A 144,179-nucleotide genomic window follows, 5' to 3' on the forward strand; every position below is an offset into this window, starting at 1 on the left:
AGGACCCAAACTCAACCCAGCGCCTAGTGACCAGAAGGGGCGTGGTCTCTATGGTAGTGGGCGTGGCCTCTGCTGCAGGGGGCGTGGTCTCCGGGGCCGTTATTTTTCCCTCTTTTAGTATACTTGACAGACGTCTCAATCCCCATTACCTAACTTCGTGGAGATCTCCCTAGCTACACAAAAGGCAAATAAGCCACTAGCCTACTTCAATTGCACCAAAGTATCGAGACCTCACAAAAAGAGAGATTAGCTCTAGTGAACTGGAAGGTGCCACTTCCATACAACCATGACAGCATGAAGAAAGAGAGCAAACACCCACAGCAAGGAGAAGAGGAAGAGAAGAGTCCAGAAGCCTCACCAGGGATTTCCCACATATATGATCTCTCTGATAAAGAATTCAGAGAAGAAATTCTGAGAATGTTCATCAAACTTAAAGAAATGGTGGAACAGTCAGGGAAGAAATTATGGGAAGAAATGAGAGCATAAATAGAAAAGCTACATTCAGAAATGTCACGAATAAAAGACACTGTAGGCGAAATAAAAAAACACAGTGGGAGCCCTCAACAGTAGAATAGCTACACTTGCATCATTAGGATTATTATGGGGAAAATATTTCTATGCTATATGAAGCCACACTTGCTAGTCATTCCCTTTCTTTGCACACTGAGGATATTAAGAGTAGGCAGTCAGTTTTATACAATATGTCATTCACTTTCTGCCCCATGAGACACAACATATAATTTTTTTCAGTTATATTCAGAACAGCAAATTGATTTTAAAATCCCACAAATAATAAGATATTCTACCACTAAAAAATAAAAGAATAGCTACACTTAAAGATAGAATTAGTGAGCTTGAAGATGAGCAGCAGAAAGCACACAGGCTACAACAAACAATTGAAAAAGGCCTCAAAATATCTCTAGGGTGAATCAGAGACCTAGGGGATGATGCCAAGAGGAATAACATAAGAACCATTGGAGTTCCAGAAGGACAGGGAGGCAACCCAAATAAAAAAGCCACAGTTAAAGAAATCATTGCTGAAAAATTCCCAGAGCTGTATAATGTAGATGTTCAGATCCTAGGAGCCCAAAGGGTGCCAGCTAGAAGAGACCCTAATCAAAAGACTCCAAGACATATCATAGACAGAATGATGGATGCCACAGATAGGGACACACTATTGCAAGCAGAAAGGTCAAAAAAAGAAATCACATACAAAGGAGCACCCCTTACATTTACAGCAGACTTATCAGAGGAAACCCTCCAAGCCAGAAAACAATGGTGGGATATAGTGAAAAAACTCAATGAAATGAACGCCTCACCATGAATACTTTATCTGACTAAGCTATCACTCAAACTTGAAGGAACTATACACAATTTCATGGATAAAAAACAGCTCAGGAACTTTATAGACTTAAAACCAAACTTAAAAGAAGGACTAAAGGAGCTACTATAAGAAAAGAAAAATCCTTACAAGCACAACAAACTCCTACAGAAACATAGTACAAAACTCCACGACAATAATCTCTCTCAATGTCAATGGTCTAAACACACCCATCAAGAGACAGAGTGGCAAAATGGATTCAGAAACTGAACCCAGCATTCTGCTGCCTACAAGAAACACACCTGAATGGTCAGAGCAAACACAGACTCAAAGTCAAAGGATGGAAAACAATCCTTCAACCAAACACCTCCCTCAAAAAAGCCGGGGTGGCCATACTAGTATCGGACAATGTAGATTTCAGGTTGAAAAAGATCAGAAGGGACAACGAAGGCCATTTCTTGCTAATCAAGGGATACGTTCAGCAGAAGAACTCATACTCCTGAACGTACATGCACCTAATGTGAGACCAACGAAATACTTAAAACAACTGCTAACAGATTTTAGAGAGGACATTACTAGCAACACAATAGTAGTTGGAGACTTCAACATCTTATCACTTCTGGATAGATCAACAAGATCAAAACTCATCAAGGAAACACTGGCCTTGAAGGAAGAAGTAGAAGAGAGAGGGCTAATAGATCTATACAGGGCTTTGCATCCCCATTAAAAAAATGCACATTCTTTTCCAGTGCACACAGAACATTCTCCAAAAGAGATCATGCGCTGGGCCACAAAGCATACCTCCATAGAATGAGGAAGATAGAAATTTCATTAACTATCTTCTCAGACCATGATGCACTGAAGATAGAGGCTTCTCATGCACAGACGCAGAGGACCAAACCATACACCTGGAAATTAAAAAACTCAATGTTGAACAATGAGTGGGTCAGGGAGGAAATCGAGGAAGTAATCAAAAGGTACCTGGAAACAAATGAGAATGAAGACACGAGATACCAGAACCTGTGGGACACAGCTAAAGCTGTGTTAAGGGGAAAATTTATAGCTCTGCAAGCATATCTCAGGAAGGAAGAAAGGGCCCACATAAATTACCTGACCTCACAGCTCAAGACCTTAGACAAGGACCAACAAAAGGAGCCCAAACCAGGAAGAAGGAAAGAAATAATAAAACTTAGAGCAGAAATCAATGATATGGAAACCCAAAAAAACAATTCAAAAGATCAATGAATCTAAGAGTTGATTCTTTGAGAAAATAAATAAGATTGATAAACCAGTAGCAAGACTCACAAAGAAAGAGAGAGAGAACTCTAATAAACTGAATCAGAAATGAAAGGGGGACATCACAACAGAAACCAAAGAAATTCAAAAGATCATCAGAGAATACATTGAAAGTCTGTATACCACGAGCCAAGAGAATCTAGAAAAAATGGATAAATTACTGGATTTCTATAGCCTCCCAAGGCTGAACCAAGATGATTTGGAATACCTGAATACATTACTATCAAGGAAATTGAAACTGTAATCAAAAGTCTCCCTAGAAACAAAAGTCCAGATCCAGATGGATTCACTAGTGAATTCTTCCAAACATTTAAAGAAGACCTGTTGCCAGTTCTTTTCAAGCTTTTCCAGGAAATCAAGGAAACAGAAACACTCCCAGTTTATATGAGGCACATATCACCCTAATACCAAAAGCAAACAGAGACACCACAAAAGAAGAAAACTACAGGCCGATATCTCTGATGAACACGGATGCAAAAATAAATATCAACAATTTAAACATCAACAGAATATTAGTGAGTAGAATCCAGCAACTCATCAAAAAGATCATACATCACGACCAAGTGGGATTAATCCCGGGGATGCAAGGATGGTTCAACATTCAGAAGTCAGTCAACATAATCCACCATATCAACAAAAGAAAAGAAAAAAAACATATGATCATATCAATAGATGCAGAGAAAGTATTTGATAAGATCCAGCACCCGTTCATGATGAAAACGCTCACAAAAATGGGCATAGAAAGGAACTTCCTCAATATAGTCAAAGCCATCTATCACAAGCCTATAGCAAGCATTATCCTCAATGGGGAAAAACTAAGGGCACTCTCACCACTTCTGTTCAATATAGCACTGGAAGTACTTGCAATAGCGATTAGGCAAAGAAAAGACATTAAGGGCATCCAGAGAGGAAAGGAAGAAATCAAGTTCTCACTATTCACAGATGATATGATATTATATTTAGAGAACACCAAAGCTTCTACCAAAAAACTCCTCGAAACAACAGACTCGTATAGTAAAAGTCGCAGGCTATAAAATCAATACCCAAAACTCCATGGCTTTCCTATATGCAAATAATGAGAGAGAAGAAAGTGATATGAAAAAAGCAACCCTGTTCACAATCATGCCTCAGAAAATCAAGTACCTCGGAATCAACGAAACTAAGGAGGTGAAGGACCTGTACAGAGAAAATTAAAAATATTACTTCACGAAATAAAAGAGGACACAAGGAAATGGAAGCACATCCCCTTTTCATGGATTAGAAGAATTAACATTGTCAAAATGGCAGTTATTCCCAAAGCATTATACAGATTTAATGCGATCCCTATAAGGATACCCACGACATTCTTCAAGGAAGTGGACCAAGCACTCCTAAAATTCATATGGAACAAAAAAACCCCACGAATAGCTAAAGCAATTTGGGGGATAAAGAAGATGGGAGGCATCACCTTCCCCAACCTCAAGCTCTACTACAAAGCGGTAGTAATTAAAAAGGCATGGTACTGGAAAAAAGGCAGAGCAGTAGACCAATGGAACAGGGTAGAATATCCTTACACATACCCTCAAATATATGATCATATAATCTTTGATAAGGGAGCAAGAAATATAAAGTGGAGCAAGAAAAGTCTCTTTAACAGAAGGTGCTGGCAACACTGGACAGCTACATGCAAAAAAACTGGGCTCAGACTTATACCTAACACAATGCAGAAAAGTCAGATGAAAATGGATTAAAGACCTCAACATTAGACCAGAATCCATAAGGTACATTGAAGACAAGGTCGGCAAAACCCTCCACGACATTGAAGCTACAGGTATCTTCAAAGAGGACTCGCCACTGACCAGGCAAGTGGAAACAGAGATCAACAAATGGGATTACATTAAACTGAGAAGCTTCTGTACCTCAAAAGATACAGCGACCAGAATACAAAGACAGTCTACAGAATGGGAAAGAATATTCACCCAATACCCATCTGATAAGGGGTTGATATCAAGGATTTACAAGGTACTGGTTGAACTCCACAAGAAGAAAACATCCAACCCCATCAGAAAATGGGGTGATGAAATGAACAGAAACTTTCTCCAGGAAGAAATTCAAATGGCTAAAAGACACATGAAAAAATGCTCCTCATCACTAATCATCAGGAAGATGAAGATCAAAACAACAATGAGATACCATCTCACACCACAGAGACTGGCCCACATCCAGAAGAACAAAAGCGACTGGTGTTGGCACGGAAGGGACTCTCCTTCACTGCTGGTGGGAATGCCGACTGGTTCAGCCCTTTTGGAAAACAGAATGGACGCTTCTCAAAAAATTAGAAATTGAGCTCCCATTTGACCTAGCAATACCCCTTCTGGAAATATGTCCCGGAGATGCAAAAAAATATATAGTAAAAGTGACATCTGCATCTATATGTTCATTGCAGCACTGTTTACAATAGCCAGAATCTGGAAAATACCCAAGTGCCCAAGAACAGATGACTGGATAAAGAAACTTTGGTACATCTACAAAATGGAAACTATGCAGCTGTTAGAAAAGATGAAGTCATTAAATTTGCATATAGGTGGATCAACATGGAAAGTATCCTGTTAAGTGAAATGAGTCAGAAAGAGAGGGACAGACATAGAAAGATTGCACTCATTTGTGCAATATAAAGTAACAGAATGGGAGACTAATGCCCAAGAATAATATAGATAAGTACCAAGAGGAGTACTCCACAGCTTGGAAGCTGACCTCACATGCTAGGTGAAGAAGCAGCTCTGATACAGAAGGGACCACCAAGCAAAGGGTGCTAGGCGGGCCCACTAGGGATGGGAGATACGGGCTGAAAATAGACTATAGATTGAACATGATGCCTACTTAATACCCCTGTAGCAAACCACAACACCAAAAAAGAGAGAGCAAATGGGAATGCCCTGCCACAGAGACAGGGTGGGGTGAAGGGGACAGGGTGAGGATGGTGGCAGGGATGCTGGGACCATTGGTGGTGGAAAATGGGCACTGGTGGAGGGATGGGTACTCGATCATTGTGTGACTGAAAAATAAGCATGAAAACCTGTAAGTCTGTAATTTTGTCTCATGGTGATTCACTAATAAAAATAAATAAATAAATAAATAAATAAATAAATAAATAAATAAATAAAAGGGAAAAAAAGAAAAAAGTCAGATCACAATGGATTAAGGACCTCAACATCAGACCAGAATCCATCAGGTACATTGAAGAAAAGGTCAGGAAAACCATCCATGACATTGAAGCTAAGGGTACCTTCAAATATGATACGCCACTGACCAAGCAAGTGGAAACAGAGATAAACAAATGGGACTATCTTAAACTAAGAAGTTTCTGTACCTTAAAAGAAATAGTGACCAGAATACAAAGACAGTCTACAGAATGGGAAAGGATATTCACCCAATACTCATCTGATAAGGGGTTGATATCAAGGATTTACAAGTCACTGGCTGAACTCTACAAGAAGAAAACATCCAATGCCATCAGCAAAAGGGGCGATGAAATGAACAGAAACGTTCCCAAAGAATAAATCTGAATGGCCAAGAGGCAAATAAAAATACTCTTCATCACTAATCATCAAGGAGATGCAGATCAAAACAACTATGAGATATTATCTCACATCAAAGAGACTGGCACACATCCAAGATCAATACAAAAGCGACTGGTGTTGGCACGGATGTGGGGAGAAAGTGACTCTCCTTCACTCCTGATGAGAATGTCAACTGGTCTCGCCCTTTTGGAAAACAGTATGGATGTTTCTCGGCAGCAACGGGATGCGCTCAAGATCTTGGGACGGGGCCATTACTGGTGCCGCTCTCCGCCGAGCTGTGACCCGAGTGGCCGCACGTGTGTGGCCTCTCTGTTGCTGGATGACCATGATCCCCAAGGCCAGCTAAAGTACTTTTGGTACCAGCAGCTTCTTGCAGAAATGTCTCTAGACTGTGAACTAAGCCATGGCCCCATGCCGCCCCAGAGGGGAAAAGTTTTCCTTTCTCAGCTTTTCCTTTCGGGTGTGGGGGAGAATGTGTGGTGACCACCATATTATAAGGACGACTAAAGAGAGGTACATGCTTGCAATGATGCGATTTCTGGCAGAAATTTTCCTAGACTTAGTTACTAAAATACTAAAATACAGAAATCCAAAACCCGCGCGACCTCATATGTCTTCATTCTCAGCAATGGAAAACAAATCATTAAATGCTTCCTGACTTTGGGGGGGAAACTCCAAACAATAATAGTGAGGTTTTTTTGGGAAATATTGAATGTAATCAAAGTAAAGAGAAAGTAAAGTGAAAATTATCAGCTACACAGGCGGGGAGTGGGGTTGGGAGGGGGGATATACTGGGGTTCTTGGTGGTGGAATATGTGCACTGGTGAAGGAACAGGTATTCATTTATTGTATAACTGAGATTTAAGCCTGAATGCTTTGTAACTTTTCACATGGTGATTCAATAAAAAATAAATCAATAAAATAAAAAAAAAACAGTATTGGACGTTTCTCAAAAAATTAGAAATTGAACTCCCATTTGACCCAGCAACATCACTTCTGGGAACATATCCCGGAGATGCAAAAAGGCAGAAGTAGAAATGACACCTGCACTTGCATGTTCACTGCAGCACTGTTAACAATAACCAAATCTGGAAAAAACCCGAGTGCCCGAGAACATGGTGTCCAGAAAACGTCCCCACCCACTCACACTTGTTTTTCCCAGCACAACTTGGACCATCATCTCCAGGTTGGAAAGACTTTTTCCCAGCCTGAAAGAGACCAAAGATAACCCAATCAATAACAACCCCTTTGGGCTAGATTTACAGAGTATTTCCTAATGATTTACCATCAGACAAGTAAATGGCACTCAGGTACAGAACTGGGAGAATGGAGGGCATGGCTCTCCAGCAGTGCTCAGGGGCCTTGGGTTCACTATCACAATATTCAGCCAACTGGGCCTTAAGGTTCTGCAAAAACCTGCCAACATGGTGCTGCTCAGATTCTACAGTGCCAGGACCACCATGTCCACATTCGGTGTGAGGAGGGAGATACGCAATGTCAGTGGGAGAACTGGGTTCCCTTGACCCCTGTGTTTCCATCCATCCCAAATAGAGGAATGCCCTGCACACGAATGACCCAGGTTCAACCCCAAGCACCCCATAAGAGACCTTTAGTGCAAAGTCAAGAGTAAGCCCTGATTACCACAGGGTGTTGCCCTAACCACCACCAAAAAAATAAAAATAAAAAGGGTAAAGCGCAGCATGAAACAAGTAGAAAAAACAAAGGGAGGGACAGAAAAACATTATGGGGCTGAGGCAGATGCTTGCAACCCACAGGCCCTCTTTGAATGTTGGCACTGAATACACTCCCCTGAGCACTATTGAATACTGTCCATGGTGACCGGAGTTGTCACACCTGAGTACAAAGCCAGGAATAGCACCTGCACACCACCAGATATAGCCTGAAAACAAGAAAATGAAATAAAGAGCAGCTACCTTGTTATTTTCTTCCCTCTTACACGCTCCCGAGTCTACAGTAGAGCCCATTTCAACAGCTTCTGTAAGATGTGGTCCCGACCCACTGCATGGTGTCTCAGCCTTTGTCCAAGTGCAATCAGTCAGAACACACCCACCACCCTCCACTGGGAAGCAGAGTGAGAGGCCGAGGGTCTCTGCTCTCACAGCAGCCCGAGTCACCTCTGCACTGTTTCCACTTCCTGTCAGTGGACTGGAGAAAGACAAGGCATGACCCAGTCCCCAATCAGCACCATGGCATATAATTCCAGGTGATCCCTTACCTTCTGTGCCATGCAGGTCTTGTCGGGAGGTGACAGACCAACTCAGAGCCACAGACATGTGCCTCCTCCACACAGGGTTTCTCTGCAGCACAACAGATGCTGTGAGCATATCTCCTGGCAGACAGCCACAGGCTCATCCATCATGAACAGCACCCGCTTCCAGGAGTGGTGCTGCATGACAAGGGATGCGTGTCAGGAAATGCTGCTCTATTAGGGGCCCACCCAACCCATGGGTAACCCCGCATTGGACGTGGGGTCACAGCCTGGTAGGGGCTGACTCCACCCAGTCCAAGGATGGGTGTTCACGTGGACCCCAGTTACTGAGACAGTTCCTGAAATGGGCCTGTTTCCTGGTGCCCTCTCAGGGAGGGGACTCTGGCTACACTGAAGTGTGCCCCAAAGTCACTCTACTCTCAGCTGTGGCTGGCATGTTTAAAGCACAGTCTACACTACACAAAGAGTCATGATGTCTCTGAAAGTCAGCCAGAATGTAAGCAGGAGGATGGGGACATTCAGGAGACAATGGCACCCTGGGTTCCTGACTCAGGTGACTCTGGCACTCAACAGGCCTGGAGGAGCCTCACAGCCACACCCCCACAGGGAGCACCACAGCTGCCTTCCCAATCACCCCTGCACAGCCTGGCCCTTTACTGAGCAGGCCACTCCAATCACCCTCCCGCCCCAGCCCCGGGGGTCCCATGCGGACCACTCTCAAGATATTCAGGCATAACCCTTGTCCTGGGGGTCAGCACACATTTGATCCATGGGCATGGAAAGCTGGATGGTACCAAGTCACAGGACAGTGTGGCCAGCAGCCCCACCTCCTTGCTTCTGGCCTAGATGCCACAGCAACGTCTGACCCTGTTCCCTGCACCTTTCACTGACAACTGGAATCCAGGTCCAAGGGGACCCAAGGGCACTTCAGAGGTGGAACTTTAGGCCAGACAGAGTGATAGCACAGCAGGTACAGCCAACCTGGGTTTGATTTTCAGCATCCTGTATAGCCCCCTGAGCACCGCCAGCAGAAATTCCTGAGAATGCAGAGTCAGGAATAACCAATAAGCATCACAGGGTGTGGCCCCAAAACAAAAACAAACAAACAAAAATAAAAACAACAAAAAGAAGAGAACTGGGGACTCCTGAGGAAATACTGTGTGGCACTGACATGGTCAGGCCCCCCCCCCCAAGGGCACAGGTATGCAACCACAGAGCATCATCCCCACAGGAAGTCTGTCTCACAGCATTTGCCCCTGCCCCCACCCCCACAAGCGAGTCTGACAGAAGGACCTACAATCTGCTGACGTCTCTGAGTAAGAGCAGGAAAAGCTTTGGCAGTGTTCAAGCAAATGAAAAAAAGAAACAAAAAACAAGGTTGGTTCTCCTACTCCCAAGCTTCTCACCCCCGCCCATGAGCACTGAGGAACAAGTACTGCAACATGAGACCCAGTCTAGCCCAATACAGCCCTGCCCGATACCTACAACACACAGCTCTGCCCCACACCCCCTCGCAGTCCTGTCCAGAACTCTCCCCTAGACAGCCTTGCCCCTACACCCTCACAGACAGCTCTGCTCCATGCTCTTACACACAGTCCCGCCTTATGCCCCCTCACACAGCTCTGTGCCTGCCCCCTCACACAACCCTGCCCTGTCGCCCCTCACACAGACAGTTCTGCCCTGTACCCCCTCACAGCAGTCCTGCCCCATGAACCCTCACACACACAGTCCTGGCCAGTGTCCCCTGACACAGACAGCCCTCCCAGGAACCACCCCTTGGTTTCATCCATGGCTGCACATCAGGCTTACCACCCTCTTTCTGCTTATTTATTGCTTTTTGAGTCACACCCGGCAATGTTCAGGGAGACACCTGGCTCTGCACCCAGGAATTGCTCCTGGAGGTGTTCTGGGGGCCATATGGGATGCCAAGGATTGAACCCGAGTTGGCTACATGCAAGGCAAATGCCCTACCCATTGTACTATCGCTCTGGCCCCACCACCCTCTTTCTGATGGACACTTCGAGCCCCTGGGAAGCAGCGGAGCATCTCCTCCCACCCCACGACACACACACGTGTGAAAGGAGCCTGTGCTCAGCACCAGCAGTGGCTCCTCCTACTCCAGGCTCTGAAGGTGAGCACTAAGCCAGGCTGTGAACCCATGCGGAGTGCCAGCTTTCTTCACCTTTCAACGACTCTGTGCAGGCAGAGAAACCAGAAACAGCCATGGATTCCACGTGCAGTACTCAACCCCAAAGTTTCAAGCTGCCAAACAGTGCTGGAAGGACCTTCCTCCCCCAGCACCATCAAGCGGGCTGGGGTTACCCAGGGAGCACCCAGCTTCTCAGGGTTCTGGGAACTGTGTCCCAGCATGCAGCCTAACCTGCAGTTTCCAGTTAGCCCCTGCTTGTGCCTGTCTGTACCTAGAGACAACACCCCCCCCCACACACACACACACGAGCCCTCCAGAAGGAAGACCCACTGTGAGATGAGGACTTGGGACAGGGAGTGTCACTGCAGGCCCTGAGCTTGTCCCACGGAGAGTGGCAGTAATGGAGTGGGGGTGACCCTACAGGACTGCCCCCACTGTTTGGGGTGCTTCTACTCCTGAAGCATCCATGTGGGCACTAGTGTCATCCTGGATGGGGGAATAGGTGCCAGAGGCCAGTCTCTGGAGGCCAACGGGAGACTCCAAGGCCTCAGTTGCCAACTCCCAGAAGTAGGGACTGAATGTAAAAATTCAAATCAGGACTTGGGTTGGGAGCAATAGCACAGAAGGGAGGACATTTGCCTGCCATGAGGCGACCCAGGTTCAGAGCGTCCCCAGCACCGCCTGGAGTGATCCCTGAGTGAGGAGTCACTAGTCTGCCCTGAGCACTGCCAGGTGTGCCTGCCCCACCAAAAAATTAAGAAGAGGCATTTGAGATAAATGTGACTCATTTAGAGAGTGAACACCCCCCCCCCCAAAAAAAAAAAAAGAACCTCAGGGCTTGTGGGAATATACTCGTTATTAGAATTCTATAATCCAACATCTCCATTTTGAAGTCGGGCTCGCCTCCCTCCAGTCTGGCGTCTCTGAGAGACTCAGCGGCCCCTCCCTGCCCATCTCGCCCTGTGGGCTCCCCAGACAGCCTCACCTTGGCAGCTGCCCAAATTTTCTTGGATGAGCGCGCCCTCTCCTGGTGAGCGTTGGTACCGGTGCCCACGGGCTCCATCTAGAGCCTGAGTTGGATCGAGGCAAAGCCCTGTCTCTTGGATGGTTCCCAGTAGAGATGAAATTAAAAATGAGTTCTAGGACCTTAGCTCGGACTCCAGAGAAGGAGTGAATTCGGTGGCTACAACCCACGTGAGGTTTGACAAAAACACCGATTTCCAGTGTTGGAACATGATGTGACTGAAAATCATAAACAACTTTGTAACTGTGATTCAAATTAAAACATAAAAAGGACATAAAAAATAGTCTTTAAAAAGTACAGTTTCACAGAGCCAGAGTGAAAGAATAGTGAGTAGGGATGCCTGGAATGGAACCCGGGTTGGTCACATGCAAGCCAAGTGCCCTCCCAGCTGTGCTATGGCTCCAACCCTCCAACACCTTTCGAAAACTATTTATTTTTTAATTGAGTCACTACTGTTCAGATACCCAGTTGCAGAGTTGTTCTTTCTTGGGTTCCAGTGAAACAATGTTTCAACACCTATCTCTTCACCAGTGCACATTTTCCACCACCAGTCTCCCTCCCTCACCCCCTCCCCATGCAGACTTAACTCTATGGCAGGCACTTCTCTCTCTTTCTCTCTCTCTTTACTCTTTGGGTCACACTCAGGGATGCTTTCTCAGGGGTTACTCCTGCCTCTCCACTGAGGGGTTACTCCTAATGGTTCTCTGGGGACCATATCGGATGCCAGAGATTGAACCCAGATCAACTGCATGCAAGGCAGAAACCTTACCCCTGTAATAGTGCTCCAGTCCCCTTCCGGACCCCCCTCTCTCTACTTTAGGCATTGTGGTTTGCAATAGAGATACTCTAAGGTTATCATATTTGTCCCTTTATCTCCTTTTTTGTCCACACTCAGTTCTTGTCCAGAGTGATCACTTCTGACTATGTTGGCATAGTGGTCCCTTCTCTATCCTAACTGCCCTCCGACCAATACCAACGGACTCCACATGGCATGAGAAGATGCAGTTGTTGGGGCCGGACTAGGCCATCAGGATGAGCCTGTGTAGACTGTACCACAAACCACCAGGAACACAGGCCCCATGAAAATGGGAGAGATTACTCATGTGTCCTGACGGGTTTGGATAAGGCTGAACATCTCTTTCTTTAAGATGCCTTCAATAAATAACACAAATTTCAGTACACTGAGTCAGTCTTCCTCTTCTCACAGATCCCAGGTTATTGCCCAGCCTGTCTTTGACATGAAAGCCCAGGGTTCTGCTTGTCTGTGGTATGCAAACCCAAGGGGCTTGTAGCCCAGGAAAGCTTTCAGCTTTATATTACTTTCTGGAGGCCGAAACCCACTGAAACTCACTGACTTGCAGTCATAAGGGAACAATGCATGCCTTACTGCCTCAGTGTTCTTCCTGATGATGTCACTGTATAGATCCCTTAGAGGTATGGACATTAGGATGTAATAAATGGAGATCTCAGGATGCTCTACCTTTCATCACAGGGTCTGAGCGAACCTGTGATCCTCCAATGAAAATAATTTCTCTCGCGTTCCTTGTCTCAGTGCCTCCAACTGAACGAATTTTTTATTCACGCAACAATAATATTCTGTGGTTGAGCCAGGAACCAGCTCTGGGGCAACAGCTTTTAAGTCCATGCTTCAGAAGCTGAGCCCTCACCTAGAATGAAGCCTCCCACTCTAATAGCTTAGCCAGGCGCTACAGAGGTGGTAAGAAATGGCTTTTTCAACTATCTCCAATGGCTCAAAAGTGCAGACCAGGGTTGGAGTTATGAGGCCTGCCTTGGGTCCTGACAACCCTAGTTTGATGCCCGGCACTGCCCATGGAGTGATCCATCAGCACAGAGCCAAGAGTTGAGCACTGCTAGATGTGGCCCGCCTTCCCCGCAAAAAGTAAATTAAATGAACAACAGGTTAGGTGGAAAAAATTGATCCCAAGCACTAGTTAATAATGCTATTAAAATATGATTATTGGAGCAGGGGTGGGAGCACAATGGGGAGAGCATTCGCAATGCATGCAGCTGACTTGGCTTCAATCCCCAGCATCCCATAGATTGCTATGTATTTGCCAGGTTTGCTTGTTGCCCCCCTTTTGGGGGTGCATACTGGTGTTATTACATCTGAGATTTGTGTCACATCTTTGACTCTAAAAGTTATCCTAACCGTATTCATTTATTCATTTACTTTTGGTTTAGAGTCATGGGTCCTCAGGGGCTATCGCTGTCATGTTCTCCCGGGGTCTCTTCTGATGCTACTCATGGAACCATATGGTGCTGTGGGTTGAACCTGGGCTCCCCCAAGTCCACTGAGCTCTCCCGGCTCTACTCTTGACCCTTCCAAGCAATTTAGTAATGTTGCATATGTTGCACATGTTGTGGCTCCCGAAATTCAGAATTTTAGTTTTGTAAAACTGAAATTATTGTATATTTCTACTTATCCCTAACATTCTTGCAAATACCTTTCCACTTTCTGTGAATTTGATTGGATATTCTACATAAGCAGAATGTCACACAGTGATTTGTGTGTTAGTGGCTCTCATATTTCACTGAAGGCAATGTGCTCAAGGTCCATTTATTTAACAGGTCAGCATTTCTTTCCTTCGAAAGGCTGAGTACTATTCTGTGTCTCAGTCATGGTTTTTTTTTTTTTTTAATTCCATGCATCCATTAATAAACGTTTGGGTTGTTTCCACCTCTTGGCTATGGTGAATGTTGCTGTTATGACCATGAGTGAACAAATACATCTTTGTGACCCCACCTCCCATTGTATTGAAGAGTGAAATAGAATGTTTCTTCTATACACAAGAGGCTTCTAGCTACCATATGTGGAGGTGTTTTCCGCATATCTCCTACTCTCTAGATTCCAACTGGCCATGCTGCAATTCAGTCCTGACAGTAACTGCATGGAATTAGAACAGACCACACAGTAGGCTCAAGGCTTTGCAGCACAAAAATGTCGGCCACGTCGGAAACCAGTCCTAAGTTGTGACTAGTGCTTCTACCAACGCTAGGTTTCCATCTATTCTTGGGTTTGAGGATTTGCGATAAAAGTAGACAGTATTTGAGGAAGTGCTTGATTTACCATTTTTAATAAAGGAAGAAATGCATAGGCCCAGGTATGCGGGAGAAGACATGGACTTCTGTGCACATCACAGATGAGCTCCAGAAGTTCCTACGTGTCACCATGTGGCTTCTATAGAGATCCCATTGCTGATTACTGATTGCTGTGGCAACACAATATACACGCCCATTTATACAGAGGTTTCTATTTCTCACCATCTTCCTTAACGTTTGTTACTCATTTAGTATTAACCACAGTAGTGGTTGGTGTAAGGAGGTGTCTTACTGTGATTTCCTTTTGAAGTCCCTGAGAGATTAGTGATGCAAGCACCATTTTATGTACTCTGTGGCCATTTATGTCATTGAAGAACCATTCAAATTCTTTTTTTCATTAAATAAAAGCCTTTGCTTTCCTCCATAAAAAAATAGTGGTGGTAGTGATGTTTCTCGGGATTTACTCTCTGCTCAAGGATCACTACGGTGGATCGCGGGGTACCATAAGCAGCGCAGTGGTTCAGGCCAGAGTTTGGCAGTGTGCAAGGCCTACACTTTAGTTCGATATGTCTTGTGTGTGTGTGTGTGTGTGAGTAGGGGGTGTGGGGATGCGATGGAGGGTGTTTGGGCCACACTTGACAGGAATGACCCATGGCAATATTTATGGGACAGTATGTGGTGCCAGGGATGTGATCCAGGGCCTGCCATGTTCTAAAAAACACCTTGCATTTCTCTGGCCTTTCTCTGATTTTTTTCAAATGTTTTTTGAGGGGCGGGGAAGTACCAAGACACCGTGGATCTCAGAAACTATTTGTGGCTCAGTGATCAGGAGTGAGCAATGTCAGGACTCAAACTTGGGTTGGCTTATTCTGAGAATAAGTCTGTATCCTCAAGACTTATTCTCAGAATTTTTAAATGAAAATGTGTTTTATGTTTTCTAAAGTATTAATGTGGGTAATATTTTTATTTGTGGCCAGGGTTCCTGGGCAGGGAAAATTATTTTATTATTTTATTTTATTTTATATTTTATCGCTTTATTATTTTATTTTTTTCTCTTACAAGCATCTGAATATGTTTCTTGGGTCCTTGTCTCTTTTTTTGAGTCACATCTAGCACTGTTCAGGGGTTACTCTAGGCTCTGTGTTCAGGAATCATTCCTGGAAGGCTCAGGGGACCATACCGGGGATCAAACTTAGGTTGACTCCGTGCAAGGTGAGTGCCCTACCACTATACTATCCCTCCAGCTGCAGGGTCCTTTTCTTAAATGAATCTTTTCAATCTTTTAAATCTTTCTTTAAAAGATTTAAGAACCTTTTCTTAAATGAAAAGATTCTTAAATGAAAAGATTCTTAAATGAATCTTTTCAGAAGCAAAGACACTTCTACAACTAGTTTCCATATGTGGCCAGCAGAGGGAACTCAAAAACTATGCTTGTAGCTCTTGAGGTTGAAACGTGCAATTTCTGTTTTGTCTCAGATTTTGGGACCTAATTTAGGGCCTCACACAATTTAGGGACTTCTGGAATCTGACTTAGGGACCCATGCTTCCTAAATTAGATTCCAGAAGTCCCATCATTATAGCTCCCGATGGTTATTGTCAGTTGCTTTATAAACATTGCCATTCCTTTATTTGGTGCATGTATGTTGATGAAAGTTAAGATCTCTTAATCTATTAATCTCTTAACCAATATGTAATCTCCATCCCCATTTTTCAGAACTTTTAAAACTTCAATGGTGTTTGCTATGATACAAATACGTTTACTTGTGCTGTTTTTAGTCTATTGTTAACATGTGTGATTTTTTTTCCAACTTTCATTCTGCACCTGTATTTATCATGAGTTTGAAGATATCTCCTATAAGCTGTTAGAACATTGAATTTTTTTCCATATTTTCCTTTTTACAATTCTGGGATCCTGTCTACAAAGTGAAAGGGGATTTAGTTTTATTGTTTTTCGACTGCACTGTAACTTGCTTATAGGGCAGAAGTTCACTATTTGGAAACGACAGCTGGGGAAGCCTAGAGATACACCTCTTGTTGTCACATCAAACAGTTGCAGTATTTCCCACGAAGAGTCAATATATGTAGTGAAGAAATTTACTTTATCCACCCAAAATTGTCTGGACTTAGTCTTTGGTTTCATTTTTAAAAATTTTTTATTAGAGAATCACTGTGATGTACAGATGTACAGTTACAAACTTATGAACGCTTGTGTTTGCATTTTACTCATACAGTGATCATTTACCCATCGCTTCACCAGTGCCCATTCACCTCCACCAATGATCCCAGTATTCCTCCTACCACCCCCACCCCATCCCCGCAGGGCATTCCCTTTGGTTCTCTCTCCTGTTGGGTGTTTTAGTTTGCAATAGAGGTATTGAGTGGCCTTCATGTTCAGTCTATAGTCTACTTTTAGTTCACATCTTCCAACCTGAATGGGTACTCCCAACATTCTCTACTTGATGTTCCCTTCTCTATCTTAGCTGCCTTTTCCCCCAGCATATGAGGCCAGATTCCAAGCTGTGGGGCAGACCTCCTTGTCCTTATCTCTTCAACTCTTGGGTGTTAGTCTCCCACTCTCTTATTTTATATTCCACAGATGAGTGTAATCCTTCTATGTCTGTCTCTCTCTTTCTGACTCATTTCACTTAACATGATACTTTCCATGTTGATCTATGTATATGCAAATTTCAAGACTTTATTTTTTCTAACAGCAGCATAGTATTCCATTGTGTAGATGTACCAGAGTTTCTTTAACCAGTCATCTGTTTTTGGGCACTCAGGTTTTTTCCATATTTTGGCTATTGTAAACAGTGCTGCAATGAACATACAAATGCAGATGTCATTTCTACTATACCTTCTTGCCTCTCCAGGATATATTCCCAGGAGTAGTATTGTTGGGTCAAATGGGAGCTCAATTTCTAATTTTTTGAGAAGCGTCCATTCTGTTTTCCAAAAGGGCTGAACCAGTCGGCATTCCCACCAGCAGTGAAGAAGAGTCCCTTTCTCCCCACATCCATGCCAACACTGGTTGCTTTTGTTCTTTTCGATGTGGGCCAGTCTCTGTGGTGTGAAATAATATCGCACTGTTGTTTTAATCTGCATCTCCCTGATGATTAGTGACGTAGAGCATTTTCTCATGTCTTTTAGTCATTCGGATTTCGTCTTTGAGAAAATTTCTGTTCATTTCCATCCCCCATTTTTTGATGGGGTTGGAAGTTTTCTTCTTGTAGAGTTCAACCAGTGCCTTGTATATCCTTGATATCAACCCTTATCAGATGGGTATTGGGTGAATATCCTTTCCCATTCTGTACAATGTCTTTGTATTTTGGTCACTGTTTTTTTTGAGGTGCAGAAGCTTCTTAGTTAAAGGTAGTCCCATTTGTTTATCTCTGTTTTCACTTGCTTGGCCAGTGGCGTGTCATCTTTGAAAATACCTTTAGTCTCAATCTTGTGGAGAGTTTTGCCAACCTTGTCTTCCATGTACCTGTGGATTCTGGTCTGATGTTGAGGTCTTTAATCCACTTTGATCTGACTTTTCTGCATGGTGTTAGGTAGAGGTCTGAGATCATTTTTTTTTTTGCATGTAGCTGTCTAGTTTTGCCAGCACCATTTATTAAATAGGCTTTCCTTGCTCCATTTCACATTTCTTGCTCCCTTATCAAAGATTAGATGGTCATATATTTGAGGGTGTGTGTCAGGATATTCAACCCTGTTCCATTGGTCTGTGGCTCTGCCTTTGTTCTAGTACCATGAAGTTTCAATTATTACTGCTTTGTAGTAGAGATTGAGGTTAAGTAGGGTGATTCCTTATATATTCTTTTCCTCAAGAGTTGCTTTAGCTATTTGTGGGGCTTATTGTTCCATATGAATTTCAGGAGTGTTCGCTTAATATCTTTGAAGAATGTCATGGGTATCCTTATAGGGATCGCATTGAATGTGTACAATGGTTTGGGGAGTATTGCCATTTTGACAATGTTAAATATCCCAATCCATGAGCAGGGGATATCTTTCCATTTCCTTGTGTCCTCTATTATTTCTTGAAGTAGCGTTTTGCAGTTATCTTTGTACAAGTCCTTTACCTCCTTAGTTAAGCTGATTCTGAGGTACTTGACTTTCTGAGGCACGATTGTGAACGAGATTGCTTTTTTCATGTCACTTTCTTCTCTCTCGTTATTTGCGTTTAGGAAAGCCATGGACTTTTGGGTATTGATTTTATAGCCTGAAACTTTACTATACAAGTCTATTATTTCAAAGAGTTTCTTGGTAGAGGTTTTTAGGGTTCTCTAAGTATAGTAACATATCATCTGCAAAAATTGAGAGCTTGATTTCTTCCTTTCCTACTTGAATGCCCTTAATGCCTTTTTCTTGCCTAACTGCTATTGCAAGTACTTCCAGTACTATATTGAACAGAAGTGGAGAGAGTGGGTATCCTTGTCTCGTCCCTGATCTTAGAGGGAAGGCTCTTAGTTTTTCCCCTTTGAGGATGATGCTTGCTGTAGGCTTGTAGTAGATGGCTTTGAATATATTGAGGAAAGTCTCTTCTATACCCATTTTGGCAAGAGTTTTCATCATAAATGGATGGTGGATCTTGTCAAATGCTTTATCTGCATCTACTGATATGATCATATGGTTCTTATCTTTTCTTTTGTTGATATGATGGATTATGTTGATTGATTTCCAAATGTTAAACCATCCTTGCATCCCCGGGATGAATCCCACTTTGTTGTGGTGTATGATCTTTTTGATGAGTTGTTGAATTCTGTTTGCTAATATTTTGTTGAGAATCTTTGCATCCGTGTTTATCGGGGATGTGGTTTTCTATTTTTGTGGTGTCTTTGTTTGCTTTTTGTATTAGGGAGATATGAGCCTCATAGAAACTGTTTGGGAGGGTTTCTCTTTCTTCAATTTCCTGGAAAAGCTTGAGAAGAACTGGCAATAGGTCCTCTTTAATGGTTTGGAAGAATTCACTAGTGAATCCATCTGGACCTGGGCTTTTGTTTTTGGGAAGATTTTTAATTGCTCTTTCAATTTCCTTGATGGTGATAGGTCTATTCAGGTATTCCAGGTCTTCTTGATTCAGCCTTGGGAGATTATAGGAATCCAGGAATTTATCCATTTCTTCTAGGTTCTCTTATTTTGTGTTATACAGATTTTCAAAGTAGTCTCTGATTATCTTTTGAATTTCTTTGGTTTCTGTGGTGGTATCCTCCTTTTCATTTCTGATTCAGTTTAAAAGGTTTCTCTCTCTCTTTCTTTGTCAGTCTTGATAGTGGTATATCAATCTTGTTTAATTTCTCAAAGAACAAGCTCTTGGTTTCATTGTTCTTTCATATTGTCTTTTGGGTTTCCATGTCATTGATTTCTGCTCTAAGTTTTACTATCTCTTCCCTTCTTCCTGGTTTGGGCTCCTTTTTTTTGGTCCTCTTCGACAATCCTCAACTATGAAGTCAAGTTATTTATGTGGGCCCTTTCTTCCTGATAAATGCTTGCAGAGCGATAAAATTTCCCCTGAATACGGCTTTAGCAGCGTCCCACTGGTTCTGTTAGCTCGTGTCCTCATTCTATTTGTTTCCAGGTACCTTTTGATTTCTTCCTTGATTTCCTTCCTGACTCACTCATTGTTCAACACCGAGTTGTTTAATTTCCAGGTGTTTGATTTGGTTTTCTGCTTCTGTGCAGTTAATCATTAACTTCTATCTTCAGTGATTCATGGTCTGAAAAGATAGCTGATACAATGTCTATCTTTCTGATTCTGTTGAGGTATGTTGTGTCGCCCAGCACATGGTCTATTCTGGAAAATGTTCCATGTGCTCTGGAAAAGAATGTGTATTCCATTTTGGGGGGGGGGGATATAATGACCTGGATAGATCTATTAGCCTTCTCTCTTCTATTTCATCCTTCAAAGTCAGTATTTCCTTGGTTATTTTTAATCTACTTGATCTATCCAGAGGTGATAGGATGGTGTTGAAGTCTCCAACTACTATTGTGTTGCTAGCAATGTCCTTCTTAAGGTCTGTTAGCAATTGTTGTAGGTATTTAGCTGGTCCCTCATTGGGTGCTTACACATTTAGGAGTGTGATTTCTTCTTGCTGTACATATCCCTTGATTAGTAAAAAATGGCCTTCACTATCCCTTCTAATATTTTCCAACCTGAAATCTATGTTGTCCAATACTAGTAATGCCACCCCAGCTTTTTTTTGAGAGAGTTGTTTGCTTGCAGGATTGTTTTCCTTTCTTTGACTTTGAGTCTGTGCTTGTTCTGGATATTCAGATGTGTTTCTTGCAGGCAGAAGAATGCTGGGTTCAGTCTCTGAATCCATTTTGGCACTCTGTGTCGCTTAATTGGTGAATTTAGACCATTGACATTGAGAGAGATTATTGTTATGGGATTTTGTGCCATCTTTCTGTAAGGGTTTGTTGTGCTTGTAGGTTTTTTTCTTGTCTTACAATAGCCCCGTTAGTCCTTCTTTTAGGCTTGGTTTTGAGTCTATCAAGTTCCTGAGCTGTTGCTTATCCACAAAATAGTGTATCGTTCCTTCAAGTTTGAATGAGAGTTTAGCCGGATAAAGTATTTTTTGTGTAGCGTTCATTTCATTGAGTTTTTTTACTATATCCCACCGTTGCCTTCAGGCTTGGAGGGTTTCCTCTGATAGGTCTGCTGTGAATCTAAGGGGTGCTCCTTTGTATGTGATTTCCTTCTTTGACCTTGCTTGCTTGCAGTACCATGTCGCTATCTATGACTTCCATCATTGTAACTATGATATGTCTTGGAGTTTTTCTGTTAGGGTCTCTTTTAGCTGGCACCCTTCGGGCTCCTTGAATCTGGATGCCTGCATTCTCCAGCTCTGGGAACTTTTCAGCAATGATTACTTTGACTGTAGCTTTTTCATTGGGTTGCTTCTCTGTCCTTCTGGTACTCCGATAATTCTAATGTTGTTCCTCTTGAAATCATCCCCTAGGAATGATTCATCATAGAGCTATTTTGAGGTCTCTCCCCATTGTTTGCTGTTGCCTGTAGGCTTCCTGAAGCTCATCTTCAAGCTCAGTGATTCTGTCTTCCTCTGTAGTCATTCTATTGTTGAGGGCACCCATTGAGTTTTTTATTTCATCTACTGAATACTTCATTTGTGACAGTACTTTGATGATTCAAAGAATCATCAGAGATTACTACCTAGGTATCAAAAAACACCTAGAAAACAACAGATACATTTTTGGCTTTTTGGGTCACATCCAGCAATGAACAGGGGTTTCTCCTGGCTCTGCACTCAAGAATTACTCCTGGTGGTGCTCAGGGGACCATATGGGACCAGGAATGGAACCTGAGTTGGTTGCATGCAAAGCCCTACCCGCATTACTATCACTATGGTCCCCAAATAGATAAATATTTGGAATCCGATAAACCTGAACAGACCAATTGTCACAAGAAATTTTATTTATTTTATTTTATTTTTTGGGTGTCACACTGGCAATGCACAAGGCTCTTCTCAGGAATTACTCCTGGCGGTGCTCAAGGGACCATATGGGATGCTGAGAATCAAACCCGGGTCAGCCGCGTGCAAGGCAAACGCCCTACCTACTGTGCTCCAGCCCCAACAAGAAATTTTAAATTATTATTAAAATTTCTCTGCTGGTTCCTTCATGTGTGAGGCTCGTCCGAACATGTGGAGAGCATCCTTGAGCATGGCTGTGGCTGGGTTCTGGAAGTCTTCAGCTGCAGGGGCTCTACTCGGGGCGGTGAGGGAAACTCAATCCACCCCCTCCGAGGGGCCTTGGTGAAGACAGCCAGGCACGGAGGCAAGAGACTGCATCACTCTCTTCTGGGAGCTTGGTTTTATAGTCTCTGGATGTTGGCTGTTGATGAGATTACATGGCACCAGGGGCAGTTTCTGGGTGTGACCGCCTAGCTACTGGAAAATGGGGGATCTGGGCAGAAGAGGCCCAGTCCTGATCTGAGCAGGCTTGGAGATCTCAGCCCCGGGTCCCACACACCTGGGTTCCTCTGCTGGTTCCTTCATGTGTGAGGCTCATCCAAACGTATGGAGAGCATCCTTGAGCATGGCTGTGCCTAAGTTTTGGAGGTCTTCAGCCACGGGGGCTCTGCTCAGAGTGGGGAGGGAAACTCAACCCATCCCTTCTGAGGGGCCGCGGTGAAGACAGCCAGGTGCAGGGGCAGGAGACACATATATACATACACATATGTATAGTCCCCTGAGCACCAACAGAGTGAGTTCAGGGTATGGCGCCATCAGGGTATGGCGCCATGCCCAAAAATAAGTTAAAAAGGAATAGTATTGTATCACAGTAGTAGGATTATGTTGAACTATAGTATTAGAGTTGTACTACTATACACAATCTATGAAAGCAGTACACCTTTCCCATTGTTTGTTTTAAATGTCTTCAATCATTTAAAAAATTCAGCATACAAATTCTGTACTTTCAGATTTATGCCATATCTATTTATACCTGTTTTCAAGCAATGAGCAGTTCTTCATTTTGTAAAATTCATTACTAGTAAACATAATATTCTTGTGTGCTAGTTTTGTATTTTATCACTGTCAAACTCACTGTCAGTTTCAGTTTTATGTATCACAGTATCACTGTCATCCCCATTATTCATCGATTTACTCGAGTAACATCTCTATTCCCCACAGACCTGAGATTTTAGCAGACTCTCCTTACTCGTCTTTCCCAATGATTAGAAGCTCTTTAAGGGTCAGGGGAATGAGACCTATTGTTACTGTTTTTGCATTTCGAATACACCACAGGTAGCTTGCCAGGCTCTGCCCGTGTGTTCAGGATACTCTCAGTAGCTTGCTGGGCTCTTCGAAAGGTATGTGTGCGTGTGTGTGTGCGTGTGCGTGTGTGTGTGTGTGCGCGCGCACACGCGCACTTGTGTGTGTGTATATGTATATATTCTCTTTATGATTTTTTGCCTACTGTCTGAACTCCATCAAATATGGTGTTTGGTAATTATGGAAAATGGGTAGGAAGTGTCTTATAATGTGTCTCTTAGAATGGAAAGTGGCCTGGAGTGTGGCAGTGGTTCGGTAGTGGAGGTTGGCTGCCAGGGCTGGGTCCCTTGGGGTGGGGAGGGTTTTTACCTGCACCCCTCTGGGGTGCCCCGAGTGAAAACAGCCTGGTGCAAAGTCTGGTGGCATGGTTGTGGGGGCCTCATTTTATTCTCCCATCTGGGAGAAGCCGCCGTGAGATTTGGAGGGTGGCCAATGAGGAGGCAGGGTGTGGCAGGGTGTGGCTTATGGGTGTGATCCCTGGGTCCTGGAGATTGGGGGATAGTAGGCAGAGGATTTCTGCTTCTGAGTCCCATTGAGTCCAGAGTCCAAGGTCTGAAAGTTCCGCATTATCTGGGTTCCGTGGGACTTCATTCTTGCCGGAGCATCTGGAAAGCAGCCCGGAGCGTGGCGGCGGTTGGGTGGTGGAGGTCAGCTGGAGTACAGCTATTTATTCAGCCATTGACTACACTGACTGAATTTGGCATGAACTGAGTGAATTGGGCATTAATTGGGCATGAGCTCTACATTACTTTAAAAAACTGTTTTAAGTTGAACATCCATGAGATAGACCATTACAAAGCTATTCATGATTGGGTTTCAGTGATACAGTAATCCAAATCCATCCCTTCACCAGTGCACATACATTTCCCACCACTAACCTCCCATTTCCCTCCCACCATCTTCCACTCCCACCCGCCACCCCCAGCCTCCCTCTGTGGGAGGCACTTTCCTTCTTGCTCTTTCTCTCTCTTTCTCTCTCTCTTTCTCTCTCTCTCTCTCTCTCTCTCTCTCTCTCTCTCTCTCTCCTTTTCCTTTTGTGCATTATGGCTTGCAATACAGACAAACCTTAAGTAATTCTCTGGGGTGCCTATCACAGAACTTCCCTTAAAGATGATCCTACACAAAAGACTGCTAGATTATGGGGCTGGAGCAATAGCACAGCGGGTAGGGTGTTTGCCTTGTATGCGGCTGACCCGGGTTCGATTACCAGCATCCCATATGGTCCCCTTAGCACAGCCAGGGTTGATTCCTGAGTGCAGAGCCAGGAGTAGCCCCTGAGCATCGCCAAGTGTGACCCAAAAAAGAAAAAAAAGACTGCTCGATTATGTACTACTCAATTTTTTAAAATTATAATTATCTGCCCCCAGTCTTTTGCTGCTGTGTGATGACAAGGTTTCACACATATTTGGTGGCGGCACTGAGCAGCTGCGGCAGTGTCAGGGTGTGTCATAGACTGCATGCTTGGCTGTGGCCCCAAGCATCACTGTTTGTAGTGCTGAAGTGTTTTATGGGTGTGGGGCAGTGCTGGGGATCACACTCAAGGTCTCACACTTGCCAGGAAAGAACTCTGCCATGGAGCTATCCCTAAGCTCCTCTTTCTTATTCTTCTTATTTGACACTTTAGAAAAAATTGGGGATCTCCACAGCATTGATGTGGGCCCAGGTGCAACTCCAGGGTGTGTGGGAGGCCGAATGTGGGGCTGGGGCTCAACCTGGAGGCCTCAGGCTGCAGCCCATGAGCTGTCTCCCTGGCCATGATTCTTTCACACTACTCTCAATGCTCCCCCTTGTTACTTATGGCGCACAGCTTCATATCAACAGTAAGCTTTTCAAATTATCTTGGTACTATGAGCAGAATTCTTGAAATTGTGTATTTGCTCACAGAGGCACCTGATCTAGAACAGAGATCTGGGCTTGGAAAGAGCTAAGGGGCTAAGGCATCTGCCTTAGGTGCAGCCAGCCCACTCTGGTCCCCAGCGTCACATGGTCCCCCAAGCACTGCGGGAAGCAGTCTCATGGCGCTCATCAGGCTGTGGCCCTGGGCACCACCACAGAGCCCTGGCAGCGTCTTGTCCTCATGGTTGAGGATTGCCAGGAGGGGTCTCCATGCCCTCCTGAGTAACCTGTGCCCAACAGAACAGAAGCCAAAATAAAGAGGTGTCACTTATTATCCATAAGATCAATCTTAAGGCATAGAAGTAAGTCAAACAAATCTTTTTTCTTCCTTCCCACAGTGGCATTTCTGTCTAACCCCATTTTATATTGAACTGGATGATTAAGGCAAGAATTAGTGTGTAAAAACACAAAAAAGAAAAGAGGGAGAGGCAGCACCGCACCAGGCACAGGGCACAGGGCAGCGGCACTCTATGTCTCCTGCCGCCCGCATTCAGTAGTCTCCAGCCGCTTCCCCCACTCCAGGGAGGTTGATGGCGATGATGAGGCAGGTGAAGGAAGGAACGAGGGCCAGGCTGGTTGATCTCAGTTGCAGTTTATTCCATTCCCATCTCCATTCTCCTCTGATTCTCCTCCTGCTTCTTCCTCCCCCATGCTACTTCATTCTCCTTCTCCTCTGGATCTGGATCTCGATCTGGGTTCTCCAGATCTGGCACTGGGACTGGCCATGGGACAGGCCGGGGACAGGCCCCGGGACTGGCCCTGGAACTGACCCTGGGACTCACCCCAGCCCACTCTTTCAGCCTAGTTAAATCCCCAAGAATGAGGAGTTGGGGCTTACACATAGGTGTGGTCACAATCAATAGGGGTAAAGTTCTTTCCCTCAGGGGATGCTTCTTCTAGGACAGATTCTCTTTCAGCAGGACACCCACCCAAGAGCAGAATCCCATGGGTGTGTTTCTCCTCTCCTTGTCCAACTAACATATAAGTATTAATAATATTAATCACTTTGTATGGACATAGCAAGAGATGCATTAAGCTTATAGAATTGCTCTCCTGGGGTCATCTCGACCTCAGACTACAATGCTCAGGCAATATTAGTCTTTCCTATCCCTAGCAGGGTCCTAATCTCATCGTTGCTTTTGGATCATGACATGACATGTCCATGACCAAGCTCTTAACTTATAGTTAAGCATTAGGCACTTTGGCCAGGCCCATCTTGATGCCAGGGTAGCACATAACTCACCGCTCGCCCTGGGTCCGTCCCATCCCTCGTCGGGACCCTGCTTTTGGGGGTGCTGGGAAGTAAGGGCAGCTGAGGCTTAAGTTGAGAAAGTAGATGCTCGGGAGTGAATAATATTTGGAGCCAATTAAATCCCATGTTACCAAAGCATATTAACAACTGTCCTTCTTTGTCCATACAAAAAGGACATTGCTTTAAAGTAAATTATTCAAAAGACATAATGAGAGGAGAAAGGCAATATTAACTTACAATACAAGTTCACTGTCCTAGCAAGGTCTGACCTTACAAATTAGCAGTCTGATTAGGGAAAAGCTGATAAACTGGTAGAAGTGGTTACAGATAAACAAAGGAATGGAAGTGACTCGGGAGCACTTTGATGGGTGTGACTGATATATCTAAGCTCCTAGTGGCAAGGGGAGCAGGACATATCAATGTAGTCTAGAATTGTTTAGAGATTATTACCAGATAAGCCCAAACTCTGTGGCAAGGGAGAAAGGACAAACCAATGATATCCTACAAATTAGAAATGAGAAATTAAGTTCCAGAGAGGAAAATCTTTAAGCTCACACAACAGGTAGAAAAGATATGAGAACAGAAACCAATTACCTTTACAAGAAACTATTTGGCTTCAAGTTGTCTAAGGACTGAATCTCCACTTTCATTATTTGGTCAGTTACTGCTGCTCATTTAAGGTTTCCAACTTCTAGAATTACTATGCACCAGAGGGATAGTACAGCAGGCAGGGGGCTTGCCTGGCATGTGGCCATCCCTGGTTCAATCTCCAGCTCCCATATGACCCCTGAGCAGAGTTAGGGGGTAAGCCTGAGCACAGCTGGTGTGGCCTCAAAGCAAAAACAAAACCACCACCAAAATACAACAAAAAATTACTATACAGAGAGAACCATTATTTAAGTCAAACAAAACAATCTCATGTGTTTGTGGCATTTGACATTTCCTCTCCCCTTCTTTTTTCATTTGGGTCTTGTTTAACCTGACAAACTTTAGTGGCTACAACCTGGTGGTTCTCTGACCGTAAGCCTCACCCAGAGCTGAGAGGACCATCAGGGGTTAAGGGTTGAGGCTGAGTTTCCTGCATGCACAGCTTACACTCCTGTCTCCTCAGCTATCTCTAACAAAGCACTTTTAAGCAGCAGCTCACCTTTATGGTACAATAGGCACTGACACCAAATATAAGAATCATTCCAGCCAGAGTGATACTACAGTGGGGAGGACATTTGCCTTGCACACGGCAGACCCAGGTTCAATCCTTGGCGTCCCGTAGGGTTCCCTGAGCACTGCCAGGAGTGATTCCTGAGTGCAGAGCCAGGAGTAATCCCTGAGAATTACTGGGTGTGGCCCAAAAGTAAAGAAAGAAAAAACCAACAAAAAAAAAACACATTCCAACATCTAATGTTGCAGTCTGCGCCTCCTTGTCTCAGCCTAGGTGCTGACAATGTGATCTCGTCCAGTCTTTCTTCTGTCCTTCTCGCACCATGAAGCCTGAGGTTCGTTCTATAATTAGGTCCTGCTCTTGTCCTTCAGAGAAGCCCAGGGGTTCTGTCTCCCTTTCCTGGTGGGAGGGAGAGGCTCCCAAGCGCCTGTCCAGAAGATTCTCTCGTGGTTCAAAGTGAGGGCCTGAAAAGCTGGTGCTACTTCAGCCCTGAGGTGCTGGGATTTTACCCAGGTGACCCCAGAAGGGTTTAGGGACCTTCAAGGCTAAGGTCCCTTGTGCAAGGGACTATCGTGTGCTGGGGACTGAACTGGGGTTGTCTGCATGCAAGGTGTGAGTTCACCCCAACACTATCTCTGGTTCCACTCTGTCTCCCATTAATGAGTCACATTAGCTGAACTCCAGGTTTCCCTTCTTAGCCAGTCCCCGACGTGCAATATCACCCTAGCCCAAGCCCCTCCTGAGGGGTCTCACTCTCCTGAGCCGGTCCAAAGCTCCTATTGATGCCATGCTGCTGTCTGTCCTTCTCCTTAACCATCTAGACAAAGAGAAAACCCAGATGGCAGGTGTGCAGCAAGCAGGCAATCAGTTTCTGGTTCAGAGAGATAAAGGTACATACAGTCTTATGTATATTTTTCATAATTTTCAACCAGATACCACCATATTGTTTGCAAATAAGAACAATTTTATTTCTTGCTTTCCAATCTGTATGCTTTCTATATATTTTTTGGATTTGGGGTCACCCTGGTGATGCACAGGGATTACTTCTGGCTCTGCACTCAGAAATTACTCCTGGCGGTGCTCAGGGGACCATATGGGATGCTGGGAATTGAACCTGTGTTGGCTGCATGCAAGGCAAACCCCCTAGCCACTGTGCTATCGCTCCAGTCCCTGCTTTCTATTTCTTTCTCTTGATTAGGACACTGGTAAGAACTTTCAGGACTATATTACACAGAAACAGTGAGAGTGGACATCAGTGCCTTGCTGCTAAACTGAAAAGGAAAGCACTCAGTCTTACACCATTAAATATGAAGTTAGCAGTGGGATTCTGATTAATGTTCATCATGAAGCTGAGAAAGTTCCCTTCATCCATAATTTTCTGAATTTTTATAGATGATTATTCAATGGGTGTATGTCTCACTATTTTAGTGTTTTTCTTTTAAATATGAACTACAATAGATTACTTTTAGATACTGAACCAGTTTTACCACCCTGAAATAAAACCATTTAGACATAGAATACAGTTTATCATATGCTGCTGGATTTGTTTTGCTACTATTTTATTGAGGATTCTGTGCCTCTGTTCTTGAGAGATATTAGCCTATTGGCTTATGTACTGTATTTGGGCTTTAATATCAGGTATTTTATGATACTGGCTTCATAAAATGAGTTTTAAAGTGTTTTCTATTTTCTGATATAGATTCTGTAGAATTCATGTCATTCTTATTTCTTTATTCCAAGTATGCTCCATACATTCCTTTTATTATTTCCTTTCTGTTTAAATAACTAATTTTCTTCTTTCAGTTGATATAGTCAAATTTTCTTAAATTAAAACTATCTCCCCAAACAAAAAAAAAACAGACACAGAGGGGTTTACTAGCAAGTTTTTCAAACCTTCAAATAAAACCTACCTTTAATCCTTCTCAGGCTCTTCCAGAAAGTCAAAGAAACAGAAATCTTTCCAAACAGTTTCTGTGAAGCAATATTACTCTGACACCAAGGGAGAGATCACAGAAATTAAAATTATGGGCTAGTATCCCTGACAAACATGAATGAAAATATCCTTGACAAAAATCTTAGTAAATGAATTCAATAACACAGTAAAAAAATCATGATCCATCATCAAGAAGGATTTATCCCAGAGTTAAAGGATTGTTTGATAAATACAGATCTATCAATGTAATATCCCATGTAAATCTATCACTGTATAACTGTCATCACTGTCATCCCATTGTTCATCGAATGCTTGAGCAGGCACCATTCTTCCCTGTCATGTGCTAGTGTAGCCCAATGGCGTCTGCTCACTCCAGGAATGCAAAGAGCACGTTATTTTTACTGTTACTGGTTTTGGCATATTAAATATGCCATGGGTAGCTTGCCAGGCCCTGCCGTGTGGGTGGGATATCCTCGGTAGCTTGCCGGACACTCCGAGAGGGACGCAGACTTTGGGGGTGGTCTCTAATCATCCTTACAGGTGTTCCCAGTCTACCAAAAGCAAGCTTTTGGTCGGCTGGCATGTTGTAACGATCTGCACACCGACAAACATGCACCTGCCTGTGTCTCTGGGCAGCACCAGGGACATCTGTTGCCTCGGGTTGATCTCCTTGAGATTGATGGAGTGTGCCTGGAGGTTGTTGAGGTTATTGAGCAGCTGGCAGAGCAGGACCTCATTGCGGAGGGTCTGTTCCAAGTAGAACACCAACGCCAAGACCCAGGTCACACTGGCCGACGGGCATCACCCTGTAGTGGATGAGCCACTGTGTGCACCACCGCTGGGGCTCCATGCCCGGTGGCACTGCGACTCAGCCCGGCCACGGTCCCTCTGTGCCCCACCAACGCCACTCCATCTGAATCTTACAAAATCTTACAAAATAGCCAGTGCTGCTCAGCAGTGGTCACACACAGAATTCCCTGCCTGGTGTATTGAGCCGTGCACTGCCTCAGATGAGACAGTGAGCCGGGTTCTGGAGAGCGCGAGGGGTCAGGCGGCATGGGCGCCATCTTGGAAAGATATCAATCTAAGGAAAGACAAAATCATATGATCACATCAGTAGAAACAGAGAAAGCATTCAATAAAGTCCAATACCAAATCTTGATAAAATTCCTAACAAAATGGAGATAGAAGGAACCTTCCTCAATACACTTGAAGTTATTTACCACATACCTGAAGCTAACTTCATGTTCAGTGAGGAAAAACTGGAAGCCTTTCCTCTGATCAGGCTACAGAGCAGCTTGTCTATTCTCACCATTATTATTCAACGTAGTATTGGAAGTCTTAGTCACAGCAGTTAGGAAAGGAATAGATATTAAGGACTTTCAGATTGAAAAGAAAATCAAACTCTAGTGCCTGGCGCCATCTTGCCGCTCTCAGCAGTGAAGAAACCCAAAAGGCACCACAACACCGAAGAATTCTCCGGGCCCCACACTGAGCCGATATCTTCGGGATGCCCCAGATGGAGCAGGTGCAGTCTCTCCACCTTCTGCAGATGGAATCCCGGCAACCATGAGCTTCTACAAGCATGGCTCTGGTATGTGGCTACAGGACTGTTCCTCCAAAGCCCACAGCTGCTTATGTGGCTGCATGACCTTTCCTGATATGCAAAGTGAGCAATGGAAAATAAATAATCTAGTGTCTGCCTCTGCCCAAAACTAGAGAGATGGGCGACATGTGGGACTTCCTGGGATGGGGGTGGAACTGGCCCCTCTCCCCACCCTGACGAGGCCCTGAGTTGCCACCCACAAATGGCTCCTGGTTCCTGGTTCCTGAACAACCATGATCCCAGAGGCACACAGACCAATCTTGGAACCTAGCAGCTTCTGGCAGAAATGCATCTGGACTGAGCATTAATAAACTATGGTGCTGTGCCACCCCAAGTGGGAAAGGTGTTTGTCCCTTCCGCCTTTTCTCCCTGGCGGCACTGTGGCCGACACCTTTTCAGAGCCTATTGAACAGCCAGGTATGATACTGCAGTGATGTGACACGTGGGGTCTCTCGGGATGGGGGGTGGAACCAGCCCCTCTCTCTGCCCCGACGAGCCTCTGAGTTGCTGTCCATGATCACCTCCTCTGGCTCCTGAACGACCACAATCCCAGAGGCACACAAACCAATCTCGGAATGCAGAGGCTTTGGGCAGAAATCCCTCCAGACTTATTACTAAGATATCCAAAATCCAAAATCATCATATGCTCTTCATAATCGACAATATAAAACAAATTATCTAATGATGCCTTTTCTGCAGATCTGATTGTTGGAAAAAATTTCAAATAATAATGGTGGGTCTTTTGTCGAAATATTGAATGTGATCAAAGTGGAGACAGAGTAAAGTGGAAATTATCTGTCACATAGGCAGGGGGAGGGGTGGGATGGGGGGTATACTGGATTTCTTGGTGGTGGAAAATGTGCACTGGTGAAAGGATAAGTGTTTGGTCATTGTATGACTGAGACTTAAACTAGAAAGCTTTGTAACTGTTCTCACGGTGATTCAATTAAAAAAATCAAACTCTATTTGCAGATGACATGATATTATATTTAGAAAATCCTAAAGACTTCAAAAAATCTTATAAAATAAGAAACAGTAAAGTGACAGGATACAAAATAAACATTCAGAAATCCATAGTATTTATATATCTAAACAATGAAATGGAAGAGAGAGAAATTAAAAAATAATTCAATTCACACTTGTGTCCTGAAAAGAACTCAAGAAACTGGGAATCATATCGACTAAAGTTAGGTGAAAGACTAATGCAAAGAAAATTTTAAGCCACTATTAAAAGAAATAAAGTAAGGCATAAGGAAGTGGAAACACATCCTGTATTCATCGATTGTAAGGAATCACATTGTTAAAATGACCATTATAGCCAAAGTACTATACAGATTAGATGTAGTCCTTGTAAAATTTCCTGTAACTTTTTCATTTGTGAGGGAGGTTCATGGACAAAATATAGCTTAGAAAAGGTTTTTTTTGTAATAAAAGCACTTTTAATTCATTTGATTCTCTCTGCATTGCACACTGTTAGTGGGTGTGGACAATTGTGTAAGATCCATGTACAATACTAAGCCTGTAATCTCTGGTATCAAAAATACGTATCTGTGTCACTATGAAAAAAAACCTGACTTTGCTGCTCTTTGACATGCAACAGATATAATAAAATTATAATTATTTACAGCCTTGTTAAGGCCCTGTGATATGGAAACTCAGGGCCCCAGGCCAGGGTGGGGGTGGGGAGTTGTTAGTGTGAGAAGTGCCCAGTGGCCCCTCACCCAGCATAGGTAGTCACACGGAATGGATAGAGATGTTAACTGGGCATTTGGGCCAACCTTCTCCAGGAGGGCACCCCAGCACTAGAGGCATATTTAAAAAAAAAAGTACCTACCATTTCCCGCCCCTCTCAGTTGGGGTTTTTCTTTCTTCATGCCCATAATTATTTACCAGCAGTCAACAACAACAACAAAAAAACTCAACAGAGTTGCAAAGATATTAGAAAGAATAGTTTCTCCCAGTACATGTTAATTAAAGGATTGTGTAAAGTTACTTTAATCTAAATGTTCCATGGTGGAATGTATCCTTTCACTTCCAGAAGTTGAAGGATATGCCTCAGAGGCCAGTGGAAGGTCTGGGCCAAGTCTGAAACAGAATTTGCTGTGGGGAGTCATGGTGGAGATTCTGGAACAGTTCTTTATTTCCATAGGTATTCTGGTGTTTATGCTCTACCTGTTGAAGTGTCTGAGGTTCTCCAGATGTATTTTCTTGCACTTCTGAAAAGTTCTGCCGAAGTCTTTCTTAAAGCCAATGGGACAGTGGGCAGGTAAAGAAAGTTTTCCATTTCCTGTGGTGTATAAAAATAAAAAGAAAAGGCGCGGGCGAGGGAAGGGACGCCTCACCGCACCGAGCCAGGCACAGGGCCTAGGGCAGCAGCTGTCTCTCCCGCCACCCGAGTTCGGTAGCCTCCACCCTGGGGAGGTTGATGGTGGAGATGTGGCAGGCGAAGGAAGGAACGGAGCCATGATGGTTGGTCTCACTTGCAGTTTATTCCAGTCTTCCCTCTATACACTCTCTGTCCTCTCTACACCTTTCTGCCCTTATACACTTTCCACCTCTATACATTTTCCCCTCACCTTCTCTCCAAACCCCTTTTATTGATCATGGCCCTTCCAAAGGGCGCAATACATTGACGTCACCAAAAGCACCAAAAGATCTTACAGGAAGAACATTGAGGCAACATAATTCTCTTGTATCTGCAGGCCCTTAATCTAGGCCCCCGGAAAGAAGATACAAAAACAAAACCTAAGCCTTCTTTGGGCTGAAAGCACTCGGATTTACATCCCAAAGATTAGGCTGGGCCAGAGCCTGGAATCTACAAAGTCAAGTCAAACCTGGCTAGCACCTAAGATCTGCGGGTCAAAGATCAGCTAGGTTTCTGTGACAAAAGGTTTCTGTGACAAAACTGCAGAAGGCAGCTGGAAAAGGGGAAATATTCCAACACTGTGGATCTGATTACTTCTACTTATTATTATTTATGTCTCAAAGGATATACTTATTGAATCTTAATTTGATAACAAAACTGTAATTTGTGTGATTTATGCTTGATCTGGAAAGTGGCCTGGTGCATGATGGTGGCTGGGTAGTGGAGGTAGTGAAGGTCTGTCGGTGAGGTATTTATCTGGCTCCGGTAGGGTGGGGCATCTGGGTTTGATCCCTGAGCACCGGAGACTGGAAAAGGCAGACAGAGGGTCTTGTTTCCGGGTCTCGTTGAACCTGGAGTCCAAGGTCGCAAAGTTCTGCTTTACCTGGTTCTGTGGGGCTTCACTCATGCGTGAGGTTCGGCCCAAGTGTCCGGAAAGCAGCCTGGAGCATGGCGGTGGCTGGGTAATGTTTGGTAATAAAAGTGTAGATAGTAAAAGGAATGAGTGTAATTAGAATTTTTTGAAAAATAAGAGACTTGAGGAGAATAAGAAAAATGCTATTCTTGGGGGCTGGAGTGATAGCACATGGCCGACCCGGGTTCGATTCCCAGCATCCCATATGGTCCTCCAGCACCGCCAGGAGTAATTCCTGAGTGTAGATCCAGGAGTAACCCCTGTGCACTGCCGGGTGTGACCCGAAAAGCAAAAAAAAAAAAAATGCTATTCAGTTCCCACATATTTTACTTTCTAATCCACTAATCAGGTTTGCTTATTCTTGGAGCTCGTATTGATTAATAATAAATTATTAGAAATTCTACATCCTGTTATCCAGAGTGGTGGCATGTTGATTCTTGTCTGGTGAGCATAGTGTGGTGACATGCTCTTTGAAGAGATGTGAAATTGTACCGCTAAAACATATAGTCCTTTTAAAATTGGAGCTTTATATTGAAGACTTGAAGAATGGTTTCAAGGACTGATGTCCTGAATCTTGCCAAGCTGGTTTTATAGCCCTGTCCAGCAGGGCTGGTTGCAGAGAATGAAACAAACAAACACACATAAACTGCCCAAACTTTGGGGTCATCTGGATACCATCAATATTCTCACAGGCAGACCATTTTTTCAATACAATAATATCATTGCTCAACTTGGACTCTCAACAGTGAGCTGATAGAGATAGTAAGTACATCAACAAACAATAGGTCCATAAAGAGAAGAGGCTGCTGATTCTCCTAGCCAACTAGCAGACACCATTAGGGTCTTAGTCTTGGCGGTTTCCTGTCTATTTTGTGTGCTTTTTGACTTTTTGGGTCATACCTGGCAATTCTTAGGGGACCATATGGGATGCTGAGGACTGACCCCCAGTAGGCCACATGCAAAGAAAACTTTTAACCCCGTACTATCTCTGACCCCCACTCCTATTCTATTTTTACCCACGTTGTCCTCTACATAAAAAAAAAGGCCTAAACTATTTTATTTTATGCTTGCCTGGGTGCAAGCTTGCCAGCAGATATTTGTGATCTATTATATTCTTTGCTGAGTATACTTTGAGAATCCTTTTTACTCTAAGACCTAAACTATTTACCCAGAGGAGTATCCCAACTTTGAATTTCTTTGCTAGGGAAACGATCTCCCACATATTGAAAATTTTATATGGGATAGGATTGGATATGGGTTGTGATACTTTCTTGGAATATTTAACATCTAAATTAGGGTTGGGGAATGTCCAAATCATGGACTATTTAAGCCCTATGAAATCATGTGAGTTTACCCTGATACTTGGTGGAATAGACACATATGCTTTTGTTGTTGGCCGCCTGCAGTCCATATGCCTGTATTATATGACTCAAATGATGTTTTTGATATCTCAGTCACTCTTAACATTAAAAGACTCCTCACTGCTGGTCTAGACAGTAGGAATTGCAACTAAATGTGGCTAGTAAGAAAGACAGTTTTATAGTTAATTCTTTCCTCTAAAGCCACTTCTGTTTTTTGCAGTGATTACTGGAGCAGGAGATGGGGTTGGGAAAACTTATGCATTTGAGGTAAGTTATTTTCATAAATACTTGCTCCCCTCCTGGCTTAGAGCACACCCTACTGCCATAATACTACTGCCATAATATTACCCCACACAATTATGAGTTTTGTGATCATTAAGGTAATATCAGTTTAAAGATAAAGTTATTTTGTATTAAAATGAGAATTTCAGGAGCTGAAGCAATAGTGCAGCAGGTAGGTCACTTGCCTTGCACTGGCTGACCCAGGTTTGATCCCCTGCATATGATCCCCTGAGCCTCACTAGGAATGATCTCCAAGTGCAGAGCCAAGAGTAAGCCCTGAGCACCACCAGGTATGCCCCCAATACAAAACCCCAAAACCAAAACACAACAATATCAAAAAGGAGAAAGAAAAAAAGGGGAAAGTTTTGAATCATAATCTCATCTCCTAGACAACTTTAAAGAAATACAATGATACTAAAAGAGGCCCAGTATCTAACCTTGGAAATTGATTTGGTAATTTGTGGGGCAACTGTTATTTTCTACTGTAATTGTACTCTAAGTATTTCTATACTTAAAAGCAACAAAAGTTGTGAACTTCTTTCCTTTTATCATTTAAATTACAAATATGACATATGCTATTAATAGAAAATTACCTCTTGAGGACTGACATGTTGCTTATGATTTTCACTTACAAATAATTGCTGCTTCAAAATATACAAAGAGAGAATCAAATACAATAGGACTGAAAGATATTGAAATATGATAATTGAGTGTTTCAGGCTTATTTATTTACAGATATATTGGTAGATAATTCTACTTAAAAACTTTATTTAGGGCCAGAAAAATGATAATGGAGGTATACTGCATACCTTGCATACATCCAGCACAAGTCAATATCTGCATCATCTAAGGTCCCCCAAGGACTGACAGGGGTCATTTCTGAGTACAGAGCCAGGAATAGCCCATGAGTACCTCTGGGTGTATTGTACTCGCACTGCCAATGAATTTATAGCATATGTACTGTGCTGATGTTTTTACAAATTCTACATTTTCATTTGTGGAGCACTGTTAAGTGGAACTGTTTTTGGGGCCACACCTTGCTATGCTCAGGGCTTACTTCTGACTCTGCACTCAGGGATCACTTCTGGAGGACTTCGGCTACCTTTGGTTTTGAGCGTTTTCTAACGCTACAAACCTTTTTTTTCCTGGAGATTTTGAGTCTACACTAAGGGTTTCTTTTTAAAATTTTTTTCATTTTCTTTTTATTAGCAAATCACCGTCTTGTTCAGTTACAGGCTTACAAACTTTCATGCTTGCATTTCAGTCATACAATGATCGAGTACCCATCCCTCCACCAGTTCCAATTTTCCACCACCAATGGTCCCAGCATCCCTCCCACTACCTCCATCCGGTCCACACCACCCTGGCCCGCCTCTGTGGCAGGGCATTCCCTTTTGCTCCCTGTCTCCTTTTGGGTGTTGTGGTTTGCAATAAGGTATTGAGCAGCCATTATGTTCGGTCTGTGGTCTAATTTTGGCACACATCTTTCAGCTGAAATGAGTCCTCCCAACATCCTTTACTTGGTGTTCCATCTCTACCTGAGTTGCCTTTTCCTCCAGCAGGTGATGCCTGTTTCCAAGATGTGGAGCAGACTAAAAGGTCCTTATTTCTACTACTCTTGGGTGTTAGTCTCCCATTCTGTTACTTTATATCACACAAATGAGCGCAATCTTTCTATGTCTGTCCCTCTCTTTCCGATTCATTTCACTTAACGTGATGCTTTCCATGTTGATCCACTTATATGCAAATTTTATGACTTCATCTTTTATAACAGCTGCATAGTATTCCAAAGTGTAGATGTACCAGAGTTTCTTTAACCAGTCATATGTTCTCAGGCACTCAGATTTTTTCCAGATTTTGGCTATTGTAAACAATACAGCAGTGAACATACAAGTGCAGATGTCATTTTGACTATACTTTTTGCCTCTCCAGGGTATATCCTCAGGGTATTGCTGGGTCCAATGGGCTCAATTTATGACTTTTTTGAGAATCAACCATGCTGTTTTCCAAAAGGGCTGAACCAGTCGGTATTCCCACCAGCAGTGAAGGAGAGTCCTTTTCTCCGCACATTTGTGCCAACACCAGTTGCTTTTGTTCTTTTGGATGTGGGCCAGTCTCTGTGGTGTGAGATGATATCTTATTGTTGTTTTAATCTCCATCTCCCTGATGATTAGTGATGTAGAGCATTTTCTCATGTGCCTTCTAGCCATTCGGATTTCTTCTTTGAGAAAGTTTCTGTTCATTTCATCACCCCATTTTTTGATGGGGTTGGATGTTTTCTTCTTGTGAGGTTCTACCAGTGAGTGCCTTGTATATCCTTGATATCAACCCCTTATCGGATGGGTATTGAGTGAATATCTTTTCTCATTATGTACACTGTCTTTGTATTTTGGTCACTGCTTTTTTTAAAAAAATTTTATTGAATCACCGTGAGATAGTTACAAGCTTTTATGTTTGGGTTGCAATCTCACAATGATCAAACACCCATCCCTCCACCAGAGCACGTTCCCCACCACCAATATCCCGGGTATAGCCCCCTTTCCCACCCCCCCTGCCTCTATGGCAGACAATATTCCCCATACTCTCTCTCTCTACTTTTGGGTATTATAGCTTGCAACACAGACACTGAAAGCTCATCATGCCTGGTCCATTATCTACTTTCGTCATGCATCTCCCATCCCAACTGGTTCCTCCCGCCATCATTTTCTTAGTGATCCCTTCTCTATTCCATCCGCCTTCTCCCCACCACTCATGAAGCAGTCTTCCAGCTATGGGGCAATACTCCTGGCCCTTGTATCTACTGTCCTTGGGTGTCAGCCTCATGTGATGTTATTCTATACTCCACAAATGAGTTCAGTCCCTCTATGTCTGTCCCTCTCTTTCTGACTCATTTCACTGAGCATGATACTCTCCATGTTTATCCATTTATAAGCAAATTTCATGACTTTATCTCTCCTAACAGCTGCATAGTATTCCATTGTGTAGATGTACCAAAGTTTCTTTAACCAGTCATCTGTTTTGGGGCACTTGGGTTGTTTCCATATTTTGGCTATTGTGAATATATAGGTACATATGTCATTGCTACTGTGCATCCTCGAAATATATTCCCAGAAGTGGTATTTCGGGGTCATATGGAAGCTCAATTTCTAGTTTTTGAAGGACTGTCCGTATTGTTTTCCAGAAAGGCTGAACTAGTCGGCACTCCCACCAACAGTGAAGGAGCGTCCTTTTTTCCCCACATCCACGCCAACACTGGTTGCTTTTGTCCTTTTGAATGTGTGAATGTGTGCCAGTCTCTGTGGTGTGAGATGATATCTCATTGTTGTTTTGATTTGCATCACCCTGATGACTAGCGATGTGGAGCATTTTTTTCATGTGCCTTTGGGCCATTTGTATTTATTTTTTAGGAAACTTCTGTTCATTTCTTCTCCCCATTTTTTGATGGGGTTGGAGGTTTTTTTTCTTATACAGTTCTACAAGTGTCTTGTATATCCTGGACATTAATCCCTTATCAGATGGGTATTGGGTAAATATTCTTTCCCATTCTGCAGGCTCTTTCTGTATTTGGTCACTGTTTCTTTTGAAGTGCAGAAGCTTCTTAGTTTGATATAGTCCCATTTGTTTATGTTTGCTTCCACTTGCATGGTCAGTGCTTTTTCGTTCTTAAAGATGCTTTTAGCGTCAATGTCATGGAGAGTTCTGCCTACATTTTCTTCTATGAACCTTATAGATTCATGTCTGATATTGAGGTTTAATCCACTTTGATCTGACGTTTGTGTCTGGCATTAGACAGAGGTCAAAGTTCATTTTTTTGCAGGTAGCTATCCAGTTTTCCCAGCACCACTTGTTGAAGAGGCTTTCCTTGTTCCACTTTGCATTTCTTTCTCCTTTGTCATAGATTAAGTCGTCATATATTTAGGGTCTGTTACAGGATATTGAACTCTGTTCCATTTGTCTGCAGACCTGTTTTTATCCAAATACCATGCTGTTTTAATTACTACTGCTTTGTAGTAGAGTTTGAAGTTGGGGAAGGTGATGCCACCCATCTTCTTTTTTCCAAGGATTGCTTTAGCTATTCGTGGGGGTGGATTGTTCCCTATAAATTTCAGGAGTGTTTTGTCTATTTCTTTAAAGAATATCATGGGTATCCTGATAGAGACTGCATTAAATTTGTATAGTGCTTTGGGCAGTATTGCCATTTTGATAATGTTAATTCTCCCTATCCATGAGCAGGAGATGTGTCTCCATTTCCCAGTGTCCTCTTTATTTCTTGAAGTAGTGTTTTGTAATTTTCTTTGTATAGGTCCTTCACCTCTTTGGTTAAGCTGATTCCAAGGTACTTGATTTTCTGAGGTAGTATTGGGTCACTGTTTCTTTTGAGGTGCAGAAGATTCTTAGTTTAAGATATTCCCATTTGTTTATCTCTGTTTTCACTTGCTGGTGTGTCATCTTTGAAGATACTGTTGGCTTCAACATCGTGGGGAATTGTGCCAACATTGTCTTCAATGTACCTTACGGATTTTGGTCTGATGTTGGTCTTTAATTCATTTTGATCTGACTTTTATACATGGTGTTAGGTAGAAGTCTGAGCCCGTTTTTTTTTTTTTGCATATAACTGTCCAGTTTTGCCAGCACAATTTGTTAAAGAGGTTTTCCTTACTCCACTTAACATTTCTTGCTCACTTATCAAGTATAAGATGATCATTTATTTGGAGGGGTTTGTCAGAATATTCAATGCTATTCCATTGGTCGGTGGCTCTGCCTTTGTTCCAGTACCACGCCGTTTTAATTATTACCACTTTGTAGTAGAGTTTGAGGTTGGTGAGATTGATTCCTCCCATTTTCTTTTTCCCAAGAGTTTCATTAGCTGTTCATGGGGGCTTATTGTTCCATATGAATTTCAGGAGTGTTTTCTCTATTTCTTTGAAGAATGTCATGGTATCCTAATAGAAATGGCATTGAATTTGTACAATGCTTTGGGGAATATTGCCATTTTGACAATGTTAATTCTCTCAATCCATTTGCAGGGGATATCTTTCCATTTCCTCATGTTCTTTTTTTCCCCTGGAATAGCGTTTTGTAGTTATCTTTGTACAAGTCCTTTACCTCCTTAGTCAAGCTGATTCTGAGTACTTGATTTTTTTGAGGCACGATTGTGAATGGGATTGCTTTTTACATGTCACTTTATTCTCTCTCATTATTTGTATATAGGAAAGCTATGGACCTTTATAGCCTGCAACTTTACTATGAAAGTCTATTGTTTGTAGGAGTTTCTTGGTAGAGGTTTTAGGGTTCTTTAAATATAGTATCATATCATCTGCAAATAGTGAGAGCTTGATTTCTTCCTTTCCTATCTGAATGTCTTTAATATCTTTTTCTTGTCTAATCAGTATTGCAAGTACTTTCAGTACTAAATTGAACAGAAATGGAGAGAGTGGGCATCCTTGTCTCCTCCCTAATCTTAGAGGGAAGACTCTTAGTTTTCCCCACTGAGGATGATACTTGCCGTAGGCTTGTGGTAGATGGCTTTGACTATATTGAGGAAAGTCCCTTCTATACCCATTTTGGCGATAATTTTCATCATAAACGGGTGCTGGATCTTGTCAAATGCTTTCTCTGCATCTATTGATATAATCGTATAGTTCTTATCTTTTCCTTTGTTGATATGATGGATTATGTTGATTGATTTCCTAATGTTAAACCATCCTTGCATCCCCGGGATGAATCCCACTTGGTCATGGTGTATGATCTTTTTTATGAGTTGTTGGATTCTTTTTGTTGAGGATCTTTGCATCCATGTTTATCAGGGATATCAGCCTGTGGTTTACTACTTTTGTGGTGTCTTTGTAGATTTTGGTATTAGGGAGATATGTGCCTCACAGAAACTGAGAGAGTTCCTATTTCTTCCATTTCCTGGAAAAGTTTGAGAAGAACTGGCAACTGGCAACAGGTCCTCTTTAAATGTTTAGAAGAATTCACTAGCGAATTCATCTGGACCTGGGCTTTTGTTTTTTGGAAGACTTTTGATTACAGTTTCAATTTCTTTGATATCAATAGGTCTATTCAGGTATTCCAGATCTTCTTTGTTCAAAATTGGGAGATTAGAAGAATCCAGGAATTTATCCATTTCTTCTAGTTTCCCTTGTTTCGTGGCATACAGCCTTTCAAATTAGTCTCTGAGGATCTTTTGAATTTCTTTGGTTTCTGTTGTAATGTCCCCATTTTCATTTCTGATTCTGTTCATTAGGGTTCTCTATCTCTTTCTTTGACCCTGCTAGTGGTTTATCAATCTTGTTTATTTTATCAAAACCACCTCTTGGTTTCATTATTCTTTTGTATTGTTTTTGGGGTTTCCATGTCATTAATTTCTGCTCTAAGTTTTGTTATTTCTTTCCTTCTGCTTGGTTTGGGTCCTTTTGTTGGTTGTTTTCTAAGATTTAGAGCTGCGAAGTCAAGTTATCGATGTAGGCCTTTTCTTCCTGAAGAATGCTCTGACTATTCAGATGTCTTTTTTGTAGGCAGCAGAATGTTGGGTTTAGTTTCCGAATTCATGTTGTCACTCTATGTCTCTAAATTGGTGTATTTAGACCATTGACATTGAGGGAGATTATTATCATGGGGTTTTGTGCCATAATACTGTAGGGGTTTGTTGTGCTTGTAGGGGTTTTTCTTTTCTTACAGTAGCCCCTTTAGTCCTTCTTTTCAGTTTGGTTTTGAGTATATGAAGTTCCTGAGATATTGTTTATCCATGAAATAATGTATTGTTCCTTTGAGTTTGAGTGTTTAACTTTATCTAGCTAAACTAGATAAACTTTATCTAGTTTAGCTAGATAAAGTATTCTTGGTGAGGCATTCATTTCATTGAGTTTTTTCACTATATCCCACCATTGTCTTTGGGCTTGGAGGGTTTCCTCTGAAAGGTCTGCTGTAAATCTAAGGGGTGCTCCTTTTTATGTGATTTCCTTCTTTGACCTTGCTGCTTGCAGTATTATGTTGATCATCATTCTGAACTCTGTGGTGTTCATCATTCTGATTATGATATGTTTTGGAGTCTTTTTATTAGAGTCTCTTTAGCTGGTACCCTTCAGGCTCCTTTGATCTGGATGTCTGCATTCTCCAATTCTGGGAACTTTGTTTGCAGCAGTGATATTTTTAACTGTGTCATTTTCATTGGGGTTTTCTCCCTGTCCTTCTGGTATCCAATGATTTTAATGTTGTTCCTCTTGAAATCATCCCCTAGGTCTCTGATTCACCTAAGAGCTATTTTGAGGTTTTTTTCCCCATTGCTTGTTGTTGCCTGTAAGGTTCCTGAAGCTCATCTTCAAGCTTGCTGTTTCTGTCTTCGGGTGTAGTCATTCTACTATTTAGGGAACCCACTGAGTTTTTAATTTCATCTACCGAATCCTTTATTTGCAACACTTCTTTTTGTAGTTTTTTTTTATTTCTGCTCTCATTTCTTCCTGTATTTTCTCGGCTGCCCATTCCATTGTTTCTTTCCTGTTCTCCTTTAATTTACTAGATGTCTGTTTAAACGTTTCTTTGAGCTCATTGAGCGTTTTCAACATTTCATCTCTGAGTTCTTTATCAGAGAGATTATATTTGTGGGTAATGGTTGTTGAGGCACCTGGGTCCTTTTCATCTTCTCCAAGTGGTGGTGACTTCTGCTGTTTCTTCATGTTTTTATAGTAGTATGGTGGTGGGACCTTTGAGTTCACTATCAGTATTCCCCTCTAATTGCGGGAAAGGATTCTGGATGAGCTTGGTCTATGGTGGTCACCTTTTAACTCTTCTAGAGTATCACCTTCCTCTCCGGTGTTCCTCTTTGGCATATGTGAGGTCTCTAGTGAAGCTTTGGAGGATGTGTTCTCTTATATTGGACTTGTAGAGATTCTTGTGACACCAGTATTATGGTGCAATACTGGACTACTGGATTACTGGCCTAGTGTGTTTGAGATGGCTGGGATATTCTCCACAGAATTAGGTGATGGAAATGAAGATGTGAATCCAGAGTGCCAGGAAAGGGTAAAATAACCGTGGCCAGCCCTTAAATAGACGACGCCCACATCTTCAGACGCCACTACCGAGATCTGGGTGGGGTGCCTGGCAAGGTGTGGGAGGGGGAATGGTGTCCCGGTCCAGTTCACTGACCTGCGGGAGGGAGCAAACCAGGCACGGCGCTGGAGGGTGGCGCTGAGGCCTATTGGGTGATGCTCAGGGAGGGTGGGTGCTCGGGGTCCGAAGGGACCCACTCAGTTTCTTAGAGACTACTCCTTGCTTTGCACTCAGGGATCATTGCAAGGCAAGCATCCTACCTATTGTATTCTCTCTCTAACCCCTCAAACTGCTTTCTAAATGCCAATATAATTTTCCATCAAAAGGATGCCCCATAATGTGTAATTTTTTGAAGAGTTTATCTTTTTCTAATTTTTCTTCATTTTATACAATTGAGTACCTGTGTATAAACACAGAAAAATTTCTGTTCTTGGTTATGGTAGGGGCTATTTTCCTCGAAGTAGACTTGCTTGATTGAAAGTTATGATGTGGCTAAGACTCTTGTGCTGAGACTAAGACTGGGTTGGGTTTATGAGGCAGAGCACAATAAAACAGTGGTGGAGGGAAAGGGGTACTCTTAAATGGGGAGGATGTAGTGTTGGAACTTTGTATACATGAAACTCTATAATTGCCAGTATTGTTTCAAAAAGCCACAATTAGCTGATGGTGTCCCTTATCCTTCTGTTTCCCTTTGTACTCTCCTGATAATAATAAAAAGAGGGAACTAAACTGTTTCTGAGACCATGGGCTCTGTCTCTGATATTTCCGGTAACTTTGCTTAATTTCTGTAGCTGGAAATTTCAAGAGGTAACATCTTCACGGGTTATAATTGTTGTGGACAATAAAAATATTTGTGCATAAGGTCTTTCATCCTCTTCTTAGATTGTTTACTTATACTTGGGCCAAACTTTTGCACACAAGAAGATAAGTAATTTCTGCTTAAGATTTTGTGGGTTAAACTTGTACCAGTTTTCTAGGATGAACTTCAAAGGGATGGATTGTTTCTTATTTAGGGAAGGAGGGAAAACAAAGGAATCTAGTAGACAGAAAGGCAGGCTAGTGCTCCTGAGTTCCCCTTCAGAGGACAAAGAGGGCTAAATGAGTCTTTTCTAATTTGCTAAAACTGTGCCTTTAATTATTATAATTAATTTTCATTATAGAACCATGATTTATCAAGTTGTTCATGATACAGTTGTTGCAGACATTAAATGTTACAACACCAATCCCACCACCACTGTGACCTTCTCTTCACCAATGTCTCCAGTTTACCACCTACCACCCTAGCTTGTCTCCTTAACAGGCACAAAATGCTTTATATTACTGTTACAACACAAAGGCAAATGGAATTATAAAAACTTGTGTTAATAAAAATCACTTGTGATAGTTATATCTCACAATGGTTTTACTGAAGTCATTGTCTGGGGATTTACTGAGCTGGTGGCACCTTCTGTGTCGTTTTTTTGCTCATTAAGCTCAGTGTTCTTCTATGCAACTTTCCCATCAGGTTTGCTGTGACCCTACTGGGCTTCTAACACTAAGAAATTTGGAGGTGTGGTGCAGCCCAGGAACTATGGAGCTGGAAAATTTTGGTGCCTTGACAGCTTGATGAGTTTCAAGTGGCTTGAAAGTGTTGGAGGGTGTCGGAAATGTCTGTGGACTGCTGGGCCTTCGGGCAGAGAGGGGGAGTGCTGGAGGGATAGCACAGCGGGTAGGGCATTTGCCTTGCACGCGGCCTACCCGGGTTCAATTCCCAACATCTCATATGGTCCCCTGAGCCCACCAGAGGTAATTCCTGAGTGCAGAGCCAGGAATGACCCCTGTACACCGCTGAGTGTGACTCAAAAAGCCAAAAAAAAAGGCAAAGAGGGGGAATCTGCCTGTTCCCATTCCAAGAAGGCCCCAGAGTTTTCATCCTGGACCCATTCTGCCTTGGAAGATTTTGTGGCATCATGTTCTTGTTGAGTCGTCTTTCATTTAGGATCTCCTCAGGCCCTTGGCGTCAGCTTAGAGCACTTCTTTCAGCCACCATATATTGCCCTTTCCTCTTGTGTTAGGTGCTTCTTTCCCAAGGCAACCAGGTTATCATCGCCAGAGTGGCAATCCCAGAAAGCTTGATCCCTCCCTCCCAGGATGGGTCCTTGAAGAACAATTCCCATTTCAGAGACTTTGTAACAGGGATGAATTCCAGGGGAAGTTTTGTCTCCACAAAGGGATGGGTCCCAAAATAACCAATGCCTATTCAAGTAAGACATTCCAGCTAGGCAGAAGGAGGACACTGTATTTGTGTGTATGTCTCTCTGTGTGTGGGGGGGTCTCTGAAGTGGGGGAGGCCATCAAAATTCTGGGAGGAGAAGTTGTCTTTTTAATGAGCAACAACCCACCTATCACTTAGGTGAGGGTAAACAAAACAGTTCCTGATCCTGGTTCAGGTTCAGTAGTAAAAAAAAGGCAGAGGTGAGGGAAGGTAGAAAGACTCAATCACATGAGAAAGGGAAACCCTGAGAACTGTTCTCTACCCCCACCCTGACTATACCAGAGGAAAGGTGGAAATAGAAATTAGTTTCCATGTCCTCTTAAAGTTTGACATAAGCCTGATCTTTTAGAAAGGAAAGTGCCAGAGCAGGAGCCTCCTCTGTTTTTTAAAAAAAAAAAATTTTTATTTTATGAGGTAGTTCACAACATTTGATTACATTTAATATTCTATCACCAATCCACCACCAATCCACCTTCCCACCACCATGTTTGGAATTATTTCCATCCCAAGGCCCAATCCCTTTCCCAAAGCACTGCACTGCACTGTAGCACTGTCATCCCATTGTTCATAGATTTGCTCAAGCAAGCAGCAGTAACGTCTCCATTATGACACTTGTTGTTACTATTTTTGGCTATTGAATACTCCACGGGTAGCTTGCCAGGTTCTGTCATGCGGGCAGGATACTCTCAGTAGCTTTCCAGGCTCTCCGAGAGAGACAGAGGAATTGAACCCGGGTCTGCCGCATGCAAGGCAAACACCCTACCCACTGTGCTATTGCTCCAGTCCCAAAGCACAACTGAAATAATGTCTTTTGTATTATTATGAAAAAACACTGACAATGCTACAAAAAAGTATCCATAGAGGAAACAGTGTGAAGATTGTTCTATTTTGGCAGGGGCCATTAAGACATTCTTGAGGGTATCACTAACATGTTTGTTAAAGGTTGAGTGATGTGAAATTTTGAATATATGATATATATGTATATATGTACATATATATATATATTCCCCTCTATGATTGGTTGCCTACGATTTGAACCCCATCAAATGTGTTGTGGTATTCTTGGAGAATGGGTGGGACGTGTCTTATGATTGTTTCACAGCCACAAATGCCACGGCCTTGAGCATGGCGAGGGGTGGGTTGTGTAGCCTGGGCAATTTTTATCAAATCACTGATTATTTGATCCTTTTCATTATGCTTCTGAATCTATTGACCTTTTCAAATTTTTCCTTTGTTTATTCTTTTTATATTTTACTTAATTGAAATTTTCTATAGATTCATTTATTATAATTGCCATTCTAATTCCATTTTTATAACAGCAGCTTTAAAATCCTAGTCATAAATTTTAACATTTAAATACCTTAACATTTAAAAGTTAGCATTTGTGAATTTTTTCTCTAACTCTGACATATTCCTGGAGCGTGGTGTGATGAGTTTTTTCTGAATGATTCTAGGATTTTTTTTTTCTTTTTGTGTTATGAGACTGCGGACCTTATCTCATTGTTTTTGGTCTGAACCAGCATTGCTATTGGCAAGGGAAGGAGTGTGCTGGCTTGTTCCCACCAGGGAGAGTAGAAACCCAGGTTTTCTGCTTAGCAGTGGGGGGAGGCATGCTGTCTCAGGCTGGGGGAGAGTCCTGGACCCTCTTTGGCCATTCTGGACAGGAAGGCTGCGGGTCTCCTTACTGCTCCTGAGGAGTCTCCAGTGGCACTGGGCAGAGGTGGCCTCACTGTGAGCACCATGATGGCATGAGTTCTGCTTGTACACTTTGCTTCTCAGTTGTTAATTCAGGGAAAGGAAGGTCAGGCAAGGAAAGGAAACCTTGGAGTTGCTTGATGTCAATAAAAGTTGAGATCTTTGCTGACGTAGGGAAAGCTAGGGTGAAAACATCTGTTCCTAACTTGGCCTTCTCTGATGCCAGCATGGCAGGGGTCAAGGGCCTTGTTTCAGCTGCCTCTCTGGGGTGAGATCTCAGCTCCCTCTCCATCCTTCACTGTTTAAGAGTAAGAAACTGCTTACAAGTTTGTTTTCAAGACCTTGACAACTTGGTTTTTTGTCTTCTGGTTATCAAGAGCAGGATTTTGTTTGAAAAAATATCTTTTGTGGGGCAGATGGGGACTGGGACACTCCCAGCAGTGCTCAGGGTCTGTTCCCAGATGTGCTAAGGCCTGGTGTTGTTCATTAGAGATACTCACCATTTCTGGGAGGGAGCAGGAGAAGAAAGACCATGAACCTGTGGTGCAGGGGCTTTAACCTGAGCACTGCATATGCAAGGCATGTACACTACCCATTGAGCAATATTCTTGGCCCCCGTTGGAACTTTTTTGTCTGTGCCTGTTGACATGTATGAATTTTTAATGTCTCTAGCAATAAATATGGGGTGTATGAATCTGAAAGAAAACACCGGGAATCCATCACTATGTTATTCTTCTGGTGTAAGATCCTTAGTTGTTCTTTACTGCACCTTTTAGAATCCTTGTTCATTTGTTAAATCAATATACATTTTTCTATTAATCTTCCTGGACAAAGCAAAACAGGATCCAATGTATCTTGTCTATTTGTAGCCATGATCATTTTAACTCTATGCAGAGTGTCAAATCCATCCATTTTATTTAGTAACTCCATCAAAGTTCTTTGACTCTCTCTTTCTCAGCTGAAGTATCCTCAGAAAACTGACATCCACCAATAGCATCTATTTCATCCATAAAAATGATGCATGGCTAATGATCTGTGGCATGATTAAATATTTCTCTGATCAAACGAGCACTTTCACCAATATACTTGTCTACAGTAGAACTAGATACAGCCTTGAAAAAATTGCAATCCAGCTGGCTAGCAACAGCTTGCACCAAGAGTGTTTTTCCTGGTGGCCCATATAACAAACAGCCTTCTGGAGGAGTTATTCCTTCATGCAGGAATAATTCTGTTTGTAAGAGGTAACTCTATCACTTCTTTTAATTCCTGAGTCTGTTCAGACAGCCCTCCAATCTCGGAATAAAAAACATTTCCGGGGTCTTCATGAGACATGTTTTAAACCAGTGCATCTACTTCTCTTGGCAAATATCTTACTATAGTTGAAATAGTCATATCCAAAACAACTCTTTGTTCCAGGCTTCAGCCTACTTTTGTCAAGCTGTCCATGGCAACCCCCAACATATCTTGTTGTATTTGTATGTTGCAACAATGTTGCAGTTTTACTTGACAGTCCGAAGCATTTCACTCGCAGAAGAAATATGCTTTTTTAGGGAGGGATCACATGACTGTCTCCGGAGGTTTTTTGTTATGGCCTGCCTGAGAGCAGCCTGTTCAACCCCCTTTTATTTAGTAGGTTAATGTACTAACCAATGATATTCAGCAACATAGGCAGAATATACAAATTAACTTAGTCAACGGAAACAGTAACAAAGTCAGTTAAAGTAACACTAACAATAACAGAAAACGAAGTTTACATCCAGGCCTAGCTAGGCCTGAGATTATGGGATGTTGTATTTCCCCCTTTTTTTGTTTAAAATGACCAGTAATAAATAATACAAACATTTTCACAAATCTTTCCAGTAATACCTCAAGAAAATCTTAAGAAAATCTAACCTTATTTTACAGAAATTGTTTTTCACTTTACAATACAGAGTTTACATATACAGAGTTTACATATACAGAGTTTACACACATTAAGCAATATTTCAGTTCCAGTCCTGGTTCAGAGATATTTGTCAACGAAGACCAATTAGTCTCTAAACAAAAGCAACACTTTCATGCCATTTCTGGATGAACTTCACAGTCCAGGTTTTTCCACAATCAGTAACTGCCAAAGCACTCCTGTTACCAGATTCTTCTCTCATGGACAAAGAAGAATCACTGGCATCCATAAGTAAAATTAGAAACTTTCTCCTTCTCAAACTTCATAGATGTCCCGATAAAATATGCTTGGAATATCATCCAGTCTCTTATAATAAACCTCTCATCTCTTAAAATAAACCAATATATTTTGAACCTATTTTATATACAATTATTTCAATTATCTTTTAACAGCTCATTTAATGGTTCTTATACTTTAGATATTTTAAATCATTAAACTTTTATATCAATCTTTAACAGTTTTCACCTTGGTTTCATGTTCTAATTTTACAACTCTTAATAAGCTCAAAAAAACACTCAATCTTTTAAAAATTTTTTGGAGTAGGATTGCCACTTCTGATTTCAATCTGACTTCAATATTTAAACACTTAACACGGACAGACATACAGAAAAACAACAAAATCACATGCATGTACATTCATACATACCTGATCCTGATTCTGACCCTCAAAGAACCAGGGAAGAAAAACTGATGGACAGAGAAAGGAAGGGCAGTCCCCAAGGTAAAAATCTCCCTGTCGGCCGATTGGGATTGTTCCCCATTTCTCAGTCAACTAGCCTGTCTCCTGCTTGTAGAATTGGATCCAAAAAGAAAAGAAGCGCTTCTGCTTTTACAAAGCCAGCAAAAATCCACGAAAAAGGAATCCATACTGCAGTTTTTTCTTTTGCTATCCATTATTCACTGAGAAGCTTTAGTCTTTTTGTAGGACACCAAAAGTGGTTTTTGTTTGCTGAAATAAAAGCAAAAACTCGTCCCCACCTTTCTACCTGGCCTGGTTCTTTTCTCATCCTAGAGCTAATACTTGTACAATTTCATCTGAGATGTCCCAAAGCTCCACAGCCGTAACATTTTATCTGGTTTACTCTTTTAAAAGCAGTGGCTATAATTTGCGCCTGATGGGTTGGTGTTTCCACTTCCCTACATACTTTAATAAAATCATCCATAGAGTTTTTTCCCATTTGCTTAGCAGTTTGAATTGCCTTTTGGTTGTCTGCTGTAGCATTTTCCACCGCTAAAGTTAGCATAAGCATTTCATGAAGGCCTTCATCAGGTATAGCCTTTTTCAAGAGAGTCTTGGAGTCTGGCAATAAAATCTGTGTAAAGTTCATTTGCTTCCTGAAAGATTTTTGTGAATGACATAGTATGTTTTGCAGAGGTCTCAAGATAACGCCACGCCTTTAGACAGGTCTTACTGACAGCTTCTAAAATGTTTGCCTCTAAACGGACTTGTTCTTCCACTAAAGCCCACTTGCCAGTGCCTAAAATCTGGTTCACAGTGTTATCAACTTGTTTTGGTGTTTTAATTCTAGCAAATTTCTCAGCATCTTCTCTCCACCAGGATTTAAATTGTACATATTGAGAATTTTCTAACACTGCCTTTGCAAGAGTTTGCCAATCAAACAGAATTACAGTATTAGCTTCTGTAAAATTTTCTAGAAAGGCCAGCACATCATTAGAAGTAACACCATAGGTGGTCACAGCTTGCTTGAGCGAGGAAAGAAACTTAAAAGGAACAGGCTCATATTTCCCTGCCTGTCTTTTTCTTTGTATCAGGATTACAAACAACTGGAAAAGTCATAAACAGAGCAGGTTTGTGACTCAATTTTGTTTTATATATAGGAGCTTCATATTTTTGCATCAGAGAATGCAACTCAGGAGTAAGCTTAAAATGGCAACACAAAGATTCCTCTTCCCTATTCTTATATAATTGAGGGGAAGGAACTGCTAAAGGGTCAGGATCAGTGATACCCTGGTATAGCAGGCATTATCCTTCTTTCAGAAGGGTAGTGCATCTTAAGGTCTAATTAATTCATCTAATTTTTCATTAAGTTTTCTCAACTCATGGGAGTTTACAACCTCTTTTAAAACTGAATTTTCTGTGTCTGACTTGATGCTGTTAGACTCAGACTGGGCAGGTGAATCATCAATTCAATATGATTCACCAGACAAGACAGATGCTGTTGGCTTAGCACAAAATTTTGGCAATATCAAAGATTTTCCCCTACTTTTCTCCTCTAACACAGGAGTTTCCCTGTAAGTTGCCTTAGAATTTGATGAATTAGAGGAGAGAGCCGTATGAGAAGACGAAAGAATTGATTAATCAGTGGATTGAGCCACATGAGAAGATGAGAGAGAAGGCTCCTCATACTCAAAGTCAAACTGTGAAAAATTCAGGGCAGCAACAATACAATTGTATGCCCTCCATTCCTTTGCTGGGATCAAATCTCCATTTTTCTGTGCATAACACAGTTCTCTCCCTATTTTTATCCATAAATCTAGATTGAATTGTTCTATATTTTTTGGCTTAAACTAATGACAATACTTTTGTATCCTCTCAAGGAGGCATAGCTTTATCTGTTTCCTTAAAGGCAGACCAGCTGCTTTTGTTGGAGAGTTCAAAGTGTCAACATAGGCATCCTGCTGAGAAGTTACAGAATTGCCCATTACCCCTTTTTCCTTTTCTTCCTTTATTTATTCTTTATTTTATTTCTTCTTTCTCCCCTTCTTTCTCTTTTTCCTTCCTTTATATCTTTTTACTTCCTTCCATTCTTTCTATCTATAGTTCTTTCTTTCTCCTTTTCTTTCTCCTTTTCTTCTTTCTATTTTTCTCTCTATTTATTTATTTATTTATTTTTTTAAATTTATTTTATTGAATCAGCATGTGGAAGGTTACAAAGTTCTCAGGCTTATGTCTCAGTTATACAATACTCAAACACCCTTCCCTTCACCAGTACCCATATTCCACCACCAAAAACCCCAGTATACCTCCCGCCTCCCCGCTCGCGTAACTGATAAATTTCACTTTGTTTTCTCTTTACCTTGATTACATTCCATATTTCAACACAAAACTCACTATTGTTGTTGAAGTTTCCCCCCAAAAAAGACCATCTTACTGCCAAGGAAGCATTTGATAATTAGTTTTCCATTGCTGAGAACGAAGAGATATTAAGTCCCCCTGTTCCAAGTACATAACTTTTATAATATAACTGAACCCACATCGCCCGACAAAGGGAAAAAAATGAGAAAGAGGGATATTTCTCGTCCTCAGCCAGCATGGGGCTATGGCTTAGTTGGCAGTCTAGCGGCATGTCTGCAAGCAGTTTCTGGGACCAAAAGTAGTCTAGTTGGTTTCCAGGTTCTGGTAGATCAGCAGCTAAGTGGCCGCACAAAAGTGTGGCGACCCGGGTGGAATTTCGGTGTAACATGAGCTGGTATCGGCCCTGGCCCGAGACTGCCCAAGTGTCCCGCTGTTCCAAGTACAAATTTTTTTTTCCCGTTCCCATGCCACCAAGTTCGTGCCTGTAATAGACATCATAATATGGCTGATGCCACGCTGCGTTTCTTCCCAAGGAAGGAAGAGATCCAAGAAAGAAGGATATTTCCTCTCCTCGGCCGGTGTGGGGTTATGGCTTAGTTCACAGTCTAGAGAAATGGCTGCTACTTTGATCACCTTCAATATTTCAACAAAAGACTCACTATTATTGTTTGGATTTTCCCCCCAACGTCCGACCTGCTAAAAAAGAACCATTTCATATTGCTGACAATTAGAAGATATTAGGTTTTGGATTTCTGTATAAAGTCCAGGGAAAATTCTGCCAGAAATTGCATCACTGCAAGCTTTTACTTCCCTTTTGTGGTGCTCATAAGATGGAAAAGCCTGGAGAGAGAAACCCTTCCCCGCTGTCGCCGCCTGGGGTAGAGGCTCAGTTCACAATCTGGAGGCATTTCAGTGGGCTGCTAGTGTCCAGAGTAGTTCATTTGGCCTCCGAGGTCCTGCTCGTGTGGCAGCAGCGGCGGAAAGGTCGCGCACGTGTGTCCGCTGGGCTTAAGTATCGGTAGAGGGCAGGGCCCATGCCCCTGTCCCCTAGGATCTGCAGCAGCTGGGCTGGTGCCTCCATTTTGTGCTCAAAAAGCAGCAATTGCTATGCTGTGCCCAGGAGGAAAGGGTTGAGAGAGAAAGAAAAAAAAGAGAAATACCCTGCCCCACTGTCGCAGCCTGGGGTAGAGGCTCAGTTCACAGTCTGGAGGCATTTCAGTGGGCTGAAATGTGTTCAAAGTAGTTCATTTGGCCTCCGCGATCCTGTTCGTGCGGCAGCAGCGGCGGAAAAGCTCTTTCTTTCTATTTCTTTATTCCCTTTCTCTTTTTCTTCTTTCCCTCCTTTCTTTCTATCTATATTTATTCTTTGTCCCTTTCTCTCTCTTTTTCTTCTTCCTTCCTTATCTATGTTTATTTTCTGTCCTTTTTTTCTCTTTTTCGTCTTCCTTCCTTTCTTTCTTTACTTTCTTTATTTTCTATTTATTTCTTTATTCCCTTTCTCTTTTTCTTCTTTCCTTCCTTTCTATCTCTATTTCTTTATCCCTTCTTTTTCTTCTTTCCTTCCTTTCTTTCTCTATATCTATATTTCTTCTTTGACCCTTTCTTTCTCCTTTTCTTCTTCCCTCTTTTCTTCTTTCTATCTATATTTCTTTATTCCCTTTCTTTTTTCTTCTTCCTCCTTTCTATCTATATTTCTTTATTCCATTTTTTTTCTTCCTCTTTCCTTTCTATCTTTCTTAATTCCCTTTATCTCTCCCCTTCCTCTCTTTCTTCCTTACTGAGCCTTTATCTTCGAGCCCCCGCTTTCCACGCCATATGTTGCAACAATGTTGCAGTTTTACTTGACAGTCCGAGGCATTTCACTCACAGAAGAAATATGCTTTTTGGGGGGAGGATCACATGACTGTCTCCGGAGGTTTTTTGTTATGGCCTGCCTGAGAGCAGCCTGTTCAACCCCCTTTTATTTAGTAGGCTAATGTACTAACCAATGATATTCAGCCACATCGGCAGAATACGCAAATTAACTTAGTCAACGGAAACAGTAACAAAGTCAGTTAAAGTAACAGTAACAATAACAGAAAATGTCATTTACATCCAGGCCTAGCTAGGCCTGAGATTATGGGATGTTGTATACCAACATTTGTATATATTTAACAATGAATTTTTCTTCAGCTAACTGTTTGAGTACTTCACCAACAATCAGTCCAACTTTGTAGGGTCTTCAGATCATTTTCAGACTTTCCATATTGTTTGGTAAATTCTTTTAATTGTTTTCTGAGCTCCTTGAGACCGTCGTCGATCTCCTTGTGCTCCAGCAGCTTCTTGTGGTAGTCCTGGAGCACCTTATCTCTAGGGTCCACCATGATAAGAAGCCTTTGCTGACAGGAGATGCTGGGAATGACCATGGCCGTGCCGCCGGGGGAAGGGGCCAACTTCATCATTTATGCATTAAGCCCTCTGATGAGAGTTCATTGACAGATTTGTCTCTTATCCCAATAGATGTTATACAGAATTTTCTGAGACAATTCAGTTTGACATTGACAGCTCACTATAGTTTAATTTGCATATTGCTGATACTGATGTTTATGTATGTATACTTAATTCAAAGGTACAATTAGAACAAAATAGTTAAAAAACCATATCTTATTCCAGGTTAATTCCTATTTGAGGTAAAGGTAGTAAAAGCATATAATTAAAAATTTTAACCAGTACCCAAAAAAGCACAAAAGGTGTCTGGGAAGGTGGTTCAGAGGCTGAAGCACATGCTTTATGTGTGAGAGACCTAGGTTTGTTTGTGTGTTTGTTTTTATTGTTCATTGTATCTTTAGTTTTTAAACAGAAAACAAATAGATTTATTTTACAATCAAGCAGTAGATAAAATTGGTTACATCAAGGAATTTATTGCCAGTTATTTTATATAATTTGGTTTTTTAAAAAGATTTTTATTGAATCACCATGATATATGCAGTTTAAAAATTGTTCATGATTTCTGTCATAGAATGTTCCAGCACCAGTCCCTTCACCAGTATACATTTCCCATCACCAATGTCCTCAGTTTCCCTCCTGCCATCACCCCCTGCCTCAGCCTGCCTCTATAGCAGATAATTTCTTCTCTCTCTCTTTGTCTCATTCTGTCTTTCTCTTTCCTTCTGGGCATTATGGTTTGCAATACAGGTACTGAAATGTTATCATGTATATCTCTTTACCTCCTTTTATCACTTAGTTCTTGTCCAGAGTGATCATTTCCAACTATCATTGCTTAGTGGCCCTTTCTCTATCTTAACTGCCTCTCCCCGCCCCTTCGCTGTGGCAAGCTTCCATCTGTGGACTAGTCTTCCTGGCCTTTGTTTCTACTGTCATTGATATTGGTCTCATATTACATTTTTTAATATCCCACAGACGAGTGCAATCATTCTATGTCTGTCTCTTTCCTTTCGAGTCAATTCACTAAGCATAATACTCGCCCATGTCCTTTATTTGCTTATAATAAATGTTTATAATTTCCTTATAAAGGAAAGGAAAGGAAATTAAAACATTCATTTATAAGAAAATTTCATGACTTAATTTTTCTTGGTGACTGCATAGTATTCCATTGTATAGATTTACCATGGTTTCTATAATCCAGTTTTCTGTTCTTGAGCACTGAGATTGTTTCCAGATTCTGGCTATTGTAAATAGTGCTGTAATGAACATAGAAGTGCAGATGACATTTCTTCTGGAGCCCCAAATTTGATTCTCAATATTACATGGTTGCTGAGCATGGTGGGATTAGTCTAGGAGCAATATGCCTGGAGTAGTTTCTTAGCACTGTCAGATCTCTTCCTTATAAATTCAAATCAAAGGGACCTGAGTCATAGTATCATGGGTAGGGCCTTGCATGTAGCTGACCCGAGTTCATCCTATTATAAACTTTACCATGTTTATTTAATATTATAGCATGGAGATCTTGTCACTTCAAAAGAATATAGATGAATTACATTATTTTTGTTTGTTTTTTGGCAACACACAGTGACACTAAGGCTCCTGGTGGTGCTCAAGGATTGCTTCTGGTATTGTACTCAGGAATTACTCCAGGAAGTGCTTAGGGCTTAGTCCTGGGATGCCAAGGATCAAACCTTAGTCAGCTGCATGTGAAGAAAATGCCCAGTCTGCTGTCTTATTGCCCAACCCTCATATGAATTGCATTTAAAAATACCTTCAGGGCATTCCATTCCATACCACTTGGGTTGGGCATTAAGGTTGATTTTGCTTTTATAAAAGTAATATTTCAAAACACACCTTTGAACATTCAGGTACTGCTTAACTACAGGAATATGGTCTGAGAAATGCATCAGTAGAAATTTTTTTTATCATTTTCCCAGTATCAGTATCATAGAGTGAATGCAATTACACAGACTTAGAGCGTAATTGATAGCCTACTACATATCAAGTCCACATGGTGCAGTCTATTGGGAGTCATTGACCACAGTGCAAGTGATGTAACCAAGTAGAAGTTTTAGTATGATAGCTCTTAAAAACAAAAAGATTGTAAGCTCAATGTATATGTGCATTTAAATATCCAATCTACCATTAAATTATTATTTATGTAAAATAGCCCTTCCAAAATTATAGTAAAGCTTAATACTTATATTAGTATATGTTTTATGTAACATATCATTTAGTATTCATAAAAGAAATATTTTATCTTTTGTCACTCTGATGAGACTCAGAGTGGCTCAAAGGCCACTCTCCACATGTTCAGACAAGTCTCATGCATGAGGGAACTGACTGAGGAATTCAGGTGTACAGGATCTGGGGCTGAGATCTCCAAGACTGCTCAGATCGGGACTGGGCCTCTTCCACACAGATCCCCCATTTTCCAGTAGCTAGGCAGTCACACCCAGAAACTGCCCCTGGTGCCATGTAATCTCATCAACAGCCAACATCCAGACACTATAAAACCAAGCTCCCGGAAGAGAGCAACACAGAGTCTCTTGCCCCCGTGCCTGGCTGTCTTCACCAGGGCCCTCAGAGGAAGCTGGTTGAGTTTCCCTCCCTGCTCCGAGCAGAGTCCCGGCAGTTGAAGACCTCTGGAACCCAGCCATAGCCATGCTCAAGGCCATGCTCCACACGTTCAGAGAAACCTCACGCATGAGGGAATTGACAGGAACCCAGGTGTGCGGGACCTGGGGCCGAGATCTCCAAGACTGCTCAGATCGGGACTGGGCCTCTTCCACCCAGATTCTCCATTTTCCAGTACCTGGGCTGTCACACCCAGAAACTGCCCCCAACACTGTGTAATCCCATCAACGGCCAGCATCCAGAGACTATAAAATCAAGCTCCAGGAAGCGTGCTGCCGTGATGCTGCCACATGACATATGATAGCCTAGTTCTCCCTCTTGGAGAACCTGGCAGTCTTCCAAGAGTTTGTTGCCCGCACGGGAGAGCCTAGCAAGCTCCTCATGCCAAATACAGTAACAATGATGGGTCTCATTCCCCTGCCACTGAAGAGCCTCTAATGTGGCACCATTTGGAAGGATGAGTAAAGAGAGGCTGCTCTCAGGGCTAGGATGAATGGAGATGTTACTGGGCCCAATCGAGCAAGTCATTGATTAAGGGGATGACAGTGATACAGTGATATATTTATATATACCTCTAGGAGAGCCCAGCAAGCTATCGAGAATATCTCGCCCGCACAGGCAGAGCCTGGCAAGCTACCCATGACATATTCAATGTGCCAAAAACAGTAATGATAGGTCTCATTCCCCTGACCCTGAAAGAGCCTCCAATTATTGGGAAAGACGAGTAAGGAGAGGCTGCTAAAATCTCAAAGTTGAGAAGAATAGAGACGTTACTGGTGCCCGCTAGAGTAAACCGATGATCAGTGGGATGACAGTGATATAGTGATACACTCTGATGTATGTGAAAATGTATTCTTGATTGTTATGGCTCAGGGAATCACATAAGCAGAACATATTACTAAGGTCTGTTTGGGCAGTTCCAGAGCCATGTTCCCTGCTCTCTCCCTCCCAGCCCTTCCCCAAACCCCAAACATCTAGAATGGCAAGTAAGAAGATACCATTAGTGTGGCAGACAAAAGTAGTCAGAATTGTTCTTGGGACTGAGCTTCTGGTTGCTGCAGGAGATGGCATAGGATTGGCCCGTGGACTAAAATCACTCTATTAACTCTTACTCACACCAGCCCAAGAAAAACAGTTGCCTTGCCCTGTTCTTGAATGAATCACACACTGAGTTGGAAATTTATAATAGTGTCTTGTGCATTTTCAGCAAGGAAATTTTTTTCCCTTGTTTAAGTTACTCCAGCTGAACTCTCAGCTTATTCTCTTTCATCTTCCCTTAAATGGAAACAGCAGCTTTTAATTATTTTTGTTCCTCTCTATTCATTGCCTGGTTCCTCTGTGGTTTGACTTCAAGCCTATAATTCTTAATCCAGACTTTGATTAGCCTAAGTTTGTTGTAATGTGGTGTGTGTGTGAGAGAGAGACAGACAGACAAAGACAGAGACAGACAGAGAAAAGTGTATCAAACAAGAGAATATATGCCTAGTTATAAATCGAAGTTCTAAGAACTGGAGTGATAGAGTGATAGGACAGTGGGAAGGGTGCTTGCATTGCATGCTGCCAACACAGGTTCAATTCTGGTATCTCATATAGTCCCCTGAGTTCCACGAGGTGTGATACTGATATTACTCCTGAACACAGAGCCAGGAGTAAGGCCTGAGTACCACTAGGTGTGATCCTGAAACTAAAAGTACATAAATTTGATGCAGTTACAAAAATAATAATAAAATGAGTAGTATGTAGTTATCACTCAACTTAAGGAGTAGAACATCACCAGTATCCTTAAATACACTCAGATACATTTTCCTTGTCTTTATTTCTTCTCTCACACCCTCATAAGTATAAGCACTACCATGAACATATCAATAAATTCCTTATTTAAAAGTTTTGTTAATGTGATTCTATCCCTAAATAATATGTTGCCTGCCATGTTTGCTTTTTAACTAAATCAAATTGTGTAGATTCTGTAACTGATATTACAATATAATCAATATTATACTTTTGAAATTCATTTTTTCCTATGTGTATAGATCATGGTTCATTAATTTTCATCATTGTATAATAAATGTCCCAGTTTAGATGTCTTTTACACTGTCGGCAGAGATATAGGTAGTTTTTACTTTTGCTTATATGAATGCTTTATCTGTATTTCCTATAGGATTTGTGCAAGGTAGAGAACATGTGTGTGGGTGGAAATGCTGGCTCCTAAGTGATACATGGTAGACATTACAGGAAAACATAGACTGTTTACCCAAAGTTTGCTATCAAATTTATACCAGCCTTATGAACTGAATGGCAGAATTTTTGCCTCTTTGTAAAAGATTGGGCAACTTTGTGATAACTGGCTTTTTTTTTCGAGTGTCTGGTATCTGTAAAACTCTCTGAGGCTGGATTTTTCTTTGTGGGACAATTACTCATTTATATAACTACTGCACTATTAATTGTGATCAGATTTCAGCAGTTACAGAACTCTTTGGATTTACATTTTTTCTTGAAACAGTTTTGTAAATTTATAGAACTACTTCCTAGAAGCATATATACTCAAGTTTTCAAATTAAATTTTTAGAAAACATTTTATTACTATACTTAAAAACTTAAGGAACTGAGTTTATTCCAAAGCTATCTGTCATCTAGTTCACAAAATTGTTCAGAAAATGGATAGAAATGTGTAGAGGGTAAGCATTTAAGACAAGAGACACTGTGAAAAATGGTCCTCTACTTTATTGATTTTTTCCCCTCCGCTGGAATTCCAGTTTATTAGATATTGTATAATATAATTTATGGAAATCCCATTATGAAGATCCTGAAATAACTTTTTTTGTTTTTTTCTCATGATTCTAGTTTTTCATCTCTTTTCTTTTTTGGCAAGAGACTCTTTATCAATTTTATCTTCCAACCCTTCAATCGGAAAACTTAATCTTTTACTATTTTCTGTAAAAAAAATAAATCTCAAAAAGGATGCAAAGTAAAGATTATTTTCCATGGTCATGGGTTCCAGGCAGTGAACCCCTTATCGGAGGTTCAATGTCCAAGGATGAGTCACTGGCATGAAGCCTGCAGGGATTTAATCAGGGCAAGGCATGGACTGTGACTCTTATACTAACTCTTCAGATTCTAAAGATTTTAAAAAGAAATTGAAGATTTTTTTCATTTCTGGAAATGAGTTTGCACTATATGTATCATATGCAATATGAGTTTGCATTATATGTATTATATGCAATATTATATGCACTATACATCTTTCACCTGGTCTTTCATAAGAGTTTTCTTCAAAGTTCTTTTTTCCATGCTCCATTAGCTACTTTGTCTTTCATATTAGTTGCTTCCCTTCAAAAATTCTTGGTTGACTGTTCAGGTTTTAGAGCAAGGTTAGGTGGGATGAAGATTCTGTCAGGACTTCTTGAGCATTGGTGGAGCTTCTAGGTACTGTGCTGGTGACTTGAGACTTCTTTGGTGGGTCAGATTGGGCAGAGAAGATATCCTGGTCTTGTACCTGTATTGGGTAAATGTGTTTGCCTTCCTCCTCAGAGAAGATCTAGAAATTACAATGGTTAGTCTCCTTCCTGGCTCTCAAAAAGAGAAAGAATGGCATCAAGGACTCCAGCAGATTCTACAACTCTTACCCAAACCTTCAGACCTAGAGCTGGCAATGCCTGAGAGTTGAGGCTGCTAGTAGTGTGATTTGATCAGTCCTTTACTATCGTGGGGTTAGGTTAGGACTTGAGACCCTGTCCATCCACTTTCTGACGACCAAGATTCACTGCTGCTCTTGTCTTTTGTTATCTTCTTTGTGGATTAATATTTTTCTAAGAGAAAAATCTCATTTCTAAGGTTTTAGTGGAATTTCAGGAGGTAGCAAAATTGTGTGTTTACACTCAAATTTTTGATATATTTTATTTCTTTATTTTTTCACAAAACCTAAGTATCACAAAACACTAAATAACCTTGTATTTCCATTATTATACCTTGTATTGTTTATTTGTCTCTCCCCTCTTTTCTTTCTCCATAATGACAAGAATTTTTTGAGCACTCATTAGTTTTCAAGTATCATTCTAGGCATTATTCTTAATCTTCATGACAATCTCATCAGGTAGTTATTATTTTTGGTACAGAGTTGATTTCCGGAAAGATTTCTTTCCCATTTATTTTGCCACTTCACTCATTTGGAATTTTTTTTTCAGTAAGAGGTACTATAACTCTTGGTTTGAAATTCTGTATTTATTTTTAGACCCCAAGAGTTAGTGGGTGGGAGGATCTCCATCTGCAATACTATGTCTTCCAAAATGACCAGCATTCGGAGAACAGTCAGATTACCCATTTTGAGATGGGAGAAGAGTGGGTCTTTCTCTCCTCAGGGTCCCACTGAGCTCTTGGAAAAATGAGTGCTTACATGTCCTGGCCCACATGTCCCTTGGTCTATAATTCCTCCCCAGTAGCCCTGAGCCCTTTTATCTATTCAGTAACAGGGGCTCAACCTCCTTCCTATCTGACAACACCACTTTCAAGTTTGTTATTCACCCACCTTGAAAAATAGAGGCGCTTGGATTGATAAAAATCCTCCAGTGACAAACTTCTGGATGTTGTATGAGATATATAGTTAATTTCTTTTCTGATAGAAATTTTCCTTCTCAGGGTCTATCCATCTCAATTCTTATTCTTTCCCCTATCTCTCTCTCTCTCATTAATTTTGCTAGAGATTTGTAAGTTTTGTTAGTTTTCCAAGAATTAAGTTTCAAACAATGCAGTCTGTAGTTGTTCAGTGTTTATACACATGAGTTAGATTAACTGTACTATTTATATGTTTTCCATAGTCTGTATATGTCCTACCCAGGTTTGATTCCTCCATCCCTCTCAGAGAGCCCGGCAAGCTACCAAGAGTATCTCTCCCTCACACAGAGCTTGGCAAGCTAACCATGGCGTATTCAATATGCCAAAAACAGTAACAACAAGTCTCACAATGGAGACGTTACTGGTGCCCACTTGAGCAATTTGATGAACAACGGGATGACAGTGCTACAGTGCTACAGTATATTTCCCAAATGTTTATGTGCTTCATCCAACAGTTACTTTCTGTGACAGTGAATTAACGATTCCTGTTATTATGGTGTACTTTATTAGGTTATCCAAAATTATTTGTCTTGTTAGTATGTTTTTGTTGCTTTTTTTTAGTTTTTTCTTTGAGGCCACACTTGGTGGTGCTCAGACTTGCTCCTGGTTTTGCATTCAGGTCAATTCTGGCAGGCTCAGGGGACCCTACTTTGTGTCAGAGACTCAGGCGGGGTAGCTATTTGCAAAGGAAGCACCTTAGCTGCTGAACTATCTCCTGACCGCTGTTATCCACAATAATAATTGTTCTATCTTCTTTATGAGTTTTGCTAGTTTTGCTACTCCTTATAATAACAAAATTTTGCTTTAATTCCTATTTTGATCAATATTAGTAAGAATTATTTTTCCTTTAGCTGTTATGATATACACACGTATATATTTTTCTTCTGCTTTTATATTCCAGCTTTTAATGAAAATATATTTTAGGTATGTCTCTTGAAAATAGCATGAAATAATATACAAGGCACTAGTAGAATTGTACAAGAAAAAAACCTCCAACCCCATCAAAATTGGGGAGAAGAAATGAACAGAAGTTTCCTCAAAAAAGAAATACAAATGGCCAAAAGGCACATGGAAAAGTGCTCCACATCGCTAGTCATCAGGGAGATGCAAATCAAAACAACAATGAGATATCATCTCACACCACAGAGACTGGCACACATTCAAAAGAACAAAAGCAACCAGTGCTGGCGTGGGTGTGGGAAAAAAAGGGACCCTCCTTCACTGTTGGTGGGAATGCCGACTGGTCCAGCCTTTCTGGAAAGCAATATAGACAGTCCTTCAAAACCTAAAAATTGAGCTTCCATATGACCCTGCAATACCACTTCTGGGAATATATTCCGAGGATGCAAAAAAGCACAGTTGAAATGACATCTTGCAGCACTGTTCACAATAGCCAAAACATGGAAATAACCCATGTGCCCTAGAACAGATGACTGGTTAAAGAAACTTTGGTACATCTACACAATGGAATACTACACAGCTGTTAGGAGAAATGAAGTCATGAAATTTGCTTATAGACATGGAGTATCATGCTAAGTGAAATGAGTCAGAAAGAGAGGGACAGACATAGAGGGACTGCACTCATTTGTGGAGTATAGAATAACATCACATGAGACTGACACCCAAGGATAATAGATACAAGGCCAGGAGGATTATTGTATTGCTGGAAGCCTGCTTCATGAGCAGAGGGGAGAAGGCATATGGAATAGAGAAGGGATCACTAAGAAAATGATGGCTGGAGGAACCGGTCGGGATGGGAGATGTATGCCAAAAGTAGATAATGGACCAAATATGATGACCTCTCAGTGTCTGTATTACAAGACATAATGCCCAAAAGTAGAGAGAGAACATGGGGAATATTATCTGCCATGGAGGCAGGGGCAGGGTGGGAAAGGGGTAGTATACCAAGGATAATAGTGGTGGGGAATGTGCACTGGTGGAGGGATGGGTGTTTGATCATTGTGTGATTGTAACCCAAACATGAAAGCTTGTAACTAACTCACAGTGATTCAATAAAATTTTAAAAAAGAAAATAGCATGAAGTCACATTTAAATATATTTTTCTGATATTCTTTGGCTTTAATAGAACATGGTTATACATTTATTTATGAAAATTTATAGGGTTATAGTATATTTGTGTTATAATTGGGAGTTATTCAAATAACTCACAGGTTGTTTGATATTTTATCTTCAGTATTGTAAGAGCATAATTTTCAAACAAATATATTCATTAGCATATTTCAAAATTATATTCAATTTTGTTATCAGGGATCCATCAATGAAGATAAAATAATTTATTGACTATCTTTATCTGCTCATTGCCACCCCAGTCCTTCAAAATTGGTACCCATGGCTGCTAGAAATTTAGTACATGAGGCAGCCCACAAGATCTATTTAAATTGGACACAAATCTAGAAGAGGGTATCAGTGACTGTGCCCAACTGGTTTTCTTTCAGATCTGTTTTGATGGAGTACTTGGGCATATGAAGACACACTTGAATTAGTTCATTTGGTGCCAGCAAAAGGGCACTTGAACTTGGTGATACACCTATTGAACCAAGTTCAGTGTCATGCCACAGACTGATACCCAAATCTGCTAAATGAAAACTGGCAAACAAAAACTCCACAAAGAAGAGCCCACTGAAAAGCTGCTGTTTGGGTGTACATGACCACAATCCAAGTGGCTACTAATGTCGTCAATCCTTGACTCTATTAGTTACCAGACATCTGCAACTGTGAGTAAGCTCTCCACTAGAGCCCAGACTAGCTAGACCTGATCCTATAGCAACTACAAGGGACTTATAAGCACAAATTTCCAGCAACCATTAAGGCCTCAAAAACTTGCTTATAAGTGGATAGACATGGAGAGTATCATGCTAAGTGAAATGAGTCAGAAAGAGAGGGACAGGCATAAGGACTGCACTCATTTTTGAAGTATAAAATAACATAAAGTGGACTGACACCCAAGGACAGTAGACACAAGGGTCAGGAATATTGACCCATAGTTTGAAGCCTCTCTCCATGAGCTGAGGGAGAAAGCAGCTAGAATAGAGAAGGGATCACTAAGAAAATGATGTTTGGAAGGATCAACCAGGATGGGAGATGTGTGCTGAAAGTAGATAAAGAACCAAACATGATGGCCTCTCGGTATCTGCATTGCTAACCATAATGCCCAAAAGTAGATTGAGAGTATGTGGGAAATTGCCTGGCATGGAGGTAGTGGGAGGGCAGAAGAGGGGGGCTATACTGGGGATATCGGTGGTGGGGAATGTGCCCTGGTGGAGGGATGGGTGTTTGATCATTGTGGGATTGTAACCCAAACATGAAAGCTTGTAACTGTATCTAATGATTTTCCAATTTAAAAAAAACTGGAGAAAAAAATTTAGCACCACATGCATTGGTTTGATTGGAGAAGTTAGAGCTAGAGGCACAGGTAGTGAAGTATGAGTCCCTGAGCCTCACCGCTGAGGCAAGTTCACATACGGATCCCCATCCTCCCAATCTCTAGCCCTCATCTCACACCAGGCACAATGGAAAAATGGAGGAATTTAGTCATGTCAAAAGATGGAGATAAAAACCCAGAGAGGTCTTACACAAGAACTTTTTGAACTGCCCGAGAAAGACTTCCTAATAACCCTGTCAATATTCAGTGAAATCAAGAAATAAGTGAAAGACACTAGAAATATTGTAAGAGAAAGTTTGAAATAATATGAATAAACTCCAGTAAAATGAATGAGCTAGTGGTTGGGATGATAGCTCAAAGACGTTGAATGAATGTTTTGCATGCAGGAAGTCCAGGTATAAACTGGTACTACATGATTCCCTATGCACTTCTGGGAGTGACATATGATCACTGAGCCAGGAGTAGCCCCTAGGCATTATCGTGTGACCCCAAAACAGAAAATAATAAGAGAAATGAATGAACTAAATACAAAGTTGTGACCAAAATACAACACACTAATGGGACTTGATGGTATAATAAAAGAAGATAAATGGAATTAATAACTTAGGGGACAAGATACCGGCCATCATCAATAAAGAAGAGGAAAATGAAAAAAAGATTTCACATGAAAGATATACCTATGGATCAGTGTTCATATAATAGTAGTTCCAAAAGAAGAGGAAAATGAGAAAGGAAAAACTCCCCATTCTGAGAAAGGAGTCACGAACCCTCGTCCAGGAAGCCCAACGACTTCCAAACAAAATAAACCAACCAGAGACACACAACAAGATTCTTTGTAATCAAAACATCAAAAACCAATTGTAACAAAAAACTGCTGCTTTTACGAGTTTATTACTCTAATTTCATTGATAGACTCTTTTAAAATTTTTTTATTAGTGATCACCGTGAGTTACAGTTACAGACTTACAAACTTCCGTGCTTACATTTCAGTCATATAATGGACAAGTATCCATCCCTCCACCAGTGCCCATTTTCCACCACCAAAGATCCCAGCATCCCTCCCACCATCCCCACCTCATTCTCCCTCCCCCCACCCTGCCTCTGTTGCAGGGCATTCCCCTTTGCTCTCTCTCTTTCCTTTAGGGTGTTGTGGTTTGTAATAAAGATATTAACTGGCCATCATGTTCAGTCTATAGTCTGCTTTGATAGATTCTTTTAAAAAAAAAGCTAGAAAAAATTTTGTTGTTTGGGTCACACCTGGTGGCACTCAGAGTTTACTCTTGACCCTACACTCAGGGATCAATCCAGTTGGGACTTGGGACTTTGTGTTGGCTGAGTACAACACAAGTGCCCTACTCACTATACTTTTGTGCCAAAGAGAAAGTAACTCTTAAAGGTAAAAGGGGAAAGAAAACAACATAAAACTGACAATGATATTCTAAAATAAAACTCTACAGATCAGAAAGGAATGTTTTGATATATCCAAAGTCTTAAATGAGAAGAACCTCATCCAAGAATCCTCTATCTTGTCATACCATATTACCACTCAGATTTGGAGGACTGATTAGTTGCCTCTACACAAGATATGCAAGAAATACTAACTAGCCTTTATAAACGTCAAGAAAACCCCACTTGAATGCAGAAAGATTAATAAAAAACCATAGAGGCACTAATAAAGAAGACTCTCAGGATACATATAAGATTAATTACTTTAAATTTAAAAGGGGAAATAAACTTATAACTTCAGATATAAACTATATGGAAACTTCAAAGCAAAAATACTTAGAATAAACTAATAAAATAGAGGCAAATGGAAACAGATCATGAAATAAAATAGCAGTATCAAAATGCAAGTGGAATAAAGAAAAGCCAAAGAAACAAAGCCAAGTGAAAAAATATCCAAAATATTCATAGAAAAGAATGGAAATAAATTCATTTATATCAATATCTTATCGAAACGTCAGTGGGTTCAGTAACACAATCAAAAGGAATAGATGGATCAATAACTGAAATCCCACCTTCAGCTACTTGCCATAAACATACTTTAACTCCTACAATTAACATAGGCTCAGAGTGAAGGTTCAGAAAACTAGTAAAAGAAAAAATGGTATCTTAAAAAATAAACAGAAATAGGTACATTTGTATAAGACAATAGCATTTAAGTTAAAGATGGTAATGAGCAATAAGGATGGACATTGTATAGACATGGTCAATATATTCAAAAGATTTAACACCCCGCATATTATTTTAGGCACTATGATTTACAGTACTGTTAATGATAGTTTAATGCATACATTGTTCCCACACCACACCCACTGTCAGAATGTCTACACCAGTGTACCAGAGACCCTCCCTCCCACCTCCCCCTGCCAATCCATGCCAGGAAAGCTCAGATTTTTGGACCATAACTTTCCAACCCTGTCGTTGGAAATATTCATATCAACATAAAATACATGAATATAAGATAAGAATATAAGATTTCATATCAATATGTGTACATCAAGAAAAGGGGCAGAAGTGTTATCAAAGGAGCTACTGATAGACATAATGATAATATGATACTGGGAACACAATAGGAACAGGAGGCTTTAACTCACTCTCATTGGCCAAATCAATCATAAGAAAAGCCAGTAAAGAACTAAGATACCTAAAAGAAGAATTGAAAGAATTGAGATTAAGAAACGAGTACAAATAAAGAGTAAAAAAAAACATGCTACTACAGAATACATTTTACATTCCATAGAACAGACTATGTGCTGACACCCAAAACAAGTGTTTGTAAAAGTCATGAAAATAGAAATGATATCGCACTCCTGTGTTCATTTTTGCAGCTTTATTCACAAAACATAAAATCTGGAAACAACTTAAGTGTCTAAGAACAGATGACAGTATAAGAAAAGATGGCATGCTTTTATAAGAAAAGTGCAATGCAATGCTAATCAGCGATAAGAAAAGTGAAATCATGCAATTTGCCAATACATGGATGGAGCTGTAAAGTATTATGCTGGATGAAGTCAACTAGAAAGACAGGGACAGATCCCAAACAATCTCTTAAATGTAGGATATTCAAAAGCAGAGTAAGGGAATAAAAAAATTACCTAAAGCAACAGAACTTTAATCTCTTAAATGTAGGATATTCAAAAGCAGAGTAAGGGAATAAAAAAATTACCTAAAGCAACAGAACTTTAGAACTGATCTCAGACACTGTAGAGATGCCTTCAGACCAAGCTATTTTCTCCAAGGAACCCAAAGTGGAGCAGGGGAGGTCTTGTCCATGCCCCAGCAGCCAAAAACCTCCAGAAATCAATCACTGCTATGTTCACAGCCGCTCTTCACATGCTCCAAGGAGTCTCACCCATTCACCCAATAGAGTGGATCTATTTCTGATCTGCGTGGCCACATTTGCAGCTGCGCGACATCTCAGACTTTACACCACCAATACATATATAATCACACAAGGCTCAACCTTTAACATATTAGTAATCTCTTATAGAATGGCTTAATGGCACCTGAGTGAGATACAACAATCTTCACACACTTTCCTCTAGGAAACCTTTTTGGGCCATTTTTAGTGGATTATTCATAACAAGCAATACAAAATAAATTACTTCAGTTATGCTTCGGGGTTAGCAGGCTACCCGTTGCATATTCGATATGCCAACAACAGTAACAACAATTGGCCTCATTCACCTGTCACTGAAAGAGCCCCCAATACAGCAGTGTTAAGAAAGATGAGCAAAGAGAGGATGAAAAAATCTCGGGGATGAACTAGACTGCCAAAATGAAGAAAGACTAAAATGATTGTCTGTACTTTCAACGCACAGACACTGGCATCAGAAGCATCCATCGAGGACCTGATGGTGCAAGCGCAGAAGATCAAGTATGACATCATTGGTCTGACCGAAACGAGGAGACATCAATCACATCACACAATTTTCGACACTGGAGAAGAATTGTTCCTCAGAACATGTGACAACAGAGGCGTTGGTGGCATTAGTGTCCTTGTCAACATGAACTTGGCCATTAGCATCGATTCATTCGAATGCCTAACAACCTGAATTGAACGATTAAGCTTGAATAGATGTGCCTCACTGCCTGCAGTTTCTATCTTCATCGTCTACACACCAACTTCCAACTATGATGAAGAAGAAGTTGAGAGGTTCTACACGGAACAGGAGAAGTTCTATAAAGAAGTCCACACAAGATCATTGTTGGTGATTTTAATGCCAAGATAGGTCCGATAAGGTCACCCAAAGAACTCCACATTGGGACACATGGCCTAGAATGGAACAATCAGGGTGAGAGACTGTCTGAATTCATCATGTCGACCAAGACCATCTATGGTAACTCACAGTTCCAGAAGGCCGAACGTAAATGCTGGACATGGGAGTCTCCCGGTGGACAGTTCCACAATGAAATTGACCACATCATATTCAATCGAAGGTTTTGCCTGACCGATGTTGCTATTGTCCCAAAATTCCAAACGGGATCAGATCACCATCTCCTTCGTGAGAAACTCTACTTCTCAGAAGGGGGAGAAAAGTCTGCAAAATTTAAATCTAAGAAGGCAACTCCCAGAATGACCACCAACTGGGAGCTCTTTGGCACTATTGCAGCAATGTGGGAAGATGCCGTCCTTGACAACATTGACAAGGAATACGATCAACTGGTTCAGCACCTCCATGTCTGTACGAAGAATGCCGAGAGTGAGAAAGCTACAAACAGACACCTGTCTTCGAAAACTCTCGAGCTCATTCATCAACATGGTTTGGCACGAGCCTCAGGCAACCTCAAGCTAACATCTGAGCTCACAAAGCTGTGCAGAGATGCGATAAAGGAAGACCTCAAAGAGAAAAGAGCAGCAGTGTTGGCCAGTGCAGCAGAAGCTGGGAAAAGTATTCGCAATGCTCGCCTGTCCTTTGCCAACTACAAGACCAAGATGACTCCCCTTCGATGTTCTGATGGATCTAACACATCCTCCAGAAAGGAAATGGAGAAAATTATTCACAACTTCTACTCAGATCTCTTTGACAGCCATGCCCACTTGCCCACATACCAAATTCCACAGGATGGATATGTCGTTCCCTCCCAACGTTCTCCCTTCTGAAATCCGACACGCCATTTCGTTGGTAAAGACTCTAACAGCACCGGGTCCGGACAAGGTCAGACCCGAACACCTGAAGAATCTGCTGCCAGTACTCATCAGTACACTGGCCAGACTCTTCACATGCTACCTGTCTGAATGAAAGGTGTTTTTTTTTCCCAGTGGAAAACCAGTAGGACCATTCTGTTGCACAAGAAGGAAGACATCCACGACATCGGCAATATCGCCCAATCTGCCTGCTGTCTGTCGTCTACAAGTTGTTCACTTGTGTCATCCTGAATAGAATAGGCAGAACACTAGACGAAGGACAACCATGCGAGCAAACTGGGTTCCAAAGGGGATTCAGCACTATAGACCATATCCACACAGTGACCAAACTCATTGAAGTTTTGCGAGAGTTCAAGATGCCGCTCTGTCTAACGTTCATCGACTTAAAGAAGGCCTTCAATTCTGTTGAGACTGAGGTAGTCATTGAAGCCCTGGCCAAATAGGGCGTTCAAACTCAGTATATCAAAATCTTCCTTGTGGATTCTCCACCATTCTACAGGGAAGTGATCATTGATGTAAAGAGAGGGGTGCGGCAGGGTGTTACCATTTCACCAAAACTCTTCAGTACCGCTTTGAGAACATCATGCGATGACCCGAATGGGAAAGAATGGGAGTGAAGATAGACAGTTGGCAATTACACCACCTCTGCTTCTCTGATGACATCATTCTCATAACTCCAAGCATTAGCCAAGAGGCACAAATGCTGACCAACTTCGACCATGAGTGTGGAAAGGTCGGATTGCAGCTGAATCTCAGTAAGACGATGTTCATGAAAAACGAACTGGTCCCTGAAGCTCTATTTGCTCACAATGGAACGAACATCTCCGAATGCAGCAGCTATGCGTACCTGAGTCGAGAAATCACATGAGGAACAACTTGGTGCCAGAACTGCGCAAGAGGAAGAGAGCAGCGTGGAACACATTTAAGAGCGTCGAAGAGGTGGTTAAGAGAATGAAGAACCTCTGACTCCAGGCACATCTTTTCGATTCCACCGTTCTTCCTGCTCTAACATATGCCTCAGAGACCTGGGCCCTACGAAAACAGGATGAGAATGCTATTCGGGTATCCCAAAGAGGAATCGAAAGAGCTATGCTGGGAATATCATGTCTCACTCAAGTGAGAGAAGGAATCCTGAGTTCTGACCTCCGTCAACAGTCAAAAATCAGGGATGCTGTCTCGTTTGCCAAAGCATCAAAAATCAGATGGGCCGCACATGTAATGCGATTCAGAGACGACCGCAGGACTAGCGCTGTTACCGACTGGATTCCACGGGACGTCAGAAGACCTCCCACCAACTACAGGTCAGATTTCATTCAATCTCTGAATGAGCAATTTGAGGCTCTTCCTTTTCCTGGAGTGAGCAGTATCATTGGGCTGCACTAGCTCTCGACAGGGACAAATGGAGACGTTACTGGAGCCCACTCGAGCAAATCGAAGATCAACGGGAATACAAGTGATACAAGTGATGCTTTGGGGGCAGAGTTTGGGACTTGGGATGGAAACAGTTGAAATGTGGTGGGAAGGTATAATGGTGGTGGGATTGGTGTTCAAATATTGAAGTAATCAAATATGAACAACTTTATAAAAATAAAATAAAATTTAAAAAATAAGTGATCTCAGAACTGAGCTTAACATGGTAGGAGATTGCAGGGGAGGGGTGGGGCTCAGGGAGAAACCTGGAGAACCTGGTGGAAGTTTTTGGGGTATAACTATTCAAAAAACACTAACGCTAACAGTATTGTAAATCCTGGTGACTAAAATAAAATAAAAACATCATCAAAGAAGCTGGGTGTATGAAATGGAGGCACAAAATTGTCTTCAGTGAATGAAAAAAAAGGTTATAGAATGAAAAATTAGTATTTAACACTTTTCACACCATACACAAAGGTTAATTTTAAAATATAGTAAGGACTAATTTGAAAGGTTAATTTTAAAATAGGTATTAGACTGGAATCTCCCAAATTAGGAATATACAGGCAGAGATCTCAGTATATTGATTTCATAGATATCTTCAGCGATTTGACTCCATTGGCAAAAGGGAAAAAATAATAATAAACAAATGGGATTGTATCAGTTTAAAAAGTCTCTCTATTGTGAAAGAAATGACTATTAAAATAAAGACACTTGACTAAATGTGAGAAAATATTTGTACACTATACATTTGATCAAGAGTTAACATCCAAGATATGTAACTCAATAGTAAATAATGAACAATTCAATTTAAAAAAATGAGAAGAGAAACTGGATAGATACTACACAGAGAAGTTATTTAGATGACCAAAAGGCTTGCAAAAATAGATTTATCATCACTTATTGCCAGGGAACTGAAAATCAAAATAAGAATCAGATATTATCCTGTATCAGTAAGTATGGTATATATCCAAAAATATTGAAAAAAACTGGTGCTGGTTAGGATATGGCAAAAAAGTAACACTTATTCACTGTTGGTAGGAATGTTATATTTTCCAGCCCCTATATAAAATAGTTTGGAGATTTTAAAAATGTTTAAAAGTATATGGCAATTTTACTCATTGGTATTTATACCACGGAAATCATTGTCTCAAAAAAGATGTGTGGATAACTATGGTCTCTGAGAGTAGCACAATTTGTAATAGTGAAGATTTGTAAATGACCCAAATGTATAATGGCATGTGAGTGAACAAAGAATTTGTGGTTCATACACACAAAGGATTCCTACTCTGCTATAAGAAAATATAAAACAACACCACAGCATATGGAAACCAACATAAATAAGTGGAACTACATTTAACTAATAAGGTTCTACACCTCAAGAGAAATAGCAACCAAAGAACAGAGTGAGCCCAAGGAAGGGAAAGAATATTTACCCAATACCCATCTGATAAGGGATTAATATTTAGGATATGCAAGACATTAGTAGAATTGTACAAGGAAAAATCCTCCAACCCCATCAAAAAATGGGGAGAAGAAATGAACAGAAGCTTCCTCAAAAAAGAAATACAAATGGCCAAAAGGCACATGAAAAAATGCTCTACATCGCTAATCATCAGGGAGATACAAATCAAAACAATGAGATATCATCTCACACCATAGAGACAGACACAACCAGTGTTGGTGTGGATGTGGGAAGAAAGGGACCCTCCTTTACTGTTGGTGGGGATGCTAACTGGTCCAGCCTTTTTGGAAACAATATGGGCATTCCTTCAAAAACTAGAAATTGAGCTTCCATATGACGCTGCAATACCACTTCTGAGAATACATATTGAGGGTGCAAAAGCACAGTAGAAATGACATCTGCATCTGTATATTCATTGCAGCACTGTTCACAATAACCCAAATCTGCAATCAACCCAAGTGCCTGAGAACAGACAACTGGTTAGAGAAACTTTTGTACATCTGCACAATGGAATACTATGCAGCTGTTAGGAAAGATGAAGTCATAAAATTTGCCTTCTAAGTAGATGCTCATACTAAGTGAAATGAATCAGAAAGAGAGGTACAAATATAGAATGACTGCACTCACTTGTGGAATATAACATAATATGATATAATATGTATAATATAATATAATATACCATAATACTTACACCCAAGGACAGTAGACACAAAGGCCAGGAATATTGCTCTATGGTTGAAATCCTGACTCAAAATCTGGGGGAGAAGGCAGATGGAATAGAGAAGGGATCAGTAAGTCAATGGAGGAATCATTCGGGATGGGAGATGTGTGCTGAAAGTAGATAAAGGACCAAATATGATAATCTCTCAGTATCTGTACTGCAAACCATAAGACCCCAAAGTAGAGAGAGTGTAAGAGGGAAATTTTCTGCCATAGAGGCAGGGGGAGGGCTTGGAGCAGGGGTGGGGGGGATACTGGGGACATTGGTGGTGGAAAATGTGCACTGCTGGAGGGATGGGTGTTTGATCATTGTATGATTGAAACTCAAACATGAAAGCTTTGTAACTGAATCTCATGGTGATTCAATAAAAATAAAATGAATGAATATACTTTTACAAGATTTAGTTGTTTGGGCAGTTCAAGAGATTCTTAGATGTCAAAACTGGGTAAATTGTTTTTCTATAATATCAGTTGCAGAAAATACATTTTCATGGTCTCTGATAAAGATTGGAATTCACAATTATAGAAAGAAGAAAAAGTTTCCAACTTTATATAATTGAGCTTTTCACTGAGAACTCAATTATATAAAGTTATGTGCCTTTGCTGGAGCAATAGCACAGCAGGTAGGGTGTTCACCTTGCACGTGACCGACCTGGGTTTGATTCCTGCGCCCCTCTCTTGGAGAGCCTGGCAAGCTACCAAGAGTATCTCGCCTGTATGGCAGAGCCTGGCAAACTACCCATGGTGTATTTGATATGCCAAAAACAGTAACAACAAGTCTCACAATGGAGATGTTACTGGTGCCTGCTCGAGCAAATCGATGAGCAATGGGATGACAGTAACAGTGATATGTGCCTTCAATGTTTATATAAAGTATGTGGGGAAAATTAACGTATGTAGATTTTACCTACTCCATGTAAATCCTAAAATATATTAATATAGAATTGCTTTAAAAGTTTTATTAATAACAGGTGAGTAATACTGCACTGTAGCACTGTCGTCCTGTTGTTCATCGATTTGCTCAAATGGGCACCAGTAATGTCTCCATTTTGAGACTTGTTACTGTTTTGGCATATTGAATACGTCATGGGTAGCTTGCCAGGCTCTGCTGTACGGGCGAGATATTCTCAGTAGCTTGCCAGGCTCTCCAAGAGGGACGGAGGAATTGAACCCTGGTCAGCCGCATGCAAGGCAAACGCCCTACCCGATGTGCTATCACTCCAGCCCAATGACAGGTGAGACATGATTATTACCATGATGAAATACAAGTTTAAAATAAATTTAATGTAATGTGCTTTAGAGCCCAGAGTTGAAACATATATGTATATGAGGTAGGCATTTCATTATATTGTATTAAATGGTTTTAAATGTTCTTACTGGCATAGGTCAAAACCATATAGTAGTCACAAGTTGGCTCTTACTAATTTAGTTTCTGATCATTCTATTTGTCATTTCTTAAAATTTTGCTGAAATAAGCATTATAAAGTAATTTGTTATATTGTGCCTAATGGGGCAGGAATGTGGTTGGGAAGGAAACTGGGGATATTGGTGTAGGGAAGGTCACACGTTGGTGTTGTAACGCTAAATGCTTCAAACAACTGTGTAAAGGACAACTTTGTAAATCAAGGTGCTTTTAATAAAAATTAATTTAAAAAAAGAAAATATAAAACTTTGTCTTCTGCTGCAATTTGGAAGGAGCAGGGGGGATTATGCTAAGTGAAATAAAACAGAGAGAAGGAACATTGCTAAATAATCTCTCATATGTGGCATTAAAGAAAAAAGAATGGATGGAATCTAATAAAAATAATAATTAAAAATGAAATGAAATGAAGTTTTTGTGTGTGATGATCACATTTTTCATTCCCCTATCCTCCTCTCCCTGCCTAATCCAGTTAGCAAGACAAGGACTCAACCTGGTGCTTATTAGCCAGACACTAGAAAAACTACAGGCTATTGCTGGACAAATTGGTGAGTGGCCCCAGGGAACAGGGAGTTGGTTTTGGAGCCTACTAGCCAAGTGTGCTTCTGTCCTGTCTGCAGGAACAACATACGACATCCCTTGCCCTCTCCCCAACCCCAAACTGGGGGAAGAGTCCTCTTGCTGATTAGTGGCAATTTACAAAACGATGTAGAAGTTAGCTCTCCAGTGATTCTCTGGATTAGGTGAAACACACAACCATAAAATTTGGCCCACTATTTCTTTGGCTTGTTGGCTTACTCTCTATAATTGCCTCTCCTCATGTAGAGGCCCTACATGCCCATTTCTTTCGCTACTCCTTCAAAATGTAGATCTGTGTTTGAATTTCACTCTCCTGGCATAGCCAGGGTTCTTGGTCCTGGAAGTAGGATGAGGGATACTGTTTGGAGGTGGTAATCTAATAAAAAGATTTTTGGTTCAAGCTTGTTGTGTATGGTTGAGAAGGTTGTACACTCTATAACCAAAATAAATGGCATTTATATTAAGCTTTATCAGGGTTATCTACCCTGAAGTGGTCTTAGTAATAATCATTGTGTGAATACACAAAAAAGGAAGGGGCACCACACCGGGCACAGGGCAGCGGTGCTCTATCTCTTCGCCCGAGTTCGGTAGTCCACAGCCACTTCCCCCATCCCGGGGAGGTTGATGGCGATGACGAGGCAGGCGAAGGAAGGAACGAGTGCCAGTCTTGTCAGTATCAGTTGCAGTTTATTCCAATCTCCGTTCCCGTTCTTCTCTCTTTCTCTCGCCCTCACCCTCACTTCTTTCACCTTGTGCTCTGCTTGGTGTCTCCCCCGTGCTTCTGTGTCTTCTCCGTTCTTCTCTCGTGTCCTCTCGTGTGTCTCCTTCTCTGTCGCTTCTGTCTTCTTCTTCTGTTTTTTTCTGTCTTCTTCTGCCCCTCCTCAGTGCCGTGCCTTCCCGTCAGTGCCCCAGTCTTAGTTTATATAGCATATTACATAGGGTGGTGACACAAAGGTGGGTTGAACATTAACAAATCAACAAAGAAGGGTAAAACCATTTCTCGAGAAGATTAACAAAATCTCATCTAAGGAAATCTCATCTAAGGAGATCTGCTCAAGGGTGGGGTCCAAATAAGAGTGTGTCAGGGTGTGAGCTAGTAATCTACTTAAATAGTTATAGTAAATTTACTTCTAATATTTCTAGCAATGTCATTCTGTATGAGCACAGTAAGAGATACAAAGTTTGGTTCTTCCTGAGGACATCTCACTATACATTCCAGATCACAGTCCTCAGGCCAGGTTAATCTTCCTCACCCCAGCAGGGTCCTAATCTCGTAGTTACCTTTGGATCATGACAGCATTGTCCATGATCATGCCCTCAACTTATAGTTGAGTATTGTGGCGCTTTGGCCTGGCCCATTTCGATGACAGAGTAGCTCAAGCTTGCCCTGGGTGCATTCCGTCCTTTGTTGGGACCCTGCTCTTGGGATACTAGGAACTAAGGGCAACTGAGTTGAGAAAGCAGATGCCCAGGAGTAAATATTATTTGGAGTCAATCAACTCCCAAGTTACAAGAGCATACAGAAAGGACATTGCCTTAAGGTAAACTATGCAAAAGACACTAACTTGCAATACAAATTCAGAGACCTTAGAAGAATCTGATCTTACAGGATAACAGAATCTGATTAGGGAAAGGTGATTAACTGGTTGGGAAGGAGGGTTCAGAGAAGAGTCTACAGATAAACAAAGGAATGGGAGTGTCTCTGGAGCACTTAAACCTAAACTCCTTGTGGCAAGGGAGGAAGGACAAACCAATGTTATCCTACAGATCATAATACCATTTGGGGATATTTTATTTTAATAGCCAATTATTGTCATAGAAGTTATTAACTTCTTTTTTCTTTTTTCTTTTTGCCTTTTGGGTCACACCCAGCGATGCTCAGGGGTTACTCCTGGCTCTGCACTCAGTAATTACTCCTGGTGGTGCTTGGGGGACCATATGGGATGCTGGGGATCGAACCCGGGACGGCTGCGGGCAAGACAAACGCCCTACCCGCTGTGCTATCGCTCCGGCCCCGAAGTTATTTACTTCTTAACTCAAAAGAATGAATTTCAGTTAAGAATGAGTTTACATGGAGGAGAATTGGCATTGGTGGAGGGATGGGTAAACAATCACTTTGACTGAAATGCAAACATGAAAGTTCATAAGTTTGTAACTGTACCTCATGGTGATTCACTAATAAAATTTTTTTTTAAAAAAAGAATGAGTTTTCAGTAAACTATCTGGGGAGCATTCCTGTTTCCATGGGAGAGATTGTAGGGATCAAAATGGGTGAGATGGGAGAGGCAGGGCCAAGCAATTGCCACATGAAGGCTCAGTGATATTAAGCCATCTGATTTTGCTTTTGTTCTGTCTGGATATCAAAAGTAACTTTGGCTATAATTAGAATATTCTTCAATATTTCCTTCAAAATGCAAAATTAGCTTTTTGTCAAGTAAGTAAAATTTTTATAATCTGAAAGCCTTCCCTACCCCCAAACTGTGCCCAAGGTCATTTGCTCTGGAAAAATTTGGTCTAAATTGCTCTAAAGTTGAGCAGAAGCAGTTGGTGGACTCTGCATCTTGCTTTCATGTCTCTCTCCAAGCTCCTGTTCAAGCAAGTCCAAGTGGAATAGTGAGATGAGCGCTGATTTGCAGGGATCATGGAACTGGACTTAAGTTTTATGCTCCTGGAAAATAGGCATGAGATCTACTTTCTAAGGTTTTATAGTGGATTAAAAGATAGCATGTAAGCAAATGTTCATGAACTTTAATGTGCTGGACAAATCCAAAGGGAGTCTGTGTCTGTGAGGGAACCTGATGATCAGAGGCAGCATCAAACTTTGCTACTACAGCTCTTAGTCCAGGGTTCAAATCCAAACAGGCCCCAGGTAAAGAATATGTGAGTGCAGATCCTAGGGCTTGTGGTTTGAGGGAGGTGGTGGTGGGGCCCGAGAAGTTGTGTCTCTAAAAGGGTTCTCAGTGGTGATACCAGGTTTGGAGACCTCACTCTGAGATCTCTCCAGGGGAAACATCTTTTAATGCAAATATTCCTGGAGGAACTCTTGGAACACAGACCTTCTTCAGGTGTGTTCTGCATTTACCTGAGGCTACTTTTTGCTTCTTGTTGGGTTGTGACAGTTCTGCTCTCTTGAATGTGGAACATTCTGGGAACTCTGTGTTTGGTGTCCTGTTACTAATGAGTCACTATTGTCTCTCTCCCTAATGCAGAATGAACTACAGGGAGAAGTGTGAGGATTATACAGGCAGATTTCACCAAAGATGACATCTATGAAAATATTAAGGAAAATCTTAGAGGCTTGGAAATTGGAGTTTTAGGAAAGTAAATTTCAAAATACAAACCTGCTTGAAATACTAAAAGAATTACTTAATGACATTTGATTATTTGTGGTGACTCATTCATAACTATAAGTTATTAAAGATCAAGTCTTTAAAAGTCATTATTGGGTTAACAAATCTATGTATCTTTTGGAATATAACTCACATATTTAGACTTTCCCACTAATATTTTCAAATATTAAGATAAATTTTATATTCCTGAATGATGCTTGGCAGTAAGAATGAATCTTAGAAACATTGACTAGCAATTATTTTTTCAAGGGAAAAAAATATTACTGTGATTAATCCATGAAACAGTGAGTCAGTGTGGTTATTTGAGAACTGATTTTTATTCAGGAAGTAATATAATGCCTTTTCCTGTGATCTATAGAAAGGTTATTTTACAATTACATAAATAGTATAGTGTTTAATTATATGTAATTGAAAGTAAGATTTTATTTATAAACTTCCTGATAAATTTAAAAATAACAACATTTTAGTTTTATTTTATGGGCGGGTCATGGCAAACAGTATTCAGGGGACCCCAGAGCCATGCCCTGTGGTGCTTGGTTGCTCACACAGGGTGGTGGCTCACTGCTACAGTCTGAAGCTGTGGTGCTGCCCTATTCCTCCTGTGCTAGAGACCCAATACTATCTCCTGGTCCTGATAATGACTCTTTATGAAGATGGACCATGCTCATCAGTTTTCAGAGGCTGTTCCTGGCTCTGTATTCAGAAGGTTCCCTGACCATGTTCACACCATGTACAGTGCTTTATGGGTGCTTGGTAGGCCACCACCCTGAGTGGCCATCCCCTCGGCATCGAATCTTCCACTCCTGACTTTGAACCACGTGTTCTGTTGGTGGAGGATGACCATGAGGGGCCCTGGCAAGGAAGTACCCTCCCACTCAATATATATAAAACATACTTCTGTAGAAATTCAGGAAAGTACATATAAGCACTTAAAGAATTATCACTTGTATCACTTGTCATCCCGTTGATCTTCGATTTGCTCAAGCTGGCACCAGTAACGTCTCCATTTGTCCCTGTCGCGTGCTAGTGTAGCCCAGTGATATCTGCTCGCTCCAGGAACAGGAAGAGCCTCAGAACATTCATTCAGGGTTTTGATGAAGAAGTCTGACCATCTCGTTGGTGGGTGGCCACTCGATCTTTTGACGTCCAGTGGAATCCAGTCAGTAGCAGCTCTAGTCCAGCGGTTGTCTCTGAATTGCATTACATGTCTGGCCCATCTGATTCTTCATGCCTTGGCAAACGAGACAGCATCCCTGATTCTTGACCGTCAACAGAGGTCAGAACTCCGGATTTCTTCTCTCACTTGAGTGAGACGTGATACTCCTAGCATAGCTCTTTCGATTCCTCTTTGGGATACCCGAATAACATTCTCATTCTGTTTGGGAAGGGCCCAGGTCTCTGAGGCATATGTTAGTGCAGGAAGAACGGTGGAATCAAAAAGATGTGCCTGGAGTCAGAGGTTCTTCATCCTTTTAACCACCTCTTCGACGCTCTTAAATGTGTTCCACGCTGCTCTCTTCCTCCTGCACAGTTCTGGCGCCAAGTTGTTCCTCATGTTGAGTTCTCGACCCAGATACACATAGCTGCTGCATTCGGAGATGTTCATTTCATTGAGAGCAAATGGAGTGTCAGAGACTAGTTTGATATTTTATAAGCATCATCTTGTTGAGATTCAGCTGTAGTCCGACCTTTCCACACTCGTGGTCGAAGTTGACCAGCATTTGTGCCACTTGGCTAATGTTTGGGGTTATGAGAACGATGTCATTAGTGAAGCAGAGGTGGTGTAGTTTCTGACCATCTATCATCACTCCCATTCCTTCCCATTCCAGTCTTTACATGATGTTCTTGAAGAGTCTTGGTGAAATGGTATCACCCTGCCGAACTCCTCTCTTTATGTCAATGATCACTTCCTTGTAGAATGGTGAGATCCTGGTGGTGAATCCATAATACAGCTTGAGGAGGATCTTGATATACTGAGTTTGAACTCCCTGATTGGATAGGGCTTTGATGACCACTTCAGTCTCAACAGAATAGAAGGCCTTCTTTAAGTCAGTGAGCGTTAGATCGAGCGGCATCTTGAACTCTCAAGAAACTTCAATGAGTTTGGTCACTGTGTGGATATGGTCAATTGTGCTGAATCCTTTTTGGAACCCGGCTTGCTTGCATGGTTGTCCTTCGTCTATTCTATTCAGGATGACACGAGTGAACAACTTGTAGACGACAGACAGCAGGCAGATTGAGTGATAGTTGCCGATGTCATGGATGTCATGGATGTCTCCCTTCTTGTACAACAGAACGGTCCTACTGGTTTTCCACTGGGATGGAACTTTGCATTCAGACAGGTAGCGTGTGAAGAGCCGAGCCAGTGTATTGATGAGTACGGGTGGCAGATTCTTCAGGTGTTCGGGTCTGACCTTGTCTGGACCAGGTGCTGTACGCGTCTTTACCAACGAAATGGCACGATGGATTTCGGAAGGGAGGACGTTGGGAACGACATATCCATCCTGTGGAATTTGGTATGTGAGCAGGTGGACATGGCTGTCAAAGAGATCCGAGCAGGAGTCGTGAATAATCCTCTCTAGTGCCTTTCTGGAAGATGTGATAGATCCATCAGGACGTCGGAGTGCAGTCATCTTGGTCTTGTAGTTGGCAAAGGACAGGCAAGCATTTCGAATACTTTTCCTGGCTTCTGCTGCACTCGCCAACACTGCTGCTCTTCTCTCTTTGAGGTCTTCCTTTATCAATTCTCTGCACAGCTTTGCGAGCTCGGATGTTAGCTTGTGGTTGCCTGAGGCTCATGCCAAACCACATTGATGAATGAGCTCGAGAGTTTCCAAAGACAGGGGTCTCTTTTTGGCTTTCCCACTCTCAGCATTCTTCACACAGTTATGGAGGTGCTGACCCAGCTGATCGTATTCTTTGTCGATGTTGTCAAGGACAGCATCTTCCTTAGAGTTCCTTAGAACTCCTTTATAATTCTAGGGAATTATAAAGTTCTTAAAATATGAAAGCTATGCTATAGCATTTTGTAAGGTAAACATACATTCTAAAATAGAGTTATATTTGAATACTCGTTCTAACATTTTTTAACCCTTGTCTCCCAAATATTCTCCCATGTCTTTTTTTTAAAAATTGCAAATTTTATTTATTTTTTGAAAGTTGTTTATGATGATTTGTTACAATCAGTATTATAACACCAATCCCATCACCAATGCACCTTTCTGCCACCATTATTTTCAATTTTCCCGACCACCCCTCAATCCCGTCCCTATAGCAATTCCTGAATAATTTATTTGATATTGCTTGCTTGAGAGCTTGTTTGGAGGTTCAATCAGGGGAGCGCAGCTACTCGTATACCCTCGACCGAAGACCGGTCTGTAGGATAACATGGGGTTTGTCCTTTTAGCCTAGCCACAGGGAACTTAGTTTAACTTAGAGCAATGGCCTTTCTGTATGGACACAGGAAGATAGCTAATATTATGCTTTGTAACTTGGGAGCTGATTGACTCCAATAATATTTACTCCTGGCATCTGCTTTCTCAACTCAGTTGCCCTTAGTTCCTAGTACCCCAAAAGCAGGGTCCTGACGAAGGAAGAAAGGACCCAGGTCAAGCTTGAGCTACCCTGTCATCGAAATGGGCCAGGCCAAAGCACCACAATACTCAACTATAAGTTGAGAACATGGTCATAGACAAATGCTGTCATGATCCAAAAGTAACGACGAGACTAGGACCCTGCTGGGGTTAGGAAGACTAACATGGCCTGAGGACTGTGGTCTGGAATATACAGTGAGATGTCCTCAGGAAGAACCAAACTTTGTATCTCTTACTGTGCTCATACAGAATGACATTGCTAGAAATATTAGAAGTAAATTTACTATAACTATTTAAGTAGATTACTAGCTCACACCCTGACACACTCTTATTTGGACCCCACCCTTGAGCAGATCTCCTTAGATGAGATTTCCTTAGATGAGATTTTGTTAATCTCCTCGGGAAGGTCTTACCCTTCTTTGTTGATTTGTTAATGTTCAACCCACCTTTGTGTCACCACCCAATGTAATTTGCTATATAAACTAAGACTGCGGGGCACTGAGGAGAGGCAGAAGAAGAAGACACAAGAGAAGACACAGAAGAAAAGGAGACAACACAGACAGAAGAAGACACAGAAGCAGAGACAGAGAGAGGTCGGAAGAGACCAGAGGAGAGACTACAGAGACAGAGACAGAGAGACAGACAGAAGAGAGCTCAATGGCACACACAGAAGCAGAGCACAAGGAGCACCCGTCCCAATCCGGTCCTTACACAGTGGCTCAAGAGCACTGAACTTGAGCAGTGCGTGTGAGAGAGAACTGCCCTGACTGCCCACGGATAACAGAATGACACGACACATCATTGCGTCTCCTCCTCCCGCGCATGCCACCCTTGTGATTTTTCTCTATTTGGGGAAGACCGTCCTCTTCGACCTAGTGCACAGCTTCTGGAGGGACTCACATGGAGCGGTGAGGGAGGAAGGGGACAGCCGCCTAGCCAGTCAGATCAGCCGAATCAATCCTGGTGATCAATGAGGTGACAGATGTCGCAGCCAGATCGCCTTTGCTCCCACACAGCAGAGCCTGGCAAGCTACCCGTGGCATATTCGATATGCCAAAAACAGTAACAACAAGTCTCAAAATGGAGACATTACTGGTGCCCGCTTGAGCAAATTGATGAGCAACAGGATGACAGTGACAGTGACATTGCTTGCTATAAATAACTAGCTAAAATGATTTTTTAAAGTTTCCTTAGAAGAAAATGTGTGAAGATTGTTATCTCTCACCATGGAGCCAATTAGCCTTTATGTAAGAGATTACTAATAAAATTAAACTTTGTGTGCTTGTATTTAGTTAATTGATATTTGTTGCTTTTTACTTTACATCTATCTAATATGGTATGCTATACCTGGTTTATTAGTGATGTAGAGGTTGAGATGCTCCAGAAATTCCAAAATTTTTAATGGAGTGATATAGCTGGAGTTAAATTTTTAACTGAATGGTGACTTTGGGTGCCCCAGACAACTCAGCCTGATGTTATCTCTGCAACTTGTTGATCTCTCTCCCTCTCTCTCTTTCTCTCTCTCTCTTATGCTTTTTGGGTCATACTGGTAATGCTCAGGGATTATTCCTGGCTCTGCACTCAGGAATCACTCCTGGTAGTGCTCGGGGAACTATACGGGATGCTGGGGATTGAACCTAGTAGATCTCATGCAAGGCAAACACCCTACCTGCTGTACTATCGCTCTGGCCCCTGTTGATCTCTTTCAAGATTTATTTCTGAGTCTCTGGATCATGGCCAGTTAAGCCATGAGCTTACTTGGTGACAGAGGTGATCGTGGACATGGCTGCTGAGACTTAGAAGTACAGGAAGATCAAGGGAAGTAGCATATCCCTTACTCTGAAAGTCTGGAGATTTCAGTCATGAAAGGTGCATACAGGGTTTTTCTACAGATTAATTTCTGGATGAAGCTCATTCTGAACAGAGGAGTCTGGCAGCGATTGTGGATTATGGAGGTTTTTGGTTGCTGGGGCTCTGTTTGGGCGGGTGCTGGGCTCACCCACTACCCACTGGGGTACCCCAGATGACTTAGTCTAGGGTGAGTTCCAAAAGCATCTCTCATGTCTTTAAACTTCTAAAAGTTTCAAAGTTTCGAATGACTGCACTGTGTTCCACCATACAATTCATTATGTGTGTTTCCCTTCAGTGGAAAAGGTTTTTTCTTTACAATTTCCTCAGTGCTCTTAAATCCTATTGCAATGAATGACCTCACAGATAAACTTATTTGTAATTGTTTCCTTAGGAAGACTTCTCCAAAGGAGAATCCTGGTCTGAATATAAATATTTTTAAAGCTTTCAGTAAACATTTGTTAACACTGACCCTTCTGACAGCTTTTATTTCCTACCCCCCCCACCCCCCACCTTTTCATCTTAGTCAACAATGTCAGAATGCTTCCAAACCTTCTCCCAAGCTATTTCCTGGAAACATCAGGGAAAATCCAGGTAAGTTTGTGCTTTCTGAGTTGGATTCCTCTTACCTGGAATGAAATGGGTAACAGGAGTTCACCTGCCCTGAATTCTATAGCTCAGTTGGTGTATACTGGGATCTGTTTTCACCCTAGAGTATAAAACAGTCAGAGGTACCATTTTTCATGATTAACTAAAATAAGTATATCTCCCCACTTCTCCACATAGCAGGAGCTTTGGGGGCTTCTTTTGTTCTTGTTTTATAAGGTGGGGTAATTTCACCTAACAGTTCATGGTTGTGTTTTTAAGTGGGTGAAAGTCAGTTTTTTCATTTTGAGAAGACACAGTTTCTGGTGCTTGACGGCAGTGCTCAGGGGCTGCTCCCTATGGCAACTGGTTTAGCTTATGCAGTCAGATTCCAACACATAGGGGGACCCTTCATACAAGGCATGCTACTGCTCTGACTTTTACTCTATGGTCATGTAATAAGATCTGTTCAGTTTTCAGTGTGGGGAAAGTTCAGAGTATAGACTGTAAATTCAGTGAGCTTGATTCAGACCCACAGCTGCCATTTAAGGTCATGAAGGAATTTGTCAAGCATTTAAAAGCACTACTAATTGACACTTCCTGAAGCCCTGACCTGTGAAGTCATGAAGTTATACCAATTCCGAACAGATTATCAAGTTTTTATTACTCAATTCTGCCACCATTCCTCCTAGGCTTGCAGTTAAACCTTTAAGCATCTGCATTAGCATATAATGCCCGGTTACTTAAAGTTGCTCAAAGTACTTGTCTGACTCTCTAATTGATCACACATCTCAAGCTATACCTTTTCTTTCAACATTTCTTAGGGGAAAAAATCCACTTTACTGAGTCATATCCCTCTAAACAAGGTTTCATGTGAGTCCCACCTCAAACCCCATGTCATATGAGCCCAAGAGAAGGACAGGGTATGCAGTGGTGTGCACATCAGGTCAGTGGACAGGTAAGACCAGCCCACTTACTCCATATTTCTGGGAGGAAACCCTGGGAAGTTCAAAGCAGGAGAGGGGGATCAGCTCTGAGGATCCGTGTTGTAACGAGTCAGATTCCTTTCCTCAGGAGGTCGGGATTGATGGAAGAGGATCCAAGACAAGATGCTGAATCCAGCTAATTGTTTCCTAAGAGAACTTCTCAGATGATCTAGCTTATTCATGAGGGGAATTCTAACAGATAAGTGGGTTTGGACTTCCCATTCATAGATATAGGGCATCTGCTTCTGTGAGGGTGATAGACTACCAGAAGTGAACCAGTCTCAGCTCCAGTGGTCTGCCTAGTCCAACTTTCTGTTCCCCAGGGAACTGTAAGTCAAGTTGGGGCCTCAGCAGGGTCAGTGCATCCCCATTCTCAAAATTCTCTGTGGTATTAGTCATGTCTGCCTGTTCAAGTGGGGCCAAACTAGCCTCTGTTTTTCTTTTTTTTGTTTGTTTTTTTCTTTTCTTTTAAGTCTTTGGGTCACACCCAGAAATGCTCAGGGGTTATGTCAGGCACTATATTCAGGAATTACTCCTGGTGTGGGGCTCAGGGGACCATACGGGATGCCAAGGATGGAACCCAGGTCAGCCTCATGCAAGGCAAGTGTCTTACTTGCTTTTCTATGGCTCCAGCCCAGGATTCTGTTTTACTTTTCATGTCTATGTTCGTATTTGTTCCATTTCTTTTAACCTCTTTGCCTTTTTTTTTTTTCAGGCTGAAGCGATAGCACAACTGGTAGGGCGTTTGCCTTGCATGTGGCCTACCTGGGTTCGATTCTTCCATCCCTCTTGGAGAACCCCGCAAGCTATTGAGAGTATCCTGCCTGCACACCAGAGCCTGGCAAGCTACCCGTGGCATATTCAATATGCCAAAAACAGTAACAACAAGTCTCACAATGGAGATGTTACCGGTTTCCACTTGAGCAAATCAATGAACAACAGGAGAACAGTGCGGTGCAGTGCCTCTTTTTTGAACTGTTTCTTTTCTTGCCGTCTATTAAAGAGAATTGAGTTAAGTGTTGTCTCAGATACATTTAGTGCTCAGGTCCTTTGTAACCAAGTGAACTGCCTGAGCATCACTGTGTGAGTATCACAAAGCTATCTTGTCTATGCCCTTGTGGGACTCAGAAAAAGGTGCTGCTCAAGAGTGGACACAGACTGTTATCACAAGTCTTAGGGAATAAATAACACTTTTATTAGAACACAAAACGTTGTTCTGAATGTCAAGAACCTTCACTACTAGCTGACCTTACTCAAACCTCTGAGCACCACAAGGTTCAATATCCAAAATCCAGTGTTCACATGACCACCTTCCTGATCACTCTGGAAGGTTCAGTGGAACTACAGCACTGAATCAAGTATTCTGTGTCATTTCATAGAGCTGGACTGTGGTTGGGGAAAAGGGAAGATTCTGTCTCTCAAATGGCATGAACTAATAGTGAAATACCACTTTCCAAGAGGAAAATAGGTTGTAATCACCTTAAGGAGGAGTGTGGATACTGAGCAGACCAGACAACTATTTACATGTCCATAAGTTGGTCTGACAATAATCACATTCACTATTGGTTATTTTTCTGTAAGCACACTAAGTGTTTTATAGCATTATAGTTTCCTGCTCAATTTGTACTGGGTATGCATATTCTTTTTACACTGAGTGATCAATGGCTTTTTAAAGCTTTCAGATGATGTGATTATAAATTTTATATCTCCAACTGTTGTCTGTAACCTTACCACTAAAATCTTTGATGTTATATTATTCATTGATCTTCTGTGTGTGTGTGATCACAGGCTTTCCCAAATATGTGGGACAACCCTCTGACTCCTTTAGCAGAGAAATGCTTTGATTTACTAAAACAAAATATCATATATCAGTAGGCACTGACTTTTTGCTAAGTAACAAAGAAAACAAATTAAAGGTTTGCTTCAAGTATTCCACACCCCAGTTAGCCATGCTGGTTGGAAACATGACTAACCTTACTAAGTGATTCCAAAGGTCCCATCTGGAAAGAGTATAATTCTCTATTGAATACAGAGATAGAACAGTTTTGAGGGCAAATGGAAGTCCAAGAAGCAACCAACTATTGAGAGGTCAATAGTTGGTTTGAGGCAGGGAGCAACAAAGTCTAATGTTATTTTGGATTGGGAACATTTACCTAGAAAGCTAGTGAATCTCTTTGGGAGACCAAGAGATATTGCTGCCCAACAGTGCTCTATAACTCCCTTAATGAAGTTGGGAGAGGCAGGAAAGAATAATAAAATGGTAAATTCCTTCTCTCACCTCCTTCAAAATCCAGTGCTGCAGAAAGCACTCCAGGGGCTGGAGAGATAATACAGTGGGTAGAACGTCTCCCTTGTACACAGCCAATCCAGGTTTGATCCCTGGCATCCCATCCTATGCTCATTAGGATTGGTTCCTGAGCATAGAGTCACGAGTAAGTCCTAAGCACTGCTGGGTTTGGCCCCCAAACCAAAACCAAATAAAAAGGCAATGCAGTGGACTCTAGGTTTCTTCCTCTTTTGTTTCCAGTCCTGCTCCTGAACAGTGAGAACATTCCATGAAGATTCCTGGGATAGGTTAAGGGTCTGGTTAGGATGGAGCAGAGACAACCCTATGAAGATGCCACCACAGGGCTCCAGGAAATGTGTAAATGGGAAAAGACCATCTTTCTGTTTCCAGTCTTGTTGCATGAACGTTCATGCAGTCGGAGGCACTGAGATAAGGAACGCAGAAGAAATGCATTTCATGGAGGGCCAAGGTTCTCTCTGACTCTTGACAAAGGTAGAGAGCCCCATGATCTCCTTTTATTGATCATGGTACCTCTAAAGGGAGCAATCCAGTGACATCACCAAAGGCAACAAAAGAAGTTACAGGAAGAACATTGAGGCAGTAGAATATGCATTATTTCCTTGCATCTGCAGGCCAGTAATCTTGGCCTCCGGAAAGAAGATACAAAACCAAAACTGAAACCTTTCTTGGGCTAAAAGCACTTGGATTTACATCTCAAAGACAAGGCTGGGCTGCCACAGGAAATCTACATGTCAATTACAAACTAGGCAGCACCTGAAATCTACATCCCAAAGATGAGACTGGGCCAGAGCCCGGAATCTACAAATGTCAAAGATCAGGCCTGACTAGTACCTGAGATCTGCATGTCAAAGACCAGCCAGGCTTCTGTGAGAAAAGGAAAACTGCCCCTTACAAAATACTGGAATTATTTTCTGAAGGAGCTTGAAGGGGGAAAATGTTCAGCTTCATCCAAACCAGTCAGGACACAAGAGAAAGCTCGCCCATTTTCATGGGTCCCTATGTCCCTGTCCGTAGTATAGTACAGTATACATGGGCTTGCCCTGATAGCTCAGTCCAGCCCCAACACAGTCTCCTGTTCTTCTGCTCTTTCTATCTCAGATTTGCTCCTATCAACTAATCACACCGATATTCATGGGAGTTACCTCTGTCTTAATCCTTAAAATAGGTGTCTGCTAAGGCTTCTGAAAAGCTTAAACTGGGAAGACCTGTTCAAGGTTATAGATTGGGAAGTGAAGGAGCAGATCCAAGCTTTGTGATGCTCTCTGTCTCTGGGGCTCTTTCTGAGACTCTGTGTGTGCTGCTTATGTGTCTGGACTGAGCTGTCCTTCTCTGTTGTCTACCATGAAAAATTCTCAGGGATAGTTGTTAGGTTTCCCAGTGGGTCCCTGATCCAACTCGTGTCAAGTGTCTGAAGGCTACACTACTTGTGACTGTCACCTAGAATCAAGAGTAGCTGGGGAACCTCAGTGTTAATTCTAGGATTATAAATAAATTTCCTCAACGTTTTATGCCCTGTTTTGGAAAACATTAACTTTATGGGAAAGAAACTGGAGACCTTCACAGTTCATCTAGGTTGCCAGACTCCAGTGTTACCAGAATTACCTGCAATGAATGTAAGTAGATTTTCCAGGCCATAGTCTCTGATTATATTATTATGATTCTCCTAGAACTGCTTACTAAAGTCCCATGTCCACTACTACTTAGTTCCTTTGAAAAGGCTTAACTTTGACCCTTTCTTATAGATGACAGAGCTAATTCTGAAAAACATGAAATCAAGGTAAGTTCATTCTTTGAAAAAAAAAGCATAAAACAATATAGTTTCCTGCTCTGGCAGTCAACAGGAGTGAAGAGGGGGTGGGGGAAAGGGTTAATCTAGTTGCTACTTTGAGGAGATAGAAGAATGAGACAAGGACATGAAGATTATGGAAGAGAGCATTGTATTCTGTGGCTTGTTTACTTTGCAAGCAGATAAGCATACTTGAAGGTCATATGTAACATAGGCTAAAGGGTAAAATAGAACTGGTATCAGCACATATTGCATTTTTTAAAAAAACTGACTCATGTTGAACATAAAAGAAATTTCAGAATTTGGCCTGTGACCAAGGCTACCCATATAATATTATGAATTTCAACTCTTGTCAGAATGAATACTACAATTTAGTAGCAAAAATTTACCACCCTATCAGTGTCTTTCTTTATTCCATGTTTTTAATCACCCTGTTACCATATCCTCTTGGGAGCTGGATTTTCTGCAGGTGGTGTTCACTAAATGTGAATGGATGATAGTTTCTTCTTCCCTAGAAGAAGGGGCTTGGCCTTATATTCTAATTTGCAGTTTCTTTGTTATTCTGGATTGAACCTATCTAATTGGGAAGGATGAAGGATATTAAATTTCAAATGTCAGAACTCCAGAAGCTTGTGTGGGTATGTTAGGTACATTATGAACTGTTTCAAGAAAGCAGTTTCTATATGACATCTGTCCTGTCATGAACCGGAGGGTCCCTGAGCCCCTTCCTCCAGTGAGCTGGGGAACTGCATTTTGGTGATGGGGTTCCTTATTACAGCAGTGCCACCATTTCCAGTCACATGTCCCTTACTTCAGCCGTGAGGGCTCTGACTCTCCTTCCCAGCCCTGGGCGGCTGAGTCCTGTGCTTGTGGTGGTCTGCGGGAAAGAGACCTTTTCCAGCGCTCAGAAAGCCCCTTGTCCGCTTCCTCCTCCAGCTGCGGGAGGCAGCAAGGCAGCACAGCTCGCTTCTTTGTTTTCAGGCAGAAAGGGCTCATCCTGGACATTTCTTCCGGGGTGGCCCTCTTTCCCTGGCCTCCGTATTCCATGTACTCGGCTTCCAAGGTGAGTGGGAATGTGGAACCCAAATATCTTTCTTCGAAGCTTTCACTGTAGAAAATTCCTTCGATCACGTGGGTAAGACTGGCCTGGAAGCAGGCTCCTAGCTTTCAGGCGGCGATGGTCTGCAGTTTGGGGGGAGCACGCCCCCTGCTGGTGATGCCCACAGGAGCAGGACAAGACCAGGAAACAAAGACCAGAATCCAGTCTGCTCTGACAGAGAAAGCAATTTCTAGGTTCTTAGGAGTTTCTCTTTACTCCAGGCTTTTTGTATGCACGTTTTCCAAGGCACTGCAGGTGGAATATAAAGCAAGAAGAATCATTATTCAGGTAAGGTCGACATTTCTGAGCCTTGGATACAGAAACTGGGCTCCCGTGAAGACTGGGTAATGTCCTGCTGTCTGTCGGATGACACCACGAGTCCCTGTGACCATCCAGGTTTAAGTGTGATCCCAGTCACTTTGTTTGCTGCTGCCCTCTCTCATTATTAGAATTTTTAAAAGCCACAGTCAAAAATCCTATCTCTGAAATAATTGCTGCACATTTTAATTAAATCTCACAGGTGCCTATAAATTAACGAGTTCCAAGGTACACTTATTTAGTAAGCATAGGAATTAATGATAGGAACTTTGCAAATAGAATTGTCTTCCCAGACAGGTGTAAGTAACACAGCACACAGGTAACTAAGGACATGAGCAGACTCAGATTATGTTTGTCACACTTTGAAGATAAAAATGAAGATCACATACAACCAAAGTTGGAGCAGTCAGATTCACATTTTCGCATTTTAGCTTGGATCCAGGAGTGATGATGCTTTATAACATTTTTCCCCGTTGTGCAAAGAAAAATTAAAACACACACATTATTCCCTGAGAAATCTGAGACGATGTTTCTACCTATGGTCTTGCCACACAATAGCCCAGAAAGAAGCTCCTTTTATTCTTTTTCACTTTTTGCTTAGGGTTTGGGCCACCCCTGGCAGACTCAGGGCTTACTCTCAAGGAGTAAGGTGAGGCTCAGAGGACCATATGCAGTTCAAGGGAGAGGGGCACAAGTATATTACTACCTCTCTGCCCCTATTCTTTTAATGTACAGGGGTTTCCCCAGAAGTGCTCATGGGTTCAGGGGTCACTCCCAGTAATATCAGCCTTTCACAAACATGATAGTTAGGCAATACACAGGTGCACATTTGAGTCACCTGGTGTTGAGTGGCAAAGGCTTCAATTTGAGTTAGTGAAACCAGAAAGTACCATTTCTAATTCCCAGCTCTGTGCTGGTTCTGTCTCTGTCACTGCTGCATTATCATTTAGTATCCTCAAATGGTAAGAGGAAAAGAATTTGGAGAATAGGGGATGACAGAGCAGGTTTAAATGCCATGGATTGGTAGATTGCTCCTGCATATTGGTTAATATTTTCCACTATAGGTGCTGACCCCATATGCTGTTTCAACACCCATGACAAAGTATCTAATCACCAACATAATAACCAAGACAGCTGAAGAGTTTGTTAAAGAATCACTGAATCATGTAACATTTGGAGATGAAGCCTTGCCCATGAAATCTTGGTGATTGGTGTTTGTTTCTTTTACCTGACTCAAAGTAGTACCTAATTTGCTCTTCTGTGACATTGAAATACTCAAGTACTTTCCAGGCAGCCAGGAAAATGCAAAGAAGGATTGGAGACCTGAGTGCTCAGCCCAGAGTTAGCATGCCCTACCATTGGCTATCTGGGCTCCCTGCTCGGGAATAAAGAGCTTCCAGAAAAGATAAAGACATAGAGGGCTTTCCTGTAGGGATTACTATCTTCCTTGGCCCTTTGTCCTAGCAAATATCTAACAATCTGCTCTCTAAATAAAGCAAAACCCTTTACCTTGTGGATTCAGTGGTTTCATTGGTGTGCAAACATTCCCTAAAGGTGATTTAAAACTTCTGACATGTGTCAAGGCACATGAATTTAGGATGAGAGCTTTTTAGCAAGTACAACTCTATAGAGTTCACAATAAACTCCATCGGTCATAGAGTATGGTCGAATGGCATTTATTAAAGAAATTCTCACCAGTCCTGGGATGTACAAGAATTGTGGGTGTGAGGCACAGTCAGTGATGCATACAAGAATCAGAACAAGAGCAAGCAACCCAGGCTTCTCTCTCTTCTCCTTTCTCCTCTCTCTCCCCTTCCCCACCTCCACCCCTTTCTTTCTTTCTTCCTCTTTTTCTTGCTAGAAGGACTCGTGGATTAATGCACTGTCTTACCTAAACAATGAACTACTTCCTGGGATTTATGGAAATAGGCCAGTGACACCAAATTGTCTCAGTTACTTTCTTTTTTTACTGTATGACTGCAACAATAGACAGTCACTAATTTAATATACTACGAAGAGGACTTATAGAAGAACAAATAAAGGGTTTTTTGTTGTTTACTGGTGATCAGGCCTTTTTCTTACTGCAGATCACCACTTGCTTCATGGCAAGAAAAAAAAAGAGTTTACATTTAGTTGAATTTGATCATATAAACTGGCCACTTGGAAAATGTACTCTGTCTATTATTTAGAAAAAAATGTTCAGTCCTCCTGGGCACCTTCCTTTTTCCTGTCACTCTCACTGAGTTCACTTGAGGAGAGTCCCACTGACTTGCTGGTCCTTTGGTGTACAGGAGATTGTCCTTGTCTACCTGTTTGGTGCTCACTTTGCTGATTTGTGACTGAGGAGAGAGGGGATGATGACAGTCTGTCTGACTCCCCAAGCTGCTGGTAGTTTCAGTTCTGTTGCTGATCCTCCAAATTTCTGCTACCCCCATGTCTAGCACAAATATCATTCCATGTGCATTGTGGTTCCTAGACACCCCTTTGCCCTCTCCCCTATATCAGCACTGGGAGGGACACTGAAATCAAATCTCAGAATCTACTCAGCCACACAGCAAAATGTTCTGTAGTTCCATTGTAAAAGAGTAGAAGAAACAACCATTTCTGCATCCTCAATACAACTGACCCTTTATAATCTATCCTTCAATATCATTTTATACTTTAGCACTTATCCTTTGGTACCACCGATTTGTCCAGTAGCTCAGCACTCCTGAGACCCAGGACTAAGTCCAGATGATACATATCAGACACAGCCACAATACACCTTCCCCTTTTTCTCTTCCACTATCTACCTGGAATCTCATTTTAATAGAACTTTGGTAGAAAAACCATGATGAACTTCTGCTTTGAAAAGAGAATGTACTCACTTAGAAAAATAAGGCAAGGGTATTAGAATTGCCTCAGGGTGACCCTACAAGTGACTGCTTTGGCATTTGAGAAAGACTTATTTACTGAGAGGACTCAGGAACTTACTTTCAATAGTCAGAGAAAAAATACCCACTTTGGAAGATGATGTGTAGGAAAGAGTTTTAGTTGTCACCCTCTGGCTTTTCTATCTCAGACATTTGTGACTTTTCTATTTAAGGTGAACTTTCTTACTATGATCCCATCCTGCATCTTCTACAGCAGCACATTCCAGAAGATTCTCCTGACACACTATGTGAATTACCTCAGGCAGAACAGCAACATAAATTAGTCAGCAGTCTGCGACCTCCTCCCCACACCCCACCATTCATTTTGTTCATAGTACAAGACCCATGAAAGGACTCGTGCTCCTCACTCCTGGAGGTGATCTATAGTTAAGCTTGTTGCCATTGGACTCAAGTCTAGGGATCTTGGGGAAAGTTGGGGTATGCAATCACCATGTGGTATATTGCGGTGGTGGGATTTTATGTGTAAGAAGAGGTCTATGGGTAAAGGTGAAAGAATTCCTGGGATTGTTATAAATATGGGGCCACAGAATGTTTGGTTCTCTATATATTAGGGACAGTTCTATAGAGTAAGTTGCTATTCTTGCTATGTGAAAGAGTATCTGAGGTCCTGATACTTACAAGTGACTGCTGAGGTCCTAGAGCACTTAATTGCTTCTCATTTGGCTCTCTAGAGACTCAGGAAACTACCTAGGGGAAATGTAGAACAACAACTGCATCAGACCAGCATCTAGGAACCCATACATTTCCTCTGATTCAAAGCCGGCTTTATCTATTTCCTTTATACTTGAGGTTCTGTAGGCTTGTTATTCAGCTAGCAGAGAATGACAGCTGGGATTTGAACATGGTTCACTGTTGGAGTATAGCCCTAAACGTTTTAGGATAACATTGATTTGTTCTTCGTCCCTTTCCACAGGGAACTTAGGTTTAGACACTCCCGGAGACACTTCCTTCCTCTGTTTATCTGTAATCTCTTTTCTGCACCCTCCTTCCCAACCAGTTAATCACCTTTTCCCCAATCAGATTCTGTTAGCTTGTAAGATCAGATTCTTCTAAGACATTGAACTTGTATTGTAAGATAAATATTGCTCTTCTCTCTTTTGCATAATTTACCTTAAAGTAATGTCCTTTCTGTATGGACACAGGAAGACAGTTAGTAGTATGCTCTTGTAACTTGGGAGTTGATTGACTCCAAATAATATTTACTCCTGGGCATCTGCTTTTTGGAATCAGTTGCCCTTAGTTCCTAACATCCCAAAAGCAGGGTCCCGACGAGGGACGGAATGGACCCAGGGCAAGCTGTGAGCTACCCTGGCATCGAAATGGGCCAGGCCAAAGCGCCACAACACTCAACTATAAGTTGAGGGCATGATCATGGACAAATGCTGTCATGATCCAAAGGTAACGATAAGACTTGGACCCTGCTGGGGTTAGGAAGATTAACCTGGCCTGAGGACTGTGGTCTGGAATGTATAGTGAGATATCCTTAGAAAGAACCAAACTTTAAGGTTATATCTCTTACTGTGCTCATACAGAATGACATTGTTAGAAATATTAGAAGTAGATTTACTACAACTATTTAAGTGGATTACTAGTTGAGGAAAGAAGAAAGCGACACACCATTGTTTGGATCCTACCCTTGAGCAGATCTCCTAGTAATCTTCTTAGATGAGATTTTGTCCTTGATTTTGTCTTACCTCTCTTTGTTGATGTGTTAATGTTCCGACCCACCCAATGTGATTGCTATATAAACTAAGACTGTAGGAGAAGTAGGGGAAACACACAGAAGCACGGGGGAATACACAGAAGCACAGGAGAAGACAAAGACGCAGGGGAGACACAAGCAGAGCACAAGGTGAAAGAAGTGAGAGTGAGGGAGCTTGGGAGAGAGAGAAGCAGAATGGGAACAGATTGGAATAAAATGCAATTGACGCCGACCAGCCTTGCACTCGTTCCTTCCTTCGCCTGCCCATCTCCATCAGCTTCCTGGGGTGGGGGAAGTGGCATGAGACTACCGAACGTGGGCGGCAGGAGAAATGGAGCCCTGCTGCCCCCCTCTCCTTTTGTGAACACACAGTTCACTCTTTCCAACAGAACTGGACGGAAGCACCACAGTGGAACCCTACTTGTCTTTCTTTCTTAGGTAAGGTTCTTTCATTGTGGGGTAGGAGTAGGAGGTGCCTGCTGATCCCCAGGACCAAGTTCTGCACCCCCGCCCCTGACTACTGAATGTAGCCATGTTGACCTCAAAAGCCTCTCAGTTGATGCAATCCTCTCCACATGATTTCATAATTCAATGAGCAAGGACTGAACACAATCCCCACTGACTCTATATATGAGAAATCAGGCTCAGACAACAAGCCCAAGACATTACATTTCAATACTGACCACTATAAAATTGTTGTTGTTGTTGTTGTTTCTCTACCACACACAGTAATGCTCAGGGATTACTCCTACCTCTGAACTTAGGCATCACTCCTGGAGGTGCTTGGGGTGCAATATGAGGTGCTGAGGATAGAACCATGTGCAAGGCAAACCCCCACCCCACTATATTATCACTCCAGCCCCTGAATATTACAAGTTTTCTGTTGTGTGGGAGGTTTGTCAAATTTCACAGAACTTTTGCTTCTGCTGAGAAGTACTAGACTCTGTTTCTCGCCTGATTCTTTTTGTCTGGAGCACTTGGTACCTCATTTTGATAGAAGCAGTCATGCTGTGTTCTTTGAACCTTCCATCTATGCTACCGCCCAAGATGCCAAAGGCCTGAGAATCCCTCTAACAACAATTAGAGTAGGAAAATGAAGTGATTATGGGCTGCTGTGCTGAAAAAAAGTTGGGAATTGTTGTTGGGACAGTTCCCTAGGGCACTGTCCTTTTGGTTGTGTGGGCTGGGAACCAGAATGCCCCACTTCAGAACGACTTTTTCAGCCAACACTGCCAGAGAGCTGAAGATGGTTGTCCCAGGGGCAGTGCGATTTTAATCATTCGTCTCTGCTTCTGGTGCCAAAGAAAAACTAATGATCCTAAGTTCACTCACAGCACAGTCTCACTCAGTACTGCTCCCTAGTGGTCTGGAGCTCAGAAATTTGATTTTGATCTGGAGGAGTTTTAGGACAAGAACCAAAATGGGGAAAGAACGTCCTCAAAAAAATGCTTTTTTAGTGTTTTTAGGAATCTGAGACATAGTTGACATAGTATTACCATCAGGTGTGCACCATAAGGATTTTCTACTTGAATATCTTATGAAATAATCATCACAATAAGTCTAGTAAAAGTCGGTCAGTGCACATACTTACATTTTTTTCTTTATGATGAGAACTATTAAGATCTACTCTTTAGCAGTACACTGTATTACTGAAACTCAATCATAAACACCTTGTACTGTATCTCATGCTGATTTGATTAAAATAAGTAAATATCTACTCTTTATCTATTTTCACACATAAAACGCACATTCTCAGCTATTGTCCCCCTGACGTACTTTTATGTCTGGGACTTATATTTATTTTGTATTCGTAAGCTTGTACCTTTCAATCTCCTTTACCATTTCCACGCTTGCCTGACTCACCAATGTATTTACTTTTGTGTTCTTATTAAAAATAATTTTACTTAAAAGTGAGAGCATATGGTATTTGCTGTTTCTTATTTCACTTAACATAGTGACCTCAAGGTCTAATATAATATTTTTCCACTTTCTTTATATGGGGGCAAGGAAGTGAGTGGGGTGAAGAGAAAGAAAGAGATGTGCTGTTACCAAGAGTAGAGGAAATGAACTGTATGACATTTATACACCGACAATATTGCTGACATTAGGCCAATCTACTTACTTCCTTTGAGCTACCCTTTTGGTTACCTTGTTATCATTAAAATTAGAAGCTTTGGCCTTTAAAGGTTTGACCTATGCTTTCTATTTAGTTTTCACATCTGGATATCTTTAAAAGAGTTTGGAAACAAATTTGCTTTTTTAAAAAATCAATCTGTAAAATAATCTATTTCTTACTACAAGCAGATATGAAGATAGGACACAAATTATCCAAAAAGAGAAGAAAAACAAAGCACTATCTTGTCACCTAAAGCTAACCAATTTTCATTAATTTGTAGGTCTTGTTCTGTAAATTCTCTGCATATATCACTTGTATCACTTGTCACCCCGTTGTTCATCGATTTGTTCGAGCTATGCTGTAATGTCTCCATTTGTCCCTGTCACATGCTAGTGTAGCCCAGTGGCATCTGCTTGCTCCAGGAACATGAAGAGACTCAAACCATTTATTCAACGTCTTGATGAAGAAGTCTGACCATCTCATAGGTGGGCGGCCATGTGGTCTTTTGACATTCTGTGGAATCCAGTCAGTAACAACTCTAGTCCAGCAGTTGTCTCTGAATCGCATTACGTGTCCTGCCCATCTGATTTTCGACACCTGAGCAAACAAGGCAGTGTCCCTGATTCTTGATTGTCCACGAAGTTCAGAACTCCGGATTCCTTCTCTCACTTGAGTGAAACATGATACTCCAAGCATAGCTCTTTCGATTCCTCTTTGGGAGACCCGAATAGTGTTCTCATCCTTTTTTCGTAGGGCCCAGGTCTCTGAGGCGTATGTTAGTGCAGGAAGAACAGTGGAGTCAAAAAGATGTGCCCAGAGCAGGAGATTCTTTGTCCTCTTAATCACTTCTTCAAAGCTCTTGAAGGCGTTCCACGCTGCTCACTTCCTCCTGCGCAGTTCAGGTGCCAGGTCATTTGTCATGTTGAGTTTTCGACCTAGGTACACATAACTGCTGCATTCAGAGATGTTTGTTCCGTTGAGGGCAAATATAACATCATGAACCAGTCAGTTTCTCATGAACATTTCTTGATGAGATTCAGTTGCAGTTCAACATTTCCACACTCACCGTCGAAGTCGGCCAGCATTCATGACACTTGGCTGATATTTGGTGTTATGAGAATGATGTCATCAGTGAAGCAGAGGTGGTGTAGTTACTGACTATCTATCTCCACTCCCATTCCTTCCTATTTAGTTGTCTCATGATGTTCCTGAGGGTGGCACTGAAGAGTTTCCGTGAAATGGTGTTGCCCTGCCAAACCTCTCTCTTTATGTCAATGATCACTTCTTTGTAGAATGATGAGATCCTGGTGGTGAATCATAATACAGCTCATGGAGGATTTTGATGTACTGAGTTTGAACACCCTGTTTGGCTAGGGCTTTGATAACCACATCAGTCTCAACAGAGTCAAAGGCCTTCTTTAAATCAACGAATGTTAAACAGAACGGCATCTTGAACTCCATGAGCTTGGTCACCGTGTGCATATGGTTGACCATGCTGAATCCTTTTCAGAACCCGGCTTGCTCACATGGTTGTCCTTCGTCTAGTGTTCTGCCAATCCTATTCAGGATGACTTGAGTGAATAACTTGTAGATGATGAACAACAGGCAGATCGGGCAATAGTTACCGATGTTGTGGATGTCTCCCTACTTGTACAACAGAACGGTCCTGCTGGTTTTCCATTGGGACAGAACCTTGCATTCAGATAGGTAGTGTGTGAAGAGCTGAGCGAGTGTATTGACGAGTACTGGCAGCAGATTCTTCAGGTGTTCGGGTCTGACATTGTCTGGACTGGGTGCTATACACTTCTTTACCAACAAAATGGTGTGACGGATTTCAAAAGGGAGAACACTGAGAATGACATCCCCTTTTTCAGCCTCTTTCCAGACACTTGGGCTGAACCTCACACCCGAGTGAAGTCCCACAGAACCAGGCTCAACAGGATCTGGGAACAGAGATCATCTGCTTGCTAACACCAATCTTCAGCGACCCAGGAGTCACACCCATAAGACCCACCCTGCCAGTGCCAAGATACATTCCTCATCAGCTGACCTCCACTACCCAATTGCTGCCACACTCCAGTTGGCTTTCTGGATGCTCGGGCCAAACCTCATGCACGAGTGAAGTCCCACGGAACCAGGCTCAATGATTCTAGGAACAGAGATCATCTGCCTGCTAAAACCAATCTCCAATGACCCATGGGTCACACCCATAAGACTCACCCTGCCGATGCCAGATAAATTCCTCATCAGCAGACCCCCACTACACAACTTCCGTCACGCTCCAGACTGTTTTTTAGACCGTGCGGCGGCTTTGCGACACACCATAAACACTTCCTACCCATTTTCCATCATTACTGCACCATATTTGATGGGGTTCAAATATGGTGTGAACCATCACAACACTTATAATGGTGTTTAGAGGCCGCCCTAAAAGCCTCCATCCCACTTGGAGAGCCTGACAGGCTACTGAGAGTATCCTGCCTGCACAGCAGAGCCTGGCAAGCTACCCATGTTGTATTCAATATGCCAAAACCAATAACCACAATGGGCCTCATTCTTCTGACCCTGGTAGAGTCCCCAATACGGCAGTGTTAAGCAGTTTGAACAAGGAGAGGCTGATAAAATCTCAGGGCGGAACTAGGCTGCCAAAACGAAGAAGGACTAAATGGCTGTTTGCACTGTAACGCACATATGTTGGCATCGGCAGCATCCATCAAGGACCTGATGGTGCAAGCACGGAAGGTCAACGTCATTTGATTGACTGAGAAGAGAAGGTATCGAATACATCACACCGTTTTTGAAACTAGAGAAAAACTGTTCCTCAGAACATGCGACAGTAGAGGCATCGGTGGTGTCAGTATCCTTGTCAACATGAACTTGGCCATGAACATTGATTCGTTCAAACACCTAACAACTCGAATCAGATGCTTACATTTGAATAGATGTGGCTCATTGCCAGCAGTTTCTATCTTTGTCATCTATGCACCAACATCCAACTACGACAAAGAAGAAATTGAGGAGTTCTACATGGAGCTAGAGAAGTTCTATAAAGAAGACCACACCTTGTACAAGGTCATTGTCGGTGATTTTAATGCAAAGATAGGACCGAGAAGGTTACCCAAAGAACTCCACATTGGGACCCACAGCCTAGAATGGAATGAACAGGGTGAGAGACTGTCTGAGTTCATCATGTCGACAAAGACCATCCATGGTAACTTGCAGTTCCAGAAGGCCAAATCTAAACATTGGACATGAGAGTCTCCTGGTGGACAATTCCACAATGAAATTGATCACATCATATTCAATCAATGGTTTTGCCTGACTGATGTCGCTGCTGTCCCAAAATTCCAAACGGGATCAGATCACCGTCTCCTTCATGTGAAATTCTACTTCACGGAGTGGGGAGAAAGGGCTGCAAAGTTTAAGAAGAGAACTCCCAGAACGACCACCAACTGGGAGCTCTTTGGCACTATTGCAGCAATATGGAAAGATGCCATCGTTGACAACATCAACAAGGAACACAATTGACTAGTTTAGCACCTCCATGATTGTGTGAGGAATGCAGAGAGAGAGAGAAAGCCATAAAAAGTTGCCTGTCTTCGGAAACACTCAAGCTCATTCACCAAAGTGGTCTAGCGAGAGCCTCAGGCAATCACAAGTAACATCCGAGCTTGCAAAGCTGTGCAGAGAATCGATAAAGGAAGACCTCAAAGAGAGAAGAGCATCAGTGCTGTCCAATGCGGCAGAAACCGGGCAAAGTATTCACAATGTTCGCCTGTCCTTTGCCAACTATAAGACCAAGATGACTGCCCTCCGACGTCCTGATGGATCTGTCACATCTTCCAGAAGGGCAATGGAAAAGGTTATCCACGACTTCTACTTGGATCTCATTGATAGCCATGGTCACCTGCCCTCTGCCTACATATGTGTACAAAGACTAAGTACAGACTTTCTTCCTAAGAGATTAGAAAATCTCCTCTAACATAGGAGAGGGCTCTTGTGTTAGTAAGTTTTCAAAGAAAATTTATTGTAGTTTCTTAGTACTTAGTCATATGACTGATCATAAATTATCTTATCCCCTCCCGCTTTTTCTTTGTATTTAGATGCTTTTTGCGTATGTCCTTTTATTAGCAAATCATTATATCTATATATACACACACCCTTGATTGTGCTTTTTTTGTAACTAATATTGGTATTTTGACTATTATTCATTGACATTTTACAATGTTTACATTTATAGCATTCAAGCTGTTTTCAGTATGTTCAGTATTGCCTGATTATCATGACAGTTTTAGACCATTTTATTATTCTGCACAAAATCATCATATTGCGTTTACCCCCATTACAAGTCTCTCTTCCTCCTCCCACTCGCTACTAATCAACATGTTGTCTCTATGATTTTCCCATTTTGAGCTTTCAATACAACAAAATTGTCTGAAAGGAAGTGATTTTTGGTTCTTGGCTTCTTGGAGTTGGAGGCTTCTAAGCAGTGCTCAAGAGGCCCCAGGCCTCCCTGTGATCCAGCCAATAGGTCCAGACTGCTCAGTCCTCCAGCTGACAATGTGGTGCTGTTCGGGCTCAGACTGCTGAAGTTGGCTTCTGTTTTTTTTTTTAAATAAATTTATTTATTTTTAATTAATGAATCACCATGAGGGTACAGTTACGGGTTTATACACATCTGTGCTTATGCTTCCCCCATACAAAATTCGGGAACCCATCCCTTCACCAGTGCCCATATTCCACCACCAGTAAACTCAGCATCCCTCCCATCCTCCCCAATCCCATCTCCCCCCCACCCCACCCTGTCACTGTGGCAGGGCATTCCCTTCTGTTCTCTCCCTCTAATTAGCTATTGTGGTTTGCAATAAAGGTGTTGAGTGGCCACTGTGCTCAGTCTCTAGCCCTCATTCAGCCCGCAACTCCCTTCTCCCACATGGCCTTCGACTACATTATAGTTGGTGATCCCTTCTCTGAGTTGCCCTTTCCCCAGAATGTGAGGCCAGCCTCCTAGCCATGGAGTCAACCTCCTGGTAGTTGTTTCTACAATTCTTGGGTGTTAGTCTCCCACTCTGTTATTCTATATGTCATAGATGAGTGCAATCTTTCTATGTCTGTCTCTCTCTTTCTGACTCATTTCACTTAGCATGAAACTTTTCATGCCGATCCACTTAAATAAAAAATTTGTGACCTCGTTTTTTCTAACATCTGCATAGTATTCCATTGTATAGATGTACCAAAGTTTCCTCAACCAGTCATCCGTTCTAGGGCATTCGGGTTTTTTCCAGATTCTGGCTATTGTAAACAGTGCTGCGATGAACATACATGTGCAGATGCCATTTCGATTATACTTTTTTGCCTCTCTGGGATATATTCCCAGCAGTGGTATTGCTGGGTCAAATGGGAGCTCAATTTCTAATTTTTTGAGAATCATCCATATTGTTTTCCAGAAGGGCTGAACCAGTGGGCATTCCCACCAGCAGTGTAGAAGGGTCCCTTTCTCGCCACATCCTCTCCAACAGCGGTTGCTTTTGTTCTTTTGGATGTGCGCTAGTCTCTGTGGTGTGAGGTGGTATCTTGTGGTTGTTTTGATCTGCATCTCTCTGATGATTAGTGATGTAGAGCACTTTTTCATGTGCCTTTTGGCCATTCGTATTTCTTCTTTGGTAAAGTTTCTGTTCATTTCTTCGCCCCATTTTTTGATGGGGTTGGATGTTTTCTTCTTGTAGAGTTCAACCAGTGCTTTATATACCATTGATATCAACCCCTTATCTGATGGGTATTGTGTAAATATCCTTTCCCATTCTGTAGATAGTCTTTGGGTTCTGGTCACTGTATCTTTTGCGGTGCAGAAGCTTTTTAGTTTAATGTAGTCCCATTTGTTGATCTCTGTTTTTACTAGATTGCTTAGTTCCGTGTCACCTTTGAAGATACCTTTATCTTCAATATCGTGGAGGGTTTTGCCGACCTTGTCTTCAATGTACCTTATGGTTTGTGGTCTAATGTTGAGGTCTTTAATCCATTTTGATCTGACTTTTGTGCATGGTGTCAGGTCAAGGTCTACGCCCATTTTTTTGCATGTGGTTGTCCAGTTGTGCCAGCACCATTTGTTAAAGAGGCTTTCCTTGCTCCACTTCACATCTCTTGCTCCCTTATCAAAGATTAGATGATCATACATTTGGGGTTGTGTGTAAGGGTATTCCACCCTGTTCCATTGGTCTACGGCTCTGCCTTTGTTCCAGTACCATGCTGTTTTAATTGTTACTGCTTTGTAGTAAAGATTGAGGTTGGGGAGGGTGATACCTCCCATCGTCTTTTTCCCAAGAATTGTTTTAGCTATCCTTGGACGTCTGTTGTTCCATATGAATTTTAGGATTGCTTGATCCATTTCTTTGAAGAATGTCATGGGTATACTTATAGGGATCGCGTTGAATCTGTATAATGCTTTGGGGAGTATTGCCATTTTGACAACATTGATTCTCCCTATCCACGAGCAGGGTATATGTTTCCATTTCCTCATGTCCTCTTTGATTTCATGGAGTAGCGTTTTGTAGTTTACTTTGTAGAGGTCTTTTACTTCCTTGGTTAAGCTGATTCCGAGGTACTTGATTTTCTGGGGCACGATTGTGAATGGGATTGCTTTTTTATGTCCCTTTTCTCTGCCTCATTGTTTGCATATATGAAGGCCATGGATTTTTGGGTATTGATTTTGTAGCCTGCAACTTTACTGTATAAGTCTATTGTTTCTAAGAGTTTCTTAGTAGAGGTTTTAGGCTTCTCTAGATATAGTATCATATCGTCTGCAAATAGTGAGAGTTTGATTTCTTCCTTTCCTATCTGGATGCCCTTAATCTCTTTTTCTTGTCTAATAGCTATCGCAAGTACTTCCAGTACTATATTGAAGAGGAGTGGTGAGAGTGGGCATCCTTGTCTTGTGCCTGATCTCAGAGGAAAGGCCCTTAGTTTTTCCCCGTTGAGGATAATGCTTGCCGTAGGCTTGTGATAGATGGCTTCGACTATCTTGAGGAAAGTTCCTCCAAACCCCATTTTGACGAGGGTTTTCATCATGAAAGGATGTTGGATCTTGTCAAATGCTTTCTCTGCATCTATTGATATGATCATATGGTTTTTATCTTTGCTTTTATTGATATGGTGGATTATGTTGATTGATTTCCGAATGTTAAACCATCCTTGCATCCCCGGGATGAATCCCACTTGGTCGTGATGTATGATCTTTTTGATGAGTTGTTGGATCCTATTTAGTTGGCTTCTGTTTTTAATGTGGGGGGTGGATAGGCAGCACTAGGACTAGGACTAGGCAGAGCTTCGTCCAGACATTAGTGCTCAGATGTCAGGGAAGGAGATCCTTAGGGTGACAGATGCTGTGTATGTGTGTGTGTGTGTGTATATATGTGTGTGTGTGTTTATGTGTCTATGGGGTGGAGGTTATGCAGAACTGGGGGGTCTGACCCAAGCCCTACATGAATGTACTCCATCATTCTAGCTACTTCACTTCATTGTTCCCTTCATTTCAATTTTTTGTAATATTTCATCATTTTATTGCTTTATCATTGGCTAACAATTCTATAGAATTTCAAATTATATCAAATTTGAAAATGTATGAGACTCGCCACACTTTCTACCCAAGTTCCAGTGCCAATCCAGCACCCCAAAAAGATCCCTCTGCTTCTCCTCTTTTCTGCCTTTTCTGCTCTAATTATCACTATAGTTTTTATAGTTTTTTAAAAATTTTTATTGAATCACCATGTGGAAAGTTACAAAGTTCTCAGGTTTATGTCTCAGTTATACAATATTCAAACACCCATCCCTTCACCAGTGCCCATATTCCACCACCAAAAAACCCAGTATACCCCCGTCCCCCCACCCCCAACTGTGTAACTGATGAATTTCACTTCATTTTCTCTTTACCTTGATTACGTTCCATATTTCAACACAAAACTCACTATTGTTGTTGGAGTTTCCCCCCAAGAAAGACAGCCCTACTACCAAGGAAGCATTTGATAATTAGTTTTCCATTAAAAGATTGTATGTTTTTAGTTTTTAGAAAAGATCATGCAGCCGCGTTAGCAGCCGTGCGGTTTGGAGCTGTCCCAGTCCCACACCCCGGAGCCGTGTTAGTTGCTGCTCAGTGTCGCCGGGGCTCCATCTGGAGAAGGTGTGCTGGCTGTACCTCCTCCGTCTGGATCCCTGGTGTTGCTGGCCCGGTCTTGGGTCCGGAGCATTCTCTGGCCGCGTTGCTCACCAGAACGCCCGGCTTCTTCTCTGTTGAATGTGGCAAGATGGCGCCGAGGGTTGGTCGAGGGCGTGACTTCCGGAGGCCGGGGCCACCTGGAGGCAGGGCTAGCGCTGCCCCACTCCAGTGCCTCCCCGCGGTTCGGAGCATTTGAATTTTAAAATTCCATTTTCTTGAGTTAAAATTTATAAATATTAAAATATAAGAATTCTAACTGTACAATCTTGATACATGGGTATGGGTATGTAATTCACAATTTATCAAAATATTTAACACTTTCATTAGCCCAGAATGTTAACTGAGTCCTATCAGTATAGATTACACTTGTCTGTGTTAAATTTTATCTAGCTGTACAATCAATCAATCGCTTGTCATCTCATTGACCTTTGATTTACTAGAGCGGGTGCCAGTAATGTCTTTATTTGTCCCTGTCATGTGCTAGTGTAGCCCAATTGTATCTGCTCATTCCAAGAACAGGAAGAGCTTCAAATTGTTCATTCAGGGTTTTGACGAAGAAGTCTGACCATCTCGTAGGTGGGCAGCCATGCGGTCTTTTGACGTCCTGTGGAATCCAGTCAGTAACAACTCTAGTCCAGCGGTCATCTCTGAATTGCATTACATGTGCAGCCCATCTGATTTTTGACACCTTAGCAAATAAGACAGTGTCCCTGATTCTTGATTTTCCATGAAGTTCAGAAGTCCGGATTCCTTCTCTCACTTGAGTGAAACGTGATACTCCAAGCATAGCTCTTTCGATTCCTCTTTGAGAGACCCGAATTATGTTCCCATCCTGTTTTTGTAGGGCCCAGGCCTCTGAGGCATATGTTAGTGCAGAAGAACAGTGGAGTTGAGAAGATGTACCTGGAGCCGGAGATTCTTTGTCCTCTTAATTACTTCTTCAAAGCTCTTGAAGGCGTTCCACGCTGCTCTCTTCCTCTTGTGCAGTTCTGGCACCAAGTCATTCCTCATGTTGAGTTCTCAACCCAGGTACATATAGGTGCTGCATTCGGAGATGTGTGTTCCATTGAGAACAAATGGAACATCAGGGACTAGTTCATTTTTCATGGACATCATTTTGCTGAGATTCAGCTGCAGTCTGACCTTTCCACACTCATGGTCGAAGTTGGCCTGCATTTGCACCGCTTGGCTAATGTTTGGTGTTATAAGAACAATATCATCAGTGAAGCAGAGGTGGTGTAGTTCCTTCCCATTCCAGTCATTGCCTGACATTTTCGAGGGCAGCACTGAAGAGTTTCAGTGAAATGGTACCACCCTGCCGAACCCCTCTCTTTACGTCAATGATCACTTCTTTGTAGAATAGTGAGATCCAGGTGGTGAATCATAATACAGCTCATGGAGGATCTTGATGTACTGAGTTTTAACGCCCTGTTTGGCTAGGGCTTTGATGACTGCTCAAGTCTCAACAGAATCAAAGGCCTTCTTTAAATCCATGAACGTTAGACAGCATCTTGAACTCTCGTGAAACTTCAATGGGCTTGGTCACTGTCGAGATGGTCGATCGTGCTGAATCCTTTTCAGAACCTGGCTTGCTCACATGGTTGACCTTCATCTAGTGTTCTGCCAATCCTATTCAGGATGACTCAAGTGAACAACTTGTAGATGAGAGACAACAGGCAGATTGGGCTATGTCATGGATGTCTCCCTTCTTGTACAACAGAACGGTCCTGCCGGTTTTCCATTGAGACGGAACCTTGCATACGGACAGGTAGTATGTGAAGAGCTGAGCCAGTGTATTGATGAGTACTGGCAGCAGATTCTTCAGGTGTTCAGGTCTGACCTTGTCTGAACCGGGTGCTGTATGCTTCTTTACCGACAAAATGGCATATCAGATTTCAGAAGGAGGATGTTGGGAACGACATATCCATCCTGCAGAATTTGGTATGTGGGCAGGTGGACATGGCTGTCAAAGAGATCCGAGTAGAAGTCATGAATAATCCTGTCCATTGCCCTTCTGGAAGAAATGGTAGATCCATCAGGACGTCGGAGGGCAATCATCTTGGTCTTGTATTTGGCGAAGAACTGGAGAGCATTGCAAATATTTTTCCCAGCTTCTGCCGCATTTGGCCAACACTGCTGCTCTTCTCTCTTTGAGGTCTTCCTTTTTCGATTCTCTGCACAGCTTTGTGAGCTCGGACGTTACCTTTGGATGCCTGAGGTTCGTGTAAAACCACGTTAGCGAATAAGCTCGAGAGTTTCCGAAGACAGGTGTCTATTTGTGGCTTTCCCACTCTCAGCTGTTACCATATAGCTAATGAATTATTTTTTGTCTGACTTCTACTCAATTTACTGCTGCAAGATTCACCCATGTCGACGTATTTATTTTTCTTGTTGAGTACTATTTTTATGTAAGAAATATAACACCAATTGTTTATCAATTATCCTTTTGATAGCCATTTGATTTTCTAAACATGGATAGGAACATCTTTGACTAAGTACTTGTTTAGACATATGCTTTCATTTCTCTTGGGAATGTACCAAGTAGTGGATTTCCTGGGTCAAAATGTTGGCATATTAAAACATTTTATTGTAACTTAAAACATATAGAATTCCTTGTATTCCTTGCCAATCTTCGGTGTAGGGCCAAGTTCTTTCTTTTAGTTGTGGGTCTACTGATTGGAATTATAGCTTATCTTTCTTAAATAAAGTACACCCACATAATGCATCAATTAAAATATTTATTTTTTTAAGGAACAATGAGAACTTAAAGACATTTAAAAGTAACCTGAATGCAAAATCACTTTGAATTTTCAAAATTTCCCTAACAATCTTTTATACTTATTTTTCAAACCCAGATGCCCCACCCAGATGAACACCTCACCGGCAGACCTCCACTACCTCCACTCCCTGGCCACCACCAAACTCCAGGCCGCTTTCCGGACACTCGGGCTGAATCTTACACATGAATAAAGCCCCACAGAACCAGGTAAAGCAGAACTTTGCGACCTTGGACTCCAGGCTCAACGAGACCTGGAAACAAGACCCTCTGTCTGCCTTTTCCAATCTCCAGGGATCAAATCCAGACGGCCCACCCTACTGGAGCCAGATAAATACCGCACCGACAGACCTCCACTACCCCCACTATACAGCCACCACCATGCTCTCCAACATCCTGATGGATCTATCAGATCTTCCAGAGGGGCAATGGAGAGGATTATTCACGACTTCTGCTCGGATCTCTTTGACAGCCACATCCACCTGCCCACATACCAAATCCCACAGGATGAATATGTCGCTCCCAACGTCTTCCCTTCCGAAATCTGACATGCCATTTTGTCGGTAAAGACACATACAGCACCCGGTCCAGACAAGGTCAGACCTGAACACCTGAAGAATCTGCTGCTAGTACAAACCAATACACTGGTTCGGCTCTTCACAAGCTACCTGTCCAAATGCAAGTTTCCGTCCCAATGGAAAACCAGCAGGACCGTTCTGTTATACAAGAAGGGAGACATCCACAACATCGGCAACTATCATCCAAACTGCCTGCTGTCTGTCGTCTATAAGTTGTTCACTTGAGTCATCCTGAATAGAATAGGCAGAACACTAGATGAAGGTCAACCATGTGAGCATGCTGGGTTCTGAAAAGGATTCAGCACAATCGACCATATCCACACAGTGACCAAGCTCATTGAAATTTTGCGAGAGTTCAAGATGCGACTCTAACGTTCATCAATTTAAAGAAGGCCTTTCTCTTTTTCTTTCTTTGTGAGTCTTGCTAGCGGTTTATCAATCTTATTTATTTTCTCGAAGAACCAGCTCTTTGTTTCATTGATCTTACGGATTGTTTTTCGGGTTTCCATATCGTTAATTTCTGCTCTAAGTTTTATTATTTCTTTCCTTCAATCTGGTTTAAAGAAGGCCTTTCTTTGATTCTGCTGAGACTGAAGTAGTCATAGAAGTCCTAGACAAATAGGGCGTTCAAACTCAGTACACAAAGATCCTCCACAAGCCCTATTATGGATTCACCACCAGGATCTCACCATTCTACAAAGAAGTGATCATTGACGTAAAGAGAGAGGTTCGACAGGGTGAAATCATTTCACCAAAACTCTTCAGTGCCACCCTCGAGAACATCAGGGGAATGGGAAGGAATGGGAGTAAAGTTAGGCATCAGAAACTACACCTCCTCTGCTTCACTGATGACATCGTTTTCATAACACCAAACATTAGCCAAGAGGCACAATGCTGGCCGAATTCAACTGCGAGTGTAGAAAGGTCAGACTGCAGCTAAATCTCAACAAAACAATGTTCATGAAAAACGAACTAGTCCCTGATGTTCCATTTGCTCTCAATGGAATGAACATCTCTGAATGCAGCAACTATATGTGCCTGGGTCAAGAATTCAACATGAGGAATGACTTGGCACTAGAACTGCACAGGAGGAAGAGAGCAGCGTGGAACACCTTCAAGAGTGTCAAAGAAGTGGTTAAGAGGAAAAGAACCTCCGGCTCCAGGTAATATAAGAAAAATGTAATCGACATAAACAAGTTCGGTTACAGTACAATGTCTCTTCTTAAGCACATCATTCACTGTTAGGAAGAAATTAAAGTGCTCATAAGAGAGAGGAACTTTTCATGAGAGCTGATGTTCAGTTTGCTTACCCATAATTTGCAGTGACTGATTTTTCAGAGAGAACAAACACTGCATCTTTTTCCTGTTTACTTTTGATGGATATCAAATACCCCTAAAACTCATCAGTTTAAAGCAAATATTTTAATATATTCATTAAATATGTAGACTATGAATTTAAACATATTTTTCATTGTTTAACAATTTAAAAATATTTTTAAACAATTTAAAATTAAAAACAATTTAATTTTAAACAATTTAAAAATATTTTTCATTGTTTCTAGAACGTGGAGCTTCAAGTAGAAAAGTTTAAAGGATGGAAGAAGCAATTACTGATGCTGGAACCATCCAGATGAATGAAATCATCATTTAGTAACTGATGTGTGATACTGACTGGGATGCAACACCCACTGTGAGTTGAAGCTTTTTATTTGGCTTGAACTTCTTCACTGCATGGAGAAAACCCAGGACTTCAAAAGAGAGTGTCCCATTATCCTGTATAGAGTTACTTCCACTAGCTATTACACAGATGATATTGAATATCTTTTCATAAAATTTCTGTCATCTATGTAATCTTCTCTGCAGAAGCTTTTCTTCAGATCTTTCATCCGTTTTAAATGGGATTTGTGATTTTTGTACAATACAGTTTGACTTTTTCTGTGTACTCTGAAAATAGGTTATTTGAGTTTTGAGAGATCACGAATCACGAATCACAAAATCCCATTGATTGTTGATTTCTTGAGTGGTCTCAGTAACCTCTACATTTGTACTATCCCTGAGATTTTAGAAGCCTCTCGCTACTTGGCCTTCCCAACGATGCCGCATTGGAGGCTCTTTCAGGGTCAGGGGAATGAGATCCAGCTGGTTACTGGCTTTAGCATATGGATACACCATGGGAAGCTTGCGAGGCTGTCCCATGTGGGCAGGAAACTCTCAGTAGCTTGCTAGTTTCTCCCAGAGGGAGAAGTAGGCTGTAGGTTATAAGATATCTTCTGGGAGCTTGCTTTTAAGTCTCTGGATGTTGGCCGTTGATGGGATTACACACACCTGGGTTACTCTGCCGGTACTTTTATGGGTGAGGCTTGTCCAAACGTGTAGAGAGGGGCCTTGAGCATGGCTGTGTCTAGGTTCCAGTGGTCTTTGGCCGCCAGGAGCTCTGATTGGGGCAGGGAGGGAAGCTAGAGCACATCCCTTCCAAGGGGCCCCTGGAAAGACAGCCAGGCGTGCGGGCAAGAGACTGAGTTTTGAGAGATATGGTGTGTAATTCTTCACTTCATCTTCACCCCTACCTCCATACCAGGTCTTGTTTTTTTGTCTTGTTAAGGTTCTTCTGCTTGGCAAACATTTTTTAATTTTGATTAAGTCCAATTAATCAGTATTTTCTTTAACTGTGACTTTTGTGTCATATATAAAAAAAAACCGTGCCAAGAATCTGTAACTTTTATCTTTTGTTTTATTTACTAAAGATTTCATGATCTTACATATAGAGTCATAACCCCCTTTGAATTAATATTTACAGTGTGTGAATTTTGCCAACTTGTGGGGTTTTTTATTAATTATTTTTTTAATAAGTGAGTCACCGTGAGGGTACAGTTACAAATTTACCCATTTTCGTGCTTGTGTTTCCTTCATACAATATTCAAGAACCCATCCCTCCACCAGTGTCCATTCTCCACCATCAATGAACCCGGTTTCCCTCCCACCCTCCAATCCTGTCCCCCCACACACACCCCACCCTGCCTCTCTGGCAGGGTATTCCATTTTGTTCTCTCTCTCCTTTTGGGTGTTGTGATTTGCGATGGTATTGAGTGGACATCGTGTTCAGTCTCTATTCTACTTTCAGCACGCATCTTCCTTCCCACGCGGGATCTCCAACCACATTTTACTTGGTGTTACCTTCTCTGTCCAGGCTGCCTTTCCCGCAGCATGTGAGGCCAGCTTCCAAGACATGGAGCCAACTGCCTGGTATTATATACTGCTATTCTTGGGTGTTAGTCTCCTACTCTGTTATTTTATATTCTACAGATGAGTGCAATCTTCCTATGTCTGTCTCTCTCTTTCTGACTCATTTCACTTAGCATGATACTTTCCATGTTGATCCATTTATATGCAAAGTTCATGACTTCATCTTTTCTAACAGCTTCATAGTATTCCATTGTATAGATGTACCGAAGTTTCTTTAACCAGTCATCTGTTCTCGGGCACTCGGATTTTAACTTGTGTTTTTAATGCCTGATTATTTAAATACCACTTGTTGAAAAGACCATCCATTTTTCACTGAGTTGTTATTCCATTTTTATCAAAAGCAGTCGATCTTCTTTGTTTGTATCTATTTCTGAGCCTTCAGCTTATTTATTTATTTAATTTACTTTTTAGTACAACAATGTGATTTAACAAGTTGTTTATATACAGTTGTCCCAGCCACTAGCTATCACACCACCAATCCCAACACCAGTGTAATTTTGCCTCATTCCCTTTATCCCCAATATCTCTCATTTCTCATCCACCACCCAGCCTGCCCCCTTGTAGGCACAAATAAATTTATTTTGTTTTATAATTGTTTTTAAATTTTTTGATGGAATCACCGTGAGGTACAGTTACAGACTTACAAACTTTTGTGCTTACGTTTTAGTCATACAATGATCAAGTACCCATCTCTCCACCAGTGCCCATTCTCCACCACCAATGTTCCCAGTATGACTCTTCTCCTAACCGCCCCCCCACCGTCTGTGTGGCAGGCACATTCCCTTTTACTCTTTCTCTCTCTCTCTCCTTATGGGTGTTGTGATTTGCATTGCAGGTATTAAGTGGCCATCATGTTTGGTCTACTTTCAACACACCACTCCCATCCCAAGCGGGTCTTCCAAACATCCTTTATCTTTAGCCTGTTTCTCCCTTTGGGAGAAACTGGCTGTCTTCTGAGAGTTTCCTGCCCCCATGGGACAGCCTTGCAAGCTCCCCATGGTGTATTCATATGCAAAATCCAGTAACAAGCTGGATCTCATTCCCGTGACCCAGAAGAGCCCCCAGTGCAACATCGTTGGGAGGGCCAAGTCCAGATGGACTTCTAAGATCTCAGGTAAAGGATGAAATGAGATGCTACTGGGCCCGCCCGAGAAATCGGTGATTAATGGGCTATCGTGATCATGAATTTTTTATTAGTGAATCACCATGAGGTACAGTTACACACTTATAAACTTTCATACTTGCATTTCAATCATACAATGATCTAGTACCCATTCCTCCACCAGTGCCCATTCTCCACCACCAATGATCCCAGTATCCCTCCCTCCCATCCCCTCCACCCCACCCCACCTCTGTAGCAGAGTATTCCCTTTTGCTCTCTCTCTCCTTTTGTTATGGTTTGCAATAGAGGTATTGAATGGTCATCGTGTTTGGTCTATAGTCTACTTTCAGCACACATCTCCCATACCAAGCGGGTTCTCCAAACACCCTTTACTTAGTGTTCCCTTCTCTATCTCAACTTCCCTTTCCCCTGGCATGTGAGGCCAGCTTCCAGCCATAAGGCAAACCTCCTGGTACATTTTATCTTTCTGGAACACTCTATTTATTTTTTTAATTAGTGAATCACCGTGAGGTATTGTTACATACTTACAAACTTTAGTGTTTTCGTTTCATTCATACAATGACTGGCTACCCATCCCTCCATCTGTCCCCATTCTCCACCACCAATGATCTCAGTCTCCCTACCACCCCCCAGCCCCTCCTCCTCCCCACCCTGCCTCTGTAGCAGGGAATTCTCTTTTGTTCTCTCTCTCCTTTTGGATATTGTGGTTTGCAATAGAGGTATTGAGTAGCCATCCTGTTTGGTCTATAGTCTATTTTTGGCAGATCCCAACCCAAGCAGGTCCGCCCAGCACCCTTTACTTGGTGTTCCCTTCTCTGTCTAAGCTGCCTTTTCCTCCAGCATTTGAGACTGGCTTCCAAACCATAGGGCAAACCTCCTTGTCCTTATCTCTACTACTCTTGGGTATTAGTCTGCTATTCTGTTACTTTGTATTCCACAGATGAAGCCTTAGCCAAATAGGGTGTTCAAGATGAGTGGTTAAAGAAACTCTGGTACATCTATACAATGTAATGCTATGTAGCTGTTAGAAAAGATTAAGTAATGAAGTTTGCATATAAGTGGATTAACATGGAAAATATCATGTTAAGTGAAATGAGTCAGAAAGAGAGGGACAAGCCAGTGTATTGATGAAAACTGGTAGCAGATTCTTCAGGTGTTTGGGTCTGACCTTGTAGGACTGGGTGCTGTATGTGTCTTTACCGACGAAATGGCATGTCGGATTTTGAAATGGAGAATGCTGGGAATGACATGTCCATCCTTTGGAATTTGGTATGTGGGCAGGTGAATGCGGTTATTGAAAAGATCCGAGTAGAAGTCGTGGATAACCTTCTCCATTGCCCTTCTGGAAGATGTTAGGACTTTGGAGGGCAGTCATCTTGGTCTTGTAGTTGGTGAAGAACAGGCGGGTGTTGTGAATTCTTTTCTCAGCTTCTGCCTCATTGGCCAACACTGCTGCTCTTCTCTCTTTGAGGTCTTCCTTCATCGCTTCTCTGCACAGCTTTACAAGCTTGGACATTAGCTTGTGATTGCCTGAGGCTCACGCCAAACCACGTTAGCGAATGAGCTCAAGAGTTTCCAAAGCCAGGCGTCTTTTGTAGCTTTCTCACTCTCAGCATTCTTCACACAGTCATGGAGGTGCTGAACCAGTTGATTGTAATCCTCATTGATGTTGTCAATGACCATGTTCTGAGGAACAGTTCTTCTCCAGTGTCAAAAACAGCGTGATGTGATCGATGCCTTTTCGTCTCAGTCAATCCATGATCTTCTGCGCTTGCACCATCAGGTCCTTGATGGATGCTTCTGATGCCAGCATAATTGCGTTGAAAGCACAGACAGTCATTTTAGTCCTTCTTCATTTTGGCAGCCAAGTTCGGCCCTGAGATTTTAGCACCTTCTCCTTACTCATCCTTCCAATGCTACCATATTGAGGGTTCTTTCAGGGTCAGGGGAATGAGGCCCATTATTTTTACTATTTTTGGCATATCAAATATGCCATGGATAGCTTGCCCGGCTCTGCCATATGGGCGGGATATTCTCAGTAGCTAGCCAGGCTCTCCGAAAGGGACAGAGTCTTTTGGGGAAGCCTCTACTTGCCCTTACAGATGCTCACAGTCTTCCGAATGCAAGCTTTTGACCATTACTGGTTCTAACGATCTGTATGCTGACAAACACGTACCTGCCTGAGTCTCTGGGCAGCACTTTTGGTTCACTCTCCATTGGTTGGCACCATTGCCACCCCGCCCCCACCACAATGAGGCAGTGAACCACCAAGGCGGGGGAGGGGGCTAATTATTTTAGCTAGAAAAATACCGAGAGACAAAACTTGATCAGAAGAAGGAATCGTCTCCTTCTCACTTAAAGACCCCTTCCTGCCCCTTTTCTTGACACCTGAGGTTTTTTTTTTAGCACAGAATATAGTCATCTAATTTTTCCCATTTACACTAAAATTTACAGAAATTCTCCATACCTGTGCAATGAAATTACTTTTTCTACTCATCTCTAAAAGTTACTATTAACCTGTCTATTATTTATCCAACCTCAATAAAACCCAAAAGGATAGGAGATGTTTCTCCAATTTATTTTGATTCAACAATTATAAATGTTTTTGGAGTTCAATTTTTCAGATTTAAATGTCAATTGATAGCACATAGAGATTCAATTATTTTTTATTTTGGGGTATGTGTGTGTGTGTGCAAGCTTATATCTGTGAATCTACTGAGTGTTAATGTTGTAAGGAAGTTTCCAAAACATAGATGAATACCATTCAGAGAGGCTGAATTAGGAATCTTTATTATAGAATCCAGCAACCATGAGCAAACCAGCGTCCCCAAAATTTTGCAACCCTGAAGACAGTCAGGAATGTGTTTATAAAGGAAAAAAATCACATCCTAGAAGACAACGGAAAAGGTAAAGGGCTGTAGGAGCTGTGATCAGTAAAGCAAGTTACAGAAGTTACAGAGGCAAAACAAGTCAGTTAATGGTTAAGCTGGCTTACTGTCCTGAGAACAGTGGCTTTCAGTTATGGTGGACAATAATGATTGGAGGCAGTGATTCTGGGAACTGAAGAGTTTGTTTATGGGCTGTACTTGTTGATGGGTTACACCTCCCCCTTGAAATAGTGGAGAGAAATTTTCTTCCTGCTGACAGGCTAGGAGGAATAAAGATAGAGTCCATCATGTTAGGAGCCCTAGGCTCATTCACCACTGGTTTTATTTGTTGACTTCTCCATTGTTTTCCTCTGTTGATGGATTACATTTCTTCTTTAACACCAAGAGTTTTGATGAGTTAATGTGGTTTTGGACAAAATTTGCAAAGCTGTTAATAAGGCAAAGGTCTATGTCCAGCACAAGGGTTAAGGGACCTGTAGCTGCTGATGTGAGTGAGAGTCGCAAACCATGGGATCAGTTGAACAATACATGGGCCCTTTTGCCTGGATTTCTCTGAGAGTTAATCTAGATTGTTTCCAGTTCCACTGTGAGGATTCATTAATTGGTAAAGCAAATCTAATGAGCTTTATACCTATGAAACAGAGAGGTTTCAAATTCAAACATAACCAGCAGTCTGCCCCCAACTTAGACTGAGAAAAACTATCAAACCTATGCATTGCACAAAGCATCTTTAGCAGGGAGAGTTCTGGGGAGGAAGTTAACTCTTAAATTGATGTGTATGTGGGGTAGGTAGTTGTACTGGTAGAGTTGGCAGTGGAGAGTAGGACAGGGATCGGTAGAACTCAATCTGCTAGAGGCCTATGGGCCTGTTCAGAGAGGACAAAGTCTGTCATTATCACTAATCACGAATTACGAAATCCCATTGATCGTCGATTTCTCGAGCAGTGTCAGTAACCTCTCCATTTGTCCTATCCCTGAGATTTTAGACGCCCCTCTCTACTTGGCCTTCCCAACGATGCTGCATTGGAGGCTCTTTCAGGATCAGGGGAATGAGATCCAGCTTGTGACTGGCTTTGGCATATGGATACACCATGGGAAGCTTGCGAGGCTGTCCCATATGGGCAGGAAACTCTCAGTAGCTTGCTAGTTTCTCCCAGAGGGAGAAGTAGGTTATAAGATATCTTCTGGGAGCTTGCTTTTAAGTCTCTGGATGTTGGCCGTTGATGGGATTACATACACCTGGGTTCCTCTGCCGGTATCTTCATGCATGAGGCTTGTCCGAACGTGTAGAGAGGGACCTTGAGCATGGCTGTGGCTAGGTTCTGGTGGTCTTTGGCTGCTGGGAGCTCTGCTCGGGGCAAGGAGGGAATCTGGAGCCCATCCCCTCCGGGGGCCTGGGGAAGACAGCCAGGCTTGTGGGCAAGAGACTCTGTGTGGGCAAGAGACTCTCTGTGCGGGCAAGAGACTCTCTGTCATTGTATTGTGAGCAAGTTATCATAATCCTTCCCTCCCATGTATAGCTGATTCCCCAGGTGCAACCTGCCTGCCATGAGGAGTTCTTGGCTTGCTTTATTCTGTTTTAAGGAGACTGACCTTCCCCACCTGACAGTTGGTGCAGAAGTACTTATGCCAAACCTGGAGAGAAAGATCACCCTTGGGGCTGTTTCACAATCTCTAACAGGATATAAGAATTCTCCTGCATTTATGCAGTTAAAATTGAGTTTTCCAGAGCCTGGATAAATCTAATAGCTGCTTTATTGTAAATCCTTTGAGGTTTGCAACCCATAGAGAGCATCCTGGACCCTCACCCTTCCACCTTTAAACATCATCAGTTTATTGTATAACTACAGATTCATTAATATGTTATCTCTTTTTAATGGAGTCACTTTGAACTATGGTTAATTATTATTGCGTTTTAGGCATACTGAAACTAGCAAGCTACTGAGAGCTTCCTGCCCATATGGGACAGTCTCACAAGCTTCCCATGGTGTATTCATATGCCAAAGCCAGTAACCAGCTGGATCTCATTCCCCTGGTCCTGAAAGAGCCTCCAGTGCAGCATCGTTGGGAAGGCCAAGTGGAGAGAGGCTTCTAAAATCTCAGGGATAGGACGAATGGAGAGGTTACTGAGCCTGCTCGAGAAATCAACGATCAACAGGATTTTGTGATTCAGGCATACAATGTTCCAACAACAATCCCTTCACCAGTGTCCACTTTCCTCCACCAATGTTCCCAGTTTCCTTTCCATTCTGCTCTTGCCTCTGTGGCAGGCTGTTTAATCACTGTGGCTTATACTTAAGTCACTGTAGCTTACACTGCTGTCACTGATAGGGCTTCGAGTATAGCACTTTTTACTGCCTTTCAGCACCCCTTACTACTGAGTGACCCCTTCCCTTTCTCCATTGCATTTCCACCCTAGTCCTATCTCTCTCCTCCTGGGGAAAGCTTCTTATCAAAGAACAGTTCTCATATTCTTTGTTTTTCTTGCCTTTGGACATTTGTTATTACCCTACTATGTTTCTTTTTACACCACAAATGAGATAGATCATTTTTTTGTCTGTCCCTCTCCTTCTGATTCACTTTACTCAGCATGATGCACTTTAGATCCATTAAAGTAGCAGCAAACCTCATGTTTCCTTACACCTGAGTAGTATTCTACTGTGTAGATGCACCATAGTTCTTTATCCAGTCATCTCTTCTTAGACTATTGGATTGTGTCTAGATTTTGGCTATTATGAATGGTGCTGCAATGAACATAGGGATACAGTTGTCTTTTCTGGATTGTGTTTTGGGACTGTGGATATATTCTAAGGTGTGGAGTTGATGGCATATGAAAGCCCAATTGCTATTTTATTTTTTGAGGAGTGACTGCATCGTTTTCCTCAAAGGCTGAACCAATTGACATTCCCACAAGCATTGAATGAGGGTTTCTTATTCTGCCCAACACTGGTTGTTTCTGTGCCTTTTGATGAGTGCCATTCTCTCTGATGTGAGGTTATATCTCACTGTTGTTTTGACTTACATTTCCCTGTCTTTTTTAAATTATTGAATCACTGTGAGATAGACCATCACAAAGCTATTCATAATTAGGTTTCTGTCATACAATGTTCCAACATCCATCCCTCTACCAGTATACATTTCCCACTACCAATGTCACCAATTTCCTCCCCACCTCTTAGCCCCCTCCCAAATTCCATCCACCTCTGTGACAGGCACCTTTCTTCTTGCTCTCATCTCCTTTTGTGCATTATGGTTTGCAACCGGGTGGCAGCTTTGGCTTGTGGACATGACTGCCAGGGCTTCTAGAGGCAGAGGAAGGTAGAGGGAGGTAGCTTATTTCAACCCCAAGAGACCCTGAAGATTTCAGTCACAAAACCCACATATTTGATTTTCATCAGGCTAATATCTTGTTGTGGTCCATCCTGGGATAGAGGAGTGCGGCCAGAGGCCTGGTGGCAATTTTGGATTGTGGGAGCAAGTGGCTGCTGGAGGCTGTTTGGGTGGGCAATGGCAAGCCTGCCCCTCTCCGATGTCTCTTGTTTATACCTCCTTGCGCAGGTCCGAGATTAATTGCAGCTTCTGATTTCTTTCTAGATTTATTTATGGGTCTCTGAAGCACGATCAATAAATGAGCTTGTATAGCTGAGCCATAAGTGGTTTGTGGGCATGGCCTATTCAATAGTGATTTATTTATTTATTTATTGTTCTTATTCTCTTAATTTTATTTATTTATTTATTTTAATTGAATCACCATATGGAAAGTTACAAAGCTTTCAGGCTTAAGTCTCAGATATACAATGCTCGAACACCCATCCCTTCACCAGTGCACATATTCCACCACCAAGAATCACAGTATACCTCAACCTTTAGCCTCCCACCCCACCTGTGTAGCCGGTAAATTTCACTTTACTTTCACTTTACTTTGATTACATTCAATATTTCAACAAAAACTCACTCAATAGTGATTTATAATATGAACTACTAGCTTAAAAGTTTAAAGCAAGATTTAATTAGACTTATTTTCATTCTAATATATTTTATTGTAAATCTACTGAACATTGTTCTAAAAGAAGAATGGGGCATTGCAATGTTGGGTGGTAAAAGATGTAGGTATAAAGATGTAGGATTAAGGGAAATGAAGAGAGTGAAAGGATGTGACCCTAATTTGTGTCAAATCCACTTCTTTTTGGTATAAGTTACAGGATTGTTTAAGGATCCTGGAACTTTTTTCTGGGCCTGAAGCTTGGGGGATGTTGCCTTTCTAGAAGAAGGTGCTGTCTTCAGCTCACCCTCCTATAAACTCCTTGTTTTCTTTCCTGCTACTGGTTAGAAGGACTGTGACTACCAAGGTCCCAAGGAATTGGCCAGTGACTTTCTCTGTTTGGACAGCTAATATATCTGGACTGGTGTCCAAATGATTTGCACATCCATATGATTGCTTTACTTGTTTTAGAGGATGATGTGGGTTCTGGAAACTTTGCTTTATGATGCAACTTCACAGTTCACAGTAAGCTTCCAGCAGAGGTAAAGGTCATATCATTGGAATGTAGATTCTTTTCTCTTGTTTATCTTTTCTATTGAGTTCCCCTACTGGTTTCCTATGAGCTTGTTTGTATCTCCACTCTTCAAATGTGGAATTCCTAACCCACAGGATCTCAGAACGTGACTGTGTTTGGAAATAAGAACTTGGAAAGAAGTGGCAAAGTTATAATGATCTAATTCAATCCGTTGAGAATCATTATAAGAAGAAGAAATTCAAAAACTCAAAATTCAAAAATTCAAAGGACCATATGAAGACCAAAGAGACTATCTGCAAGCCAGGACAGAAGCCTTAAAAGGAACCTGTTGACATCCTAATCTTGACCTTTCTGCCTACAGACTGGTGAGAAATAAATTTCTATCATTGAAGTCACCCAATCACTTGAAGCAAGTTTCTGGACTTCGCTGTGGAAGCACTTATGCTTTGTTATGACATACCTAGTAATAGCTCTCCTTTAGCCCCTTGCATGGGGTTTATTATAAGTCTAGTGTCCTAAACAGGTAGATGGTGTATAGAATAGGCTTGATTTATGTAATCTGACTCTAAACAACTAAAGCACAAATGGATAGCAAAAGACATTACTACATGATGTCAAAGTGTGAAAGTAGGATGAGCAGCTGAGAGCTGGAGTTATGACACTTTAATCAGCATTTTGCTTAGATGCATGCTTTGGGGAGGAGTTAAGATGTGGGGAGAGCATGTGTTTGCAAGGTGCTTTCTCTCTAAACCTCCTCCTGGTGTTCTGTGTAATCACAAAAAGGGGCAGGCAGCAGTGGTGTTCTATGTCTCCTGCCACCCTCGTTCAGTAGTCTCACGCTGAACGTGGAGGTCAGTGGCGTTGGACAGGCGAAGGAACGAGGACCAAGCTGATTGCTGATTAGTTACCGTTAATTCAATCTTTTGTTTCTCTCATCTCTCGCACTCTTCCTTCCTAGCTCCCTATTCCTCCATCCCCGCTCTGGATTCTCCTCTTGCTCTCTGGATTCTGCTCCCTCTTCACTAGTCTCTCCCCCTACCTGTCTCTCTCCACCTTACCTCTGGGCTACACACAGTGTGGTAGCAAAATCAACATAAGAAAGCCCTTCCTGAGGGCCCACCAGGTTCAAAGGAAACACTGCCTAGAGGCATTCCAAAGCCCTTCCTGACTGCCTGCAGGCAAAATACTTCTTACAGTGTTGTTCTCTTTTCCTCAGTCCAAAAAAATCCATCAACATCTTAATCCTAGTTATTTTTGTATGAACATAGCAAGAGATACATTGAGGCTTGTAGGGCAGCTCTTCTGGCAACATCTTGCCACAGACTCAGACTACAGCGCTCAGGCCAGATTAATCATTCATTCCTAACCCTAGCAGGGTCCGAATCTAGTTATTACTTTTTGGATCATGACAACATTTGTCCATGATCAAGCTCTTAACTTATAGTTAAGCATTAGGCACCTTGGCCAGGCCCATCTCGATGCCAGGGTAGCACACAACTCACCGCTTGCCTCGGGTCCTGTCCCTTCCCGCGGGACTTGGTCAACGTGGGTAACCAGGAGATGGTTTGCGATGAAAAGGAGACAGACGCAAGAAGAAAGAGACACAGATAGACACAAAAGAATGGGAGCAATCTCCAATTTTATTTTTCTTAAGCTAGTTTTTTATAGTTGATTATATGAGGAAGTGGGCAGAATGGGAGAATAGCAAAAAATGCAAATGTTTAATGAAACTAGATGTGGGCCCTGATGGCAGTTACCCTGGGCATTGTTCTGCAACCTTCAAAAGGTACTTTGATATTTTTCCCAAGAAGGGGTTGTTCCTTAGTTACAGGTCAGGTTCCCGGCAGGGTCTTTCCTGTCCCTTGTCAGGACCTTGCTTTTGGGGGTGCTAGGAAGTAAGGGCAGCTGAGGCCTAGGTTGAGAGAACAGATGCCCAGGAGGAAAATATCATGTAGAGTCAAATGACTCCCAGGTTACTGTGAGGATCTGGCCCAGGACAGACCACAGGAATCTATTTAGCTTTCTTAAGACTCTTTTTACAGGAGCCCGCATTCTAGAATAACTTGATTTTCTGCCCCTGAGCAAGGAATTCAGATACAGGCACCCCGGTTCGCAAGAAGGGTGGTGGTCAGACCAGATAACCAGACCCATATCACATGACCCGTATCACAAGACCCAGAACTGCCCCCAGAACCGGGACATTCCTGAATATTGGTGCGAATACTGATCTCTAAAACCATAGGCTAAGGAGTGATGTCCTTTTAAATGGATTGGTTAAGAAAGTTTGCAATATTATAAATCTATTGGCTATGAAATGCGCTGGCTCTGCTGTAACGGCCGGGGAAGGCCTATATAAGATCTCCTTTGAAGAAGCTCGGGGTCTTTGGCCCAACCTGCTGGACCTGCGTGTCCATGTAGGCGGCTGGACCCTGGCTAGCCAGTCTTACAATAAACCCTGCTTGCTGTTTGCAGTCTCTGGAGTCTCTTTGTCGTTATAGGGAGATCTCGATCTCCTAACAGTTACAAAAGCATAGCATTTGCTACAAGTCTTCCTATGTCCATACAAAAGGACATGGCTCTGAATAAACTATGCAAATGACTCAAGGGGAAGAGAAAAACAATATACAAAGAAAGCAGTTACTAATAAACACAAAGGAATGGGAGTACTGTGATGGGAACAACCCAATAAACCTAAACTACCTGAGGCTATGTTATCCTACAGTATTCCCACTTCTTTGTGTGGCTGATCATTATTGATGGTCCCTACACATTTCTGAGAATTCCTGGGTGCCAGAGCTGTCAGGACAAGTTGAAAAGCAGAGATTTGAAGGGTTTACTCTGAACTACCTGCAGTGGATGCAGGTTCTCAACACTGTGTGACTCCTCTGCCTTCACATTTCCACTCGCTGCTGTGGTGGCCAAGGGCACACCCCGATTCTGACCTGCAGCCTTACGGAGGAGGTGGAGAAATAGGCCTTCTTTCAGGAACATTCTCCCACCATCTGGGCTCTTCTGTGCTGAAAGAACAAAGTGACGTTAGACATATTAGTAGAATAAAAGACCAAATTTAGGGGCTGGAGCAATAGCACAGCCGGGTAGGGCCTTTGCCTTGCATGCGGCCGACCCGGGTTCGATTCCCAGCATCCCATATGGTCTCCTGAGCACCGCCAGGGGTAATTCCTGAGTGCAGAGCCAGGAGTAACCCCTGTGCATCGCAGGGTGTGATCCAAAAAAAAAAAAAAGAGAAAAAAAAAGACCAAATTTATTAACTTCCAGTGGAGAATGCACAGACCTGTGAATTCTAACGTAAATGGAATAAACCAGGGGTTGATCTCCTTGGCGGGAGGGATAGGGGCTCAGTGGGTTTGGGAACACAGAGAGCATCTCCTCTGACGAGGCCTGGGTAGCTGCATATGACAAAATAACTGTTCTGCCTTAATATAGGTTTTTCTAGTAAAAAGTGTTTCTGAGACAGCCCTAAACTTAGGTGAGCTGCATCCCTTAAGTAATAGCTAGTTCTACATTTCAATGTTCATGAATTAATTAGAAAACTTAGATATATAGATATCTAAGATAAAAGCAAACCCTCTAGGGACATTAGAAGGAGCATTAGGATGGATCGAATATTAATTACATGGTCTTTGAAACTGCAGAACCTGGCTCCCTCCTGATGTCTCTATCGAATATGTCGCTTCTGTGGTCTTCACAGCCCTGCATCGCGAGCAACACAGCTTTTAGTTCTTTTCCTCTCTTTGAAGATGAAGATGGAAAATCTCAGTGCTTTGCTCTGAGTACCAGAGCCAGGTCTTAACCCGCGTTTTAAAATCACTTCAACCCTGGTTATTTGGAAGTTCCTCTTCCTAGTTCCCCGAACCTTACAAAGCCCACGCCTGTGGGAGGCGGCGATCGGGGTCCTGGCGCGCGAAGCGGCCGCTGGGGGGCAGTGTGACCCCGCCAGATGACGGGAGGTTCTCCAGCTGCTCCCAGTTCTCAAGCAACAGTGTCCTCTGTGCCCCTGAGGGGGGCTGGCATGCCTGGTCAGACACCGCGCCCAGGCCACCTGCGCAGAGGTGACCAGGTTGACCCCGAGTCTTTCCAGTTGGTTCTTTTTGGCTTGTTTTTTATTTGGGAGCTACACGGTGAGGTGCTCAGCGGCCACTCCTGGAGGGGCTCAAAGATCACCTCTGGCAGGGCACAGGGCTCAGGGATAAGTCCTGGCTCTGGGCTCGGGGTCACTCACTCCTGGCTCTGTGCTCAGAGATCAAAGATTACCCCTGGCAGTGCTCAGGGGTCACTTCTGGCTCTGCACTCAGGGGCCAATCCTGGCTGTGCACTCAGAGGTCACTCCTGTAGGGTCTCAGGTGTGAAGCATACACCTCACCTGCTGTCCTCGCTCTCCAGACCCTGGCAAGTGTTGCTGTAGAGAGTTGAACCTGCAGATTCCTTCAATGACGGGTGGTCTCTGGGCAGGCTGCAGCTGCCTCCCAGACCATGGTTGTGCCCTCTGCCTGGCAGATGCTGCCTTTCCCTGGTCCTGTCTCTGCGGCTTGAAAGAGATGGGGCGTAGGCCACCCGCTAGTGTGATGTTGGGATTTTTCTCAGCATTCTGAGCTAAGCCAGACAGAATGTGAACCCCATAAACCTAGAGGAGTCTTTGATGGTGGCCCCTGTCCACTCTGGGAAGGCACCGCTGAGTATCCCACCCTGACAGGCTTCTGTCTGGTGGCTGCTCACACTCAGGACTGTGCCAGCTGCAGCTTACGGGCTTGTGGAGCTCTCGGTGCACTGGCTCTGGGGGCAGGAAGCTGGGAAGGCTGAGCAGGGTCTAGACTGAAGGAGACCTGCAGGCCTCATCCTGTGTCCGGGGGCCGCCCTGGGCCTGCCTGGCTGCCTCATAGGTAGGAAGGACAAAGCTCCTGGGCTGTTCTTCAGTGGCTGCTGGGAACTTGGCTGACAGCAAACACTGTCCCATAGACTCAGCTCAGGCTACGAAGCTGGGATTTGGGCACATTTTCCTCACGAAATGCTTCTCCCTCCTGACTACAGAGTTAACACTTAAAAAAAAAAAAAGCTAAACAAAATGTATTATTTGGATTATTGGGAAGCAATTTCAAACTTACAAAAATGTAAAAAGATATAGAGTTCTGGTGCCAAATATTACCAGATGAGAGTGAGTGGTGGGCACAACCCCTCGCCTCTAAACCCCTCCCTCTGCACTTCCTAACGTTGGAACCACCATTTTGAGCAGATGAAGAATGAATATGGGACTCAACAGCACTGAAAATGTGAGATGTAAGCTGCAACCACTGGAACTTTGTAAAGCACAATTTGACAGGCAGGTGGTGGGGCAGGGATCGGGGTGGGGGGGAATATGGGGACACTGGTAGAGCAAAGTTGACACTGGTGGTGGGATTGATTGGTGTTGAAATATTATATGCCTAACACTCAACTATCAATGGCTTTGTAAATCACAGTTCTTTAATTATATTAAAAACTGGGGGGAGGGGCTGGAGCGATAGCACAGTGGGTAGGGCATTTGCCTTGCACGCGGCCAATCTGGGTTCGATTCCCAGCATCCCGTTTGGTCCTCTGAGCACTGCCAGAGAACCCTGCATGCAGAGAAACAGGAGTAATCCCTGAGCATTGCCAGGTGTGACCCAAAAAAACAACAACAACAAAACAAAACTGGGGGAAAAAAGAATGAATGTGGGTCTTGTGCAATGATTCACATTTCTTCTGTTTCCCCCGACAGGTATTTTCAGGCTCCCACAGGACTTAGTTGCTACTTCTCTGGTCCCCACAAGTTGGGGAAAGCATCACAGTCTGTATTTGTCTGTTTTGCCTGAGACATTTTGAGGCACATATCTGAGTTTCTCGTTTGTTGCATTTAGGCTCATCTGATATTTTTTGACGATGAGACTGGTAAAGTCCTACACAGGCATCTCTCTGAGGCAACCATCAGGAACCTGACAGTTTCTGGAATATTATCTGATCTGTGCCACCCAATCATGTGGTGTCCACTAGACGCCTCCACTTCAAAACTACAGTTTTCTTTCTTTCTTTCTTTCTTTCTTCTTTCTTTCTTTCTTTCTTTCTTTCTTTCTTTCTTTCTTTCTTTCTTTCTTTCTTTCTTTCTTTCTTTCTTTCTTTCTTTCTTTCTTTCTTTCTTTCTTTTTCTTTCTTCCTATCTTTCTTTCTTTCTTTTTGCATTTTGGATCACACGCAGCGATGCTCAGGGGTTACTCCTGGCTCTGCACTCAGGAATTACTCCTGGCGGTGCTTGGGGGACCACATGGGATGCCGGGGATTGAACAGGTCAGCCACGTGCAAAGCAAATGACCTACCCACTGTCCTTTTGTTCCAAGTCCAGTTTCCCTTTACTTAATGATCATCTTGCAATATCCTATGTCTCACACACATTGCACATTTTAAGGAAAGTGAGATGATTGGTTGAGCAGAGAGAATAAAGCTCACGTGTCCACTATTTTCAAATTGAATGTTGGCCCTTCTTACTTGTTGTGTGGCTTGCCTTGTTGTAAATCCCCTACCTAGCTGGAAACAGTGTCCACCCCTCACCTCTTCTTCCTTCTCTTCCCTTCCCCTCTCCTCTTCTCTCCTTTCCTCTTCTCTTCTCTTTATAATTAAATCTCCATGAGAACACACAGTTACAAAGTTCTTCGTGATTGGGTTTTAGTTATACAATGTTCTACCACACCTCAGTGTCCCTGTTCTCTAGTGCATTCAGGACTTATAGTCATTCTGCCCCACTGATGGACAGAAGAACAGGTCATAGACTGATTACTGATGTCTTTATTGAAATCAAACAGGGATAATACAGGGAAAGAGAAACTGACCTGTGAAGGGGGGAGGGCACTGGGATTAACAGAGAGGTGAAATAAAACACAAAGGAGATATTAGTTAAACATAAGCACAGAGAATTGGGCATGTCCCTGTGGAATTGGGCGTGCACTGGGAGTACTCTAGTGGATATAACTCAATTAACATAAACACTCTGTGAGGGAGATAGGCCGACCCAATGTTGAGCCTGAGCTATTTGGAACTATGGAAGGACAAATTATTCTATTACAAATGATAGGGAGACTCCCCCCCTTTTATTTTAATTGAATCACCATGTGGAAAGTTACAAAGCTTTCAGGCTTAAGCCTCAGTTACACAATGCTCGAACACCCATCCCTTCACCAGTGCACATATTCCACCACCAAGAACCACAGTATACCTCCCCCCACTCCCCCACCTGACCTGCCTCCCACCCCGCCTGTGTAGCTGATAAATTTCACTTTACTTTCTCTTTACTTTGATTACATTCAATATTTCAACAAAAAAACTCACTATTATTGTTTGGAGTTTCCCCCCCTCCCCCCACCAAACTCGGACCTGCTAGAAAGGAAGCATTTGATAATTTGTTTTACATTGCTGAGAATGAAGAGATATGAGGTCGTGTGGCCATAGTAGCGGCTGCGAGGTTTTGGATTTCTGTATTTTAGTATTTTAGTAACTAAGTCCAGAGAAATTTCTGCCAGAAGTTGCATCATTGCTAGCTCATACCTCTCTGCTACGTTATATTCCACATATGAGTGAAATCTTTCTATGTCTGTCTCTTCCTTTCTGGCTCATTTCACTCAACATGATACTTTCCATGTTGATACACTTATATGCAAATTTCATGACTTCATCTTTTCTAACAGCTGCATAGCATTCCATTGTGTAGATGTACCCAAGTTTCTTTAAACAGTCATCTGTTTTTGGGCACTCTGGTTTTTTCCAGATTGTGGCTATTGTAAACAGTGCTGCAATGAACATAGAAATGCAAATGTCATTTCTACTATACCTTTTTGCCTCTCCAGATATATTCCCAGGAGTGGTATTGCTGGGTCAAATGGGAGCTCAATTTCTAATTTTTTGAGAATCGTCCATATTGTTTTCCAAAAGGGCTGAACGAGTTGGCATTCCCACCAGCAGTGAAGGAGAGTCCCTTTCTCCCCACATCCACGCCAACACCGGTTGCTTTTGGTTTTGGGGATGTGGGCCAGTCTCTGTGGTGTGAGATGATATATCACTGTTGTTTTGATCTGCATCTCCCTGATGATTAGTGATGTTGAGCATTTTCTCATGTGCCTCTCAGCCATTAGGATTTCTTCTTTAGGAAAGTTTCTGTTCATTTCATCACCCAGTTTTTGATTGGGTCGGCAGTTTTCTTCTTGTGGAGTTCAACTAGTGCCTTGTATAGCCTTGATATCAACCCCTTATCGGATGGGTATTGGGTGAATATCCTTTCCCATTCTGTAGACTGTCTTTGTACTTTGGTCACTATATCTTTTGAGGTGCAGAAGCTTCTTAGTTTAAGGTAGTCCCATTTATTTATCTGTGTTTCGCTTGCTTGGCCAGTGGCGAGTCAGCTTTGAAGATACCGTTAGAGACGCCCCCTTTTAGTGCTGCCCTATCCTGTCTCTGGAATAGTGTCTCCAAAGCTCTCTCGCCTCAAGGAGAATCCCCAGAGATTACTCAACAAAGTGGCACTGGCCAAGGGGGTTCAGGAACTGCCAATAGGGGATCCAACACCCTTCCCATCACCAGTGTACATTCCACACCAGCAGTGTCCCCAGTTTCCCCCACCCCCCAGTCTGCGTCTGTGGCAGACACTTTTCCTCTTCCTCTCTCTCTGGTTCACTATCTCACGCATTCTCTTGCCCTCTATTCTTTTGAGAATTATGGTTTGCAATACAGGCACTGAAAACTTATCATGTGTATCTATTTGCCTACTTTCAACACTCAGTTCTTGTCCAGAATGATCATTTCCAACTCTCACTGTCATAGTGGACTTCTCATCCTGTTTTTGCCCCCTCCACTTGCAGCAAGCTTCCAACCATGTAACAGCTCTCCTGGCCCTTGTTTCTACTATCCTTGGGTATTAGTCTCATACTATGGTATTTTTTTTTTAATTTATTTATTTTTAATTAGAGAATCATCGTGAGGGTACAGTTACAGATTTATACACTTTTGTGCTTATACTTCCCTCATACAAAGTTTGGAACCCATCCCTTCACCAGTGCCCATTCTCCACCACCCATAAACCCAGTGTCCCTCCCACCCTCCCCAATCCCATCTCCCCCCCACCCCACCCTGCCACTGTGGCAAGGCATTCCCTTCTGTTTTCTCTCTCTAATTAGCTGTTGTGGTTTGCAATAAAGGTGTTGAGTGGCCGCTGTGCTCAGTCTCTAGCCCTCATTCAGCCCGCAACTCCCTTCCCCCACATGGCCTTTGACTACAATGTAGTTGGTGATCGCTTCTCTGAGTTGACCTTTCCCCGGAACGTGAGGCCAGCCTCGAAGCCATGGAGTCAACCTCCTGGTACTTATTTCTACAGTTCTTGAGTGTTAGTCTCCCACTCTGTTATTCTATATACCATAGATGAGTGCAATCTTTCTATGTCTGTCTCTCTCTTTCTGACTCATTTCACTCAGCATGAAACTTTTCATGCCCATCCACTTGACTACAAAATTCTTGACCTCCTTTTTTCTAACAGCTGCATAGTATTCCATTGTATAGATGTACCAAAGTTTCCTCAACCAGTCATCCGTTCTGGGGCATTCGGGTTTTTTCCAGATTCTGGCTATTGTAAACAGTGCTGCGATGAACATACATGTGCAGATGTTGTTTCGATTGTACTTTTTTGCCTCTCTGGGATATATTCCCAGCAGTGGTATTGCTGGGTCAAATGGGAATTCAATATCTAATTTTTTGAGAGTTTTCCAAATTGTTTTCCAGAAGGGCTGAACCAGTCGGCATTCCCACCAGCAGTGAAGAAGGGTCCCTTTCTCCCCACATCCTCTCCAACAGCGGTTGCTTTTGTTCTTTTGGATGTGTGCTAGTCTCTGTGGTGTGAGGTGGTATCTCAAAGTTGTTTTGATCTGCATCTCTCTGATGATTAGTGATGCAGAGCACTTTTTCATGTGCCTTTTGGCCATTCGTATTTCTTCCTTGGTAAAGTTTCTGTTCATTTCTTCGCCCCTATATATCAAAAATGAGTGCAATCAGTCTATGTCTGTCCCTCTCCCTCTAACTCATTTCACTCAGCATAATACCCTCCATGTTAATTCATTTATAAGAGAATTTCATTAATTGATTTTTCCCTGGTGGCTGCATAGTATTTCATTTTGTAGATATACCATAGTATCTTTGTCCTAGCATCTGTTCTCAGGCACTTGGGATGTTTCCAGATTCTGGCTATTGTGAATAATGCTGCAGTGAACATAGAAGTGTGGATGGCTTTTCTGTAGTGTGTTTTGGGGGCTCCAGGGTATATTCACAGAAGTGGTATTAATGGGTTGTATGGAAGCTCAGTTTCTAGTCTTTTTGAGGTATGTTGTATTGTATTGAATTTGGAGGCAGTCCAAAAAAGACTGGACCAGTCTACATTCCCACCAACAATGAGAGTCCCTTCCTCTCCACATTTGTGTCAGCACTAGTTATTCTTGCTCTTTTTGGTGTGTGCCTGTTTCTGTGGTGTGAGATGATATTTCATTGTTATGATTTGCAGCTCCCTGATAATTATTGATGTAGAGAATTTTTTTCCTGTGTCTTTTGTCCACTTGTATTTCTTCTGAGGAAATTGGTGTTTTTGCTTGTAAAGTTATTCTAGTGCCTTATATATATTGGCTATTAAGCCCTTATCAGTAGGTACTGGGTAAATAAATTTTCCCATTCTGTAGATTGTCTTTGTATACTGGTCACAATTTCCTTTGAGGTACAAAATGTTCTTAGTTGCATGTAGTCTCATTTGTTTATCTTTGCTTCCACTTGTTTGACCAGTAGTGCTTCATCTGTGAGGATGCCTTTAGCTTCAGTTTCATGGAGAGTTCTGCCTATGTTTTTCTCCATGGACCTTATGGTTTAGGATATATATTGAGGTTTTTAATCCATTTTGATCTGGCATTAGAAAGAGGTCTGTTTTTTTTTCCTTTTTCTTTAGCTTTTTTTTCATTTTATTTATTTTACTTTATTTTTTAAAAATTTTTATTAGTGAATCACAGTGAGATACAGTTACAAACTTATGAATTTTCATGTTTGCATTTCAGTCATACAGTGATCGTTCACATCGCTCCACCAGGGCCCATTCTCCTCCACCAATGCTGAGTTCTTTTCTTTTTGATGTAACTGCACTTATTTGCTAAAGAAGCTTTTCCTGCTCTGTTTCATATTACTTGATCCTTAATGAAAGATTAAATGATCATATATTTGAGGGTCTGTGTCAGAATATTCAAGTCTCATTTTGTAGTACAGCTTGAAATTGGGGAAGGTGATGCCTCCCACCTTCTTTTTTCCCAAGGATTCCTTTAGTTATTCATAAGGGTTTATTACTCCATAGGAGTAATAAAATTTCAGGAGTTTTTGATCTATTTCTTTAAAAAAATGTCAAGGGTATCCTAATGGAGACTGCATTGAATCTTTCTAATGTTTTGGGGAGCATTGCAATTTTGGTGACGTTAATCCTCCCAATCCATGAGCAAGGGATGTGTCTCCATTTCCTGTGTCCTCTTCTATTTTATTGAAGCAGTGTTTTGTAGTTATGTTTGTATATGTCCTTCATCTCTTTAGTTAAGCTTATTCTTAGGTACTTGATTTTCTGAGGCCCAATTGTGAAAGATATTGTTTTTCCAATAGTTCTTTCTTCTCTTTCATGATTTGTATCAAGGAAAGTCATGAAATTTTAGCATATTAATTTTCTAACCTGCCTCTGTTCTATACAAACATATTGTTTCTATATTTTTTTTGTAGAGTCCTTAGGATCTTCTAAGTATCATATCATATCATCTACATATAGTGAAAGTTTACTTCTTTCCTATCTAGAAGACCTTGATATCTTTTTCTTACCTAACTGCTATGGAAAGTACTTCTACTATTATATTGAGTAGGAGTGGTGAAAGTAGGCAACCTTGTATTTTGAATGATCTTAGAAGGAAAGTTTTAAGGTTTTTCCCAATTGAGAATAATGCTTGCTGTGGACTTGCAGTAGATAGTTTTGACTATATTGAAGAAAATTCCTTCAAGTACCATTTTCTTGAGATATTTTTTATCATAAATGGGCTCTGGATCTTGTCAAATGCTTTCTCTACATTGATTGATATGATCTTGTAGTTTTTTTTCTTTTATTTATATGGTGTATTAAGTTGACTGACTTGCAAATGTTAAAGCATCATTGCATCCCCAGGATGAATCCTACTTGGTCATGGTGTATGAGGTTTTTGATGAGTTGTTTGATCCCATTTGCTAGCATTTTATTGAGAATCTTTGCCTCTCTTTTTCTCTCTCTCTCTCTCTTTCTCTCTCTCTCTCTCTCTCTCTCTCTTTCTGTCTTTGTTCTGTCTGTCTGCTTTCATGTCAGGGTGATATTTGCCACATATAAGCTGTTTGGGAGTGTTTCTATTCCTTCAATCCCTTGGAAAAGCTCGAAAACGATTGGCAGTAGGTTCTCTTCACTTTACAGGTTTGAAAGAATTCACTAGTGAATCCATCTGAGCCTAGACTTTTGTTTGGGGGGACTTTTGATTACCATTTCAATTTCCTCAATGGTGATAGGTCTGTTCAGGTATTCCAAATATACTTGGTTCAGCCTTGGGAGGTTATAGGAATCCAGGATGTAACCATTTATTCTCTTTTTTTCATAGCATATAGATTCTCAAAGTAGTCTCTGATGATCTTTTGAATTTCTGTGGTTTCTGTTGTGATGTCTCCCCTTTCATTTCTGACTAGGTTTATTAAGGTTCTCTTTCTCTTTATGAGTCTTGCTTTTTATCAATCTTGCTTATTTTTTTTTTGGTTTAATTGATCTTTTGGATTGTTTTGGGGGATTCTAGCTAGTTAATTTCTGCTCTGAGTTTTATTATTTCCTTTTTGTTGCCTGTTTTGGGCTTATTTTGTTTTCATTTTCTAAGACATTAGGCTGTGAAATAAAGCTATTTCTGTAGGCCCTTTCTTCCTTCCTCATGAACGCTTTCAGGGCTATAAACTTTCCTCTTAACACTGCTCTTGCTCTGTGCCACAAATTCTGGAAGCTCATGTCATCATTCTAATTTGCTTCCAAGAATCTTTTGGTTTCCTTTCTAAGCCACTGTTCTTCCATAGTGAGCAGTTGAGTTTCTTATATGCTTCTCCACTTCTACGTGATATTAAGTTTTATTTCCAGAGCATCGTAGTCTAAAAAGACAGTTGATACCATTTCTATCCTTTTAATTTTATGGCGTTATCTTTTGTGGCTCATCATGTAGTTTATCTTGGAGAATGTCCAATGTGCAGTGGAGAAGAATTTGTATTCAGTTTTGGGGGGATAAAAAGGCCTGTATATATCTGTAACCCACCCCTCAACCCCTGCCTCTTCAATTTCGTCCTTCAAATCTAGTATTTCCTTGTTGAGTTTCAATCTCATTGATCTATCAAGGGTTGATAAAATGATATTGAAATCTCCAACTACTTTTGTGTTGCTACTAATGTCCTCCTTGAAGTTTATTAGTTTTAAGGACTTTGCTGATCCCTCATGAGGTGTATGTATGTTAAGGAGTGTGATATCTTTCTGTTGTATATATCCCTTGATTATTAAGAAAAGACCTTTGCTGTCTCTTCTAAATCTTTTCACCCTGAAATTTATGTTGCTGAATACTAGTATTACCACCCTAGCCTTTAAAAAAGAGTTGTTTGCTTAAAGAATTGTCTTACAGACTTTAAATTTGAGTCTGTGTTTGCTCTAAGTATTTGAATATGTTACTTACAGGCAGTAGAATATTGGACTCAATTTTTTAATCCATTGCCACTCTGTGTCTCTTAATTGGTGCACTTAGAACAGACATTGATAGATTATGGTCATGAAGTTTTGTGTCAACATTTTGTAGAAGTTTGTTGTGTTTTGGGGATTTGTCTTGTCTCTCTTAGTCCCTTTGGTTCTTCTTTCATAATTGATTTTGAGTCAATGAAGTTCCTGAACTGTTTTTTATCAATAAAGTTGTGTAGCATTCCTTCAAGTCTGAACAAGAGTTTAGTTGGATAAAGTATTGTTGGTGAGGTCTCCATTTCATTAATTTTTAAACCATATCCCGCCATTGATCTTGTGCCCAGAGGATTTCATTTCATTCAGTAGGTTTGCTGTAAATCTAAGGGATGCCTTTTATCTTGGTGATTTCAGTATTATATATCTATATATTGAGTTTCCTTTTATCATTCTGATTAGGATATGTCTTAGAATCTTTTTGCTAGGTCTCTTTTAGCTGGTACCCTTCAGACTCCTTGGATCTGGATGCCTGCATTCTCCATCTCCAGGAACTTTACAGCAATGACAACTTTGACTGTTAGTTACTTATTGGAATTGTCTTCCTGTATCTCTGGTACTCTGATGATTCTTATACTTCTCCTCTTGAATTTAGCTTATATTTCTCTTATCTGCTTGATTTATTTGAGGTCTTTTTCCGTCTCCTGCTATTGCCTGGAGTGGTTTTTGCATCTCATCTTCCAGCTCACTGATTCTGCTGTTTCTCTACTGCTGAGGGCATTTGTTGAGTTTTTCGTTTAGTCTACCAAAGTTTTTATTACTGACATTTTGGCTTGTAGTTTTCTTATTTCTACTCTCATATCCCTCTGTATTTTTTTGGTTGTCCATTCCAATGTTTCTCTCATACCCTCCTGTATTTTATCGAATGTCCATTCCATTGTTTCCTTGAGCTTGTTAAACATACTCACCATTTTTTCTCTGAATTCTTTATCAGAGATATTATGTATGTTGGTATTGTACCCAGCCAGATTCTCATTTAGATTTGAAGGAATGATACACAATTTTATGGGTAAAAAACATCTCAGGAATTTCATAGACTCAAAACTAATTTTGAAAGAAAATTGAAGGGGCTACTATAAGGCAAGACAAACCCCATAAGCACACAAACTTCTAAAGCCTCAGGGCTCCTTTCTTCATCCACTCCCCATGGTGGGGTTCTGTACTGTTTCCCTGTGGTTCCTCTGGTAGTATGAAGGTGATTCTTTCCAATACATTATCAGCATCCCCCCACTGTGATTCCCAGGGAGGACTCCTGGGGAACTCAGTGGGTGGTGATCTGTTCTATCTGCATCAAAGATATTCCCTTCCAATTTGGTGCACCTGCTTGTTTGGTGTTTGTGTAGAACCTCTTAAGTTGATTCAGGGAATGTGTTCTTTGACCTGAACTAACTGCTACTCATTGATTAGGCTGTTTCTTGTGTTCACTGATACTTTTGTGGGGTTTGGAGGATGTTGATTAGAGTAGAGGCTAAAAGACTGTTGGCCTAATGTTGTTGGGGGGGGGGCGAGCTGCCCTGGTGAGAGTTCAGTATAAGAGGCCAAGATGTGGATCTTATGGGGTATGGAGGGGGAGATTAACTGGTACCCCCGTTAGTGGCTGCCTTCTTGAAAAGCCATGCCCACCTCTGGTCTGACCTGTGGGAGAGGCCAAGCATTAGCAGTGGTGTTCAGTCACTAAGTGTGTTTTCTCTCCTAGCAGTAAAAATCTTCCTGCAGAGTCAGGTCTTGGGTGAGGTGAGGGTGACCCATTCTCCTAGTTGCCCACCGGAAAACCACTGAAATGGTGTATTCTTGCAGCTGATATCCTGCTCCCGGCGTGTTCCTCAGGAGGCACCATGGACTCTGTCTGCAGAGGTATAACTCTAACCAAGTCCTTAGTTTTGGCACCAGGCAGGAGTGCATAAAGCTGGTGACATGCTTAGACCATCTAGAATGTAGACATGGGTGCCTCTATCAAGATAGAAGAGAGAAGAATAAAGGCAGATCCTCCTCAGATCTGGGCCCTCCTTATTTGAGGGTTATAGAGGGCCATGGGTGAATCTTGGTCCTTCAAATGCCATCAAGGAACTCAGTCCTTCTTGTCCAACCCATGGCAGAATATAAAAAGAAAGAGAGAAAGGCAGCCAGGTAAGCACTGAGTCAACTAGTAAAGCAGAAACCATAGTGTTACCTCCTGCAGTCATTCAGGGAAATACCTCTTCCAGTATTAGCCAACTAAGGCGTAAGGAGCAGCTGGGAAATAGACACCCCAACCTGGTCATGGTGAGTGGGGCAGGGATGAACTCATTCCTCAAATCTTCAGGTTCTGCTCCAGGACATGGCAGAATGACTTTTAAGTTCTGTAGTGTAGAAGGGGTGAGGGGTGGACCTTAGACCACAGACGCAGAGTTGGTCCCCTCTCACTGCATACATTCCTGGTGGGGTTTGCCTCCTAGCAATCCATCCTCCACAGAGAAGTCAAAATGATTTTGAAAAATATTTAGGGTAGCCTTTCCCTTGCTTTCCCAGAGAGTCTCTTGCCCGCACGCCTGTCTATCTTCCCTGGGGCCCGTCAAAGGGGATGGGCTCCAGCTTCCCTCCCCACCCCAAGCAGAGCTCCCGGCGGCCAAAGACCACCGGGAACCTAGCTACAGCCATGCTCGAGGCCCCTCTCCACACGTTCAGACAGGCCTCACGCATGAAGGTACCGGCAGAGGAACCCAGGTGTGTGTAATTCCATCAACGGTCAGCACCCAGAGACTTAAAAGCAAGCTCCCAGAAGTGCGCGGCTGCAAAGTGGCTACGCGGTATCTTGTAGCCTACTTCTCCCCCTGGGAGAAACTGGCAAGCTTCTGAGAGTTTCCTGCCCACATGGGACAGCCTTGCAAGCTTCCCATGGTGTATTCATATGCTAAATCCAGTAACAAGCTGGATCTCATTCCCCTGACCCTGAAAGAGTCTCCAGTGCAACATTGTTGAAAGGGCCTAGCCGAGAGAGACTTCTAAGATATCAGGGAAAGGAAGAATGGAGAGGTTACTGAGCCCGCTTGAGAAATTGACAATTAAGGGGGATTTTGTGATTCGTGATTCCCTTGCTTGAAACATTCCAAGGGCTTTCCATGAAATTGGGGCTCAATGACCTGTCCTACTTTCTTGTTCCTGGTTTGCCAGTGATTGAAGATCACTGAAAACAAAAGGAAAGAAATGACGGAGCATGTGCCCATGTCTATTATCAAACAATGTCTTCACACATATCTATTTATTTAAGGCTGCATCCCCTTCTGCCACACCTCCATCATCCACCCCACCCAGGGCACTCTTCTGTACTTGCCTGGAAGATTCCTTTCTCAGATGTTGCATAACTGTTACATTTAGGTGGGGAGAGTGTGACAGGAAGAGGCCAGAAGTGGAGAACTCCATACCAAGAGAGGTGAAGGGACACGATCACAAAGCTCAGGTGTGTGAGGTGCACATGGATATGAGGGGTGGTGGGGGCTTGAAGGGCATTGATCGGAATGGCGGTCTCAAGAGAGAGGCAAGCTGTTTTGTGCATCAGGCCCTGAGGTGGTGGTATAGGGGGTTTCATTTCTTGACTATTATCAGGAATGATGTGGAAGTTGACAAAAAGGGGGACTCTGAGTTGGGTTACCTGGGGCAGTGGGCAGTGTGCTGCCGTGGAAAATGATGAGTGAGACCTTGAGACAGATAAAATGGGTTTTGATCCTCCTTAGCCAAAGTGGGCAGATGAACAGGAATTCACTGGAGTGAGTTTTTGTGTAGAATGATGATGAAAAAAAAAATGAATTAGAGTGGGTGCACTCATAGCAGGATTCCAGGGCCAGCATCGGGCCATGGCAGTCGAAATGTGAGGAATGTGCAATGTAAGACCTACCTTCTCAGGTATTATAGGTGGGAATGGAAACAGTGCTGAACAAGAGAAGGGGCAGCTCAGTGTGTAGCTTTGATTTTCTGAGAACTTGAACTGTCAGGGAGTCAGATGTGCAGAGGGCCAGAGTGTGCCTGCATAGGAGGGACCCATTTCTAAGGCTCTGTCACCTCTGGTCACTGTGTTCTTCTGTGTGGTGTTGGTCCGTTGTGCTCTGAGCTGCACTCCTGCCATCCGCCCTGGGCTCTGAAGATGGTCTGGCACTTCCTCTCCTTCTCCCCTTTTTTTTGCAGGGGGAGAGTGGTATTAGTGACCCATATCTCTCAGTGCTCAGGGATTACTCCTACCGCGGTTCAGGAGGGCTTATGTGGAGCTGGGGGTTGTATTTGGGCGGGCAATGTCCAGCAGCTTGGCCCTTTCATTTCTACAGTCTCTCTGTCATGAAGCCTCTCTCTGGGTGTCCCTGGTTATTTCTCTTGTTGCCCTCAGGAAGTTATTTGGGAAGTTCTTAGAGCCTTGGAATGAGGGAGTGTTTCCAAAGAGCGTCTGTACTTCCTCTGCCACCTGAGGCTGCTGCCCATGTGGCCATCTGGAACACTTTGAACTCAATTCACAGCTTGAGGTTTTGTCTATTTGGCTGCAAACTCTGGCAAATGCAGGCCTGTCTGTACTCTTCAGGGCTGGCTTTGCTTTCCCCCTGCTCTGCTCTGCACCAGCAGCTTTACTTCACTCCTCCCAGCCAGACTGGCGGCCTCTTTCCATGGAATTCCCCACCTGGGTGGTCCCTAGGTGTCTTCTTCCCCAGGGCTCTACAAATTAACAAAAATTGCAGCTCAGATGTGCCAAGTACAGCAAATGCCCGGCCCCCACTCTCCCGCACAAGGGCAAAAGAACTTCCTAGCACAGTTCTTTCTGGGTGGGGTGGGTGTGGTTCTGTTTTCACTTAGATGAAGCCTGATAATGATCAATTCTTTGATGCTTTTAAAAAGTAGAAAAACATATCAGAATTCCCCTGCTCCCCTCTTTGGAGGGTTGGTTAAAGTAACCTCACACTACTAGAGATCTTAGTTATATTGAGACCTCCACGCAGGCCTCCTGGCCCATAGGGTCTTGCACCCTCTGTCAGGTTCGGGGGGTGGGGGGAGACTGAAAATAAGACTTAAATCACTGAAGCAGGCAGACAGGTCGGGAAAGGGCCCCGTGGCGGTGAGTTCTTGGGAAGGGATAAAACCCCAAGCTTGCCAGGACCCACCTTACAGACACAGGAACTGAGGCCTGACCAAACCTTCCCCTGGCACCAGCACAGACCAGAGAAGGCTGCACCCCGCCAGCGAGAAACTCCGGCAGGAACAAAGGCCAGGAAAGGAATATCAGAGAAGACCCTCAATTGCTCCCAACTGTATCCCTTGACAACCACCCTGACAATGAATGGACTCTTACCCAGGTTGAAAGTCCCATGTGGGGCAGGTTTGGAAAAAAACTATAAAATCCAGCTTGAACAAAGGAAGTGCAAGTACGTGCTGTCCAAACACATGTCTTACTGTCAGTGCATGTGTCACTCACATCTCCCCTCGAGATGTGTACTTTCACTCTTCATACTTTAATGCTGGGGTGTGTCCTGGGGCTCTCTCCACATTCTGGAAAAGCCTGTGTTCTCATCTCTCTCTCTCTCTCTCTCTCTCTCTCTCTCTCTCTCTCTCTCTCTCTCTCTCCCTCTCTCTCTCTCTCTCCCACTCCCTCTCTCTCTCCCACTCCCTCTCTCTCCCTCCCTCTCTCACTCTCCCTCCCTCTCTCCCCCTCCCCCCACTCTCTCTCTCCCTCTCTTTTGCCTCCTCCTGAAATTCTTTTCTGAAAGGCAAAGGCAAAAACCTGAAAGATCCGAGTAAGATCCAGAACTGATTTTCCTTTCCTGCAAGGAGAAAGGCCCACAGTCCTACATTTCCCCAGCTGGTCCTCGGGTGGCAGAGGTGGACAGAGAGAAAACTGCAAATTTCCTTCTCATACTCCCCACTTTACCTAAATCACTCGGACCCCACTGGCTTCATTAAGTTGCTTCAAGCGCGTTTCACCTTTGACCCTCTGGTACTGGCTGCCTCCCATAGTGCTCCATGGGCTGGAGATTACTCTGAGCACAGCAGTAAGGCAGCTGGCAATACTCGACCAACAGGCCAGAGGGCTTATGCTCGGGTCCTACCTGGATGGGCAGTTCTGGCAGCAGCAGGAGGTCACCAGAGCCACAGTTCATGATGCTCAGGACCAGGCAGTGCTGGGGCTTGAACTGGAGTCCCCATGCATGCAACGCATGAACCGTGACAACCGAGCTGTCTTCCTAACTTCAGGAAAGCTGATCTTCTTTCCTTTCATCCCTGCCCATAGAAGTACTTGAAATTGACTTGTTTAAAAGCAGAGGGACTTAGGAAGTTTATAAAGCTCAAAAAGGATGAGATTTTCCTTCCCCATTCCCACCTCTGGGAACAAAACAGACTCTAAATAAAGGCTCCAAAGCCCAGGGATTCAGACAAAATTCCATAAGGCACCTTTCTTCCTTAATCTGGCATTACCCCAGATTTAAAGAACTTGTGCGAGGCTGGGTCCAGAAGAGTGTTCATTATTATTGTCATTGTTGTTACTGTTCGGTGGCTGTTCAGTCACTCCTAGAGTTTCCGGGCTCAGATGGGTTCTCTGTTGCTCTTATGCATGTGTTTGTATGTGTACACAGCCATGCCTGTGATGAGCAAAGAAGGTTTCAGAATTGTCCTTTCTTACTCTAGAGTTGCTGCTTAGATAAATTCTTTAGATGGATGCATGAGCAACAAAATTCAGGACTCAGAAGTGCCCTGCCACTTGCTGAAAGGGTTTTGAGCAATTTCTTTAACTTGTAGCATAGAATAAAATTAGAGGAGGCAGAAGGACTCTGAAACTGTCCCCCTCAGTGTTACTGCTGTCTCTGATTTGGTGGGGGGCACACCTGCAGTGTGTAGGCTTACTCCTGGCTCTGCACTCAGGGATCATTCCTGGTTAGCTTGGGGAGGTATCTGAAGCACCTGGGATCATACTTAAGTCTCTGGTCAGTACTATTGTTCTCCGTTTTCTAAAGGAAGGAATGAGAAGTAGGGAGAGACAGTGAGAGGGAGAGAGAGAGAGACAGAGACAGAGACAGAGTAGCATGCTCGGGAGAGTACATGGACTTCTCCAGGCAAAGAGAGGCCTCCCCACACACCCAGCATTGGATATGATAGCATAAAAGTACACGTCTCAGGAGGGGAGATGAAGGTCACACATGTGCTTGGGTGCCACATGTGCTCGGCCACATGGGCACAAGCAGCACATAGGCTCAGGCAGCATATGCACACATTTTGTTCTAGGTGGCTTTTATAGGGTTTCTCAACCTACCCCATACGGGGTAAGAGTTCATTGCTAGGATGGTTGCCAAGGGGGTAGAGTTGGGAGTGATAGATGGTCTTCTTTGAAGTTCCTTTCCTGGCCTTTTGTTCCTGTTGGAGCCTCTCTTGGCGGGGGGGG

General features: G+C 42.3%; 1 protein-coding gene and 1 pseudogene across 1 annotated transcript; one reads left to right on the top strand and one right to left on the bottom strand.

Annotated features, from left to right (window-relative positions):
* Positions 1-33,390: 33,390 nt before the first annotated feature.
* On the top strand, positions 33,391-96,066 carry HSD17B3 (hydroxysteroid 17-beta dehydrogenase 3). Its single transcript, XM_055124409.1, is given in 12 exon segments — positions 33,391-33,544; positions 36,138-36,184; positions 76,891-76,966; positions 80,207-80,306; positions 86,307-86,382; positions 90,833-90,919; positions 91,410-91,444; positions 92,390-92,520; positions 92,758-92,840; positions 93,935-94,074; positions 94,367-94,424; positions 95,956-96,066. Coding segments are annotated over 12 exon segments (1,098 nt in total).
* Positions 48,973-55,584, bottom strand: LOC101548375 (26S proteasome regulatory subunit 10B-like; annotated as a pseudogene).
* Positions 96,067-144,179: the final 48,113 nt, after the last annotated feature.

This window comes from Sorex araneus, chromosome 2 (assembly GCF_027595985.1).
Source record: "Sorex araneus isolate mSorAra2 chromosome 2, mSorAra2.pri, whole genome shotgun sequence".
Classification (NCBI taxonomy): domain Eukaryota; kingdom Metazoa; phylum Chordata; class Mammalia; order Eulipotyphla; family Soricidae; genus Sorex; species Sorex araneus.